The 121,896-nt window shown below is 37.5% G+C and overlaps 4 protein-coding genes across 6 annotated transcripts; all 4 read left to right on the forward strand.

The window, feature by feature from the left end:
• The first annotated feature begins 2,770 nt into the window (after positions 1-2,770).
• LOC127648412 (bromodomain-containing protein 4-like) lies at positions 2,771-75,997 on the forward strand. Of its 3 annotated transcripts, XM_052133081.1 has the most exons (21): positions 2,771-2,865; positions 21,345-21,489; positions 58,140-58,509; positions 59,198-59,335; positions 59,455-59,590; positions 60,012-60,358; positions 60,609-60,974; positions 61,066-61,194; positions 62,330-62,539; positions 63,455-63,672; positions 63,947-64,323; positions 64,461-64,571; positions 65,170-65,556; positions 67,904-68,331; positions 68,999-69,287; positions 69,706-69,800; positions 69,896-70,052; positions 70,142-70,278; positions 70,398-70,603; positions 70,888-71,155; positions 74,093-75,997. In XM_052133081.1, the coding sequence occupies exons 3-21, from the start codon at positions 58,270-58,272 to the stop codon at positions 74,159-74,161; spliced, it is 4,308 nt and encodes a 1,435-aa protein (XP_051989041.1). In that variant the 5' UTR covers positions 2,771-2,865; positions 21,345-21,489; positions 58,140-58,269; the 3' UTR covers positions 74,162-75,997. The 3 variants fall into 3 exon arrangements, with proteins under 3 accessions (XP_051989041.1, XP_051989039.1, XP_051989040.1); XM_052133079.1 differs by lacking the exons at positions 2,771-2,865; positions 21,345-21,489 and adding an exon at positions 33,478-34,091; XM_052133080.1 differs by lacking the exons at positions 2,771-2,865; positions 21,345-21,489 and adding an exon at positions 33,479-34,091 and having other exon boundaries at positions 70,142-70,272.
• A 2,739-nt stretch (positions 75,998-78,736) lies between these two features.
• LOC127648232 (protein PET100 homolog, mitochondrial-like) lies at positions 78,737-83,821 on the forward strand. Its single transcript, XM_052132814.1, has 4 exons — positions 78,737-78,795; positions 79,017-79,103; positions 80,591-80,623; positions 82,586-83,821. The coding sequence occupies exons 1-4, from the start codon at positions 78,769-78,771 to the stop codon at positions 82,673-82,675; spliced, it is 237 nt and encodes a 78-aa protein (XP_051988774.1). The 5' UTR covers positions 78,737-78,768; the 3' UTR covers positions 82,676-83,821.
• Positions 83,822-86,974: 3,153 nt separating this feature from the next.
• Positions 86,975-111,018, forward strand: LOC127648226 (syntaxin-binding protein 2-like). Its single transcript, XM_052132805.1, has 19 exons — positions 86,975-87,077; positions 92,415-92,464; positions 92,553-92,634; positions 92,933-93,009; positions 94,735-94,810; positions 95,207-95,310; positions 95,645-95,799; positions 95,962-96,046; positions 98,347-98,477; positions 98,856-98,963; positions 99,041-99,098; positions 101,613-101,678; positions 101,763-101,843; positions 103,833-103,974; positions 104,082-104,188; positions 106,142-106,240; positions 106,331-106,416; positions 109,730-109,890; positions 110,197-111,018. Exons 1-19 carry the CDS (start codon positions 87,041-87,043, stop codon positions 110,274-110,276), a joined length of 1,785 nt encoding a protein of 594 aa, XP_051988765.1. The 5' UTR covers positions 86,975-87,040; the 3' UTR covers positions 110,277-111,018.
• A 1,108-nt stretch (positions 111,019-112,126) lies between these two features.
• On the forward strand, positions 112,127-120,861 carry LOC127647526 (uncharacterized). The gene is made up of 9 exons (XM_052131802.1): positions 112,127-112,262; positions 112,625-112,745; positions 113,176-113,351; positions 113,462-113,644; positions 115,913-116,083; positions 117,670-117,757; positions 117,863-118,188; positions 118,283-118,321; positions 120,308-120,861. The coding sequence occupies exons 1-9, from the start codon at positions 112,212-112,214 to the stop codon at positions 120,704-120,706; spliced, it is 1,554 nt and encodes a 517-aa protein (XP_051987762.1). The 5' UTR covers positions 112,127-112,211; the 3' UTR covers positions 120,707-120,861.
• Positions 120,862-121,896: the final 1,035 nt, after the last annotated feature.

Below are 121,896 nucleotides of genomic sequence, written 5' to 3' on the forward strand. Positions count from 1 at the left end.
ACTTACTATCTCACTATCTCTTTCAGTCACTACTCGCTCGCTCACTCACTTACTATCTCACTATCTCTTTCACTCACTCATTCACTTACTATCTCTTTCAGTCACTCATCATTTATCTTTTTTATTTACTGTACAACTTCCTTTATACAGTTGAATGCAAAGTATTATGATGTATATGATCAAAGTCTAGAAAATATTCCTTCATTATTACAAGAAAATGTTCAAAAATTGTTTGTTAAGAATTTTATTGTAAAATGTTCAACATTTCATTGGTTCTAAAGTTTGCATCCCCATTTCTGAATGTAATAGCAATGTTCTCTAATAATATCTATGTATCTTTTTCCATTAAATGTTCATCCATCCTCTTTGGGTGTTCTTTGAGCAGCTTTTTTGGTAGTTTAGAGGGATGTGTGGATGCGACTCTCCCATTCACTGTTATGATGCTCTTTTCAGGTATTCAGAGCATGACCAAAGTTTTCCATTACATCTCCAATTTTAATGTTTCCCCTCCCCCAGTTTTATAAAGGTTAAAACCAGCAGATCATATAGAGAAACACTTTGTCCATACCACCCTGTCACAGTGAACCACCCCGCCACATCAGTTACCACCCCATCACAGGGTCATTTTATTAACATTTTATGGAAAGGAAATGAAATGTTACATAAATTAATGTTGAATGATGTTCTTGTTGTGTGGACTAATCAGATAAATTTAAATTGATTTGTATTTTTTAAGTGAATTTGTTTTTTCAGTACAAACAACAAGGCCATTGAAATGTCGAATTCATATTTCAAGATTAAAAATCTAAGAATATTTCTATTGATGGTTTCCAAAAAAGGGACATTTTACTATTAGGCAAATATTCGATTTTAAAAATCGATTTCTTGTTTTACTATTCTAATGGCATACATATTGTCCGTAACGGGGTGGTACAAGAAAGGCTCCCATGCCTGAATAAAAAGGATAATATTAATAAGAATTTTGTGCCTGAGGTGGGAAAATATGTTTTTTTGGAGGATTAACATATCTTTCAAGTTGTAAGTTTTTAATAAAAAAAGTTTGTTATTAATGAAATATTTTAAAATTGCAAAGTGAAAATGGCACCTTAAGAAAGATAGAATGACTCAATCAACAAAATCATACATGTATGCAACACAATATTCCATCTAACTCCATACTCTATTTTCCCAGACATATTAATATTAATATATTAATTATATTAGTAATAACATTTGTATATTATTATTATATATTAATAATGAATATCTTAATAATAAATATATTAATAATAATAATAATAATAATAATAATACAGATTTTATGAAAATAATAATTTGAATCAGTGTTCTCTGAGCTGTGCACAATCCCTCATACATGCACAAGCAGGTTTACATGAAATGTCAGCACAGTTACCCACCAGTAGCCTGATGTTCTAATGTTTTAGTAGAATAACTTTTAATGCAACTTTATGATTGTTCTAAATATTGTAACAAATTTCATATTCATATTTAAAGTTTTGTTCTAATGTTTATAAGAGAAAAACCTGTAACTTGTAATTTTGTGATGCTACACATTTGTTGCTACACAGTTTAAGGAACATGCAGACACGTTCATTGTCCTGCTATACTTTGTCATGTCATGTCTTTTTTTATTAAATGAATTGTTCATTGATTTAGTAGCAAGTTAAGTTTGAAATTTTCTGGCCCATTTAACCTGATAAAGCGTTAATAATTATAATGTTGTCTTTTTGGGTGACTTTGACAAATTGCTGTGGAACAAAAATATATATAATGTATAAAGTTGACCTGAAATAACAAAAAGAAACATGATTTGATTTTATACCATTTAATTTTATCGGTTTTGAGACGATTAACCAAAAAGTGGCCCATTTTAGCTGACTTCATAGTACACAGCATTATAGAAGCTTGAATGTCTCTTAAATCCTGCCACATGGTGTCGCAATGCGGACAAATTTGTAAAGAAGCCTATACCACTGTTACAATTTGCCTACATCTGCGTTTTGATTGTAGAACTGTTTAATATGATCCAACGATAAAAGTGAAAATACAGTAATTTACAGAAAATAGTTTCCTTTTCGTCAAAATATCACAGTTAGCCTATTGTTTCTATTGTAAATTCATAATCAATTAATAGGTATGGGACTCATTTAAACCGTGAAACAAAAATAATGACTGAAAAAAATGTTCTGTAATTGTGTTTCTTTTATTATTATTATTAGGCCTATTTATTTAGTTGTTTTTGTGATAACGGTGGCTAAAACCAAGTTACTGGCAGTATATCCTTTATCATTTTTATCAATTTCACAACACAATTCCATCAAATTCAATGGTGTAATCTTTATTAAAGTCTTAAATCTTAAAAATAGGCTCTCTCTCTCTCTCTCTCTCTCTCTCTCTCTCTCTCTATATATATATACTTTTTTCATGATAATTTTATTTTTTTGAATTCATATTTAATAATAAAAAATATTGTATTGATTGAATTTTGATAATCCAATTCAATCGTTTTTGTTATGCAATTTAAATGCGTGAATATTAAAAAATATATATATTTTTAGTGCAATGTTAAAAAGTTATTTTTTATGTTTTTTTTTCTTTCATTTCTGTTCTTCCACAGACCATCGTTGTAAACGACACTGATCAAACCATGATGTCTATGGCTCAAACAACTAACGGAAGATAGAGAGGCGGTTTTAAGCGATCTTTCGCACGTGTGACAGCAGCGTTCGCTGTCCTCACGTCCTGTGCGTCCTCCAAGCGCATGACGTCATCGACGTCTCGAGCTGTTTGTTCTGGATTGTGGGAGAGAAAGAGCCCGCGCGACCTCACAACAAAATAAAGAAGGTAAATAAACAAGCAGCCGTTACACCTCTGCACAGCGTTTATTTCACATTAACGGTCTCGGCACGCGCCGTGTCGTTTCGTGCAACGGTCAAGCGCGCTAATCAGCGCTGAAACGATTGTCTGGTGTGCGCGGTGAGAGCAGAGAGCGGCCTGTGTCGCCGAGTGCTAACGCTATCTGCCGAGAAAGACGTGATTACGGGTCAGTTTGACACCATTTTGCACTTGAGCTGCTTTTATTTGTGTTTTAGCGCTGAATTAATTCTTAGACATCGCGTGTGCGTCAAAGGAAGCAGGTAATGTTGGGCACTGCTGATTTGACGAGGTTGTTTATTAGCATTAGGCCGTTTGGTTGGTAATGCTAGCACAGCATCGCATCCCCAGCGCTGCGCAGCTTGACGGCCGCGCTGCGCGAAAACTCACATTTCCCTGTGCGGGAATGCTGACGGATTCGACGTAGAATCCTTTGAGAATATGCGAGCTCCTAAGCACGGTCAGATTAATGAAGTCGGATGCTTGTGGGATGATTTGCGCACGTATCAAGCATTTGACATTGACAGATGTGTATTAATTGCGGGCCGTGGTTGCTTTCACGCATTTGTGCGTGTGTGTTTGTGCGTGTGTGTGTTTGTGTGTGTGTGTGTGTGTGTGTGTGTGTGTGTGTGTGTGTGTGTTTGGTGATGAACACGAACACATACGCAAACATGCACGACGCCGGACGAGCCCTTGTCAGTGTGTTAGCATTGATAGCGGTTCGAAGGAAATGTGCACCACTATTTCCCGCTTTTTATGACAATTACAGATATTTAACCCTATTATATTCGCTTAGTAAATGTTGTAAACGTGTGTAAACGCATATAACGTGTAAGGACTCGTATGAGCTGCCTGTAGTCGCCATTTTGTGTTGCTCCCCTTAGAAACAGAGACGTTCCATTAAATGACGAAACATGGTGAGAGAGTCAATAGTGATAATTTAATTTGATCTCTCAGTTGTGAGTGGTTCCATTATAGTCATTAGCCTGAGTCTATTAAAGCGTGTTTTGTTGAGAAAGTGTTTAGTTTGTTTTAGCGCTTGTCGGTAGCGTTAGCCTCGCTGTACTTTCGGTTTACGCTCGGGTTACTGTCAGAGGAAATTCTCTGCTTTTTGTGACAGAAATATGACTTTTTTCGTATTAGACACCCATTGTCTTCTGGATTCTCATTTTGGCTCATTAACACAACCAGTAAGGCATTGAATACTTCACTATTCTGTCAAACGTATGAGGAGCAAATCTGCTGCGTGTTTGATTGACAGCTGTTGAATTTGCGTCTCAGAGAGGTTTCCCCGTTTTAACTGAATTGTGTTCATTTTCAGGACTTATTTTAACCTACCAGTTCAGCTCGAGTGCCAAAATAATCTCTTTCAGGTCGTTATGAAGAGTTATTTAGTCAGTTTAGTTGCTGTCAGGTAATATCAAAGAAGAGTATGGTGACGGCTTGATTTCTTTACAGAAATTTAGTTGAGGACGGTAATACTTTCATTTTTTATTTGTTTAAAGGGATGGTTCACCCAAAAATGAAAATTCTCTAAGTTACTCTCCCTCATGCCAACCCAGATGTGTATGACTTTCATCCTCCTGTTGAACACATTAAAGTTTTTAGAAGAATATTTCAGCTCTGTGGTCCATACAATGCACATGAATGGTGACCAAAACTTTGAAGCTCCAAAAATCACATAAAGGCAGCATAAAGGTACTCCATACAATTCCAGTGGTTAAATCATGTCTTCAGAAGCAAATTGATTGGTGCGGGTGAGAAACAGATCAATATTTAAGTAATTATTTACTATAAATCTCCACTTTCACTTCCACATTCATCCTTTGTTATTGTGATTAACATTCTTATGTGCCATATTGCCACCTACTGGTCATGGAGGAGCACTTATGAGAAGCATATAGCTTCAGGCATTGCTCCAAAAAGGGGTTGTTGCTCCAAAACTCCATTGATGATATAGGGAGCCCCTTGCCTAACCCTTTACCTAGCCTTAACCATGAGTGGATGTGATGCCTTCTTTGAAGTTGGCGCAACCCCGTATTGGTGTAACCACACCCTCCTTTCAAGTAACCCCCACCCTCTTTCAGAAATTCTGCCCCCATGTCTCCAGCCTGCAGCTATACCTACTTGGAATTTATAGTAAAAAAATGACTTGAATATTGTATATCTGTTTCATATCATATTGCTTCTAAGTAAGTGAAAAAATAAATGAAAATTCTTTTTAACTTTTTATTTATTTTTTCACTTAATTCAACTTTGTCCAGTAAGAGGACACTTAACTGCCACAAATGAACAGAATGAGTTCAGACTGACAAATATTAAGACCACAATTTTACTTCCTTCACTTCTGCTTGACAGCCCTTATGAATGAACCCTGTAGTCATCCCTTATAAAAGATAGAGAGTGTTTCATTCCTCAGGTGTTCAGTGGTGACGTAATGGGTTTAAACTACTAACACACAGGGACTGCCTGTGGTCAATGTGCAACCTCTGTACCTTTTACACTCTTGCTGCATGTGACTGTGTACATAGCCATAAGGCAACAAAAAGTACACAGAGATATAGCAGGGCAGAGTTTGAGAAGGGTGCTGGGATTGAGCTGTGAAAGAATATAAGTCATGATCAGCAGCATAAGTGTGTTTTTTTTTTTTTTTAATTTTTTTTTTTTTATATAGTGACTTAGAGTGTTTGCTAAAGATGAGTGTCTTTAATGAAAATAAGAAGTAGGAAATTAGATTATTGCTGCATGGACAACTTTATTGCTAATAATCTTACAGAGTCTTGTTGTGGTAGTGGTCTTTTCCCCCTCACAATTTTTGTGCAGTTGAGTTACCATGGCAACTCCCGTCATTGGCCTTGTTTTGGATGTGACGGGGGAGCACAGTTTTAGATAATGATTCATCCCTTGAACCTTGGCTTACCTTGTGAATGAACATTTTTATTTCTTAGGGTTGAGAACCAAGAATCTGTTCATATTCAGAACCAGTTCCATTTTTTAAAAAATTATCAGAACCAAAATATAATTTTCATGTCTTTCAATTATGCTGATGCATCTCAAATTACCATTCTTCAGCCCATTTGGACAGAACACCATCCTGAAATAGTGCAGCAAATTCCAGAAAAAATGGCTCTTATGTGCTGGTTCTTTTGGATCTTTAGCAGAAATCACAATGCTACCTCTCGAGCTAATTAATCTTATCAGTCAGTTCTTTTTGTGAGTCAAAAACTTACTGAACTGCAAGTCATTCTTTTTGCCATGTCCAACTTGTGAGATTTGCATCAGAGTAACAGAGCTGACTGGTTGTTTATATGACATTTACCCCATTTAAACCTAATATTATGATTTTTGGTTATCCAATCATGTGTTCAGCACTAAATATAGGTGGAAATAGGGTCCAAAATGTTTTGTGATTGGATGGATCACTGAAACCACATATGTAGGTAGTCAAAAATACTTGTGACCACATTAAATTTGAGGTGTTAATGCTAATCCATCCTGAATATGTCACAGACAGCAGTGAAGCGCCACCCCTCACTTGTCAATCAATCCCTGCCGCAAAAGCAAGAGTTTAAACTTTGCTGGTTACTTGCAGCTTTAAAAGGAAATAACTGCCAGATTTTATATATATATTAGGGCTGTCAATCGATTACAATTTGTAATCGAATGAATTACATGGTGTCCCGATTAATTAATCGCATATGCATATATTTGCTGAGAAAGCCCCTATATAACAATAATTCAATATAAAATGATGAAATAAATATACATAGTTATCTTTAATTAAATAAAAAAAATAAATATATGTAAAAATATTCAGATAATTAAAATGCATTACATTCTTGTGGCAGAAGTGTTCATCATTGATAAGACCATTCAAAAAGCGGCTTTAGAATACAATGTATTGTTTACAACCATATTATTGAACACAAGCCAATCATTGGCACACAGCAATCCAAGTGAATTTGTCAATCAGTTGGAGATTTATTATGAGGGCTTGTTTAAGGACCCTTCAATGTACACCTGCGTCAGACATTTATTTTTATTTTTTAGAAACAAGCCAGGGGTATACATAGTACACAATACTATAGATATATTTTACAATATGCCAAGACGTTATATTCATTACTAGGGTTGCAACGGTATGAGATTTTCACGGTTTGATAACAGTCTCAGAAAATATCACTGTTTCACGGTATACGGTATTGCACAATTACTATTATTAGTGAAAACAGAAGGGGTATTTTATTTATTTTTGAGCAAACACTTTATTTTAATTGAAACTTGAAACCATTTATTTTATTGAAGTATGTGTAAAAATCCCTTTTGAAAATAAATAAACAGAAAAAATAAGAAAGCTGTCGCGACCATTGGCGACTAGATGTGGGCGTGTCCAGCGACACGACAAAGTTGAGACAAGTTCAACTTTATTCAAATGAAGAGTGACTAACGGAAGCGACAGCCAATAGGAGAGAAGACGGGAGAGCTCACGTGATCCTTCTCTCAGCTCCTGCAGTAACGGAAAGATGGATGAAAGGCTAATTCTTGTTGTTAGAAATTTTCCAGTGCTCTATGATATGTCTCTTCCCACGTACAAGGACATTTTTAAGAAAAATACTGTGTGGAAAGTTGTATCTGAGATCGTGGGGATTTTGTGGACCCAGACAGACCGGCATTTGCATTTTCGCCGCAGATAAACAGCCGCTATGGCAAACAGCACGCCTTGTTTCTCATTCATCTTTGATATAAAGCATTTTATGTACTGATTCCATTTATATTTAGTCTTTTCTGTCCAAAATGTTTGTTTTTAGTGACAAGAAAAGAGATTCGCTGTCAACAGCAATGGAATGACATCCACGAATGTCATTTATAAACGTTACTAGGCAACCTGTAGTGGGAACGCCCACTAGCGACTTCACCGCCAGCCACTGGCGACCTGCAGCGACAAAGTCGCTGGCAGTGTGTACGCACCTTAACATATAGGTGCGAAGGGACTTCAACATTTTTAAATTGCACAAATAAAAAAATACATTTACATATTTGTCTCTGGCTTGCTTTTGCTTGCATGTCAATGATTACCCCTCCGTGTGTCAATGATGCCGAGATCTACTTTTATATTTAATTTAATCACTGAGAAGGTTTACCTGCAAAATTAGTAGCACCAAACGTCACAAGCAGCCTCAAGAATGGACACAGAGTAGCCGTATAACACTTTTCCTTGAGCAGAATACTGAACTACACATCGTTGTTTGTTTAAAGGAGAAAGCGACACGTGCATGGTTGCCAGACTGCACAAAATAAGTATAACATTAGGCAGAATAAGTATAAATCTAAAACTGGGGGTGTTTTGTCTCTTATCTGGCAACCCTGAGCATGTTAAACGCTTGTAGAGACGTGTTAGGTCCCAATACAAGTTAACTGAAATGTCCAATAAAAAATAAAAAGGCTTTTACGATAAATGAGCCGCGGGCCACATTAAACCATGTGGAGGGCCTGATCCAGCACGCGCGCGGTATGTAGCCCATGTCTGCTTTAGCTGTTTGCAACATTATCATTAAATTAGGGTGACCGTATTCTGGTTTTCCAAGGGGGGTTCAAAACAGTGTTACAATGAATGCAAACTTTAATACAGTGAACACTATTAGCATAACATGTATATAAATACACATTTCCAACATTCTTTTGAATGTCCATGTACTAAAATAAAATATTTTATGCCATGAGTGTACCTTCATTTACTATTAGCCTACTATTATTTTGAATGGCCATGGAAAATGAAGCAATGTGATTTTACCTGGTCAGAAAAAGTAGTCTGTTAATTTACCTGATGAACTTTCACCTTTTGCTGACCCTTTATGCTTCGCAGAGCTAATGTGTACTTCTAAATCACTTGCACCTTTATTAGCAATTGACACATAAGTGCCATCTTTACATGTCATACGTTCTGCTTTCTACGGATCTCGACCTGGACGAAAGCATGGGAATTTTTTGTGCAAATCTTCTGTAAATTTGCACTTTTGGGCATTGTTTCCACTCATCTGTCATTTGCTGCTACTGTCAAGCAACTGTTTAATGCCGAACACAACAGAGCTTCGTGTGTTCCCGGAGAGATTGACAGGCAGGAATTTAGCCAATAGTTGCTGCAAGCCTCTTATAATCGACCAATTGGTGTGCGAGAAGGCGGGACTTACAAAGAGGGGTTAAAGCAATGCAAACATGCGCACACTCACAATAAAGTATTAGACCAGATGCACATCATAATGCAACTACAGCCGAATAACGGACATTTTCGCAAATTTAGAAATCCTTGCCGGATGCACTTTTAAGGTCCGAAAAAGAGGACGTTTGGTCACCCTAATTAAATCTACGTCGGCAGTCCTAAATAGTCCATCTCTTGGGCGGCCGCCGAAATATCTTCAATGGGAGAGCCATGGCATTGCTCTTTCCCTGCTGTCCGCGACCCAGTCCGAATAGACCAGTTGAGAAACACTGCTTTAACTCACACACACACACTCATGTCAGACCCCCTCGCCTCGCATCTCTCAGACATTTTGTGTGTCGCAAGTTGACGAGTCTGACAGGCAGACAAGGAATAAAGGAGATGCGCACGCACATGAGATTCTCCGTCCGGTTGCATTTTTTTTCCTCAATGCCGTAGATAAGAAAATGTAAATGTTACATGGAGTGGTGGTGGCGTAGTGGGCTAAAGCACATAACTGTTAATCAGAAGGTTGTTGGTTCGATTCCCACAGCCACCACCATTGTGTCCTTGAGCAAGGCACTTAACTCCAGGTTGCTCCGGGGGGATTGTCCCTGTAATAAGTGCACTGTAAGTCGCTTTGGATAAAAGCGTCTGCCAAATGCATAAATGTAAATGTATGATAACTGTCAATTTTCAAACCGTGGTATACTGTGAAAATGGTATACCGCTGCAACCCTATTCATTACATAGTGCAATGGTTTTCAATGCTTTGGAGTTGTTGGAGGTACAAAGAGTATTTAAATAATATTTCAAGTCTTTACAAAAAAGTGTAAATAGGGGCTTTACAGACATAAATGTACACTTATGTCTAAAAAAGTTGGCAAGAAAAATAAACGGATTAATCAGAAAATATTAACTTAAGTTGTCAAAACTGTGAAAACCAAATAAAACGTCTTTTATAAAGCAAAGAAAAACTAGTTAAAATAGAGGTATGTGCAAAAAATTTTCTCAAATACTACAGCGTGGACACATTCCCAAAAAAGGTGAGGGGCAGATTCATCTACAGCATTACAGAAGGAGCAAAGTTGATCTATTTCAGGAAGCATGTTTCTTAAATAAAAATTGACTGGGTAAAAACGGTGTAACGGTTTAAAGGACACCTCCTTAACCTTGTTGGTAATTAAATATTTGTGAGGTAAAGACCATACGACCTGCGTCAGACATGCTTGTGTCGCGTCTCGGGTGTTGCGTCATAATTTTATGTTTAGGTCACTGTGTCAAGTTAAATATAGTTTAATACTCAATCTTTAAACACATCTTGAGATCCTTTAGTTCGCATTTACTGTCCTTTAAGGGTTTTGAAGGCAAGAACGTAACACACATTTGTGTTGTGTCCCCACTGAAGGGTTGTTAATGTTTTGTTCACTCTAATAAACTGTGCATTGCTCACACAGCTGAAATTTCACTTACTGCCCTCTGGAGTAAACCGGTGGTACTACAAGCTTGCATTGCTCAGGAATTTCTCAGGAAAGGATTGCGATTAATTGCGTTAATTTTTTTTTTACGCGTTATTTTTTGTTAAATGAAGCGCACGTTAACACGTTAAATCTACAGCCCTAAAATACAGGTGAAACTCGAAAAATTAGAATATCGTGCAAAAGTTCATTAATTTCAGTAATTCAACTTAAAAGGTGAAACTAATATATTATATAGACTCATTACAAGCAAAGTAAGATATTTCAAGCCTTTATTTGATATAATTTTGATGATTATGGCTTACAGCTTATGAAAACCCCAAATTCAGAATCTCAGAAAATTAGAATATTGTGAAAAGGTTCAGTATTGTAGGCTCAAAGTGTCACACTCTAATCAGCTAAACACCTGCAAAGGGTTCCTGAGCCTTTAAATGGTCTCTCAGTCTGGTTCAGTTGAATTCACAATCATGGGGAAGACTGCTGACCCTGACAGTTGTGCAGAAAACCATCATTGACACCCTCCACAAGGAGGGAAAGCCTCAAAAGGTAATTGCAAAAGAAGTTGGATGTTCTCAAAGTGCTGTATCAAAGCACATTAATAGAAAGTTAAGTGGAAGGGAAAAGTGTGGAAGAAAAAGGTGCACAAGCAGCAGGGATGACCGTAGCCTGGAGAGGATTGTCAGGAAAAGGCCATTCAAATGTGTGGGGAGCTTCACAAGGAGTGGACTGAGGCTGGAGTTACTGCATCAAGAGCCACCACACACAGACGGGTCCTGGACATGGGCTTCAAATGTCAAACGTCTTACCTGGGCTAAAGAAAAAAAGAACTGGTCTGTTGCTCAGTGGTCCAAAGTCCTCTTTTCTGATGAGAGCAAATTTTGCATCTCATTTGGAAACCAAGGTCCCAGAGTCTGGAGGAAGAATGGAGAGGCACACAATCCAAGATGCTTGAAGTCCAGTGTGAAGTTTCCACAGTCTGTGTTGGTTTGGGGAGCCATGTCATCAGCTGGTGTTGGTCCACTGTGCTTTATTAAGTCCAGAGTCAACGCAGCCGTCTACCGGGACATTTTAGAGCACTTCATGCTTCCTTCAGCAGACAAGCTTTATGGAGATGCTGACTTCATTTTCCAGCAGGACTTGGCACCTGCCCACACTGCCAAAAGTACCAAAACCTGGTTCAATGACCGTGGTATTATTGTGCTTGATTGGCCAGCAAACTCGCCTGACCTGAACCCCATAGAGAATCTATGGGGCATTGCCAAGAGAAAGATAAGAGACATGAGACCAAACAATGCAGAAGAGCTGAAGGCCGCTATTGAAGCATCTTGGTCTTCCATAACACCTCAGCAGTGCCACAGGCTGAAAGCATCCATGCCACGCCGCATTGAGGCAGTAATTAATGCAAAAGGGGCCCAAACCAAGTACTGAGTACATATGCATGATTATACTTTTCAGAGGGCCGACATTTCTGTATTTAAAATCCTTTTTTTTTTATTGATTTCATGTAATATTCTAATTTTCTGAGATTCTGAATTTGGGGTTTTCATAAGCTGTAAGCCATAATCATAAAAATTATATCAAATAAAGGCTGGAAATATCTTACTTTGCTTGTAATGAGTCTATATAATATATTAGTTTCACCTTTTAAGTTGAATTACTGAAATTAATGAACTTTTGCACGATATTCTAATTTTTCGAGTTTCACCTGTGTGTGTGTGTGTGTGTGTGTGTATATATATATATATATATATATATATATACACACACACACTCTCTGATCAACCACAGCTAGGGTTGAAAATCGGATGTTTTATCACGATACGATCTTATATCGATTCTCTCGGCCTGCTATCAGATATTTACAGATACTTCAAAGTCTGTCGCGATACGATTTCGATTTGATTAATTTCAGGGCCCTTTGATCCATATTTTGATATTATGTGCCTATTTTACACAATCAGTGCTAGAGCTGAGAAGGTGTTTTTTTCACTCATTAGTGCTGTTCAGAATGTCTGTGTTTTGTCAAGATGTTTCACATGGTTGAACTGCACCATGGTACTTTTAAATGGCAAATTCTCATGTAAAATTCAAATGGGTCGCATGTTCAGTGATATCGATGGAAGCCCAAATTAATCGTGCATGTGAGCCGCTCTGCATTTGTCACGAGAGCTTGCATTTTAAGGAGCGCCCGGTTGATGTGCTCTCTCTGATCCTGTCAATGGAGCTTGTGTTTCACAGGAAGCCTGGTTGACTCGTGCTTCGGAGGCTAGCCTGTCTGGCCCAATCCCGCAGAAGAGCTACAGTAGCACAAATTGCTGAAAACTTAATGGTGGCCATGATAGAAGGGTGTCAGGACACAGGCATTGCAGCTTTCTGTGTATCGGGCTGCGTAGCCACAGACCGGTCAGAGTGCCCATGCTGACCTGTCCACCACGAAGCGCCTACAATGGGCATGTGAGTGACAAAACAGGAACATGGAGTAAAGGAAGAAGGTGGCCTAGTCTGATAAATCATGTTTTCTTTTAGGTCATGTGTATGGCTGGGTGTGTGTACTACAGATACTTGTCTTCCTTTTTCCTCCAGCATCTTCACAAGGTCCTTTGCTGATGTTCTAGGATGGATTTGCACTTTCACACCAAACTTCATTCCTCTCTAGGAGACGAAATGCGTCTCCTTCCTGAGCAGTATGATGGCTGCGTGGTCCCATTTTTTTTTTTCACTTGATTTTACGTCTGCTAATGCAGTAAAGACAAAATATACTTATTTTCAAGATCAATTCTCTAAAAGTATAAATATCTTATATGCTGCTTCTCAGGTGAATGCATCTTTTTTTTTTTTTTAAGGATTTTTAGATATTTTAAATATTTGTATTTTTAATATTCAATTCAACGTTCTCAGATAACAATTTTTTCTTCTGCAATATAGATCCTAAAGTAAATGTACATTGTTTTAAATTCATTTTAGATAATTGTTATTGGAAAACAAGCCAAAACAAATAAACGTATTTTGTTGCAGTGTATAATGGGGCAAAGACTACCCTATGTCACCTTTCTGTTCACTTCAAACCATCTTTAACTCTCTCTCAAAAAAAAATACTCTTTTATTAATATATTGCTTATTACCAATTTTCTTCACAATAAGAAATGCACAGTGGCATACATTATGATTCAGTAAGTCATGAGCCATTGCGTTATAATCTAGCTGCAGCAAGCATCCCCACGACAGTGTGCATCTGTCAGGTGCAGTTTCAATCTCTCCCCCTTAGATTGGGACATTCATGCAACTCACAGAAGAGGCGCTGACCGAATAGAGAAATGCCAGTTTTAAAGTTTGTTGTTATTTACACTATCTGTTTCCGTATTATTTGAACTTTAATAAAGCTATAACGCATTAAATATAACTGCATTTAAGATGTAACGCTCGGGTGTTTCCTTTAAAGAGCTCCGGCTCCGCTTATTCCACAACGAGAGTGCTTCTGTGTTTTACTTATTTGGTATTTTTGTATAATTCCCTTGTACTTTGCAATCTACATCACCTCCTCCTCTCCTCAGTCAGATGCGAAGTGCAGTGTTGCTCACACATGTCTGAAGCCCCCTTTTAATAGTTACTCAGCTGAAATAAAAATTTTGCTCAATGTTGCATTTATGCTTTTATTAAATTTCAGCTGTTTCTGGGAGAATTTTAATTTATTAATTTTTGTGGTAATAAAGATTATATAAAATATCTGAAGGAAAATATGGTATGGATGGTTTGTTTCCTGATATCAAACATAATTCGAACAGAATTTTAGAAAGGGTTTTGATGTGTATTTTAAAAATCCACTTGACATCGAGAGAAACCAGAATGAGTAATTGGTGTGGTCTGCACCCTTTCTGTCATAGGAGCTCAAGTGCTCAAGTTTTCCTTCATAATCTCTTCTCATTTAAATGAATTTGAGGAACGAGCAGTCACTCCGCCTTTCTCCATTTATCCGACAGAGTGTGTAAAACATGTGTTATGTGCTGTATACATTACTCGTGTGGCAATTTTGCATTACCGCGACAGAGATGATAATCCAAAATCTATACAGGTTGGCAAATTTTTACCAGTATATCGCCCACCCCTAGACATGAAATTCGAAATCTGATCACAAGAGATGCATTTGAGATGCATGGTAATACCAGGTGAAAACAGCAATGCATCTCGGCTGGCCACCTTTTGAGCGGTTCACCAAAAACACATGAAATATAAAACATGACAAGAATTCACTGAATCAACGATCGCAAATATAGGCATATTCACCTAATATAGCAAACCTAATATATATAGCCTGTTCTAAATGGAATTTACATCGCAAAAGTTAAGCAACATATTATAACACCCTGTCTACAACAAACGCGTCTGTTGACGCAACGTGATGCAGCGGCTTGAGGCTGCAAGCCAACAGAAGCATTGAAGTGAACATTCTAAGTGACGCACTCTCAGCACAGACCAATTAGCAGTGAGCTTGAGTAGACCTTAGCCATTGTTAAATCGGTGAATATCCTGTATCATACTTTTATTATCAATTTAAACGACTTGTATAAACATTTACCATGTTAGTGAATTATTAATGTTGTTGTTGTTGCTAAAATTGTGTAGTTATACATCTGGTTAGAAACAAATAATTAAATTAGTAGACCAGAAACAACATGAGCTAGCTTTAATGCAACTGACAGAAGTTATTTAAATAGGTAACAAATAAAATTCATGGCAGAAAGATCCACATAAATTATATTTGGTAAGTAAAAGCACTATTTCAGAAGGATGGTATAATAAAGTGTTTGGAATAGGGAATAACTCTGCAACGCGTCAGCAATGGAACAGGGCAACTGTTTACTGTCGGCACTTTGCACCGCAACGGACACTTCAAGTGTAGACCGCGTCGATAACTATGTTTTCATCCAAGTTGTGGATTCAGTTTAATGCGAAAAATCAGGATATCGCAAAAACAATATGCGATTATATCCGCACTTGCATCTAGTGATGCACCGAAATAGTGTTGTCAAAATATTCAGTACTTCGGTACCAAGTCGGTACTAAAAAAAAACGTATCGGTACCAAGTACCAGTGGTACCGAGTAACCGGTCAAAGTTCGCGCATGCACGCACGAAGCGCGTGAAGTTGCGTCCTCCTCATGAAAGCGCTGAGACATGGCGACCGCCGGCGCTGCTGTGGTGACTGCTCTTGTTGATAAGAAAGGAGGAAAGAGCCATGTGTGGAAATATTTCGGATTTGCGGCTGATGACGAGGGGAACATCATAGATCATCAAAAACCAATTTGCAAACGATGTCATCGAAGTTTTCTCTCAAAAGCAGGCAACACATCAAACTTGATAAAACACCTTAAAGACCGACACCGGATCTAATGAAAGCATTCAAGCAGGTAAGTTTCAAATTAATTTCAAATTTACAGTTTCTGTTTTGAGTTATATACCATATTTTAATTTGAATGTCGGATTGAAATAAACACAATGTTAGCCGTGTAGTAAATCATTAGCATAACGTTACGTTATGTGTTTTTTAGGTGTGTAATTTATTTTCATTTATTAGTTGTGGAAAAACTTGAAACACAATTTTAAATAAGTATAAAGAATGGCATTGTTTACTTTATTAATAGAAGTAGTGTGGTGTTCAATTAGCATGTTTTTGTGTTTTGCTTTGGTACCGAGAACCATGGATTTTTTCTTGTAAATTTTGTCTAAATTAAACTTTGGTTTGGTACCGAAATTGGTACCGAGAACCGTGGATTTTCACTGGTATCGGTACCGAATACTGAAATTTTGGTACCGTGACAACACTACACCGAAATGAAAATTCTGGGCCGAAACTGAAAATTCAGGATGCACTTGGCCGAAAACCGAGAATGACTTTTTAATTTTTTTATACCCATTTAAAAAATATTTTTTATATATATATAATTGTATTAATATTATACTTTATTCAGTTCTTTAACATTCAAATTTAACAGATTTTTTTTTTTTTGCCAATTATCCAAATAATGTAATGTTCAAGAAAACTCTAATGATATGCAAAATATAGTTTGTCAGTGCATTCAGTAATGCAGCAGATTGTTTTGTTTTTTTGCATAATCAGATTAGAATATCTTTACTTTATTGTGTGGAACTAATTGGGTGTACTCTTTAATATGTAAAGAAACACAAATCTCTAACTACACATTATTTCAATATAAATGTATAGCTTATTAAGAAACACTTTATTATTAACTAGTATACTGGATAATGTAGCAGCAAAATTAACAGTAATTCCAGTATAAGTCATCAGTAGAAAAGAAGCCTTTTTTTTTTTTTAGTTGTAAGATATCAGCTCACTTTTCATTCACACAGTTATTTTTTGGTACCCATTCATAATTTGTAAACAAAGTATAATAATATATATTATAATAGTAATGTATATTAATATATCTCAATCGTGCACCTTTAACTTTTAAACCCTCATGCTTTTATTTTGACATCCTGAACTCTATTTTATGTATTTTCTCATTTCTAGAATTTGTTGGCGACGTATAATAATGTAAAATATTTGTTTAAGAAAGCAACCCTCTGAGTACCTTTGCATAGTCATATCGGTGCAAAATCAATGCACAGTCCGCATAGAAAAGGTCTGTTTTCATTCCAGCTCAGAAATTAACTATATCGGCCACCATATTGGTAATCAGGTAATTTTCCCCTCTAAAATCCCATATCGGTCGAGCTCTAGTGTCAATAAATCTGCTCTTCAGCATAGTTCAATTTGTAATAGACTTATTTGCTCTGAAAACACTACAGGTTTTAGATTTTCAGGACACTTATTTCAGGATGAACAGAAACTCTTGTTAGTAACACAGGAAAAACATTTAACACTAATAAGTCTCCCCTATTATATTCATCTTGCACAAAGACACTTTATATAACACTTAATTTCAACATTTACTCCATTTTGAGTGCAATGCAAATCCCCTAAATGGAATTGAAACTGTATCATGGCAGACTTTGAGGTATCTCCAAACATTGGATTGCTGGCTTAAAGAATCGATACAAGACCGCATCATGATGAAACTGGCGAAGTACACCCCTACTATTCACACAAGTCATCAAATCGTCCGCTGACAATCCTAAAGTTGTTTTTTACAGAGATCAATAATTTATTTTATTTTTTTTCGGACTGCGATGAAAACTGACTGACCAATGATATACAAGCGTTTTATCATTTTTCTCTGCAGCTACTCAGTCCAGCACGTTGGTGGCTCTAATCAACTGACAACCATCAGCATTGGACATGCAGCTGACAGACTCCTGAAAATTATATACTGTATTTTCAGTTTCTTTTTTTTTCATCATCTGAAAGGCCCTGTGACTTAAAGTCCGAAGCGACTTATATACATCATTTATCTGGGTTTTTCCGGGGTCAAAAATGGTCTTCGGTGGTGGCTGAAGTATCTTTCATCACAATGCGGTGGTTTTGTTGTTGTACATTATTCCAATAAATATTTGTTACTTTGTTGCATTTCATGTTTGTAATGAATATTATTTCTTTTTGATCATCTGAGTATCTAGAAACTTCTGAACTCAACACCGTTTTTTGTATTTCAAGGTGCAGTGGAAAATCAAACTAACTACACCTTATTTCTATTGGGCTAGTTATAATTTTCACGAGTAATCTGCTTTACTGATTGTTTGTTTCGTACTTCATAACAGATTTTTATTATAATTTAGGAATCCAAACCAGGACTTTTTTTTTTCTAATATCAGGACTTTTTTTTTTTCTAATATCACACGTCATCAGAACAGGAAATGTATTACAATATTACACATGGCTTTCTTCATAATTTGTATTCTACATTGTAGCCTACTTGCCCTTGTGTTTACCATAGTTAAGACCAAGGATTGCTCCTCAGTTGTTAGTTAGTCAGTCTTTCTTAAAAAACAAACTGATAGCCTAAACACGTGTATAAACTTAACATTAATACATCTGCCACAGTTGTAATGTAAATGTCTATTAAAGTTTACTGAGATAAATGTTGGGTGTGGTGTAGTTGTGAAAAGTCTTATTAATTGATACTGGTGCAGGTGTTTTCTCTTTCCCTCATCAATGCTGTTCAGAATATCAGTGCTGTAGTTGTTTCAAATGGTTGAATTGCTCCATAGCGCTTTAAAATAGTCAATTCTCATATAGAATTCAAATGAGTCACATGAGGTTTGTTATGCGCCATGATTTCGAGAGAAGCCCAGTTTAATTGCATAAGTGATCTGCTCTGCACTATTCTGTTACCAGAGGTCACATATTGAGGAACGCCCGGTTGACGCGCGCACACATGCTCCATTATACAGTAGTAGAGAAGATCGCATCACTTGTGCGAGAGACTCTTGGTGGATCGTGCGACATGCAAGTAATACCACCCCACGCATGCCCACGTACCACATGCGAAGCATACTGATTTAGCACTTATTCATCTTGCTTTAGGCGCTTCATCTCATACAATTTGCAAATTTCAATTCAGGAAAACCAGTTCATACATATCTGATACCAGCTGGTCAAACACACAAGCACAAAAACATCAGTCATAGAGATGGTATAAGCATTTTAAAATTGCCAGTTCAAAATATTTTACTCTTACAAACCAGATTGCAACAATTAAAAATATTTTGTCCATCATAGCATTATTGTTCTAACAAACTCTAGACCTCTGTCAAATGCAAATTACAGAACCTCACTGCTATATTTTAACAAAGTACTCCAGTAATGGTGCTCTTTTCTAACCATGCACATGAAACCCTCATTCATTTAAATAAAGACATTTTTCCACAAATTTTTTTTAAATATTATTTTTAATGTTCTGCATTATATTTCACACTATACCTGTTATTCTTAACGTGTATTTATAGCACTGTACCTTGTGTTATATTATCCAGGTTTTAATTCAGACATTATACAAAGTTGGGTTCGGGAGTCCGTTTGGCTTATTCTTGTAGCAAAATACATGTGCAAATATAAAGACACAGAATGCATATTTATGCAACAGTGCTCTTTACTCATCTCACTCGCATAAAAAACACAAATTATTCAGTTGAAGTTAGAAGTTTACATCCACTTATGTTGAAGTCATTAAAGAAAAGAAAAAATTAACCACTCCACAGGTTTCATATTAGCAAACTATAGTTTTGGCTAGTCGTTTAGGACATCTACTTTGTTCATCTGTACAAACAATAGTACGCAAGTATAAACACCATGGGACCATGCAGCCATCATACCACTCCGGAAGTAGACGCTTTCTATCTCCTAGGGATGAACATAGTTTGGTGCGAAAAGTGCAAATCAATCCCAGATCAGCAGGACCTTGTGAAGGTGCTGGAGGAAACAGGAAGACAAGTATCTATATCCACAGTAAAACAAGTCCTATATTGACATAATCTGAAAGGCTGCTCAGCAAGGAAAAAGCCACTGCTCCAAAATCACCATAACTACTCGAACTGTTTGGTCATAATGACCATCATTTGGTTTGGAGGAAAAAGGGTGAGGCTTGCCATCCAAAGAACACCATCCCAACTGTGAAGCATGGGTGTGGCAGCATCATGTTGTGGGGGTGCTTTGCACTTCACAAAATAGATAGCATCATGTGAAAGGAAAATTATGTGTATATATTGAAGCAACATTTCAAGACATCAGCCAGGAAGTTAAAGCTCGGTTGCAAATGGGTCTTCCAAATGGACAATGACCCCAAGCATACCTCATAAGTTGTGTCATAATGGCTTGAGGACAACAAAGTCAAGGTATTGGAGTGGCCATCACAAACCCCTGACCTCAATCCAAATGAAAAAAAGCTTATGCAAGCAAGGAGGCCTAGAAACCTGACTCTGTTACACCAGTTCTGTCTGGAGGAATGGATCAAAATTCCAGCAGCTTGTGGAAGGCTACCAAAAAAGTTTGACCCAAATCAAACAATTTAAAGGCAATGCTACTAAATACTACCAAAGTGAATGTAAACCTCTGACCCACTGGGAATGTGATGAAAGAAATAAAAGCTGAAATAAATAATTCTCTCTACTATTATTCTGATATAATTATTATTTTTTTTAAATGTAGTGATTCTGACTGACCTACTATTAAATGTCAGGAATTGTGAGTATAAATGTATTTGGCTAAGGTGTATGTAAACTTCTGACTTCAACTGTATATTCCTCAAAATGCATCAAAAACATGGAAAGAACATAATGAAACTATTATGCCAAATCAGGTAAATAATTGTTTTAATAGCTTACTATATATATATATATATATATATATATATATATATATATATATATTATTCTGTAGCATTGACAGCTGAAGGGTCCTGGCAGTAAACTGAAAAAATATGTTTGTAGCACATCAACAGTGCGGCCTACTGTTCAGGGGTGAAATAGTTTTTGGTCTCTGTGTGAGTAGACCTTTCATCTGAAGTTAGTCACTGAACTGATAGTCACTGATTTGGTCTGTGTAATTTACAGCCCCTTGTGATGTTCAAGACAAATCTTTGAATGGTTGAAATCTTCCAGTCAATTTTTAAAGTCTGGCAGAATCCAGCACATGCTTGTTGTGGCTGATGAGTGAATTGTGTTGACTGTATATTTAAACCGCATCAGCAAAGCTCACCAACCAGTTTGTTTGTCAATATCAGTGACTGAGTTTGAGGGTAAGTGTGCATACTCTGTGACTATGCTGTTGGAATGAGTGCAGACTTCAAATAAGTCATTATCGTTCTCTCTCTTTGTCTGCAGTAGTGGCCCTCTTACTGTGTGATCAGCGTAACCTGCATCTGAACTGGTGACTTTTCTCTGGACCGTGTGAAAGCAGCTCTTCTGCCGAGTTCTACTGAAGATGTGTGCGCTCAGATAAGAGACTCTTCACACAAGAGACAAAAATGTGAGTCAATACTCTGAGCGACTTCAGTTAAATCTGATTCAATAATGCAGTGTAACTAATAAAAGCATAATGCTTAATGCCTGCCAAATAGACTAACATCACGTCTTATGAAAAGAGGCTGAGAGGTTAATTTCTGTCTAATTTCTGCTAATAGTCTTTGTAGACTAAATGCATTCAGTATTTCACAGCAACAAAATATTTAATTTGTGAGGCTGATATTCAAAATATGTTGATTTTTGCTTCCAGTAAAATGTCTACATCTGTTGTATGATATTATGATGCCAAAATATCAGTAGTCAAAACCAATACCAGGGAAATTTCACAATTCTCAGTGTAAGTTTATGCACCACATCAAAACCGAAAATGCTAAGGAACACAGTTTGCACATTTCAGGTTCAGAAAATAAGGATGTTTTAGTTCAATTAAAAAAACATACACAACACTAAACTTATCGTTGGTTACTTTTAAACACTTTGTTTTTACTATGTTTCCTACAGACATTTTGCTTCCACTTTACTGAATTCAACGTTGCTACTATTACACTAAACCTTTTTTTAAATCCTTTGATCCCTCAACTCTCATTTTGGAGACTTCAGCCTCTTTTGTTTACATATATTCCTAGTTAACTAAAGATTGTCTCTAACTATAGTAGCAATTTAAGACATGTAAATATTAGTACAGCAAATAAGAACAGTCATTACTAGTGCAAAACAGTAATCACATGTCTTAGGGGAACAGGTTCTGTTACTACATTAGGCTTTTGATCTCTGTGTTAATGTCCAGAGAAACCACACTGAAAAGCAGTCTGAACACAGATGCCTGTGTACTTTATCAGTGTCCTTTAGACTAGAGGATATGTGTGCTGCTAAGCTTGTGTGAGTTTAAGACTTGTTGTGACGGGTGTGTTCAGCGCAGTGGCCATATGACAGGAGGCAGAGAGAGGTCAAGGTGTCTGTTGGCGCTCTTGTGTGCCAGCGTATGGCTAATATGTCATCACAGGGCACATATACGCAAACGACAGATGGGAGGGGTTCTGTCCTGTATGCCACAGAAGGCTTATGTTAGGAGCAGATGGGGAGAGAGGAAAGCTCTTTTTTTTTGTGTGTGTGTGTGTATCTCCTCTTCATTTCACTCAATGGGGCACATGAAAGTGTTTTTGTTGTCTCTTTGTCTCTCCTGTACTTGTCTTTTCTTCATGAGCTCAGTCTCACCTGCTCTACCCTTTATACCCCTCCCTTATGCAGGCAAACACACACACACAGCCGATTACTCGCCTCTTCTCTCCAGCCAGGTCCCTGTTGGCTCAGGCTTCTCAAACGTTTAGATGATTAATGGGCTCAGAAGTCTGAAGGCGCTCGCTGCCGCCGCCTCCATTCCTTCTTCCCATCCCCCCTATGTCTTCCATCACCCCCTCTCCCCAAATCCATCTATGATTGAATGCAGGAGAGCACACACACTGAACTGGGCACCAAATGCTGGCGAGTGTTGTCCCGGCCTCTTGGAGTTGTGCTTTGTCACTCGGGCAGCTGCTGTATTGTCTCAGACGGTGCTGTGGAAGGCACGTGCTCCCTGGGTGGAGGGATTGCCGCTGTTTGGACAGGCTCTGGGACTCTGCTGCAGAGGGCTTCCTGACAGAATGTGAAATTAGAGGATGCCTCATCCTCCCCCAGCAATATACACTGCCTGAAGACGCATACTGACTCAAGGATCTCTCACACGTATACACCCACCCACAAGATTTGTGGTGTACTACGGTAGGGTAGTAAAAGTGAGTGCAGATGGTCAGGGCTCGGATAGAGGATTACCTGGAATGTGAGGGTTTGAGTTCAAAGGTTAGGGTTCCTGTCCCCTCAGGTTCTCAGGAAGCACTGTGTGTTCATGTCTGCGAGTGTATTCAATTTCACATAGAGAGTTCTTAATAGGGACTATTAACTCTTTCCCCGCCAAACACGGAATTTTCCATGTTTTATGAAAAAACGCTTCCCCGCCAAACACGGAATTTTCCGTGTTTCCGTGTTTTAGGTGTTATACGGTAAGGAAGACCCCTCTGCATGTTTTGAGAGTACGCAACTCTTTGATCAAAGAAACAGACTGCGATCGTCTCAAACATGAAGAAGTGGAGTATTGAGAAGCTCAAAATATCGGACATAAACATGCCTTTTTATCAGCTTTTTGTCTGAAATGTTGTTTTTTGACAAAACCGACCTCTGTTCAAGTCGCAATAAAAAAAGAACAAATGAAGATAAAATAAAATCGTTTTTTTGCCTAAAAGCAGAGGCTCAGATCTTTATTTTGATATATAGCATCTTCATATATTCATGGAAGAAAATATTCTGCGGGCCATTAAAATTTAGCGAAAATCGTCAAAAACCCTGGCGGTGGCTGGCAACTTTTTTTTAAAAACGCTGGCGGGGAAAGAGTTAAGTAATCGAACATATCAGAGGAGTAAGAATATAAACTTGTGTGTAGTTCTTACCTGTGCAAACCTCAATTATATACCATATCAATTACATAGCCACAATGCTATGTTGTTGTGGGTGGTTACCAGGGCATTGCTGTGCTGTTGCTAAGGTGTTCTGGTTTGTCATTATTGCATTATGTGGTTGCTCTTTAGGCAAATTCTTAAGAGCCCATCCTCATCTCTAGGTTAGTCTGGACGTACACAGTGACAGAAAGATGGCTGCGAAGAGTATGTATGCTGTGGTTTTAAAGTTTTTTTTATTTTTTATTATAGTTTTTTTAGCACTTTTGCTTTTTGTGTCCAATTTAGTAAGTCGTATACACAATACTGTATTACCGTTACCTATAGATAGGCATGTTGCTACGATCCTATTATGCGTGAATTGCAGCATAATGGGTTTATAAACTGGAACAGCTAAAATTGGCTAGGTCACTGCTGCTAACAACTAGGGCTGAGCGATAAACGATATCAATATTTATCGCGATAAAAAAACTCCATGATATCGATGATAAGGTTTTGAGTCTTCGATATTTAGCCTGTGTTCTACATCTAGACATGCATGTTGCTAAAAACGCTAGCAGTTTGGCTTTCTTATCGTATGTTTCCACTGGCGCGTAGTGAGCAAATTTGAGCGAGCACTTTCAATGTCTTCCTATTGAAGCTGAGCGTCAAGCTCGCGAGGTGGATTGTAAAATTGACAGCAGTGCGGAGCAGGCGGTTCCCTAGCGTCGGGAGTGGCTTTGTGCGGATTTCTTCCACGTCAGTGGAAACGCAGCCTCAGACTGTATGAAGTTGCTATTTCCCCTCTACACGTCACTGCGTTCTGGATCCGGACCCCAGATTGATTCCATGTTGACTGCAAGACATCATGAAGACGTTACGCCCTCTCATCGTCTCTAGTGAGCAGCGTGACAAAACAACAGTGCCAGTTACATCATATCTGATTTTTCTGCGCTGTATTCTTGAATATTTATATATATATATATATATATATATATATATATATATATATATATATATAATACCTTCATTATGATTCAAAATTAACAGATCATCTTATAACATTCATATCCAACTGCACTCAATTGATAAACTCTATAAAATATTGTAATATTTTCATAGAAGATCCCTCAGACACCACTGCATTGGTTGTGTCTGGGCCCCCAACGCAGACTTTTTAGACTGTTGGTTGATTTTTGGTCATTCAAAAAAATTTGCAATGTGCAAATTTGATTTGAATATCGAATGATATGAAAAAGAATATCGTGACAACATTTTTTGCCACAACAATGGTCACTGCTGCTGCTACAACAACACTGCCTAACGTTACAAACCATGCAGAAATGTGAGCAGGAAATTGTAACGGAAAACACATTAAAGATTTTAAAAGGTTTAGAACAGCTGTTAGGACCTGCTAGTGTGGTTGCATTCGGTGAGGGAACTGACACAGTTAGGTTAGTACTCTTTATGTATTCAGGTGTGGAAAATGTTTTTAGGTTGTGTACAATTTATCTGTGTTTGCTTTTTAAACATACACGACATACTGTAAATAACTGTGTGAGATCTCAGAGCTACAGTAGGTCATGGCTATAATGTAAACAATGTGTGTGTGTTTCAGTGTATTTGGACATCAACATGGATATGTTCAAGGATCCACAGAGGACCCTTCGACACCCTGGTCCTTTGTTCCATAGTGCTATTACACACCCCATTAGGCAAATTTATATTGCAAATATTTGTTTGTACTTCCATAGGGCATTTCCCTTTGTTTACACCGCTGGTTTGATTAAAACGTGGTTAACATGTTTTGATACAATCAAATACGTGTAAACATTAACATAACTTCTCCACTTTGTCATATTCCTCGCGGTCTCTTAGGTGAAAGGCATACTTATTTTGTAGCTATCTGTTCTCCGAAAGAGCTAGTGCAACAATTACTTTCCTGGAGGCGTCCATCTTTTTTCCGACTTGTCGTGTTGTGTGTAAATGGAACGCATCCAACTCATATTTCTTTTTTTCTTTACGGATATGACGTTGATCCGAGACTAATGGAATACAGTATATGTGTAATATACATAAACATATATACATGCATGCATATACACAGTGCACCCTGAAAGTATTCACAGCGCTTCACTTTTTCCACATTTTGTTGTTACAGCCTTATTCCAAAATTGATTAAATTAATTTTTTCCTCAATTCTACAAACAATACCCCATAATGTCAATGTGAAAGAAGTTTGTTTGAAATCTTTGAAATGTATTCAATATAAAAATCACATGCACATAAGAATTCACAGCCTTTGCCATAACACTCAAAATTGAGCTCAGGTGCATCCAGTTTCCACATGATCATACTTGAGATGTTTCTACAACTTGATTGGAGTCCACCTGTAGTAAATTCAGTTGATTGGACATGATTTGGAAAGGCACACACCTGTCTATGTAAGGTCCCACTGTTAACAGTGCATGTCAGAGCACAAACCAAGCCTAGTCCAAGGAATTGTCTGTAGACCTCCGAGACCGGATTGTATCGACGTGCTGAATTTCTGCAGCATTTAAGGTCCCAGTGAGCACAGTGGCCTCCATCATCCGCAAATGGAAGAAGTTTGGAACCACCAGGACTCTTCCTAGAGTTGACTGCCTGGGAGAAGGGCCTTAGTCAGGGAGTTGACCAAGAACCTGATGGTCACTCTAACAGAGCTCCAGCGTTTCTCTGTGGAGAGAGGAGAACCATCCAGAAGAACAACCATCTCTGCAGAACTACACCAATCAGGCCTGTATGGTTGTGTGGGCTGACGGAAGCCACTCTTCAGTAAAAGGCACATGACAGCCCACCTGGAGTTTGCCAAAAGGCACCTGAAGGACTCTCAGACAATGAGAAACAAAATTCTCTGGTCTGATGAAACAAAGATTGAACTCTTTGGCCTGAATGGCAAGCGTCATGTCTGGAGGAAACCAGGAACCGCTCATCACCTGGCCAATACCATCCCTACAGTGAAGTATGGTGGTGACAGCATCGTGCTGTGGGGATGTTTTTCAGCGGCAGGAACTGGAAGACTTCTCGGGATCGAGGGAAAGATGAATGTGGCAATATACAGAGACATCCTAGATGAAAACCTGCTCCAGAGCACTCTGGACCTCAATGGATCTTGAATTTAATCTTTGCGCCAACATGACGTTTAGTGCAGAATTATTAGTTATTTTAGTGGAGTATTCAGTGTTCTGTAATGATATAAGGGCACGTAAAGTAGATAATTTAACATTTTGGGTGAACTATCCCTTGAAGTACTGCAAATGATGTAATCAAATTAAAAATGATGGGAGAATATAAAACGATTGAATTAATGTTTGTGATTAAAAGTACTGAAACAGTATATTTTAAAGGGATAGTTCACCCAAAAATGACATTTCTGTCATTTACTCATCCTCATGCCATCCCAGGTGTGTATGACTTTATTTCTTATGCAGAACACAAACAAAGATTTTTAAAAGAATATTTCAGCTCTGTAGGTCCAAACAATGGAAGTGAATGGTGACCAGAACTGTGAAGGTCCAAAAATCACAAAGGCACCATAAAGGTAATCCATACATATCCAGTGGTTTAATCCATGCCTTCTGAAATGATCCAGTTGTTTTTTTTTGTGCAGAACATACCAAAATTAAACTCCCTTTTTCACTGTATGTCTTGACAGCAGTCTCCTTGGTGATCTCGATTTCAAGCTCAATTACACCCTGTAACACCATCTAGCACTCTGCACATGCATCAGGCACTAGGAAGTTGAATCGAGCTTAAAAGCAGGATCGTGAGGACTGAGATTGCAATAGTAAGAAATACAGTAAAAAGTTACATTTTGAGCATTACATTTTGGTCTGTTATCACCCAAAGATTATTGGATCGCTTCAGAATGCATTCATTTAAACACTGAAGTCATATATTTTGAATTGAATTGCTCTGGTGGTTGGACAACCCTTTTACAGATCAGGGGCATGATTGTGTAAAAAATGTAAACACAATTTTTTATATAATTACGCATAGTTGAAGCGTTAAATTGAGAGCCCTAAATTATGTTTATCCCAAATATTCAGATTTATGCAAGTATAAACTAATTGGTTTGAGAGTGTAGGGTAGATCTACTCTTGATTGGGTCATTTGTAATGTGTCTTGCAAGTGGGCAGTTTGATTGCCATGATTCTCTCATTGGTGGAATTTTTCTTCAGGATCACAGGTATTGTAGTTCTTCACAAGAAATTTGTTATAAAATATGACATTTTTAAACCCTTTTCTCCCCAATTTGGAATGCCCAATTCCCAATGCTCTAAGTCCTCAATGCTATAAGTGTTGGCGTAGTGACTCGCCTCAATCCGGGTGGCGGAGGATGAATCTCATTTGCCTCTGCGTCTGAGACAGTCATTCCACTCATCTTATCACGTGGCTTGCTGAGCACGTTAACACGGAGACATAGGGTTTGTGGAGGCTTCACGCTATTTTCCGCGGCATCCACACACAACCCACCACACCGAGAGCAAGACCCACTTTATAACGACCACAAGGAGGTTACACCATGTGACTCTACCCTCCCTAACAACCGGGCCAATTTGTTTGCTTAGGAGAACTCACTTGGAGTCACTCAGCATGCCATGGATTCAAACTCGTGACTCCCAGGTGTGGTAGTCAGCGTCTTTAAGCTACCCAGGCCCCCAAACATGATTTTTAAATAAGAAGATGAAACTGTGTGGATTGGCTTCAACAGTAGCATATGCAATTGATTACTGTAGTATTGCAATCAAAATTATTCAATCCCTCTGACCAGCAATGCGTTCTGGTGATGTGAATTAAAACACATCAGCTAAAACCTCAGTAAACAGCCAAAGTACATTTTTATACACATTTGAGAGATTTTGAGAACAAAGAGTTCAGTTTACCCACATTTTTAAATGATTAATTCTCTCCACTAAATGTTATGTAAAAAATATTCAACTCCCACAGTCAATCATTTGTGGAGTATCCTTTACCCATAATAACATAAAATGTTTCAGGTAAGTGTTCTCAGGCTTCGGACACTTCTCTATTGGAATTTGTACACATTTCTCATGAGCAAAAGCTTCCAGCTGCCACTTCCTTGAAATCCCAATAAAGATTTTCAATGGGATTTTAATAATGGACTGAAAAGGCCATTCAAGGACATTCCACAACCCATCCCTGAACTGGACTTTGGACAACTTGGATGTATCCTTGGTGTTATTGTCTTGCTGGAAAGTCCAGTGATCACAGAGCTTCAATTTACATACTGAAGTCATCATATTTTTTGCCAAAATGGCCTGATACCTTAAAGAATCCATGGTGCCAATCACATAGTTAGGCTAGCCATTACTTGCAGCCGCAAAACACCCCGTAACAGGACTGACCCACTTCCATGCTTGACTGTGGGGGTGGTGTGAATTTGTCATCACCTTGCCTTCCTTAACCAGATTTACTGCTGAACCATGGGTCTAAAACTATTTTTCAGTTTAGTGTCATACATCCATAAAACCTTCTTCCAGGACTCCACGGGTCTTTCCAAATTCCTTTTTGTTTTTTTCTCACCCCTTTGCTCCACAATATGGAATGCCCAATTCCCACTACATAGTAGGTCCTCTTGGTGCCGCGGTTACTCCCATTATTCCAGGTGGCGAACGACAAGTCTCAGTTGCCTCCGCTACTGAGACAGTAAATCCGCACATCTTAACATGTGGCTCACTGTGCATGACACAACAGAGACTCCCAGCATGCGGAGACTCATGCTACTCTCCGCGATCCACACACAACTTACTACGTGCCCCATTGAGGGCAAGAGCCACTTATCGTGACCATGAGGAGGTTACCCCATGTGACTACCGTCCCTAGCAACCGGGCCAATTTGGATTTTCAAATTCAATTAAAATTAAGCGGTCACAAAATCTAAGAGATTATTTCGTAACACAAGAAAATACCAGATAAGGAGTAGAAATGGAAGTAAAAAGAAAAACACAATTTGCAATACAATAAAATACATACTAAAATAGGATAAAGAAGAAATTTCAAAGGCACTTCAATTTCCAATAGACAAAGTTGGTTGCACCATTCATACCATTCATTCTTGGGTGTGTAAGAAAGTAAAAATTCACCAAGGGAAATGTTGACTTGAATATTCAAGAAGGAATTTGGAGGGGCTTGGGTGGCTCTTAGCGAATAGTGACGCTGACTACCACCCCTGGAGACGCAAGTTCGAATCCAGGGTGTGCTGAGTGGATTCATTGGAATTTTTTTACTCATACCAGACTGTTGCTCTCTTTAGTACTAGTAATGCTTGTCTTGCTGAATACCTCTAATAACTAGAATGTATAAGAGATAGATGGTCAAAGCTGTGGTGTAGTTCAATGTGCATGCTCTCATATTGATCCGTGACGCTCACGCGGGTGACATAAGTTAAATCCGACTTGTGTCATTTCTCAGTCCCTTCTACTCTACAAATGAATAGAATTGGCAAAAGACCAAATAATAAAGATGGAGGTAAGTAAATGTGATTGTGTGTCAGCAGAAGGTCAGTGAGGGTTCAGTTTTATGGAGAGGGAGATGAGTTTACAAGAGTCCCACTCACATCTGTTCATCTACATTGTATCTGCTGCTGTGAGCACCTCCTTAGAAATCCGTCACACTCACATTGCTCAGCACAACACCCCTCTTTTGTTTTTACACTTAATGTGTGATAATTGTTTGTTATTTTCTAATGTAATCCTTCTCCCTTTTGGGTTGAAATTATAATTTACAAGTATCCTTTAATGAAGCAGAATCAAATCTACAAGTCCATCGTAGATGCCATAATTAATGTAATGCCAACTAAAATAAATACAGTAATATTGAGATGTAAAATATATTCAAAAGGCTTAAAAATATAGAAAGAATTATAGCTATAGCGCTCAGCCCTAACTGTACATGATTGAAACTGTTAAAGAGTATTTATGATTTGTTAGTCTCCAGGGTGCCTCATCATTATGGCATCAGTTTTTTTAACTGCATGCCCCTCTGCCAGTTACAGCAGCCCAGTCACTTGGCTCTCAAAGTGCAGTTTGTTGGCCACTGTTACTATTTCACTTTCCCTTTCTTCCACCCGAATCCAACATTTTCCTCTCCACCCTGTGTTGACCGTCAGCATTTGAGACCACTGTGTAACTGGGTGGTCCTGACCTGTAAATGAGCGAGAGAGTGAAGTAGTGGCAGGGAGAGAGGGAGGGAGATAAATTAGCCTGAGTCATGATGATGAGGTATGTGGACAGATGGTGGGTTGATTTCTTATGGAGTTAGTCTATCTAAACAGCGGGTCTTGAGAGAGAATGAGAGGTTGTCATGCTAACATCAGTGTGTAGTTATGTGGTTAAAGAATAAAGTACCCAAAAGTGAGAATTGTGTGATCATTTGAAAAACAAATTGGGTGAGTGTTAAATGCTGTTGATTCTTAACTTGTATCGAATCCAAAACATTCCTTATGTCGTTATTCAGTAAACTTCTTCCCCCTCCTCCATATCTTATTTTATTCATGGTTCTGCATGTTCAAACTTGACATCAATGACACCAAACCTCATTGATTATCTTGAGTCATGTCTCATGAGTGCGACGTACGAAGTTTGAATATGTGAAGTGCAAAGTAAATTTAAGAACTTCGGTGGAGGGGAAGGTTTTAAGCAACTTGAATTCAATCTATACCTCACAGAGGTATATAGGGAAGGTGCTGCTAAAATAGAGCATTTCTTATTTTTTTTTTTTTTTGAGAACTATTTAAATTATGCTTTCAAGTGTGAAGTAGGAGCATTATAAACATTCTTCAAAAATTATCCTCATACAGGTTTGGAACCGAGTGAGACAGGAGGGTGAATAAATGACAGATAGGGATGTGCAAGATTAGTCAAACTAAACCGTTCTGATGCTGCTAGTCGACACTTGAAATACAAGTCGGTTAATATTTTCAATAGTTATTTTCCCGTTAAGTTTTTTTATATATATATATATATATATATATATATAAATCTGCTGAATAAGAGGGCTATTTTCAACGAGGTGCTGACTATCTTATTTTGTGTGCAAATAATGTTTAGAATACATACGTTTTATTGTAGGCTACATTACAGGGCTATTTTTCTATCCTTTACCTTTTTTTTTACATCGTAGCTGTTATTTGTAAATGTTCTTTATAGAAATGCTGTCATATTATATCAATGGCCAATGTACGACTGGACGTCATGAAATATGCACAACTTTTCAGCACATTTTTTCTCTCGTAGATTTGGCTTAGCCTACCAGTTAATTGTTTTTAACAATGTTCTAACTGTTTTAATGTTAAGTAACGTTGAATTCCGTTTAGAACAGGCTATTTATGTTCAGGATGTGCTATTAGTTCTGCACTATTCATTCAATTGTTTTCAATAAATAAACCAGTGTTTGCTAACGGTGAATGCGTATCATGTTTTCACTTTTAGCTGAACTATTTTTTTAATAAGCAGTTATGACGCAGCCAAAACCACTATACACTCATACTCAACCTTGCAAGACCTGAATAAAAATGTTTCATTACTGCACCAATACAGAGGCTGTTGGTATCGTAGTTTGTGACTTGTATGCCGGAACAGGGAAACAGCGTTGTAAACCTGGAGAATATATAAAAAATCTGCCATTGCAGGACATGCTGGCGAAAACTACATCTTGTCAAACCAAGCAAGTAGAGTATTTTATGGAGTTGGAATCCCTGTTCTGTCCTCTAATTCACCCTCCCCTGACTCCACTCACTCACTTTTGCCTTATACTCTTTTATTCCTTTGTAACCCACAATCAGCCATCAAGTTTAGATTACAGCAAGCTTTTGCACAGTCAAGGTACACTTTTTCATCTGTATATCTAAGTATACATGACAATGTGTAATTGAATATTTGAAGGACGTCAGTGGAGGAAGTTAAATACACATGCTGTATGAAGAAGCCAAGCTACAATTGCATTATCTAGGTTTGTTAGATTGGGGAAAAATCTGACCAACATTGTAGAAAGATCTAACTTTTAAAGTGCATGTAAATGCACTTTGTTTAGTTAGGCACTGATTTCAGTTCCTGCTCGCTGTCTGCTGGCCGAGCAGTCCCAGTGGCTAGTTTTGTTGTGTTGATGAAGTCTAGACATGTGTGAATGTGTAGGCCTGTATGGAGAGGCAGCAGATAAGGCGGCAATTGGTGAAGTGGGGGGGTAGCATGCAAGAGATCAGTCTGAAAAGGGTTTGTGGGGGAGGGCGAAATGGCGGGAGGAAGGGGGTGGGGAGCTAAGGTGTGTGTGTGTGTGTGTGTGTGTGTGTGTGTGTGTGTGTGTGTGTGTGTGCTGTATGAGAGAGAGAGAGAGAGAGAGAGGGAGGCAGGCAGGCAGAAAGAAAGGGAGGGCCCAAGCTATTGATGGGAAGAGAGAAGGGAGGGGTTAGAGACTGAGTAAGCACCAGAGTGCGGAGGGAGGGATGTGTGGGTAGAGCTTGTTCTCAATGAGGAAGCGTCAGAGCCATTTTCACTGAGTAAGAGCACGCTGCTCTCAGCCAAGGAAAGAGAAAGAAAGTGCACATTTTGGATTCTACCAAGCCGTTTTCACTCTTCCTCTCTCCAATTTCTGTTGCCCCACTGGAGCGAAGCCTCGGTTGGACACGCAATGGGGCATAGTGCCTGTGGCAACTGGGCCGTTGTGCTGCCGAGGGGGGGAGGGGGTAGAGAACCGACCGGCGCACAGAGCTAACAGATTCAGCTGGCCTCAGGCCTCAGCGCCTCACTCTCATGCTCGAGTCTCCGGCTAGAGGCTTCTCAGGAAATCAACCTCTTTCTCTTAGGACTATGGTGGACTAACTATGGATTAACATGTATTTGGCTCAGTGGATTTTGGGACATATACAAAAGATCTGGCGATTTCAGAGCGAGAAATCGCTGTGTTTTGGGATTGAGTGACGAACTTTTCTTGCCTTTTTAGTTCCCTTTCTATTTTGCTTTTGTGGAGAGAGGAACTCCTCAATGGATTACAAAATGCTTTCGAAGTCCAATGATTTGTTGGATTTTCAGACATTGGATGCCCTTTTGGAAAAAATTGCACATTGCTCCGTCCCTCTTAAAAGGTAACACTCTGAACATTACACAACCAATCACTAATGTTGTTTGTCAGTATGGTGTCTGTCTTTGTTAGGTTTTAGCTATTAGGTTTCTCCTGGTAAAGTTAGTATTCATACATGAGGAAATTTTTTTGTAATCTTTTGGTTTGATGTACTGAATTCTTATATTGTCACTTACTTGGGTCAGTAATATTTTTTCGTTACTAGAAGTTTTCCACAGAATGGCAACAAAATAGAATTTTAAAGGGCATTGTTTTTGAGCTAAATTCCCCAAATAGGCAGCCTCCTGGTGGGAGAGGGGGGTGTGTAACTGGGGGAGGGGTGGGATTTTTTCAGAGGAAGAAGGGGGTAGTGTATTTGTTGTGGCAGAAGGAGAGGGTTCAACTATCTCTGATTTGGAATCTTTAGTAAATTAAAACCACCATATTTTCTTTTATCTACGTAAAGGTTATGACTTAATTTGGCTCTTTTTTTTTTTTTTTTTTTTTTACATTTACATTTCTCCCAATTTGTAATGCCCAATTCCCACTACTTAGTAGGTCCTCATGGTGGCACAGTTCTCACTTCAGTCTGGGTGACGGAGGACTGTCTGAGACCGTGAGTCCGCGCATCTTATCACGTGGCTCGTTGTGCATGACAACGCGTAGATTCACAGCATGTGGAGATTCATGCTACTCTGTGATCCAAGCACAAGTTACCATGCGCCCCATTGAGAGTGAGAACCACTAATCGCGACTACAAGGAGGTTACCCCATGTTACTCTACCCTACCTAGCTAAGGTCACTAAGCACACCCTGGATTCGAACTTGCGACTCCAGTGGTGATAGTTAGCGTCAATACTCGCTGAGCTACCCAGGCCCCATTTGGCTCCTTTTGATTTACCACAGAAATTTCATAACCATTACCCTAAACTGAAAATATCAGTTTTTAGTGTTCAACATAAAAGGGAACCATGTTCCACAAAGTCTGCATTTACAATAGCACCAAGGACCCATTTTCTCTTTTTTACGAAGTTTTTCCTTGTTTTATTTTAATATTTTTCTGTGCAGAATTTGGACTGTTATGTTTAAGTTTCTACCATCCTTCACTTTTTTAACCAGATCTGATGTGCACCCTAACTACCTAGGAGATGCAAATAAACTCAACAATCCTGCCATGGGATTGCTGTGCCAATGTTGTTTCTTAGTGAACAAAAGAAACAAAGCACCCCCAGTCCCCATGAAACTGTGTGCCTACTGCATATTCTGTCATTATCATAACTGCTGTCTCACAACCTATTCCAGCTCTGAAGGCAAACACTCATTGTAAATCAAATAAAAGCTGGACATTCCCATCTCAGAGAAGGCTAATGTATCGGACACTGCCTAGTCTGATGTGTGACGCAGAATGTTTACATGCACAGATATAATGAAGCTACTATATTAAGTTGTCTGTCCAAGTTTACGTGAGAGTGTGTGTAATTGAACGTTTGTAGGAAACAAATCAGCCGAGGATGTTTTGTTAATACAAATCAACTCAATGGGCCAACTCTGTCTATTGGAGCGCAAGTTCAGTTCCAATGCTAGTTGTGTTCTGATTAATGAGTATATATGTTGTACAAGGCCGAGTTACAATTGCATTATGTAGATCTGTTAGTCTGACATCGTAAAAATTAGACTGGTACAATAATTGGACTGAAATCGAAGTTTTAAAGTGCATGTAAACATACTGACACAGAAGGCAGATGAGGCCACTGTTATGCACGTGGAACAGTTGTCATCAAAGAACTGCTGCTGTGAAACACTTACTTTGCAAACATGCCTATCGTATGCCGTGCTGCCAGTGTTCTTATGGCTCTGTTCTGTAATAGACATTTGTTGGTCCCAATTTCGAGTTGTTTTAGGTCACTGATCAACACTCTAGGACAAATCCAACATGGCCCAGCAAATGTTCAAGCAAGGAAAAAAAAAAAACCTGTGTTGTTTGATGGAGGTACCCGTGTAGTGCTTATGTTTGTACAGATTGTACTTCCCACCATGTTGGGAGCAGTTTGTAACAGGCAAATGCAACTGTAAACTAAGAAGGTTTCACTCTTTCCTGCTGGCAGCTCAAGCAGCTGAGATGTAGGAAAGAATAGCTCCCAGGAGGAGTTCCGGCGAGACAGGAGTGTGAAAGTGGAGAGGGGTGATAGATGAGGGAGGTGGGACTGTGGTCAAAGCAACTGACTCTGTACAGTGTAATTTATTATTTATACAAATGCTTTCAAGCAAATAACCTGCTGGCCCAGTTCATGCGCCTAGACCACCAGTGGGAGCCTGGAGCTTTCTGTCCTGTGTAACTCTCATTAAACAATGATTAATTGTTTACTTTCATCAGTGATGCGGCCATTTTGTTCGCCGTCAGTTTTTACACCCTCTCTTTCATGTCATGTTTGGGCTTGGCTTGCCTGTTGAACCAGATTTCCTGGTATGTACTCAGGTAACCAGAGCTGCTACTTCCTCACAGACATTCCATAGCGGTACTTAATGATCGGTGTCCAGTTCAGAGGAAAATTTTTATTCCAGAAAGTGTTTTGTGTAAGAAAATGTGGGGGGGCAGGAAGTTTAAAGCATTAGGTCAAACTCCTAAGCAGTTATGGTCATCTTTTTGAATATGCGGGAGCTTGATAGTCAAAGTTCACTTAGTTTGTAAAACAACCAAACTGTTTTCTTGGGTGTCTCTTAGTGGCCGACTGATATATCTATTGGCTGGTATTAGCCTTTCACTAATATATCGGTATCGCTGTATATTTTTACCGATATACGCAGATATGACCCTTTTTTTCAGAACATATAATGCAGAAAACAATGCTTTAGAATTGGTGTCATAATGTAGTTTGTCCAGCAGAGTGCGCTCTCATAAGTTGCTAATTAGTTTGTGAAATATATACTAGAAAGTTAATAAACAATGACCCCAACATTTTCCGTTTTCAATATAACTAATAAAACGTTAACCCTGTCCCTGACAATCATGTCACTCATGTTTATTACAACAGTCTGTTATGTTTGCCAGCAATAGTGTGTCAGTGCAGTCAGTAACGCAGCAGATTGAAAGGTAAACATCAGAGCATCTTTTTGCAGCTCAGCAGACAACGGTGCCGTGATGGATTGTGTCTGTTGAGTGTTGATTTTACACTGTGTTGTTACCTAGTTGGTGAGACTCAGTGCTGTAAAGTAAAAGTCCATCTTTTACTCTCCATGACAACGAGCTTATAGCTAACTAGCTAACCACGTAGTTACTTTCATTGCTTGTCAGCGGAGTGAAGCTAATGTATAAACATGTATTCACCAAACTGATTTGTTCAGTATTCACAGTTTGGTACCCCCTTCAACCGAACAATTCCAGTTGTTGCATTTATAAAATGTAATATTTAAAAGTCTGGTTTTCCACCATTGAAAGTTTCCCCATAACTTGTATTGCAGAATACGGTGTAACGTCGCTGTTTATCTCTTGGCTCGTCAGGTGTAAATCCTTCTTGTTTTACAAACTGCCTCCTAATTGACTGGCAGTATTAAAATAGTCAACATTTGATTAATACTAAACAGTACTGATGTTTATTTAGCCATTTATTTTATTTGAATTTATTCTTTATTTAAATGGTCAGCAGCTGACTGACACAACATACAGTACCATGTTTTTAAGCTATTTATTGTATTTATTTTCTCAGTGTTCATTTCTAGAATTTGTTGACAATTTATAATAATAATGTCAGATATTCTTTGATAAAAATATTTAAGAAAGCAGCATGAGTACCTTTGCATAGTCATATCGGTGCAAAATCAATGCACAATCCACATAGAAAAGGTCTGTTTTCATTCCAGCTCAAAAACTTACTATATTGGCCACCATATTGGTAATCAGTGAATTTTCCCCCTCTAAAATCGGTTTCGTCTCAGCTCCCATATCGGTCGGGCTCTAGTATCTCTAGAACCATACAGGATCTGTGAACACATAACTCAATGGAAAATTCTATGTTCCCTGGCTTTTTTAAAGATGTATAAAGTGTCTGGTAATGCATTGCGCTTGCACACTGGGTGTAGGATGCACATTCTGATAGGTAGGACAGATTTTCAGGACACCGGATAACAAATGTCATAGGATTGAGCCCAACAACATGTCAACACTGCAGAAAGAATTCAACACTTCTGGGAGTACAGTAGGACAAATCACATGCACTATAAACTATACCAATTTATACACACACCAATGTAAAATATCGACTGTCCTGCATGTTCGCGTGTGCGCTTGTACATTGGGGAAATCCCAGAGTTTTACTCTGAGTAAGAGGTAAACCATATTACTGCATTGTAATTCAGCTGCAATTTGCAATTGAAAGTTAAGGAAACAAACATGGCAACAACTATGGAATATCTGGAAATAAAAGCTGAGAAATCTGCTTACTAACCAAGCCGCATGTGTAAAAGAGTACGCCTCTTATATAGTGCATGTAAACCGGAATGCTGTTTTCTTGCAATAAACCACTTTCTGGTGTCCATGTAAACATAGTCAGTTTTTCAGGGTAATCATCCTTCAAATGCACATTAAGCTGGGACACAAAATATTCTAACTTTTAACTAAATCAGCTTTAACAAATGTAAATGTATAATGGCATGTAAGCCGATACTTGTATGTAGCTCTGGATGCTATTATTTTCACTAGCCTTTGCATTTTATTAATCACACAAATCTTTATCATGATTTGATTTAGCTTAAGTGGCATAGAAGGCTTTCAAGAGACCCGCATTTCACTTTGTTTTCAGACATGTTTAATCTCAGTGCCGTTATAATACAACTTTTTATTGTTACTCTTCTCATGAGGACTTTGCAGCATTTGACAGCTGTACTCGTATACTTTCAGATATTTGATTTTAATTGTGCAAGCTAATAGTTCACTCACATTTAGACACGTAACTCCTCATGAGTCCACTTAAGTGGTCAGAATAGTTTGACTACACATACTATTTATCAGAATCTGCCCAACACTTTCCCAGATATTGCAGGATGATGTGCCCGATTGTATTTTTTAGAATCTGGCTCTGTCACTGTGAGGATGTGTAACAGCTTTTATTGCCTTCTGTAGTTTAGAAATGTGCTTCACCAGGATTGTCAGCTGAATGGCGTCACACAGCAGACATTAAAACCTGTCAGTGTGATTGTTTAATGTGTTTTGCCATTGGCTGACCTCATCTTCAACTTTGCTTGGCTGCAGTGAAACAAGGAAGCCTCTCATCATTGTGCAGTATGGTTTCTTATCATCATTTCTTGTTGTCTGTCAAACAGTGCAAATTAACTTTGTTTCTTAACTCACAAGAGTGGGTGCTGCTCAAGCTTGCCTGCCCAAAAAAAAATCTGTCTCTGGAAAAAGATGTAGTACAATGATTTTTTTAAAAATGTTTTTTATTTTGTTAGAATACATGGTGGTTTTTAAATGGCCGTCAATAGTGAAGCATGCTCTTTAAGTACTGGAGGGTTTTGTGCCTGTATCTACCAGCAGGGTCTAACAGTGACCTGCTAACCAGCTAATTCCTGCCCCCATGGGGATTTCGATGTTCTGCTCCCATGACGTCACCATAGGATTACGTATCGCATTTTACAACAACTTAACGCATCACATTTTTCCACCATATTGTGCAGCCCTACCCTTCTCTATATGTCTAATGTCTTTAAAAATGTTTGCTGATCTTGTCGCAGTCCGTTATGGCATTGCAGTAGCTATGAAATATACCAGAGATGTTTCCTTAAATTTAAGTCAAAATGAGGTATATTTAAAAGGTAGCATAATTTTGCAACATTCACATTGAGATGTCCTTTAGCATCTGAAACAACCCTAAAAATGCTTTCTTGGTAGGCAGATTTGAAGGGTCTCAAGGAAATAACTTCAGTGTCACCTGAGAACTAGAGGAAAAAAGTAACTGCGTGAACACGGGGTGCCGTTATGGAAGGTTATACTGTTATTAGTGGTATTGTGACAAACATATATCTATAATTTAAATAGTTGTTTTGTTTTTTTAAATAGCGTTAGGATGAGTGATTTCGAAATTGAGAGCACCTGGAGTGGAGGACGCATGTTGGAATGCTCAAACTGTCTCTCGCTCCACATACCGTCTGACTGTTGTGACTCATGCAACATCCCATATACTCAGATTTGTTTTCCCATCTTTATTTGTTGTTTAATTAGTTTTTACATCTGTATGCATCATATTTCTCCTTTCCATGTCCAACTGTACAGTGAGTCTGAATTACTACTTTAAAACTTCTCTATGGAAGAGTTTTTTGTAAAAAATTAACAATGCCGTTATTGATTTAATTAAATCAGTATATAAAACAAAGTCCTTACCTCGATTCACTACGGTAAGCCAAAATTATTAGTATTTTGAGCTGTCTGGTAGGATTTTGCGTGAAATCACTGGCTCATGTCTAGTGGTCGACCGATAAATCTGCCGATATTCTGACTTTAATTATTGACATCAGCCGATAAATTTGATCTTTTGGCCGATCTGTTTCTTAAGGGCGCCGAGAATCACCTGCTTGCATGTGAAGTGACTGAGACATGTAAACGACCAGTCAGGGTTTGTTTTGTTGTTATGTGCCATCGTGTTACTACAATAATAGATGGCCGTGCAACAGTCTCATTTAAACGGTCCGCTAATCAGAGCCGTGACAGACACGTCTGAGCTCTTAATGTTAAAGTGCTCATCTGTTTCATTCTCCTCTCTTCTGATAAGAATACTAAGAAACTGTCTTGTCTAATGATAAAAAGGCAAATATCAATAAAACAAAAATCTAATTCTGTCTGCAGATATCTTATTTAATCCAATGTAATAAACCAACCTCACAACTTGAGCAGATCCCTTGTCCTTTGGAGCAATTTTTTATTTTTTATTTTTTATTTTTTTTTACCTCTAAAGCATGTGTTTTAACAGTCACTCCTCAACAGATCCCTGTCACCTTTAACTTTTCTAATGATAAATATAAACAAAACTTGTATTATATACCACTTGCAAATATGCAGATATCTCCTTTAAACAGATGTAATTCACAATTTTTTGAATTTTTAGCAATTTTATATTTGTTATTTACTATATTAAATTGTGTATTATGTCAGCATTGTATCGGCCACCCTGCTCTCTGGATATTGGCATCGGCCATTAAAAAAAAACCATATCGGTAAACCATTACTTAGGTCTTTCATCCTTACATATTTATGTCATGTTCGTAAACACAGAAGTACTGGCTACTAGGGCTGTCAAATAGAAATTCTATATATAATTTAGTTTCACTGCCCTACTAGCTATCGCGTGTTCTGGCTGGGGAACCACGCTTTTAAGATCAGTTCAGTAACGCGCACAGTTCAGGACAGCATCGGTGCAGTCTGGAGGGATGTTTATCTGGTAATTGTTTGGCAAATTTTTTTACCTGCTATAATGCTTGGATATGTTTTCTGGTAGGGTTGTTGAAGCTTATATTGCTTGTCATGCTCGTATGAATCCAACAGTACACCTATGTTAACTTATTGCGATGTATCTTTAAGCTAACAATAGGCCTAAAGTACTGTTTAGCATGGTAAACAAACTAGTGCAAGCACCCAGCCACAGTATTTGCCAATCTGTTAACATTTGCTGTTCCTTTTTGCACCAATTTCAGGGAAAGCTGGATGCTTTTTGTGAGACATGTGGTGATGACCTGACCATTTCTACTTGTGAGCTTGATCAGTCTATCAACCCTTGACTAACTTTACAGCAGACGAACCCCTCCCTCATTAGTGACATAATATGGAAATCCAATTCCTCTTTGTGCCGGCTAGATCCTGCACGTTTCTTCTAAAACTCTGTAACTCTGTTCTTTTTGCTCCTAGTTCACACCTTGTGAACATCTCTTTTCTCTGCCACTGTCTCAATATCACTCAAGACTGCTGCTGTTACTCTTATTCTTAAAAAAAACGAATCTGGATCCAGCGGACTTTTCAAATTATCGCCCTATTTCTAATTTACCGTTTGTCTCTAAAATCATGGAAAAGGTTCTCGCCTTTTCAGCTGCAATCATTTCCAGCTCACAATAATCTGTTTGAAATATTTCAATCTAGTTTCTGCTTGCATCACAGCACTGAAACTGCTCTATTAAAGCTTGTCAATAACCTTTTACTCTGGTGACTCAGGCAATCTCTCCATTTTGTTTTTACTTGACTTCAGCTCACCTTTTGACACTGTCTGCCACAAAGTACTACTTTCTCGCCTTTCAGAGATATGCCTCTTGGCCTCTTCGCCATCATGGTTTTAACTATCACTGCGATGCCGATGATAGATAAATATATACAGCTTGCCAGCCAGATTCTATTCACCAGACTGCTTCGTTATCCTCATGTGTCAATAAATATGGCTGGTTTAACTCCAATTTTCTCAGATTAAACCTGAGCAAACCTGAGAATCCATCAATTCTAAAATCTAACTAATGTCTGTGACCATGATTCTTCTCTAATCTTTCCATCTGCTACTGTCATATACTTGGGTATCATTCCTGTCCCTTCATTGATCCTAGATGCCTATATTAACAAACTCTCTAAAGCAGAATTTTTCCAGTGTTCTTGTATCGCCTCATTTCTAGATTACCGGCACACTCCATCTCCTGCTTGCAATATATAAAAATTCTGCTGCAAGAGTACTAACTTGCACTAAATGATTTGCACACATTACTCCCATCCTATTTAACCTTCACTGGCAACCTGTCACTCCGATCCTCTGGGTGTAAACTTGTTCCTAGATTCCGCCTTCAATGGGCCACAGGTCTTTTTCTGTTGTGGCACCTCAATACCTCTGGCTCTCCGAACTACTACCTCTATCTCTGAATACAAATCTCAGTTCAAAATTGATTTGTTCTCCCAATATATGAAGCCAGCCGCTCATATGCATGTGCATCGTGTGTGATCTGGGTGTGTGTATGTTTGTAGTAGATCACATTGAGCAAAGAAATTTGAAGTGTGCAGCACATATAGATTATATATTTATTTTAATGATATTATCGTTTTTTGGTGTTTAATTATCACACTGGGACATGTAGCAAACTGTGTATTCAGAGGTGAGATACTACCAAAAATGCACAGAAATGCCAAAATAAAAGCTAGATATAAATGGAATTTATATCTATGAATATAATGCAATTAAATAATAATTATAATAATAATAATAAAGCAATATCTCACATCTTGGACAAAAATATGTCCGGTGTTGCAGGGCTCCAGACTGCGACCAAAAATTATTTGTTGCGACTATAATTTAAAATCTAGTCGCCATTGGCGACTGTCGGGATGTGTGCGTTCAGATGCGGTTTCATCAAATATCATCTTGAGTTATTGAATACATCTATAGAGCGCAAGCCACTAGTGCATCTCGTGCCACTTTTCACCCAGTCTGTTGTGGTGACGACGACAACTACAAACCCCTTGCGAGAAAGCCGTGAACAAATTATTCTTTTGAACCAGATCTTTTTCACAAATCACCCAAAAAGAACTGAGGGTTTGAACTCAGGTTAGCAGTTTGAATTAGATTAATTTTCTCAGCTGTCACTGAGCTCACAACTGGGAGTGCTGGCATTTCAAAATAAGAGTCTTGTGTGTATTTCGGGCTTCTCTACGATTAAAAGTCCCGTATTGTGTACCACTATTTATTCTCCTGTTAATGATTGATTGAGGTTGGCGTAGCACAATAATCTGCATCTGGGATTTCATTCAATTTGCACTCTTGTAGTCGTGTGTGTGTGTGTGTGTGTGTGTAGATACACACACAGATCAAGCTTTTGACACTTTGAACAATTGAGCTATTAAACATGGTGCGATTATTCATTGATGCTCAAGAAGACAACACTACCATATGCATAATATACTTAATGTAATGATCTGTAATGTAGATTCTGAAGAGCAGTACTAAATAAAAAAATCTTATCTCTTATATTTTTTATAAATTATGCAAGAGGTGTTAACATTTGAGACAAAAGTAAATGCAAACCTCACAAACCTCCTTCTGCTTTCTATCTTGTTTCTAAACCGCATTCTTAATCAAGCAATTCTGTGATTTGGCTACTAAAAACAGCCATATGGCTCCTTAATGTTTCAGTTTAGGAGCCAGTGGCTCCTTATGGCACTTTTCCACTCCCATTACAGTACGACTCAACTCTACTCACTTTACTTTTATGATCTTGCTTATCCACTGCAGTTTAGTGCCGCCTCAACGTGGGTGGGATTATAGGCTGATCGTCATAGTTGTGCCACCTCTACTGCCGTGACATCATCTTAAAAGTGACACAAATGCACAAAAAAAGAGCAATGAATGAATGGTGATCTTGATTCTCAGCATGTGGCTGTTTTTCACAGCAATATGACAAACCTTGTTTCAAAAGAGGCTGACGGCAGCAAGACAAAATACAGCAAAAAAAAAAAAAACAGGAGAGTTTGGGAAATCATACACCAAAGCGTAGACGAGGACATCACTGTGTTAGCTCAAAGATGACGCATGAGGGTAAGCTAACCTGTCATCTAGCTTATAGCAATGACGCTGATAGTGCCCAATCAGTGATCTGCAGAGTTTTGATGTCACATTTAGTAATTTGCTAAACCTCAACCGATGTGGTACTAAAAAATGTGGGCCTATCACTGAGGAATGTGACAGAAAGAGAATGAATGTGAGGAGACTTAATGATCAAAATCAAGTTTTAAGTTAAAACGTAATCTGACTATACATTTTCTTTACATAAAGACTTTACTTAATTTTAGACCTACACTACCATTTAAAAGAAGTCTCTTCTGCACACCAAGGCTGCATTTATTTGATCCAAAAAACTTTTTACAATTTAAAAGAACAGTTTTCTATTTGAATATATTGTAAAATGCAATTTGTGATCAAATCTGAATTTTCAGCATCATTACTGCAGTCTTCAGTGTCACATGATCCTTCAAAAATCCTTATAAGATGGTCATTTTTTTTAAATATTTAATTTATTTAATATAAGTGCTTGCAAATATCTGTTCAAGTGTAAATGAGTAAAATGCACAAGCTTTGTTGATGATAATGAGGCAACATAAACACTAGATAAAATATAATCTAAACATTCATATTATTTTTATACCATATTACATATCATGTTTATATCATACAGCATACAATTTAAATTCCTGCTTTAGCCGAAACAGCATTTAAATGTAACTAAAACTTGCTTATTAGGACATATTTCAAATGTCAATACTCTGAATCCTGGCTGGCAAGTCTGGAAACAGTCCCACTAGTAAAATATGTACATGTTTATATAAAATAGCATGTCAGCTAATGAAAACTAAATGACTTCCTCGGCTGGATCAAGTCTCTATTCCCGCTCTTCTTCTGAGGAAAATTTTAACTCATCACTATCCAGGAGTTTTCTCACTTGTGTATCGTACTGTCTTTCAAACGTGCAGAAAAATGAACGAACTTGTTGTTTTAAGACAAAGTTGGGGCCGTGACCGCTTGATCGCTTCAGCACATTAGCGTATGAATAGCGCACTCTGCCCGTGGGTGTGATCACATTAGAGATAAATTAGCTGAGCCAGGAGAAACTGTACATCACTTTGTTTCATACAGATTACATTGCAGGAGAATATTTGTTTTAAATTTGAATTGTTTTATTTAAAAATAGACATTTTAAGCTTTCTTTAAACATATGTTTTATGTTTGTGTGATAAGTATTTGTGGAGTTTGTTCATTTTTGTGACGTGTTTCAGATATATGCTCACGAACACAGACTGCTGACAGCTCGCCCTTTTTATTTTCTTTATTTTACAAAAGCACAAGGTTTTGTTGTTATTTTGAGTGTACACAAATAAAAGTAGACCCTTTATAGTCTGTAATGATGTCTTACACTTATCTCTATGCCCCAAAATGACAGAGAATTTTATGTTGTTTCTGCTGTAATGACGGAAAAATCCAGCAGGACGCACTGGCGCGTCCGTTGACCCCAGAGGGTTAAATCGAATTAAACTTTCAAATACGGAAAAAAAAACCTCCTATAACCTCATTTTAATGACCCCTCATGTGCGTTTGCCTGGAAAATTGTGTCTTGATGAGCGTGGGAACCCTGAATACAGCCATGCACATAGGCGCAGCACAACAGGCAGCGCATTGAGATTATATTTATTTATTTAATTCAATTGTAGCCCTAGCGGTTTGAAAATTGCACTGGGTTGTATTGTGATTTTCTGTTTTATTTTTTAATTTTTTAATTTTGATTAATCATTCAGCCCTAGCCTCTGTGAAAACCCCCCAACATTAAATGCTGAAATAACTTTAGGAAGAAATCCTGAACCAGCAGTGAGGATGCATATTTGATGTACATATGAGGAAAAATTTCATTTTTTTTGCCATGTGAATGATAATGCTGCATCACTGCCTTTATCACTTTTTTAATAAACAACTTCAGTAGGGACTCATCTAAATTTTGGCCGCTGAAAATGTATGGAAGAAAATTACATGTCTTCAGCCAAAAGAGAAGAAAAAAGTCTGAAAATGTTAACCGAAACCACTACTTTAAAATCTGGTAACATAAACACTCACATAATAGAGGAAAAAGCAATTATTTGTTTCACATTCAAATATACATACTCAAAAGTGAAGTGATCGCTCTCTTGGTCTTTAGCGCATTTAATAAAGAGCGTTTATCCATGCTCTGATATTGTGTGTCATGATTGTTTCTGTCAAGCTCCAATATGACTTTAATGAACCATAAAAGCACCATTAAAGTAGTCCATGTGACTTTTTTGCATTGTATTAAAAATCTCAACTATAAGCCAAACATTTTTATTGTAAATCGCAAAAGGATGTTTAGTAAGTAAAGAGGTACTCTGCATGCTCAGCACACTTCAGTGAATGTGACTGTCATGTTGTTAACACAGACACACATCAGGCGCAGCTCGTGATGTTCTTAATCTATACATTTTATGTAATTCTCTGTCTATTTTATAATGAAATGTGTAGTTATGTAATGTTTCAATACATTACTAATAATAACATTTAGAATTTGGTAAAGTATTCCAAACAAAGTCTCATTTAAAATAATAATTTTGGGGTTTTGGTTTTTGGACCAGTTTCCAGAATTTTTGTTTTTGGCCAAGAATATTCATTCCAGTACTTTATGGATTTTAAGTGATTTTCTTTGCCAAAGAGTACACTATTGCTGTGACTTACAGTGTACTCTGTATATGTCTATCAAATGCCTTTGTATACCAGAAACGTAGTGGATTCTCAACACAATTATGTAATTGTGTGATTGCTGTATTATCATTTACAGTCATTAACAGCTGTGCTGTCATTAAGTTTTAAAGTATCTAATAATGGGTCAGACTGAAGATGGGTTTTGTTGGTTTATAAAGAAATCAGTTTTCTTTTTTCAAATTAGAAACCAGAGAACTTATTTGTTTATCTTGGTTGTTTTTCAAATTGTCAAGTAGTTGAGCCGATGAGCTGATATCGAGTAGCCCCATTTATAACTGAAAGAAAAGTAGATATTGACCACTAATCATCAGGGACATTTTCTGATAATCGATGCATGAAATAGCATCGATCAAAAGCCTAAGGTTTAAACCCAGTAAATTTCATATGATGTGTGGATACCAGAAAAGAACATGAAGGAACAACTCACAAATTAGCCTACTGTTCACATGGAGCCAACTAGTAGAAGAAATAATAAGCGCTTTAACAAAGAATGAGCTTTTCTTTTCTACTTTTTATCCTTCCGGAATGCCTTGCCTTTAAAGATTTGCCCTTAATGCATTATTGTGTACACAATCTCTGTTTTTGCATACCGAGTGACGAGTCTGTGGCAATGTTTTAAGAGCTCAAGTTGTAGCAAAATCTGATCCACTCATAAAGGGATAATAAGGTCAACTTTTTTGTGTCCTGCATTCATCCAAGTGGAGTTTTTGGTAAGTCCTTATGAGTGAGCATTTACTGGTAACAGACAGTTTGGCATTCTTTCCCTAGTAGTCATGCCAGCAGATTGTCTGTTCCGTCTCTCCATGCTGAGTCTGAGCTCTTGGGTGGAGAGGTAGTGGTCATGTGATCTACCCACTGCTTGTCATTCTATGAGTCATCAAGAATGTGGTTTAGTCAGAGACAAACAAATGTTCTGTGTGTATGTAGCCACTTTTAGACATGGAAAAGTAGTGAAATGTATCTCAGTTAGAACGTGTAGCGTTAGAGAAATAGTTTTTTGCTCTTTGCTTTTGCATATGCGCTTGTGACCTTGCACTAAAGATTATTCTGGTGCTCTCTGTGTAGCAACTTGGGCAAGGTGTCCCACACGATGAGCCCAAACCAAATAGGTAAAGGGATAGTCCACCCATTTACTTTGTCATTTACCCACCGTCTTGTTGTCCTAAACCCGGATGACTGACTTTTCTCATGTGGAATACAATCCGAATTGTTTGGCAGAATATTAGTCTATTAGAATATTAGTCACATCCATTCCATCTTTTCATACAATAAAGATTATTTAAGCTCCCTCCAGGCACATCTCCCACATCCCTAGCTCTACAGAGATCCACAACATGATGCTGACCCACAGATCCTCAGCGCATGAGCTGCAGGCTTAAAGATTGAGCCGGAAGCTAAAGAAATATTTGCCAAAGTTACAAAGAGAGATCCAGAGAGCACAAATCAGTGCAGAAGTGGATTGCTTCAGAATGCCAAGTGACATTTACTGAGCTTTGGCAGGTCTATATTAGAGAATAGAAAACCCTCAGTTTACCAAGAATAGAAAACCTTTAGGTGTTTTTAGTAAAAGTGAATATTTGAAATGAAAGCATTTGCCAAATCACATGCAACTGTGGCTTTGCTCACTGCATGTTTTGCACATTTTCCTTCTGCATAACCATGTTGCTAAATATGTATTTTTGTGTAGTTGACATAATATGAGTAAACTTTTTAAAACTCAAGATTTTAGGATAACATTTGTGCCTTGGTACATTAAATACTTTTGAGAAAATTGACAAATCCTACAATGTTATACTACACCAAAATGGTTTTAAACAGCATATTGCTAATTCTTTTATTATTATACATGGACCATTTTTTATATTAAGATATTCTACATGGAGTATTTGGACCTGGGACTAGTCATAGCACCAAAAATATACACTTTTCATTTACACATTCATAAACTTTCTTTTAATCAAAATTCTTTGTTGATTAAAGCCTATAGATTTTATGTCAACTTCTCCAGTTTACATAAATAGTCCTGTGGTATGATGGGAATTTTTGGGCACAATTTTTTAGTAGTTTCTCAATATGTATGAAACTGCATGTATGATAATGAATTGTACAAGAATAAAAATATGTTTAAAAATAAATGGATGATATCATGTCATATCACATGAAACTGCTGTCACCGCTTGAAATGACAACCACACAAGTATGTGCACAAAATAATTAATGTATGACCATTTAAAGTTCTACATCGTGTTAGAGACTTATTGTCCTGTCTTCAAGGATAATTCATAAGCATATACTTTAATGTGGACTGGTTCCCACATCAGGTGTTTTGACTGAGTGTTTTGCTGTTAAATGCGTTTGAGAGTTGTTTCTCTACAGTGCATAACAGACATTTTACTGTTTTCTATATTTTATAATGGATACATTTTATTAAATAAAAAATCAGGTGCATATTTTTATTTAGCAAAATGGATTGTTTTTAACACAAGCAAGTCTCCGTTAATCTTCACTGAGCAAGTGAGTGCACATCAGCATCTGCGTTAGGGCTGTCAAATTTGAATTTGAATATTGGTTGATTTTAAGATAATAATAATTCACATTCAAATGCTAACACTGTCTCAAGATGATTTGTAAAGTAATTTTTAATCAGACACTACATCTAAAAAACAGCGCTCCTGCACAAGATGCTGAATTAACAAAAATAAAGCAAAACAAAGATGTTCGTCTAGCACACGTTTACATAGAAATGCAAATGGATGGTTGCAAAAGCGTTCGGTGTGAACAGCCCCTTACAGTTGGCAGAAGTACTTGGCCATTGCGTCTTGCTCTCGTTTTTTAAATGCTTTGTCAAGAGTGATGTTCAAATTGGAAATGTGTGTCACGAGATCCTCGCGTTCAGTTCCATTCTGTTGTGTTCCGTCTGTTTGAACAGCCCCTGTCCTGTGCTTATAGTCTGAGTTCAGCTGAAAACCACTGCTATCGGTGAATATTGCTACTCTATATACAAATGTTCTGAATAAAAATACAATGTGGTATTTCACTGTTATTATGAAGCTTGAGTTTGTGGCATCAGTTCAATGCGATGTGCTTGAAGTTTTCCAAAGACCACCTTGACACTCCACAATGCTACTGGGAAAAATTATTTGTGGACTGATGAAGCTAAGTTTGAATTGTTGGGGAAGAACACACGGGCACTACTTATGGCGTAAAAAGGACACCGCATGTCAACATGAAAACATCATCCCAGTGGTGAAGTACGGTGGAGGGCGCATCATGATTTTAGGTTGCTTTGCTGCTTCGGGAAATTCCTAAGTTGAACAAGATATCCCACAGCAGTGTTTCTCAGCCAGGGGACTGGGACCCCCTAGGGCAGTGGATCCCAACCTGGAGTTTGTGACCCCCCACTAAGGCCGGAGCTTCATGAGGGGTCGCCAAGCTCTCTCCGTTTTGAGTGTTACAAGAAGACAAAAATAGGTGTGAAAAAGTACATTATTTTTGTAATATTGGAAAAGCTCAATCAAACAGAACCATTTTTGAGTATTTGAATAATATTTCATTGTTTATAATGAAAAGACATACTGTGTCTAACATCTTGTGAGAGTATGTAAAAGGACACTGCGAAATTGCTTATTCTATGTACAGTATTGAGCAACGATAAGAACAACTGGCTAGCTAGCCAAACTAAAGCAACAATGATGGCAAAGTGTCAGGGAGTGGTAAAATACATAAACATGTATGTATTTATTTGTGTTGAATTGGGTATCGAAGCAATGGACAAAATGTGAATTGAGTGTGGTTTGTGGTGAAAGACTAGCAAATGAATAATGAATGAATAGTTTGGGTGTGCAATTGAGTGCTCCAGGGCTTGAGCGCAAACCGAAAATCACAAGATATTCTCCATGTCTTTTCCACATTTAAGAGATTGGCCAATTTCAAGAGATATGAAACATTACATTTTTAGTTGAACAATTCTCTTTCAATATAACCTCTATTAATTCATGTTTATTTTTTCAAGCTACGTTGGAGAGAGAGTGTTGTGCCACTACTTTTGAATGTGCAGCTGCCGTGATCTGTCACACAAAGCATTAAAGAGCATCAAAACATTAAGTCTCATTAGAATTGTTTTTATTAGAAGTTGGGTGATGCAGCAGAACAATGACCCTAAACATCAAAGTAAATCCACTACAGTATGGCTTTAAAAATAATCCATATTTTGGAGTGGCCCAGTCAGAGCCCAAACCTCAATCCAATAGTGATGCTGTGCAAAGACTTAGAGAGCCGTTCACACCAGACATCCTTCAAGAACATTTTCAAATTCCTTCTGAATGTTGTGTAGGTCTAATCCGCATATTCCAGAAAAACTTGGTTGAGGTTGTTGCTACCTATCAACCAGTTATTAAATCCAAGGTTTCACTTTTTCAGTGCTGTCACTTTGAATGTTTAATGGGATGTGTTCTATAAAGACATGAAAGATTATCAGTGTTTGTGGTGTTAGCTTAAGTACAATGTGTTTGTCTACACTCACCTAAAGATTATTATGAACACATACTAATACTGTGTTTGACCCCCTTTCGCCTTCAGAACTGCCTTAATTATACGTGGCATTGATTCAACAAGGTGCTGAAAGCATTCTTTAGAAATGTTGGCCCATATTGATAGGATATCATCTTGCAGTTGATGGAGATTTGTGGGATGCACATCCAGGGCACGAAGCTCCCGTTCCACCACATCCCAAAGATGCTCTATGGGGTTGAGATCTGGTGACTGTGGGGGCCATTTTAGTACAGTGAACTCATTGTCATGTTCAAGAAACCAATTTGAAATGATTCAAGCTTTGTGACATGGTGCATTATCCTGCTGGAAGTAGCCATCAGAGGATGGGTACATGGTGGCCATAAAGGGATGGACATGGTCAGAAACAATGCTCAGGTAGGCCGTGGCATTTAAACGATGCCCAACTGGCACTAAGGGGCCTAAAGTGTGCCAAGAAAACATCCCCCACACATTACACCACCACCACCAGCCTGCACAGTGGTAACAAGGCATGATGGATCCATGTTCTCATTCTGTTTACGCCAAATTCTGACTCTTCCATCTGAATGTCTCAACAGAAATCGAGACTCATCAGACCAGGCAACATTTTTCCAGTCTTCAACTGTCCAATTTTGGTGAGCTCTTGCAAATTGTAGCCTCTTTTTCCTATTTGTAGTGGAGATGAGTGGTACCCGGTGGGGTCTTCTGCTGTTGTAGCCCATCCGCCTCAAAGTTGTTCCTGTTGTGGCTTCACAAATGCTTTGCTGCATACCTCGGTTGTAACGAGTGGTTATTTCAGGCAAAGTTTCTCTTCTATCAGCTTGAATCCCATGATGTCAAGCAAAGAGGCACTGAGTTTGAAGGTAGGCCTTAAAATTCATCCACAGGTGCACCTCCAATTAAGTATTCCTCCTATCAGAAGCTAATTGTCTAAAGGCTTGACACCATTTTCTGGAATTGTCCAAGCTGCTTAATGGCACAGTTAACTTATGTAAACTTCTGACCCCCTGCAATTGTGGTATTGTCAATTAAAAGTGAAACAATCTGTCTGTAAACAATTGTTGGAGTAATTACTCGTGTCATGCACATAGATGTCCTAAACGACTTGCCAAAACAATAGTTTGCTAATATGACATCTGTGGAGTGGTAAAAACAATTGTTTTAATGACTTCAACCTGTGTATGTAAACTTCTGACTTCAACTTTGCTTTATTTTCATTTGTAATTGAGTAGTTTAAATTGTCCTGCTGCTTCAAAACTGAGAACAACGTTTTTTTATTTAAACTACCTGTAATTTACATTGTAACTTTTATATTTTAAATATTTTTTTGTACACAATGTATAGCAGATAATACTTTGTTTTTAAAATATCTCTTTTTTTATAAAATATAGGAAATAAAGTTTGCCTTTTATCTGAATAATTAATAAAAAAATATATATTTTTTTCGTTGTAGTTCTAATTAACTAAAAGATAAGTGAATTTAAGTTCTCAATTTAAGATGTCTTAAGTCTGGCTATTATGTGGGCCTGGTGTGGAAAGCTTGGCAGTAGCTGCTGCACCGTGAAGTCATTATATCACGATTGTTTTGGTTACTGCTAAAGTATGTTTATATTTAATAACAGAACATGAGTTCACTTCCTTTTTATTATGGGCCTTACAGCAGTTAATATACTTTATTTGGCTGCAGAAAAGAACCGGAGGGTAGTTTCAGAAGTTCAGCTGCGCTGAGTAGGACAGTGGTTTGTTGTGCTTTATCCTACTTCAAATTGTAGCTGTTTAATCTACAATTCTATTTTATGTTAGCTATTCCTGTTTGTTTGTTTGTTTTTCATATAGTATTTAAATTTTTTTTACAACAGAAGCCTCTAGAGTCTGTTATTTTGGATTCATCCCTACTGAACACATTTTGTCACGTGATGTATTATGAAGACTTGACGGGAGATAGAAAGATTGTGCCAGTGAGTCACTGCAACACTTGTGTGATTGATATACGTGCTGTATGGGAATATCAGTCTCAACACATCATCAGATGTCTTAACACTATAATCTGATTCTGAATTATTTTATTTTTTCAATAGATGAGACATTTAGTTTGTTAAGAATGTTCCAAATCGCATTGTTCACTACTGTCCTAAACTTTAGTCTTTTTACTACAAATTGGAGGTTGACATGTCCTTTGGCATTACATCATAAACTCCCATCTAAAATTATTTTAAACAGCATTTTGCTATTTCATCTTCAGTTATGACCTCATTGAGCAACTACATTACATATTTCTACTTATAGAATCATTTTAAATGAACTGGTGAAATAAAAAATGCTATTCAAAATGGTGAAAAACTTAAATACTGCTCACAGTACCTAAAGTGTATACTTTCATTTATAAATCTATATAGATTTGAACCTAAAATTATTTTAAAGGCATGCCAACTATCCAAAAGCATATGTCTCATCCTAGTAATATTGCTAGAAGTAGTGTTGCATTACTGATGTGTTGTAGGTTTCTCTTGAAACCAGTTTGGTTGGAGAGAGATTAATACAGGGCGCTAGATAGCAGTATCACGTGACATGAGATTTCATTAGCAGGAAGTGTGGGTGTGGAGATTGGCAGATTTCTGAGGCAGTGGTAGTAGTGGGAGTGCGATTAACAGAGGGGAAGACATTTTGGCTCCTTTTTGTATCAGTTACCAGGCTGACCATGTAGGCTGACCTTTAACGTGCTTCAATCAAAAAACAAACAACTGGCTGAGGAACAAGAATTGATTATGAAGGTGCAGGATGGTCTCCATTAGTAAATATGTTTTGTCTGCGGAGTTCTGCAGCAGTTTTACGCTCTTATTACTCCATGATGGGACATCATTTGGTCGTGAGGTCACCTGGACACTGTTGATAAGCTGACTCTTGGCTGTGCTCTCTCTCTTGCCCCCACTCAGCATGCTTAATTATCCAGTGTTGTATAAAGGATCCAGTTGTCATACCTTATAGAAAATGTACTCAAGTAAAAGTTAAAGTAGCTTGTGATAACAAATTGTTAAGTAAAAGTATTAAAGTAACTGATATTAAATTTACTTAAGTATTAAAATACTAGTAAATTGTATAAATTACGGAAGAGCTAATTAATCCTTTGACAATATTTTTATTGGTGGTGCCATACTGGAGTTTATATTAGGAGTTAAGAACTGCTGTGACCAGTCAGTCAGCAAGTAAAATGCACTCATATGGTGCAAAATAACAAAGTAAACATTATGAACAACATAATAACAAAAAATCAAGCAAATTGGTGACTGTACAGTTTAGATTTAATGTATTTCATGCCATTTAATGAAGAATAAATCTTGCCAGATAATAAAACACATTTAGCTTGTTTATATGAGCTGACAGGCCTGTGCAACAAAATAAAATGGCATACAGTTGAAGTCAGATGTTTAAATACTCTAAGGTTCTAGTTATTTAAAACAAAAAATTTTAACCACTCCACAAATTTTAGCAAACTAGTTTTGGCAAGTTGTTTAGGACACCTACTTTGTGCATGACAGGAGTCATTTTTCCAACAATTGTTTACCTACAGATCATTTCACTTTTAATTGACAATACCACAATTGCAGGGGGTCAGAAATGTACATACACTAAGTTAACTGTGCCTTAAAGCAGCTTGGAAAATTCCTAAAAATGGTGTCAAGACTTTTAGATAATTAGCTTCTGATAGAACGTGTACCTGTGGATGTATTCTAAGGCTTACCTTCAAACTTAGTGCCTCTTTGCTTGACATCATGAGAAAATCAAAAGAAATCAGCCAAGACCCCAGAAAAAATGTGTGGACCTCCACAAGTCTGGTTCATCCTTGGGAGCAAATTACAAATGCCTGAAGGTACCACATTCATCTCTACAAACAATAGTATGAAATTATAAACATCATGGGACCACACAGCCAGCATACCGCTCAGGAATTCACTTAGAGATTAACGTAGTTTGGTGTGAAAATTTCAAATCAATCCCAAAACAACAACAAAGGACCATGTGAAGATGCTGGATGAAACGGGTGGACAAGTATCTATATCCACAGTAAAACAAGTCCTATATTGACATAACCTGAAGGGCTGCTCAGCAAGGAAGAAGCCAATGCTCCAGAATTGCCATAAAATGCCAGACTACAGTTTGTAAGTGCGCATGGTGACACAGATCTTACTTTTTGGAGAAATGTCCTCTGGTCTGATGAAGCAAAAATGTAACTTTTTGGCCATAATGGCCATTATGTTTGGAGGAAAAAGGGTGAGGCTTGCAAGCCGAAGAACACCATCCCAACCTTGAAGCATGGGGTTGGAAATGTTTGTGATTTTTTTTTTTTTTTTTAATTATGTTTTTTATTCAGATTCATGATTCATGATACAAATCATTCAGACCACATTTTGATTGGTTCAATTGAATCAAATTTAAAAGATTAGACTCAAATTATTTCACGAATTGGACATCACTAAAGTTGTCTGCATGCAGTTCATACATGTATTCTATTTTTTGCGGTGTTCAGTCGCAGAAGTAACTAAAGAGTCTGGAGAAATTTGTTGGAGTAATGGTATACATTTTTCTCTTCAGATTGTAGTGAAGTTAAAGTCTAAAGAGCTATTATACCCATATATTATATCTAGTATACTCAAGTATAAGTATTTGTACTTCATTACTCTACACCTCTGCAATTATCTGATCTCAAACTACCAGTCATAACTCGGCCCATAATCAGCCGTGGGTCAACAACACTTTTTAATTTCGGCACATATTTTTTAATTAAGGGGAATTATCTGTCGTCTGTTGCCTATATTTTTTTAAGTTAGTCAATTTTGTTTGTTTCCTCTAGGGTTTGTCATGATACCAAAATTTCAGTAGTAGTGGATACCAAAACCTGTGTCGTTTCATAATTTTTGAAAAACAGCAAAAACTGACACACTTGAACAAGCTTCAAAATTAACAATTAATATAAATGTAAATACATTTAATTGAAATATAGCATGTAGCTTTGTTATTTCTTAGTTGGTCAATATTGCTTTAAATATTAAAATAAATGGTAAAACCATACAGTGGGGATTTGTTAACGTTATTACATTTATTAATTATGATAAGCTGTTTATTTAAAGCATTTATACATTTTTGGTTAATGTTAATTTATTAAAATACAATGTTCATTGTTCATAATTTCAGTCATTCAAAACCACTAACAGTTAACAAATTAATATAATGTTAACAGCTTTTAAAAATGTTCAAGTATGTTGCAATGAAGCTCAACCAAGATTAATATATGCTGTAAAAGTATTGTTCATTGTTTGTTCATGTTAACAAATGTAGTTGACTAATGTAAATGAAAACAACCTTATTTTGAAGTGTTACCATATTAATGATAACAGATTGCATTAAAACAAGAAATTGCTCAAGTAAACTTGCTGTAATAAAGAGCAGAGAAATAAATTTAAGAGCAATAAAACAAAGATGCTAATTAAGTAAAATGTACATGAAGATTTTTAGAAATCTGACAGTAGAATCAAGTAGGCCATTCAAGTGAACATTCAGATATTGAAATTGTGAAATTAAATATTGGAAAGGCAAAAAAAAAAAAAAAAAAAAGACAAACTCAAGGAAGCACAAGACATTCACACATGCATTTATTTGTTTATCTTCACCTTTAGCAGTCTACTGTTATTGTCTTAAAACATGATAAAAATGTCAACTTGTGTTTACAGCTTATAAACTTGCCTTTACGGCTCAATGGACAACTTGCTAAAAAAGCATTCCGAAAGCACCATCTGTCTGGCCTTGCTGAATATTACTGTAATTTTTGTATTAGACACACCAATATTTCCATTGTGGCTTGCTTGACCATGCATATTGAAATACACGGCTTACTTGAGCATGGTGGTACTTATACTGTAGCAAGACTTATCATAACTTTTTATGTTTAGCCTATAAATATGTGTCAGCTAGTACCAGTACTTTTACATCCCTATTTGCCCCTCTGCAAGCACTGCTGTGAAATCAAGAATAGCCAGAAGAGAAGGCAGGGCTACAAAAGATGTCCATAATTAGAAGCATTGAGAGCTAATTAGCAGAATCCATGGCCAGTTACTTGAGTAAATGTGTATTATTTGAAGAGTATTTTTTTAGGAGGGCTGAGAGGATATGTGGTGGTAGTTAAGTATAAATGAGATGATAGTGATGATTACAGTAATGGATCAGATGCAGATGGCATGGATGTAAATTAAAGCACTAATCACTGTGATTCATTTCCTTCACAGAGAGCCCAGCGAGGAGTGCAATGGAATTAGCGGTGCTCTCTCTACGGAGCCCGCGCCCGGCTCGAGACTGAGCGAGTGGTGTCCTGCCGCACCCCCTCCCGTCCCTCTGCCCGCGCTCCACCCTGCAAGTATGGGGGACGGCCTGGACGCAGTGCAGATGTCGGGGAGCAGCAGCAGTCAGGGACAGCCCTCGTCCCAGGCCTCTTCCCTTTTAAATCCTCCTCCCCCAGAAACTTCCGACCCTTCCCGCCCCAAGCGCCAGACCAACCAGCTGCAGTTCCTGCTAAAGTTTGTGATAAAGACCCTTTTGAAGCATCAGTTCGCCTGGCCTTTCCATTCTCCTGTTGATGCCGTTAAGCTCAATCTGCCTGTGAGTGATCTAACCATCCATTTACAGACCTGTCATGACTGCGCTAAGCTGTTCCTATGAGACAGCGTAGCTGCAGTGATGTTTTCTGCAAATCTTGTACCTCTCTTCGACTGCAGTGGTGCTGGTTTTTGTGCAGAACCGGTGTTTGGAGAGTCTTATGGGTTTCGAGAACATATTTTGACATTCAAAGTAATTTGATTCAGCATGTGCAGTCACAAGCTTCTTTTGATGTGACAGCCCAAAGGTATAATGATTACAATTAATATCAATCAACTCACAAATGATCGTCATTTTATTTTAGAGAAAAAATTGGTTGTTTCCAATGTATATGGCATCAGTCTTGCTAGAATGATTTGTTGTTTTAAAACCTGCCCCCTGGCCTCGGATGTCTGCGCTTTTAGAGGCTGGCGTGGAGCCCATTTTCTCGGCCCAGAATCACCCTTTCTGTGGTGGAAATGTTTGAAATGGTTCCATATCATTCACTGGCACCCTATTGGTAGAAAAGGGGCTTTTTCGTACTCTCTCATGTCATAGTTGGTTGAATGTGTGGTTACATAATGATCAATTATTTTCTCTATGGAAATCACCTCCATTGTGTTATGTTTCATAAGAGGTTAATAAGGTTATTTTGGATTAAGATGACAAAGGTGATGTGTCATGCTGACTCTTCCTGACCTCCTTCCTCTAGGACTATTATAAGATAATCAAAAATCCTATGGACATGGGAACAATCAAGAAACGCTTAGAGAACGGTTACTACTCAAATGCCCAAGAATGTATTCAAGATTTCAACACCATGTTTACCAACTGCTACATCTATAATAAGGTATGGGTTTGCTTTTCCTTTGGCACGATGACAACATTTTAATCTTATTATGGTCTTTCACATTAGATTGAATTTGTATAATTGGGCTTTTAGTTAATGGTATTTGTCGCCCCCTGCAGCCTGGGGATGACATAGTATTAATGGCAGAAGCACTGGAGAAGGCGTTCCTCACCAAGATTTCTGAAATGCCTCAGCAGGAGGTTGAGATCACGACCACAAGCGGCAAGGGTCGTGGTCGGGGCAGGAGGGATCCAGGTATAAATCTCGTACTGTCTTCTACTCATGGGGCATTCACACTGACAGTGATTAAGTTATTGAAAGTCAACAAGTTACTGTACTGTTGGTTGCTTGTAGACGTTCTTAGTCAGCTGCAGCATCTAACGGTTTTAGGCAACAAATCATGTGAGCTTAACTGTCTGCAATTCCCATTGGTAGTCACTGTGCCAATTTTTTTGCATCACCAGCAGTGTCTTTCGCTCATGTAGCCTCATTTCCCAGCTCTTAGTGAAAATGAATGATCCCATCACTTTGTTGCTGTAAATTGCTGTCAGTGTGAACTCTCCATCTTGAATGGTTTAAAATTTGTATTGCCTTGAAAAAATCACAACAGAAATTATACTGTTTCTCACATATATTTCAATTTCTATCATTTCTTTCTGTCTCTTGGAATGACTAGACCTGAACCTGAAGATAGGACCTGGCCTGGATTCTTCACCATCGAACCCTCAAACACGTGGCCTTTCTAATCTTGCCCCTGGGCCACAGACTAGAGGACCCACACAGGGTCCACCCACTTTACCTCCCCAACCTGCCATGCAAGTCTTGCCCCCTCGAGTGCCCCCTTCGCTCCCTCCCCATGCACCGCAATTAGGGACACCTTTTTCTCTGGGCCCCACTGACTGCACCCCACAGATTCCCATCATGACTGCTGTGCCTCCCCCTGCTCAGACCGCACTGCCGCCCATTCACATGCAGCAGAGCACTGCCCCCATTCTACAAAACCCCATCTCGAATGTTCCCAAAGTAAGTCAACACATAACATTCAAGAACAAGTGAATTCTTAAGGGCATTTTACACAGTATGTGGTGAGTGACAAGCTTTGTTTGCAGGCATAAACATTGCCGCTTTCAATGCACCTCCTTTCTGCCTCCTCTCTCCACCATTGAAAATGAATTGGAAATTTGCTGTACCGTGTAAAACAGCATTTATTTTTGGAATGTCTAGAAGGTCTTTCTATCCTCCATTCTCACTCTTTTACACTCTTCATCTGCAGCAGAGAAAGAGCCAGAAAAGGAAAGCAGACACCACAACACCTACCGCAAATGACCAGCTGAGCGAGTCCTCACCTGCTGAGTCCAAGTCCGGAAAGACTCTGCCACGCCGGGATAGTACACGACCAAACAAAGTACCCAAAAAGGAGACACCAGACTCCCAACACCATTGGACGGCCCCCACTGGGACTCCTAGCCCCAAGCAACAAGAGCAATTACGCTATTGCTCAGGCATGGTTAAGGACATGTTTGCTAAGAAGCATGCAGCATATGCCTGGCCCTTCTACAAACCAGTTGATGTGGACACTCTAGGACTGCACGATTACCATGATATCATCAAACATCCCATGGATCTCAGCACCATTAAGGTGAAAATACAGCTGTAAATCAAAGTATGTTATACCGGAACTCTTTCTACTTCCCATGCTTATTCTTTGTTTTATTTGTTCTTTGTTACAGGACAAGTTGGAAAACAGACAGTACAGAGATGCTCAGGAGTTTGCTGCAGATGTACGGTTAATGTTCTCCAACTGCTACAAGTACAACCCTCCAGATCATGAAGTGGTGGCTATGGCTCGCAAACTGCAGGTACGTGGCAACCAGTGTCAGAAATTAATTTAAATATTGGGGGCAATGTTTGCCTGTAATGCAATTTAATTTTAGGGACATTTTTGAGTTTCTACCATATTTTATAACCATATATAAAACACATTCCAGCATCAAATACGAAAGTGTCTGCATTTGAATAACGACTCTATAACATAATTATTGCCCTGTTAAAAAAAATGTTTTTTATATAATTGGTTGGACAAATTTTATAGCTCTATACGATCTACAAAGCAGTTTATTTTAATGTAATAACTGTTACAAGTTTAGTGTTTTTCATATGATCACCTCATATAAATGACATATCCAACAATACTCTCCTGACACCTCTGATCGAGTACAAACATCAGACAGCTGTGGGTCATTATGGTGTTGTAAAAGAAGTGCTAAAATAATTTGCATAGAATTGAATATTATGAAATAAGTCAAATGTTAGATAATATTAAAAAAAAAATTTTGTAAAAAATATTGTGTGTGTGTGTGAGTGAGTGTATCAGCCACAACATTAAAACCACCTGCCTAACCACATGTCCCCTTGTGCTGCCAAAACAGTGCCTTCCCGCATCTCAGAAAAGCATTCAGAGATGATATTCTTCTCACCACAATTGTACAGAGCGGTTAGCTGAGTTACTGTAAACTTTGTCAGTTCAAACCAGCTGACCATTCACTGTTGGCCTCTCTCATCAACGAGGCATTTCCATTCACAGAAATGCTGCTCACTGGATGTTTTTTGTTTTTGGCACCATTCAGAGTAAACTCTAGAGACTGTTGTGTGTGAAAATCCCAGTAGATCAGCAGTTACAGAAATACTCAAACCAGCCCATCTGGCACCAAGTTAAACAATTTAAAGGCAGTGCTACCAAACACTAACAAAGTGTGTGTAAACTTCTGATCATTGTGGGAATGTGATGAAAGAAATAAAAGCTGAAATAAATAATTCTCTCTACTATTATTCTGACATTTCACATTCTTAAAATGGTGATCTAACTGACAAAAGACAGGGAATGTTTTCTATAATTACATTTCAGAAATTGTGAAAAAATATTTTAAATGTGTTTGGCTAAGGTGTATGTAAACTTCTGACTTCAACTGTATGTGTATATTTTTTGTTTTGTAGGATGTGTTTGAGATGCGTTTTGCTAAAATGCCTGATGAGTCAGAGGAAATGCTAACACCTGCTCCTGCACCAGCGCTCCACCCGGCTCCTGTAAAGACACAGCCACCATCATCCTCTGAAAGCTCCAGCGAATCCTCATCTGAATCTGACTCCTCCACAGATGGCTCTGAAGAGGAGAGAGCCCAGAGGCTAGCAGAGCTCCAGGAGCAGGTGAACTAGTAGAACAATTTTTTAGACAGTCACTACCTGAAGGCAGAGATTTTCAAACTGGGTTTGTGAACCCTAAGGCCCAAATGTACACTTCGGTTAGATGCTAGGCATCTGTGTACAGGATATGTGATGCAGATTTTATAATCAGCAGATAGTTCAAGTGTGAGGAGGTCAGGAGATACCTGCATTTGTCTAACTCGAGTCTGATGGAATGTAAATACACCTTTATTGGTCTAAACTCCTGAATCAATTCAAAATCAGTCTTTGACTGTACGCATACACTTAACATTTGCATCCAAACCAAAGTATAATATGGGCTTAAGCGGCTGCAACGAGCCACTAGCGGGTCTGCAGTAAATTATGAGAGAGTGAGTGGTTTTTACAAAAATGTATTTACCGCTGTCAACGTTATCATGTACACTCCGTAATGTTTCCTCAAATTTGATATTTTGAAACATGACCATTCACATGAGATGAAGACTCATATTAGTAACCTTATAAAAAAAAGTTTTATTCTACATGGAGAGGGTCCTTTCATGTTAGGATCACATTACTAGCTGAATACTACTCGCTTAATTTCAGTAACCACTCTGTAATTGGACACTTTGATTAATTGATTAAATTAATCATAGTTGACTGTGAATATTGAATTTCTACATTGGCATCTGAAACTGAAAACTATCGTGTTTGGTGCTGCATCCAGGCTGCTAGGTGGCAATGTAAGTCCAAGACGACAAACTAAAAATTACCTTTCATGGGAGTTTACATTTATTTTAAGGGAGAACTGGCCAAACGATCTATCACTGTTAATACAGTAAGTTACAAAAAATTACATAAATCCACCCATGACATCACACTGTCTTCTGAAAGGTTGGATTTTAATCTCTATTTTGTTTGTGCTCCTTTGTTGTTCAGCTGAAAGCGGTGCATGAGCAGTTGGCTGCCTTGTCCCAGCCTCAGGCCAGCAAACCAAAGAAGGAAAAGAAAGAAAAGGAGAAAAAGAAAGACAAGCACAAAAAGAAAGCAGGAGTTATGCCTGCACTGGAGGAGATCTTGGAGCCGCCTCCTGTTCTTAAGGCTCAGGGAAAGCCCAAGAACAAGGATCCTATGCCTAAGAAGCCCAAAAAACCCAGGTAGGCAAAGAATGTTTATCATACATATCCCTTTTAGGCAAAAAGTCAAGTACCTAGTGGTTAAGTCACAGTTCATAAAAAAAAAAGATTAATTACTTACCCTAATGTTGTTTCAAACTTGAATGTGTTTGACCACTTCCATCAATGAAAGATTCAATTTGGAGTGTTGCATAAATTTGATGTGTTGCATAAATTTGATGTGTATACTTGGAATTCTCTTTAACCATTAAGTTTCATTGCAAATGTGAAGGTCTCCTGTTTTTTTGTTCTGTAGTAAGAAGGAGGGAGGTAAGGGCAACCGCTCCGTGGCTCCCCCAGGCAATGCCCCACCCACCCTGCAGCCTATAGTAGGCCTGGTTACTGTGGAGGATCTTGGTCTACCCGGAGGGCCTGCAATGGCAGGTATGGCAGCTGGGGAGAAGTGTAAGCCCATGTCCTATGAAGAGAAGAGACAGCTGAGTCTGGACATTAACAAACTGCCTGGTGACAAGCTGGGTCGTGTGGTCCACATCATCCAGTCCCGCGAGCCCTCGCTTAAGAACTCTAACCCGGATGAGATTGAGATCGATTTCGAAACGTTGAAGCCCTCCACGCTGCGGGAGCTGGAGAGATACGTGTCGTCCTGTCTCCGCAAAAAGAAAAAGCCTGCAGGTGAGTGGTCAAGTATGCCAATTAACAAATGTAATTGAGATTTAGATGTAATTTGAAATTTTAGTGCCGGCTTTGTGTTAATGAGATCTGTTTTGTGTCTTATTGATTTATTTGTTTTCTTTACCTCTGCCATTCAGTTCCAGAGAAGTCCATGGAGGCAATGAATGCTGCAAAGACAAAAGGCTCATCATCAGAATCGGGCAGCAGCAGTGAGTCCAGCTCTTCAGAAAGTGAAGAATCTGAAACAGGTGAGCTGGTTGCAGCAGTTGGCATGGATTCATTTCAATAACATTTTAAACATATTATACTCTTTAATGGTGACAAGTTTTGGCATTTAAAATGTATTTCTCTTCTGTGAAAACGGATCCAAAAGCACAGAGTTTTATCCAATCAAATGCTCTGTAGAATGAGAATGGCCCTGCCAAAACTGACTAGCAAGTTGCAAATCATGGTTCATGGCTATGACGTTACTTTGTAAATTGGGTAATGAAATTGTTAAAAGTTCCATTTTTAGTTGTACATATTTTCTTAACTCTAGCCCCAAACCCCTTATCCTAAAATCAACCGTCAGTGGAGAACAAAAGTTATTATTGTGAAAATGCAACTTCAGAATCACGCTCACCATTGTTTATGTGAAAACGATTACTTCATTGTTTCGATAGGACCAGAACTCCCATCTTGGCAATTGGCTATTTAAAAAAAGAAATTCAAGTCCTTTCATGTGTGAAATTGGGAATATAGGAAATGGGTAATGTATCAGGAAAAATGCACTCATGTAATTTCATGAGATTTTAATCTACTCAGAGAAACTGGAATGCATAAACAATCCTCTCTTCATCAACTCAGCAATGGCTTCCAAGCCGAAGAAAAAGGGTAGAGGTGAAGGGAAGAAGGCTCATCACCAGGCGATGGCTCCAGGCATGCCTCAGCCGCAGGTTCCCCATCAGCCCCAGACTGTGTCACTGCAGCCCACCATTCAGTTGAAACAGCAGCAGCATCCCTCTCCTGCCACTTACATGGCTCCCCCTGTCACAGCGCTGGAGCCCTCACAGCTGCTGGAGAACCCCTTTGACCCTCTGTCCCACTTCGCCCAGCCCCTCATGCACCTTTCTCACCACGCCAATGACTCGTCCTCTCCTGCACCGCCTCACCTCAACGCTCACCCTCCAGGAGGCACCGTGTCGCCTGACACGCACCCATTCCTGAACCAACACCACATTCACCCATCCCCAGGTACGTGGAATCTTCCAGTGTCTTGTGTCAAGAAGTGCCTTAGCACCATGTACTAACCAGCCTCAATACAATTAAATGGATTGTTCACCCAAAAATGAAAATTCTCTCATCATTTACTCCGTTATGCCATCCCAGATGTGTATGACTTTCTTTCATCTGCTGAACTCAAATTATGATTTTTAAAAGAATCTCTCAGCTCTGTGGGTCCATACAATGCAGTTGAATGGGTGCCAAAATTTCTCTGAATCTACAAATATCAAATAAGTCAGCATAAAATTATTCTCAGAGGTTACATCAGTGTCTTCTGAAGTGATATGATCTGTGTGGGTGAGAAACAAATCAATATTTAAGTCCTTTTTACTATAAATTCTCCTGGCTACTCAGTCAATCTCCACTTTAACTTTCACTTTAACATTCTTGTGTTTTTGGTGATTCACATTCTTCATGCATATCGTGCCCTACTGGGCAGGAAGAAGAATTTCTAGCATAAAAGTACTTAAAAGATTGATCTGTTTTTCACCACACCAATCATATCAGTTCTGAAGATATGGATTATAACACTGGAGTCATATTGATTACTTTTAAGATGCCTTTATGTGCTTTTGGAATGTCACATTTTTGGCACCCATTCATTTCCTTACAGACCTGAAATATTCTTCTGAAAATCATAATTTGTGTTTAGCAGAAGAAAGAAAGTCATACACATCTGGGATGGCATGACGGTGAGTAAAAAATTAGAGAATTTTCATTTTTGGGTGAACGCGTATCATCATCAAATGTCAAAAAAAGTCAGGTTAATTGTGGGATTCTTACAAATCTGTAAAGAAAATGTCCTGGTCCTCCTTTTACTCAAATAAAAAGCTAATACAAAAATGTTTTGCGTATAAAAAATAAAGCATATTTTAGGGGCAGTAAGATTTTTACATTGTGACATTATTTTTATGAAAGTTAGCACATTTTACCCCCTAATTCTCATAACTACAAGGATTTGTTTTTCTTTTTCTGCACAATTTGGAATGCCGAATTCCCAATGCACTCTTAAGTCGAATCTCAGTTGCCTCCACATCTGAGACCATCAATCCACACATCTTAACCCATGGCTTGTTGAGCACGTTTCCACGGAGACATAGCACGTGTGGCGGCTTCATGCTATTCTCCGTGGCATCCACGCACAAAACAACGCACGCCCCACCGGTAGAAAGAACCACATTATGGCGACCACGAGGAGTTTACCCCATGTGACTCTACCCTCCCTATCAACCGGGCCAATTTGGTTGCTTAGGAGACATGACTGGAGTAACTCAGCTCACCCTGGATTCGAACTTGCGACTCCAGGGGTGGTAGTTAGTGCCAATACTTGCTGAGCTACCCAGGCCCAAACACATTACTGTAATGTAAAAAAAAAAAGTAGCATTCTCTTAGTACCTCTTTTCATATTTACTATGTTTCAGTAATGAGAATTGTAATTGAAAACAATAGGATCAGTGAAGGTTAATGTCAATTTTCGGTCATGAAAATTGGGTAGTAAAATTATTAGCTAAATTACTAACAAAATTATTAGCTTAAGTGTCCTCAAATTTATATCACAATGCAAAAAAAATCTTAGTGGTTCTAATTGTAGGCTTCATTTTCTTTGTGCAAAATATAGTTTCATATATTTATTTGTTTTGTATTCATTTGGGTTTAAATATGACCATGACATTTCTCGACAGGTTTCATGACAATCAGAGTTTTTGTCATAACTGGGAATAGAAATAGACCAATATATCAGCTGATATTTGGCCATTTTGAGTTTATTGGTATTGGCAAATAATCTTACCCATCAACACAATATACAGAAGTAGGCCTACAAGTTTCCACTTGTGTTGGTTTCAAAATGTAATATCAGCCTTGTCAATGAATAATGCAATTTTCTTTAACATGTTTTTGTAAATTAAGTGCGCCTTATATTCCAACAATGGAACAATTTGTGTATGTCTCATTTGCTATCATGAAATTGTAGTTTATATATCTGGAGAATATCAACGCTTAAGCCATTTTTAAATCCAGACCAATACATTTTGTCAGTCACTCTTGTTTCTATTTTGGTCGTGTTTCACCATCCACATCTTGTTGTTCCAAAATGCCACTCGAACTACCTCTGTTTAACAATCAAATATGTTTTGATTGGCTGTGATTGTCACTTTATGCAGCATTTTTTCTTTCAATTAGTACAGAAAAAGCTCTTTTTTTAAACTGAAATCTTGTCATGGCCCATATAGAACACTATGTAAGAATTCCAGTTCATCTGTATCGACCCATTTCTTATTCATGTGTTTTCCTCTCACCTCATGTCATTGGTCTACAGCCCTGCACAACGCAATGCCCCAGCAACCTTCAAGGCCCAGTAACAGGGCAGCCCCACTACCTCCTAAACCTCTGCAACAGAGCACGCCCCAGCAGCAGCCCCAGCAGACCCTGCCGCAGCAGCTCCAACCCCAGCAACCCCTGCCGCCCCAGCACCACCTCCCTCCACACCTCCCGCAGCCTCCTCCACCGCCAATACGCCATCGGTCCCTCTCTCCCCCCACACTCACTCCCCAGGGCCTGCTCTCCTCCCAGCCCCCACAGATGCTGCTGGAGGATGACGAGGAGCCCGTTCCCTCTATGAACCTGCCCATGTACCTGCAGCACCTGCAGCCAAACCGCCTGCAGCAACAAACCCAGCAGACGACTTCATTAATTCAGTCTCTACAGAGCAGGCAGCAGCAGCCATCTCTGCTTCAGACAGTGCAGGTGTGTAGTTCAAAAGAAATAGATTTGGGGAAGTTGACATGTCCTGCGGGGACATATATCGTCTTGAACTATTTGAAACCACATTTTGCTAATAATATAATTAATAATAATAATAATTAATTATTCTTTTCTAATTATGAATGTAGTTCTGTGACCTAATACTTGCAATTGGGTAACAAGATAAAAATGCCTTGTTTTCTGCAGTACCTGTTGTACCAACTTAATTCAATACCCGCATGCTTGATTGACATGTAATTAAAATGTGCTTTGAATAGCGCATGCAATTTTATACGTTTTAATCAAATAATATACAGCAAAGTATACTTCTGCTCCAATTCCGATCTCCGATTCCGATCAAGTAAAAAAATTACACCAAATAGAAAAACATTTTGATGTCAAATTGAATATATGCATTACTACAGTGTTAAACGTATTTAATGAATAGTATTATTTTAAACTAGAAACCCTCACCTTCCACCCTCCCAAGAATGCACAAATTAGTTTTCCAGGGGGTCGGACCCCCTAGACCCCCCATAATTCTCATCAGGTACTGAAATGTTGGTATTGTGAAATGGATTATTCTTCATACATTCATGTACAGTTTAAACTAAAATATTGATGTTGATTTAAAAAAAGCTCATAGAAAATTTGTGCATCAACTCCCCAGGTTCAGTCTCATCTGGGCCCGCAGAGCTCCCTGCCCACTGCACAGCTCCCCATTCAGATGCAGTCTCAGCCGTCAGCATCACACCAGCCCTCCCCGCAGCTCTCGCAGCATCAGACTAGACACATGCAGCACTCACAGCAGCAAATTAACTTCTCACAAGGTCCAGTGCAGACAACACAAACGCAGCCCAGCCAACACAAAATGCCCTCCACTAAAGCACAGCAGATCATGCAGCCGCCGCAGCAGCACCATTCTCCACGTCAACACAAGTCTGACTCTTATAACACAGGTAACACTAGCAAAATAACACGGCTGCTAATTTTCACTAATATTTATTTTGCAATTGTTTATCACCATATTTTGTATTAATTTATATATATTAGGTTCTGTTTAGTATAAATGTGTGTTCAAGTTTGGGGATGATAGCCTAACTGTTCATAGTTTCTGTGCCATATGATTTCTACTGATTTAAAAAATTCTACCCACTTATGTAGCTTCAGTGTGGTAGTTACTTTTTGATAGAAATTTGTTGAACTGAAACGGTTTCAACTACTTTTTCAAAGGAGTAGCTAGACTGTAGTGTAACTTAAAATTATACATTTGTAGTTTGACAATTTTAATGTAGCTTTCTCAACACTTCAGCACACACATCAAAAGGCTGTTTTACCTGTGCTTGATTTTAATTGGGCCTTTCTCTTTTTCGACAGCACACTTGCGAGATAACCCCTCCCCGCTTATGATCCATTCCCCTCAAATTGCTCAGTATGGTTTAGTACACCAGTCCCCTCCTCAGGTCAAAAAGGTAAGTGCCATGTTTAGTTTCTGGCTAGTGGCATGGATTAATTTGTGCTATGTCCACTTGGATTGATCTAATGTGATTACATTTTTTTTCGAAAGGAACCACAGCGAGGTCCTTTAGCTCTGGGTGGCATTAAAGAAGAGAAGCTGCCACCATCACCTGTGATGCGTGGTGAGCCCTTCAGTCCAGCCATGAGACAAGAGCCTCATAAACACCCTGACAGCAAACCCACAATGCAAGGCCATAGCCAACAGAGTGAGTGACGTTATTGATTTTGTATCATGCAACTATGTGTAAGTGTGTGTGCATGTTGTTAATTGTGTAATATCGTCAACCCTGTTTAGGAGCAGATATGAAACCAGTTGAAAGTTCCCGTCCTGTCATCCGCTCCTCTGAGCAGAGCGGTCCACCTCCTTCCATGCAGGACAAAGACAAATTCAAACAGGAGCCCAAAACACCGGTGGCTCCTAAAAAGGTACAGGTGGGTGGAAGGGACAATTTCATTAGTTTTCAAACTAGTTTGCCTTTGTAGAACGGTAAGTCACCCTATATCTCTGGAACATATGCCTAACACATTACACGGCCTAATTTATCTCTCAGGACGTGAAACTAAAGAACATGGGTTCCTGGGCAAGCCTGGCACAGAAATCCACCTCCACTCCCTCGTCTGCTCTGAAGTCATCCAGTGACAGCTTTGAGCAGTTCCGACGTGTGGCCCGGGAGAAGGAAGAGCGAGAGAAGGCCTTGAAGGCTCAGGCTGAACAAGCTGAAAAAGATCGTCTGCGAAGAGAACAAGAGAAACTTCGGTAAGAGAGCCACTCAGAAGAGAATGAGGACAAATCAATGACCTTGCTGCATATGGCCTACAAAGGAATCAGCTATCTAAGGTTGCAGCATAAATGAAATAAAATTTCATAAGTGACTGATTTGGAAATGTGCTACATAGGCAGCAACTCCATGTATCATAGAAAAAGAGCATGGGAGACTAGGAAGATCACTAAGTTTTGGAAAGGAGCCAATATAACCATGATTTATTTTAAACAAATAGGAGGAGAGTAGTTTCAAAATGGCTTTTTGTTTCTCTCTAAAGGGGACGAGATGAAGAGGACTCCATGGAGACTACGAGAAGGCCTCAGGAGCAGCCACGCAGGCGGCAGGAGCCACAGCAGGTCCAGGCCCCTCAGCAGCAGCAGCAGCAGCATCCAGCTCAGTCCCAAGCCCAGAACCCGGCCCAACCGCCCTCTGCACCACAGCCTTCCCAAGCCCCACCCCAGTCCCCCGCCTCATCCCAGAGTGCACTTGACCAACAGAGGGAGCTTGCACGTCGCCGGGAGCAGGAGAGGAGGAGGAGAGAGGCGGTGAGTTACAGCTGCACTTGTAGCATATGTTACTCAACATTGACAACAGGGCTGGGCAATATTGTTTCTATCATGGTAGGGAATTGGCTCATTCAGTAAGAAAAATGTCGATAAGCTAGCAGCTAAAAGTCCTGCCCCACCTTTGTTGCTGTTGATGGCACTGTTAGCTTTCCTTTTTGCCCTTGTTCTGCCTGACAAAAATGGAGATAGCAATTGTAAATTACCTCAGGAATTATTAAATAATATCTGCATTAGCAATGCATTTAAATCTAGTAATTACCAAACGTCAAAAAGGTCTCCATTTTGCTAGGGATGTTAATTATAACCCTTGATTTTATAATTGCAATTAATTTCTATTTAATTTACGTTGAAGTCAGAAGTTTAACGTATTGTGAAACTTGTGGAAGACTACCCAAAACACTTGACCAAAGTTAAACAGTTAAGGCAATGCTACCAAATACTAATTAAGTGTTTGTAAATTTCTGACCCACTGGGAATGTGATGAAAGAAAGAAAAGCTGAAATAAATAATTCTCTACTATTATTCTAACATGATGGTCGTCTTGGAGTTGTGTTTGGGGTAGTTATCATGCTGGAATACTGCCCTGCGGCCCAGTCTCCGAAGGGAGGATCATGCTTTGCTTCAGTATGTCACAGTACATGTTGGCTTTCATGGTTCCCTCAATGAACTGTAGCTCCCCAGTGCTGGCAGCACTCATGCAGCCCCAGACCATGACACTCCCACCAACATGCTTGACTGTTGGCAAGACACACTTGTCTTTGTACTCCTCACCTGGTTTCCGCCACACACGCTTGACACCATCTGAACCAAATAAGTTTATCTTGGTCTCATCGGACCAAAGGACATGGTTCCAGTAATCCATGTTCTTAGTCTGCTTGTCTTCAGCAAACTGTTTGCGGGCTTTCTTGTGCATCTTTAAAAGAGGCTTCCTTCTGGAATGTCAGCCATGCAGACCAATTTGATGCAGTGTGCGGCGTTCTTTGCCATGAGGTGCCATGTTGAACTTCCAGTGACCAGTATGAGGGAGTGTGAGAGCGATGACACCAAATTTAACACACCTGCTCCCCATTCACACCTGAGACCTTATAACACTAACGAGTCACATGACACTGGGGAGGGAAAATGGCTAATTGGGCCCAATTTGGAAATTTTCACTTAGGGGTGTACTCACTTTTGTTGCCAGCGGTTTAGACATTAATGGCTGTGTGTTGAGTTATTTTGAGGGGACATCAAATTTACACTGTTATACAAGCTGTACACTCACTACTTTACATTGTAGCAAAGTGTGATTTCTTCAGTGTTGTCACATGAAAAGATATAATCAAATATTTACAAAAATGTGAGGGGTGTACTCACTTTTGTGAGATACTGTGTATGTGTGTGTGTATATGTGTGTATATGTGTATGTGTGTGTGTGTGTGTGTATATATATATATATTAGGGCTGTCAATCGATTCATTTTTAATCGAATTAATTACATGGTGTCCCGATTAATTAATCGCATATACAAATATTTGCTGAGAAAGCCCCTATATAACAATAATTCAATATATAATGATTATACATATCTACATCAATATATAATAATAATACATAGTTATCTTTAAATATAAAAAAAATGATATATATATATATGAAAATAAAACTATATTCAGATAATTAAAATGCATTACATTCTTGTGGCAGAAGTGTTCATCATTGATAAGACAATACAAAAAGCGGCTTTAGAATACAATGTATTGTTTACAACCATATTATTAATCATAAGTCAACCATTGGCACACAGTTCACAGCAATCCATTTCACAAGTGAATTTGTCAATCAGTTGGAGATTTATTATGAGGGCTTGCGTCAGATATTTTTTATTTTTATTTTATTAATGCTTACAAAACTTTTAGATCTAGAGCCAAGAGGTATATTAAAACAAACAACAAAAAGGAAAATAAATAAATAAACAGTTTAATAAAAATATCAAATTGTTTACGTATTTCAATACACTTTACAGCTTTCTTGTTACTCAAATTGGAAATTGTTCTTTGGTATTGCTGACCAAAGTCAGACATGCTTGTGTAGCGTCTCGGGTGTGTTGCATCATAAACATAAAATGTTTATGTCAATGTTTTAAGTTAAATATAGTTTAATACTCAATCTTTAAACACATCTTGAGATCCCTTACTTCGCATTTGCTCTCCTTCAAGTTTTTGGAACGTAAGAACTTAACACATGTTTGCGTTGTTCTGCCTACTGAAGTATTTTCTTCACTGTATAAATTTTGCATTGCTCATACAGCTGAAATTTCACTAACTGCTCTCTGGAGTAAACAGGTGGTATTACAAGCTTGCATTTCTCAGGAATCTTCCTTATTATTGTCCGGGGGAAGTGCGATTAATTGCGTTATTTTTTGTAAAATGAATCACACTGAATTAACGCTTTAAATTGACAGCCCTAATATATATATATATATATATATATATATATAAACCTGAATTTAATCCAACAAAAAGCCATGGAAGCTGTCATAGTGTTAAACAATAACAAACAATTAATATTATATATATATATATATATATATTTTAATTTTTTCTTTTTTTTACATACACATAAAAAATACATTTCTTTTTTTTTATTACATTTCGTTTCATTGCAATATATGTTTGCAAAAATCTTCAAGCGATGGGCCTACCTTTACATGTTTTGTCAAAAGGACATTTCATTATATTTTTTGTATAGTTTTTAATTGATTTTTTTAATAAACATTTTTATTGTGATTTATATATCATTAAGAAGCAAACATTTAGAGACTGTTGTGAATGTCAATAGAGACCGCACCCCTCATCCGTTAATTTAACAATCATCTAAGCATCACTTGCATCAATCTTCAGTGTTTCCCAATCTGACTGTTGTTTTCTCCCACAGATGGCAGCTACTATTGACATGAATTTCCAAAGTGATTTGATGGCTATTTTTGAGGAGAACTTGTTCTGAAGTGCAAGAGGGAGCGATAAACTGCAAAACAGATCATGGATTCCTCTACATGGACAGAATGAACTCGTACAGCAGGAAGGGAAAAAGACCTCAACTGACCACAAGAAACACTGAAGAGGCTGAACTAGCGATGTAGAAGCTGAGGCCCTGAGAGAGGGAGCTGTAGCTCTTCTTTTGCCTTAGCAGAAAGAGGGACGCCATCGCCTCTCCGGCTTTCCTCCTGGATTTGGCATTGTGACCATGCCGGGAATGAGAGGACTTGTGTGACTTAATTCAGCGTATGGGAGCAATGGACAATGTGATCAAGGAGGAATATATGACTATTAAGTGTACTGATTATCTGTAGTACGGCATCCATCGACTGCCAGATGTCTGTGGGGATTAGACGATGTCTTTGTTTTCTTGTTTGATTTCGTTTCCCTCCCATCGTTTTGTTTTTGCCATCTCCTTTCCTCCTTTTTTGTAAAAACACGTAGGCAAATGGCAGGATGGGATTCGGGGGCACTTAAAGATCTTCCTCAGGAGAGGAAGTACAGCTCGCCTTACACCTCTGACTTGTAAAGACGACGACAACAAACAATATTCACCAGGGGCTGTGACTAAACATGGTGTGTTTCACACTGTTATCATGTGCAGATTTTTCATTATGTAGGATCTACTGTAAAAAGGTATTTTCTTAATTACTGTTTTGGTTGATCGGTTGGTTGTATTTCTTGTTTTGTTTTTCTTTTTTTTAAATATTTTTAACTCTCTTACCAACATCTTACCCCCTCTGATGTCTATGCCAAACACCTGTATCATTTTATGCTGATAGCCGAGACCCGAAACGCTTCACTTAACATGTCTTTCTTAATATATAAATATATTTTCTTGTTCTCCCCACTCGTCATTGAAAATTTAGGTAGCCTTGTAGAAAATAAACCCTAATATATGCATTATTCTGACAAGTGTTAGCTGAGGACAGAAACCATTGAGAGAGATACTTTCATTATTCATCATTTTCACGTCAACCTGGTGAAGAATTGACCTATAAGAGGCGGTTTCTGAGTGTCGTTTAGTTGAAATATAATTTAAAGAATACAGTAACTATTTTAAGTGTATTATACATATAGAAGGAAAACTTGCAACAACTGGTACATGTTCACGCTGTCGCATTCTAGAATACGCCATGTAAATGCCAGGCAAATTTGGCTCTTCGCAGCACTGCAGAGAAGAGTCAGAACGGAGCTCTCATCTGGCCACTGCATGACTCCTCTTTTCTTTTCACAAATAATTTTATTACAACTGCACAGAGAGAACTCTGTATGCTGTATTAGATATAATTACAAAAATTCTGAAACAGAAAAAATAACAAAAAAAAATCAAACAGTTCTGATTTATCATTGTTCTTGTTCAATTCTAGTGGATGTGTTCTAATTCTGTTGTTTGACTCGGCAAGGGGGGCGGGGGGCACAATTTGAGACCTTGGCAGGTCCTCTGAGTTTTCTCTTATAGTGTTTTCTCCAGTGCCTGTATTGTATTGCAATTCTAGTTGGCATATATTACGTTCTGGGAGGGCGAGGGTGGGTGTGCGATTTGCCGAAAGATCCGGGAGGGAAAATTGGGAATTTAGGGGAGAGCTTGTGTTTAAATGATAAAAAAGGAAAGTAAACATTTATATATTTGTCCCATTTACGATATTCTGGTTTCAATCTAGTTTTAGCAGGACTTCTTAATTATACGCCGAACAACTATGTTTTTCAATTTCTAAAAACTGCTTAAGAGGACACATCCGAGCAGCCACATCAACATCATTGACTTGCTAGTCTGGACATTTGGATGTGTGCATCATGTCAGTATGGGGGGGTGGGAGGGTTGCTCTTACCTGGAGGGTTCAATCACAACAACACTTCATTTAAACAATATGCTTTGCAAACTTTTCATTTCATGAAGTCCACCTATATAAATATCTTTTTTTTTTTGTTTGTTTGGTTAATTTGGTCTGTAAAAGTTTAAAGAAGAAAAATACTTCATTACTTCGAGCCTTTAAATGCATTTTCTTTTCCATGGTAAACAGTTGGACATTATGTGCCATAGATTCGGATTCTCCGGAGAATGTGCTGACCTGCTGCTCAGCAGAGAGTTTGCTTTATTCAGGTATTTTTGTTATTTTCTTTTTCTTTTTTTTTTTTTGTGGGGTGGGGTGGGGGGCATTTTCCTCGATTTCTGTTTGGTATGTGCGTGGGCTATCGAGGTCAATGCTTCAATCTGTTTTGATCATGAAATAAACTCATCTCTTTTATAGAAAATTAAAAGGAAACAAAAAATGACCCCGTCTCTTTTATAATTCATCAGTTCAGAAAATTGTTACTTTAAACACCTTAAGAGAGCTCATAGCAAAAGGGTGAAACATAAAAAGAAATGTCCAGGTCATATTTCACCCAAAAATTAAAGATGAAAATTCTAAAAGAAATATTGTTTTGGATATAGAGGATTTTTGTACTTGGGTATACTGAAATATACCAAATACAGTTGAAGTCTACATGAAGTTTACATACACAGGTTAAAGTCATTAAAAAAAAAAAAATTTAACCACTCCACAGATTTCATATTAGCAAACTATAGTTTTGGCAAGTCGTTTAGGACATCTGCTTCATGCATGACGAATAATTTTTCCAACAATTGTTTACAGACAGATAGTTTCACTTTTAATTGACTATATCACTATTCCAGCAGGTCAGAAGTTAACTGTGACTTTAAGCATCTTGGAAAATTACGAAAATGAATTCAAGCCTTTAGAAAATTAGCCAATTAGATTCTGATAGGAGGTGTACTGAATTAGAGGTGTATCTGTGGATGTATTTTAAGGCCTGTCTTCAAACTCAGTGCCTCTTTGCTTGACATCATGGGAAAATCAAAAGAAATCAGCCAAGATCCCAGAAACAAATTGCGGATCTCCACAAGTCTGATTCATCCTTTGGAGCAATTTCCAAACACCTGAAGGTGCCACATTCATCTGTACAAACAATAGTACGGAAATGTAAACACTATGGGACCATTCAGCCATTATACAACTCAGAAAGGAGACAAATTCTGTCTCCTAGAGATGAACGTAGTTTGGTGCAAAAAGTGCAAATGGACAATGACCTCAAGCACACCTCCAAAGTTGTGGCAAAATAGCTTAAGGACAACAAAGTCAAGGTACTGAAGTGGACATCACAAAGCCCTGACCTCAATCTGAACTGAAAAAGCATGAGCGAGCAAGGAGGCCTACAAACCTGACTCCGTTACACCAGTTCTGTCTGGAGGAATGGGACAAAATTCCACCTTCTTATTGCGAGAAGCTTGTGGAAGGCTTCCCAAAACATTTCACCCAATGCTACAAAATACTACCAAAGTGAATGTAAACCTCTGACCCACTGGGAATGTGATGAAAGAAATAAATGCTAAAAATAAATAATTCTCTCTACTATTATTCTTATATTTCACATTCTTAAAATCAAGTATTGATCCTAACTGAAAGACAGGGAATGTTTTCTACGACTAAATGTCAGGAATTGTGGAAAAATTTAGTTTAAATGTATTTGGCTAATGTGTATGAAAACTTCTGACTTCAACTGTGTATACATTACAATTTAAATAAAAATTGTAGGTATGCCATCCGAGATGTGTATGACTTCTGAAAAACACAAATGAAGATTTTTTATTAGAATATCTCATCACTGTAGGTCAAGTGAATGGTGGCCAGAACTTTGAAGCTCTAAAAATCACATAAAGGCTCCATAAGACTAGTGGTTAAATCCATGTCTTCAGAAGAGAGATAAATGTGGGTTAGAAACAGATTAATATTTCAGGACGCTTTTACAATAAATCTACACTTGAACATAATTTTCTGGTTTTTGCCGATTCACGTTCATATCACCCCCTACTGGGCAGGGAGGAGAATTTATAGTAAAAAAAGGACTTGAATATTGATGAGTTTCTCACCCACACCTATCATATTGCTTCTGAAGATATGGATTTAACCACTGGAGTCTTATGGATTATGTTTATGTGCTTTTTGGAGCTTAAAATGTATCATTTACTTGCACTGTATGGACCAACAGAGATATCTACAGATTATTTTTTTTTATTTTGTTTTTGGTAAATTATCGTTCTCAGCAGAATAAAGAAAGTCATACACATCTGGGATGGCATGAGGATGAGTAAATGATGAGAGTATTTTCATTTTTGTATGAACTATCCATTTAAGTATTTAAAGTTTGTCATGGTTGAGCCAAGAATTTCCTGAAACTGTCGTGGTTTTACAATTTGTTTTGATGGAGCAAAAAAGAATAATGCTGAATCTTGTCAGACTAGTATGTGATGTAATAATACTGCATAAATTACGTCATACTGAGGTACATGCATCCGGTCACCGATTTCATATTCATTAGCCTGCGGCTGGAAATTCATAACAGAAATAAATACATCAGTAATGGTAATAATAGGTACGTATATAATAAGTATCCAACATTTTTATCTAAACGTATCCGCGCGTGTTTAGCGCGTCTTTGGCAATTGCGGACTTTTATTTTGACAGCTTTTAAAGCAGGAAGTGCCTGAAAGTGTGCGATTTGCCGGAGGACATGGGGGTTAAAATAGAGGTTTTTAGGGTGAGTGTGGTGTTAATTACAATCTTTAGCACGCCGATCTGGCTAAATAAACTATATATAATTATACTAACCAGCATTTGTGTCAATATAAGACTTACAAAAGCTGTTCCGTTTACGTATTTAGAAATATTTTTACCTTGCTGAACAATCAGCCAATGCATTGCACAGAACTGCCTGTCTCTGTCTCAATAACAGATTTACAAAGTATATCTTTTACGTAGATGATGGTCTACCTGTCGTTTCCAGTGGCCATGTTTTGGATATCGAACCAAGCAGAATATTTTGAAGAATATATCGTGAAGAGAAAGGTTTGACACTTTAATATTGCCTCAATGGAATATCAAATGAAAACAACATTTGATATTCAAATGGACCACGGTTGCATGTTGAACAGCGTTTTGCATTAATATGGGATTTCACTTATGTAAATGTACTTGTTGATAGTGCTATCCACCTTTTTCCTGAACGCGGAAGTGTTCCACGATTAGACTGTTTTCCATTTCCGGTCTCCAATGTTTTCACTCGCATATGCCTATATTCTTAGCGGGTAATGTTTATCGTATTACATTTGTAAAAATTGTCAAAACATCCCGATACTTCTCAGTCGAGATGACAGTTTTTTTTTATAGACTTTTTTTAAGTGTTTGTGACGTGCTGGTGTTTATTAATATGTTTGATTTAGCCTATGTGAACGGTGACTGGTTTAGAAGACTCTTGGATAGGGCAGGAAAATAATTTATAACCAAAGTTTACTGAACTAACATTACATTTACATATTACATATAATAAATGTTACTTTTCTGCCAAGGATCTTTAATTGTCATTCATATGTACCTTTGAATAAACGTTGAATTGTAAATCCTGTAGGTCACAAATGCACAGTTTTTGAGAAAATGAAAGGCAAATTCATCCCAAAATTCAAAGTGCATCCTAGCACTTAAATCATGTCCCATATTCAAACACTCATAAAAAGAGAAAAAAAGATAATTTCCTCATATATAAGTATTATGTTTCCTCTGTTGACATGTCACAGTTGATACAAATGCAAATATGTAATTTTTAAATAATAAGATTAAAACCGAATAAACAAAATTAGACACTTTTGTGCATTCTGATGGATCGTGCAGGAGTAAGATGCACATAGCTGTTTTAAAACAAGGTCATGACACTTAACCAGTTTAAGTTAATCTCAGTACCATATAAAATGTAAGAAGACATTATGTGTATGATGTCAGAAGAGTATTTCCCTGTAATTTTGTCCAATACTACATTTAAATGAGATTAAATTTCATATGTTAATAAGCATGGTGTGTTTTAACAAGAAACCCTTCAAAAATGAAAACTTTGAGTGTTTGGATATGGGACATATTTTGGGGTGATTTTGCCTTTAATTTTCAATTGTGCCATTTTAATTGACCTACAGGATTTACAATTCAAAGTTTGAATTGATTACTGCAATATGCGTGCACTCTGATTTAAACCGCGGCTGGCTTGACCGCAGTTCAGGTGATTGTGTAGAGGACATGAAGCGATGGTCAGGGGTGAGTTGAGTTGATATCAATAATTATTCTGAGTTGTTATGACAGCCAACAACTGCACAAGTTGAGCCTGAAATACATTTTTACTTCAAGAAACACTTAAATGTTTGTTGTTCTCCTGTGGATCACTCGTTTTGACTTGTCGTCTCGAGAACAGAAACCGAAAACAGGAACATCACCCAGTGGTTGCTCAGGAAAACTGTGGATTATTGTTTTTTTAGGATGATTACTGAACATTACATTTTGATATTTTCCAGAGGGAGATCTTCCCCCCTGATGAGAAAATGCATGTAAGTGCAAGTATTCCCACTTTGACTTGTTACACACACACAGATCACATTTAAATGCTTTTTCTTTGGTGGTTTCGTTGGATGTTAAACAGGCTAAAAGAAGTTAGTTATGTAGGAAGATAGATACTTTATCGTTGATAAGACTATACATCAATATATCCAAATATGTTCAACTATTATGGTGTTGTTTTTTTTCTATTTTTGGCATATAATTCCTGTGAATCATCATAACATTAGTTACCACAATGTGCAGATTCTCAAGGATGATGCACGCTGAACATATGATTATAATCAGCTCCTGTCATAAATAGTAACTTTAGGTATATATATATATATATATCTATCTAAGATATACTTTGTAAAGTGAGAAGAATATAGCCAATAGTCTCTATATGGTTTTGTGGACATTCTTCCGAATTTCTCCTTTTGTGAGGAAATAACAAATCATACAGGTTTAATATGATTTATCATTTTAGGGCGACCAATTCTTTATTACAACGGCGCTAAAGTCCTCCTGGGGTAAAAGGCACTTTTGATTTTATTTTCTACCCCCTAAAAATAAAAACCAGTTCTGATTCATGAGATCATTGCATGTAATGTATAAATGTTTGGTTTTGAGGTCATTTGATCTTATGTATATTGCAAACGAGAATCCCTGAAATTATCACATTTATTTTGAGACAAAATACTTATTTGTCATTTTCAGTTTTGTTAAATGTGATTTAAAGATTTTTAACAACTGTCCAATAAGTGAAAGGACAGTATTCAGGGTAAAAAGGCCCCTATTAAACACATTGGTTTTCTTAAGTGAGAGAATAGATTTGATTTGAAAAATGTTCAAAGTGGGTATACATTGACTCATCCAATCATAATAGAGATTAGTTTGTTTATAGAATACATGAGATGTAAAAAAAAAATGTCAAATGTGTTTGAATTACATTTTCATTTGTTACTCAAAAAACCATCTTGCTGTCTAAAATGTATTTGCATAAGGTCCCTCAGCCTCTACGTCACCTTAAAAATAAATTTTATATATATATATATATATATATATATATATATATATATATATATATATATATATATATATATATATATATATTTTTTTTTTTATCTGTTACTATTTATTTTCACAATATTATGTTGCTCCATGATCAAAAAGCACAACATAAAATAATCTATATTATTAATATTTTTAATCCATGTCTTCAGAAGTGATATGATAGGTTTAGGTGAGAAACGGATCAATATTTTCCGTTCGTTTTTACAATAAATTCTCCTCCCTGCCCAGGTGACGATATGCACAAAGAATGTGGATCGCCAAAAACAAAAGAAGAATGTGAAAGTGAAAGAGGAGATTTTAATCTTTGTTTGTATTCTGTTGAAAAAATAAAGTCTTGCACAAATAGGATGGCATGAGAGTGAGTAAATGATGAGAGAATATTCATATTTTGGTGAACTATCCCTTTGAATATAAACAAGCCCATAATACAACCAGACTCTTATTTTGACATTTCTGTGCTCCCAGCTTCTTTTTATCTGTGCACACAGATAAACTCTTACAACCATCTACAATGTAACAATATAAGCACTATAAAGTAAACATGGTCATATTGGCTAATAAATGTACAGTAATTCATCAACGATCTGGTAATAAAAACTCTTTTTCCATTTCTCTAGAGACACCATGAGTAAAAATCAACATGAACTCATGATTAACATCTCTACTTAACATCAAAACCTCTTCAATGTGCTCATTTTTATAACCGTATAAAAAAGGATTAATAATAATAAAAAAAACCCTCTGTAACTGTCGGCTTTGATTTTTAATATAACGGGCGTCCTCTACTTGATTGATCAGCAGATATAGGCTACTTAAACCTATGAGTCTTATTTAACAGTAGAGATGCAATGACATGTTCTGTACATTCATATGTTGTGTGATCTCTCTTCTTGAAACAGAGGCAAGAGCTGGAGGATTTCAAGGTACGAATGAGAAACAGAAGAGAGCAGAAGATGCAGAAACAGATGGGCATGGAGTCTGAGGATTGACTATAAAATGTCATTTTGTCATAATGCTAACTTGGGATCAAGCCTTAAAATAAAACACTTTTCCCAGAGCTCTAATCCATATATTTATAACTATATGTATATATATAATTATTTTTTTTTTTTTTTTTTTTTTTTACTTTTTGTTGTTGCATAATTTAATTTAAGGAACAGGTGGGGAATGCATGTTTTTGTAAATTTACTGTGTATGTCTTTAAACAGTCTCACAGTGTAAATGACTATATATTAACACTGCTTTGATGTTGAATTGTGTTTTTTTTTTTTTCATATTCATAAAGAATTAAAGTAAATTTCTTTTTTTAATAATTTACAATGCTTTAAAACTTTTAGTGACTCATAACTGCAAATGATCTGCTCATCTGCCCATTAGAATAAGTGCTTCTGATGTCATTGAGTCTATATTCTAAAAATAACTATTAACTCTTAAAAAAACAATAACATTCTATTTGCCTTTTTTAATATTCTATATAATAATAATAAAAAAATCTAAGTTTCTTCCTGATGCAACACATTTACAAGAATCAAGCAGCATGATATGCTGTGAAATGACCATTTTTGTATGGCCATGGCACTGACTGCTGGCAAGCGCTAATGGAGGCTGGAAGGGATTTTGCTGCTCTCCTGCGAGCTCGTTCCACTTTGAGGAGACTCTGGTAGACACACAGCTACATGGGCTAGCTAATGTCCCCCCTGTCAAGATGGATCTTTTGAGAGGTTGAGAACTCCTTGAAGGCAGCTTTATCCAAGACTCGTAGAGGTGATAGATTAGGCAGTTTCTGGTTACACTGTACAACACTGCCTTCTGGAGGACTACTCGTGATCTCATATCAAATTCAATACTCACTTCTCAAGGTTTATTCCTGTTCATTCAATCAAGACAAGACTACTGAATATATTCATGTTCATTAACATTTAACGGATTAGCATTCAGATGAAACGGCTTTAAAGGAATATTCACAAGTTAACTCGATCGACAGCGTGTGGCATCGTGTTGATTATACCACAAAAATGAACTTCGACCTCCTTTTCTTTACAAAAATCGAGATTACAGAGAGGCACTTGCAATTTGTATTTAACAACTGAAAATGGCATAACATTAACTTTCACATTCACGTTCTTAGGTAAATAAAAAAATTGAGTGTACATTTTAGGAACTTCTTGTCTCCATTTTTAACCATCCTTTTGTCTTCGGCTATTTTTGGCTGGAATCACTTTTGCTGTTTTAATAAAAATGGTTTCCTTTTCGGTACAATACTTGGTGAGTTTTCCTCCACTTGCCATCTGAACATATAAAAAATAAATTGTGCATGATTCAATAAGTCCATAAGAAAAGAAAAAAAGCAACACCTTTTATCTTTGCGGTCAAAATTGACCGACAATTGAAAATGAATGGAAAAAACCAGACCAATTTTTTATTTTATCTGTCATATACAATCAATAATTAATCGACAATGCAGAAAACACAGATAAATTAAAGGGTGAGACTATGAAACATCCAGAGGGCAAAGCACACACAACCACACACTTACACATGCAGAAACATGAACTAGAGAGACAGCATTTTTTAAAATGTGTTTCTGTTAACTGCAAAACCGCAAAGAAAAAGCCACTTTTGAAACAGAAAAACAAAAAGAAAAGGTTAGAGTGGGTAAAGAAACACAAACATTGTACAACAGATAATTGGAAAAGAGTGTTATGGATCTGAACCCCATTGAGCTTTTGTGGGATCAGCCGGACTGTAAGGTGTGTGTGAAGTGCCAGACAAGACAGTCACATCTATGGCAAGGGCTACAGGAAGTGTGGGGTGAAATGTCACCTGAGTATCTGGACAAACTGACAGCTAGAATAACAAGAACTGCAAAGATGTCATTGATGCACGTGGAGGATTTTTTGATGAGAACTCTTTGAAGTAGTTTAAGAAGTTCTGAATAGTTGTGTATTTGCACTAATATTAATATATTAGCAAATGTATGAATGTGAAAAACTATGGTTAAAAGTATATATTTCTTTTTGAAATTTATTATTTCATGTCTTTCAGACCTTCAGTGTCTCCAATCCACTTTTCAGCTCAAAATAATGGCTCTGTCATGGAAAGCACATCAACCACATTGTGTAATTGTGTTTTGACCAGAGTATATACTTCTGAAATAATGGGTTTTACTCTTTTGTTGCCATCAATATGATCTTGGAATCCGGCTTGGTTGGAATCTTGAAGCTGAGGTGGTCACATAAGAGTGGATGCTAGAGTCATTGTGGAGAATCTGTGTTTAGAGAATTCTGTGTCTGACCATCTGACCTGCCCATATCAAAGAAAATCAAAGTTCATATAAGGCCTGTATTTTGTACCTTTTTCCATATAATTTTATTAAAAAAAAAAAACAAAAGAAACGGTGTGGCCACCAGGTGCATTAAGTACTGCAGTACATCTCCTCCTCATGGACCGCACCAGATTTGCCAGTTCTTGCTGTGAGATGTTACCCCATTCTTCCAACAAGACACTTGCAAGTTCCCGAACATTTCTGGGGGAATGACCTCATCCCTCACTCTCTGATCCTACAGGTCCCAGACGTGCTCAATGGGATTGAGATCCGGGCTCTTCACTGGCCATGGCAGAACACTGACTTCCTGTCTATCAGGAAATCACGCACCGAACGAGCAGTATGGCTGCTGCGATTGTCATGCTGGAGGATCATGTCAGGATGAGCCTGCAGGAAGGGTATCACATGAGGGAGGAGGATGTCTCCCCTGTAACGCACAGCATTGAGATTGCCTGCAATGGCAACAAGCTCAGTCCGTTGATGCGGTGACACACCACCCCAGATGGACCCTCCACCTCCAAATTGCTCGGAGTACAGGCCTTGGTGTAACGCTCATTCCTTCAATGATATACGGGAGTCCGACCATCACCCCTGGTGAGACAAAACCACGACTCGTCAGTGAAGTGTATTTTTTGCCAGTCACGTCTGGTCCAGCGAAGGTGGGTTCGTGCCCATATTGCTGCCAGTGATGTCTGGTGAGGACCTGCCTTACAACAGGCCTACAAGTCCTCAGTCCAGCCTCTCTCAGCCTATTGCGGACAGTCTGAGCACTGATGGAAGGATTGTGCGTTCCTGGTGTAACTCAGACAGTTGTTGTTGCCAACCTGTACCTGTCCCGCAGGTGTGATATTCAGATGTACCGGTGTCTTAGGCGTCTCACAGGATGGACATTGCAATTTATTGCCCTGGCTACATCTGCAGTTCTCATGCCTCCCTGCAGCATGCTTAAGGCACTTTCACACAGATGATCAGGGACCCTGGTCATCTTTCTTTTGGTGTTTTTCAGAGTCAGTAGAAAGGTCTCTTTAGTGTCCTAAGTTTTTCTAACTGTGTCTGTAAGCTGTTAGTGTCTTAACCGCCGTTCCACAGGTGCATGTTCATTAATTGTTTATGGTTCATTGATCAAGCATGGAAAACATTGTTTAAACCCTTTAAAATAAAGATCTGTAAGGTTATTTGGATTTTAACAAAATTATATTTAAAATACAGTGTCCTGAAAAATGGACGTTTCTTTTATTGATGAGTTTATTTATGTATATAATTTATCTGCATTTATCTTAATCTAAAACATACTGTTTGTGCCATCTTAGTTGATTAGATAATTGTAAGGAATTGAAAATATCTAGCATATGAAGTGGGGCCAATAAAATTATTGTTTAAGTTAATGAAATGAAGATAATAACACAGGCCCTATGCCGAATCAATTCTGTTCTTAAAATGCATGCTTGGTACTAACAGAGGAAATGTAGTGATTTTCTTTGACATACTCAATATTCGTAAACCTAATAACTTTGTAAAGAGAATTTGCCTCTCACGTTGTGTTGTAAAGCCAACACCTGCAATCAGTAATTTCACCCATCTGCATTACACTAACTACACATATTAAGGTATTTCTGTGGAAATGTTGTGGATCTAATTTGGGGAGCAAGGACAAATATTTTTTAACTATGGCAGTTGTAGTGATAGTTTTTCATAACAAATACAATGTAAAAAAGGTATTTTAAATATATATTTATATATATACACATCAAATATTTTTTAAAGAAAACATAGTTTTGGACCATGCATGATTTTATCTGTGGCTTCTGTGGTCTTAGTTGCTAAGTACCAGCATTAATCTGTAGTTAATATGCAAGAAGAATGCCTAAATTGTTATTTAACTTGAGGCACAATTGAGACTTTTATTTTATATATGGAACTTTTATTTTGTTTTTTTTTCTTTTCCGGGCTGTTTTTCCGTCAGGGTGTGGATGCATTATTTCTGCCTTCACTGCCCTGGTGGATATCTGTCAAAAAGGAAGTGTCAAATATGGCCCCGAGTGGACTAAAAGCGATCGTTAACGACAGTAAGTAATCTCCAAATACGATTTTTTAATTTTCATCCACATATGAAATGGGTCAGAGCTTATATGTTGATATATTGGCCTGTTCTGATGGATAGAAGTGCATATATAAGTATTGCAACAGGTGTACATAGAGTCAGTGCTCGATACGTCATACTGGAAACTTCCGTATGAAACTCTTTTACACTGAAACTTTAACTCTCGTTCACTGAAACCTAAACAGAGTTTATGAGCTTTACCCAACACTTTTACTCCTCCGAAGTGTCATCCATTGAAATGGAGAGGATTCTCTTATATTTAGAGTGCACGAATGAAAACAGTTCGTGTCAGCTGTGGTCTTGTGATCGACCTCACGCTGGACATAAATACTTATTGAAAATCTCCTCATTACACTATGGACTCACACCATAGCACCACAACACACATAGTTATAATATGGGTTTATTTTTTTTATGTCATGCTTGGCTTCTTTTCCAAGGTGTTGCTCTTTTTTTTTATTTTAAATTCTGTCCAAATATATAAAGCAAATAAACAGTTTTTTCATTTTGATTAGAAATAAGTCTGCACTGTTTACAGGCTATAAAATAAATCACTTATTTATTAATTTATTTAATTTCACAAAGGTAATCTTTATTAATTAGGCTAGTCATTAAATAACAATACAGTTGTTTCTCATTTCTGGTAGCCCTCAAATCGATGTTTCTGAAGGAAATAAACCAGAAACAGATATTTAAATACTCTAAAACTGATATATATATATATATATATATACACACACACACACACACACACACACACACACACGTACACACATACACACGCACACTGGTGGCCAAAAGTTTGGAATAATGTACATATTTTGCTCATATGGAAAGATATTGGTACTTTTATTCACTTATTCACTTTCTGTAGCACTTGCCATAGATGTGTCTGTCTTGTCGGGCACTTCTCACACACCTTACAGTCCGGCTGATCCTTGAAAACTCAATGGGGTTAAGATCCATAACTCTCTTTTCCAATTATCTGTTGTCCAATATCTGTGTTTCTTTGCCCACACTCACCTTTTCTTTTTGTTTTTCTGTTTCAAAAGATGATTTTTCTTTGCGATTCTTCCCATAAGGCCTGAACTCCTGAGTCTTCTCTTTACTGTTGTATGGGTAGAATTCAATGAAGCTGTCGGCTGTATAGCCTTAATGCAGAGAAAGCTGTTTTTTTTTTTTTTTTGTACTAATATTGACCTTAAGACATGCCAGTCTATTGCATAATGCAGAAACTCAAAAACAAACACAAAGACAATGTTAAGCTTCATTTAATGAACCAAATAGCTTTCAAATGTGTTTGATATAATAGCAAGTGATTTTCTAGTACCAGATTAGCTATTAATCATGATTACTCAAGGATAAGGTGTTGGAGTGATGGCTGCTGGAAATGGGGTCTGTCTAGATTTGACCAAAAATGACTTTTTTCAAATAGTGATGGTGCTGATTTTACATCAGTAATGTCCTGACTATACTTTGTGATCAGGTGAATGCTACTTTGGTGAATTAAAGTACCAAATTATATATAAGATATAAAAAAATATAAAAGCTTGTGGATAAATCTGCATGTTTTTGGTGCTTATGCCTCCTGTGGCATGGAGTTTTTTTTGTGGAACATCTCTTGCAGGACATTGGAGTGATTGGGTCTTTTGTTGCACTCATTTATCAGCCGAATGGGCCAGCTTATTGAACATTCGTTTGACTGCCCAAATTGTATTGTATTTTTTTTTGTGCTGGTACCGCTAGCGGCTGGAGCTTGTTCTGTGGAGGACCTCACCTTCTGGACAGTTATGTGGAGGAATCTACAAGTTTTTTTGTTTATTCTTCTTATTGGCTAGAGTTTGTTTTATAGACTATTTTTTGCTGTTTTACAAAATCTGTATTAAAAAAAAGTTGAGCAATCCGACAGCAAAGTTGTCACGGGGACCCTCGTAGGTGTAGCCTACATGGACTGTTTAAGTTTAGTGGGATGGATGCGTGCGTGGGGTTAATGCGCACGTTTGTCATTTTTCTGTTTATTTGGTTCAGGGGATGTTCGGGTTTGATTGTAACACTAATGTTGGAATGTGGTCTTTATATTTTTTTGATACACAATCTATTTTTTCTAATATGTCAAAATGTCAAATGTTAATATGATTGGATTGTCTCTCTCCACGTGGAATGTGAATGGTTGGGGCACCCCATAAAAAGAAGGAAGGCTATTTCTTTTCTTAAAAGTAATTAATATGATATAGTGTTTCTTCAAGAAATGCATCTTTCCCCACAGGAAGCTGGACAATTTGGGAAGATATGGTGTGGACATGTTTTCTTTAGTGCTGGCTCAAGTAAGAGCAGGGGAGTCATTACATTGATAAGTAAACATCTACAATTCAAATGTCTCAAACATAGTAAAGATAAATTAGAGTCATTATTGTTTCAGTAGAAATTCAGGGACAAAGGTTGATTTTGACTAATATCTACACACCTAACGCTGATGACCGGGGCTTTTTTATAGATCTTAAAGCGAAGTTGCAAGCCACTGGCACCCCAGATGATTTAAGATTGTGAGGAGACTTTAATCTGTTGATGGACTCAGTCCTTGATCATTGTGAAGCAAAAGTGTGTAAGCCCCCTAGAGCAACATTGATGCTTCACAGGATGTGTAAAAAATCTTGGTCTTACAGATATTTGGAGACTTTTGAACCCTTCTGGTAGAGACTATACATTTTTTTCATCAGTCCATAAGATTTCTTCTAGAATAGATTTTTTTAAGTCCCCCATTTCATCTTTTGTTGATTGCTCGATTGGACACATCTTAGTCTCAGATCACGCCCTGGTGAGTTTAGAGGTGTTGCCAAATACAGAGAAAATGAAATCATATAGCGCTTTAATGTATACCTTTTGCAAACTCTTGAATTTCAACAAATGTTAAAGGCTGAAATTAATGTTTATATGGAGACCAACTGGTATTAAGAAGCACTTTAGGTGGTTCCTAGGGGTGTCGATCATACAGTATGCCTCATTCATCAAGAAATCCAAAGCACAAGAACTCGTGGAGTTGGAAGGAAATATTAAATGTGCCTAGGCAGAGCTAAAGCGCCGAATGTCTATTTTGTCACGGAAGGTGGAGTTTTTGCTATTCAGGCAAGACAGTCATACTTTTGGCTACACTTTTGTTAGAAGTTTATACAGAATTATTAAAGAATTGAAAGCTTCCACCAACCATGACAAAAGTCCAGATCAGACTGATCCTTAAAAAGGACAAATATCCAAGCAAGTCTAAGAGTTACCGTCCAATTTCCCTGAACCAGCTAGACCTAAACATATTGTCAAAAATTCTGGCAAACCGACTGATTAAAGTTATGACATCCCTTCTACATATAAATCAGGTGGGTTTTAGTCAGGGCCACAGCTCCTCTGATAACATTAGGCGTTTCATCAATATTATGTGGTCAGTGGCGAATTATCAAACTCTGGTCACTGCCATCTCACTAGATGCCGAAGAGGCTTTTGATATGGTTGAATGGAAATATCTTTTTATATATACGGGTAAGTTACTTTATAGACACCCAGTAGTGGCAGTACAAACAAATGGATTAATTTCAGATTATTTTGCCCTGGATAGGGGCACCTGGCAGGGTTGCCCTCTTTCCCCATTTTTGTTCTGTCTTTCCCTGGAACCATTAGTAGCCACGATAAGAAGGGAAGATGATTTTCCTGGGGTGGTGGCGGGAGGTGTGATGCATAAGCTTTTGCTTTACGCAGATGATATTTTATTATTTGTCTCTGACCCAATTAGATTTATGCCTTGCCTCCACAGAATTATTAATTCCTTTTCTAAGTTCTCAGGATACAGGGTTAATTGGTCTAAATCTGAAGCTTTGTCTCTGACAGCGTACTGCCCAGTAACAGCTTTCCAGCTGGTCGCCATCCAGTGGCTTAAACGGGGCATTAAGTATTTGGGCATTTTATTCCCAGCAAATTGGTCTGATGTAGTTAGTTCATTTTGATCCCTTAATAAAAAGGTTTTCGAGAGATGTGGGCTTCATTACATTTATCTATGACTGGGATGGTTAATGCTATTAAAATGAAATGTATTCCAAAATTCAACTACCTGCTACAATCTCTCCCTATAGATGTCCCCCTCTCTTATTTCATAATTTGATATTATGATTATGTTTGATAGCATAGGGAAGTCCTTCATTTTCCCAGATTACATTTCAATAAGTTACATTGGCCGATTGACCAAGGTGGGCTAGGCCTACCCAAGATTTTGTTTTATTATTATGCATTCGGTCTCAGACATTTGACCCATTGGTTGCTTCCACCTGAAGGAACCCCTCCCTGGTTTATATTGAACAGGACGTTTTTGCCCCTATTTTGCCATTTCTAAGCCTTTCTATCAAACTAATCGGAGAAGTTAAGTCATACCCTGTTACCTTGTATTTGTGCTTGTATGGACAAAAGTGTCCAGAGTATTTAATTCGGACATATATTTAAATGTTGCCTCAAGCATATGGCGGAACACTAAATTATCTATTGATAAGTCCCCTTTCTGCTGGTCAGAGTGGATTGTCAAGGGTTACTACGCTCGGTTACCTGTATGAGAGTGGAGTGTTGAGATCTTTTGAGAATTTGTTTCAACATTTTGGGATTGTAGCATACACACTCCTTAAGCAGCAGATGCTTTGGGAGAGGTGATTACTGCTTTTGGAAAAGGTCAAGGGGCATCAGTGTATTACTCCCTGCTAATTCAGAGTCTGGGGGACGGAGCTTCAACTTCTCTCAAGAGATTATGGGAGAAAGATTTAAATTTGGTATTGGAGGAAGAAGTGTGAGCTAGCATTCTAAAAAATATGAAGTCTGCATCTAGAGATGTGAGGGTGCGCCTTATGTAATTTAAGATTCTACATCAGTTTTATTGGACCCCCTCTAGATTATATAGGCTTAGTCTTAAAGACACACTCATCTGCTGGTGATGCCAATCATAAGTTGGAGACACAACCCATGTCTTTTGGTGGTGTGTTAAGATCCAAGATTTTGGATCACCCAAAATTTGGGGTGATTTTTGTTTGTGTGACGTTTTGGGCACTCAAATTTTACTTTTCCCCAGACTTTGTATTTTTTGTAAATTTCATAATTGGTTTGAGACACTGTGGCTTGAAGGCCTCTCCAGGTCTCAGTCTAACCATTAGATGACCAGGTGGAGGATCGGTCATGATGAATATATTACTCTTTCGTGTTTTTTAAGTAGTAAACACTACAGCTGATGCTGATGTTCTCTAACCAAACTGAATTCTTGTTCCCATTTTTGTGTCTGTAGAAATTCTCAATGGTGTCATCAAGAGTTTGAAGAAAGATGGAGAATGGAAGGTAATTTTAGTATGGTTTATTGAAGTCTTGCAGTATTTTGTGTATATTTTAATCTGTTGCACAAATGACTCTGTACATCTTTGTTTAGGTGCTCATTGTTGATCACTTCAGTATGCGGATTTTGTCTTCATGCTGTAAAATGTCCGACGTCATGGCGGAGGGTGTTACAAGTAAGTTTATTCTTTCTCATTGACCATTCAGTGAGTCTTGCTATGATGTGGTGTAACCGATTATTTCGTTCTCAGCAGCTTTTGGCCATTACAACAAGGCCAGTGTTGACAACTGTAGTGGGAGATGTGTTTTTTTTTATTAGGCTGATAAGTGCTGCAAGTTTGCCACAGAGCTGAAGCGTTCTTTTACTTTGAGATGTGTATGTTCGTCTAGGTTTAATGTTTTTAACCCACATACCACTATGACATTTTTACATGAATTACAAAAACAAGTGAGCTGTACTGTATTTCTTCACAGTTGTGGAGGACATTAACAAGCGGAGGGAGCCGATTCCTAGTCTGGAGGCCATTTACCTGATCTCCCCAGTGCCAGAGGTGAAAGCTCTTTAATCGAGACTCAAGTTATGTCACATTATGAAGCTTTAACAAGATAGTGAATGTTATCATAAATTTCTCCCTTGAAACTCCCTCGTTAGTGGTTCATCTTTCAGTGTTAAAGGAATATTCATAAGCTAGCATCTGTGGCTTAATGTCGACTACCACAAAAATCAGACATGTTCACACGTCCCTGAGGTCCAAGTCAAGTCTCAAGTCTTTCAAGGCCAAGTCTAAGTCAAGTCAATTTCTGCAATAGTTCTTTATCTGCAGCTGGTTAGTTTCAGAACCCCTGAATTCTTCAATTTTAAAATATTAAAACTGATTACTTTAAGGGATTGCCTTATTTATTTACTTAAACTTGTCTAATTGTAGTGTAGAGGCAGAGGCGTTTGGATCCATTTGCAGTAGTTTATTCACACATGCAATCAAACAGAGAGAAGCAGACATAAACAGAAACAGGCTCTGATAAACGGACAATCCAGTACTCGTAATCAGACACAGGCAAGGGTCAGGGCAGGCAGCAAAGGTTCACAGAGTCTAGAGTCCAGGCAGAGATCTAAGGTCCAGATAATAACGGGAATCAGGGAATAACGCTTGGTAATGTCTGCAGAGCAAAACAACACTTCGCAAAGTAACAATGAAAGGGGCAGTACAGATATAGGGGAGATAATGATGAACAGGTGACGGTGATGAGGATAATCAGATAAACCAGGCAGGGATGGAGATAGATAATGACCAGAGGGAAAGATGGGAAGTGCAGTTCTAAAACTCCGGAGAGAGGGAGCGGATGAAACCAGAGGGAGGCGTAGCTGAGCTCTCCGTGACACTAATAAAGTACATAAGGCTTTACTTTAATCATGGACTTTATTTTTTTTTCCAGAAAACAATCAATAAACATTTCTTTCTTTTCTTTTCTTTTTTTTTTTTGCATTAAAAGAGAACAGATTTTACACAGAAGCAAAACTTTAGGGGTTTAAATCCCTTTATTCTATTTTGCATTTGCCCTTATGAAAATGTGACATAGTTTTTATAGTTTAACAGTGGTATTTATTTGTGATAAGATCATGGTAACCTCAGGTAAAATCAAGCATGGATATTCACTACCATGGTCAAATTTAATATGATTTCTATAAAACAAACTTTGGCATTTTTTGTAAAGAAAATTTTTATCCTAGATGCATTTAAAACTATAAATACAAAATTTAAATAACAAAAAACGAAATATATATGAACTGCTGTAGTTGTAACAAACTAATGATATTCTCAAGTCAATTGTTTACGAGTCTGAGTCGAGTCGCAAGTCATTTTTTTGCGACTTAAGTATTACTCGAGTCTGAGTCGCAGACTCGAGTTTCCATCTCTGACATTAATTTAGACTCGTCTCAACTTTTGTTAAAAAAAAAACTAATCTGGGTTACAGTGAGGCACTTGCAATGGAAGTGAATGGGGCAATTTTTGGAGGGCTTAAAGACAAATCTGAAGCTTATAATTTTATAAAAACACTTGCATTAATTTTTACGTTAAACTCATGTATTATTTGAAATGTAAGTTGTTTAAATTGTAATTTTTACAGTTGCTTTAGGAGTTTAGGGTTTTTTTCTGTTTGAAAACAATAATTTCTTTTGCAATTCCATTTGGTCATGTTTGCGGTGCAGAAATGACTCACTCCAGCTAGAAATGTTTAATTTACCTGACTGACTTTTTTTTATTTTTTTTTAACAGTCAATTCAGTCCTTAATTGGTGATTTCAAAGAGACAGCATTTACATATAAAGCAGCACACATCTTCTTCACTGACAGTAAGACTATTCATTTTACTATTCACTTTTGATGGCTTGTTTTTTTGCATCTTGGAATTCACTAAAATGAATTGCAGTAGCATAATATCAAGTGAAAGCATCTGTGCTGATTACTAAATTAGTTATGTAAATCAGATAATGGCACAAACAAATTCCATGCAAATCTGTAGCATTCTATAATAAGGTTCTGGCTTCTGGTAAAGTTGGATTGCAGGTGTTATGATAGTAAAAAAAGGGTTTTACACAAATAATACAGCATACGACAGTGGTGCAAAGTTACAGCATGTTGAGAGTAAAAGTAGTGAATTAGCCCTTCAGTTTATCATGGTTTCATGCTGTACGTGTTCTAGATTCATGTACTTGATAAACTACACATCTGCATTCACTCTGTTTCAGCTTGTCCTGATGGGCTTTTTGCCAATCTCGGGAGGTCGAGGGTTGCCAAGGTCATCAAAACTCTGAAAGAAATTAATGTTGCTTTTATTCCATACGAGTCTCAGGTGTGTGGCCTCTAATGGCTCTTCTCAGTAAACTTGTACTGCACTGTACACTGGCATTAACAGTGCTGTAAAAAAGTACTTTCACAGGAATCAAAATGGTGGGAAACCATTATTATATGTTATTTAATGGTCCATTTCTCTCCAATCTAACCTTTTATTTTTAACATTGATAATTGAATGTAATGCACCACAACTCTAGTCTCCATTCACTTTCATTAAATGGTAAAGACTAGATTTGTGTTTTACAAAAGATGTGAGGATGATATCCTTTTCATTATTGGCTGAACTTTCCCTTTAATGATCCCTCTGTTTTGATGTTTTTACTTAAACGCAGGTGTTTTCTTTGGACAACCACAACTCCTTTCACACTTTCTACAGCCCAACTCAGACATCTCTAGATGACAGGACCGGGATGATGGAGGCCATAGCTGAGCAAATCGCCACACTCTGTGACACACTGAAGGAGTATCCAGCCATCCGTTACCGCCAGTACTGAACACACCTTCATTCACTGTTCACAAATCTGTGTGCCATTATTTCCATTTAGTCTGCAGTTAAAACTGGTGTTTAACTAGAAAAATGTCCTGGTGTAAATTGATTAGCTTGAAGTGTATAGTAAGTGTAAGATTTAACCAAATGTGTTTCTCTAAGGGGCCCAAAAGAGAATTTCAACCTGGCAGAGATGGTGTTGGACCGTCTGAATGCACACAAGGCAGACAATCCCAGTATGGGAGAGGTGAGATGTTGGGATATTTACTGTATTTATGGATGTGTTTCTATGTCTCTAAAAGCAAGCACACACTAGAAGACTGAAGCTCGATCCCCTTTGATGTTTTAAAGTAATAGTTCGCCCAAAAACGAAAATTCTCTCATCATTTACTCACCCTCATGTCATATCCCACGTGTATGACTTTCTTTCTTCAGCAGAACACAAACAAAGATTTGTAAAAGTATATTTCAGCTCTATAGGTCCTCACAATGCAAAATAATGGTGACCAGAACTTTGAAGCTCCATAAATCACATTAAGTCAGCATAAAAGTAATCCTGAAGACTCCAGTGGTTAAATCCATGTCTTCTGAAGGGATTTGATAAGTGTGGGTGAGAAACAGATCAATATTTAAGTCCTTTTTTACTATAAATCTCCACCTTTGACCAGCCTGACCAGTTGGTGGCGATATGCACGAAGAATGCGAATCGCCATAAACAAAAGAAGAATTTGAAAGTAAAAGTTGATATTTAAAGGAATTAAATATTGATCTGTTTGTCATGCATACCTACCACATTGCTTCAGAAGACATTGATTTAACCACTGGAGTCATATGTATTACTTTTATTACTTTTATGATTTATGTCCTTTTTGGAGCTTCAAAGTTCTGGTCACCATTCACTTGCATTGTGAGGACCAACAGAGCTGAAATACTCTTCTAAAAATCTTCATTTGTGTTCAGCAGAAGAAAGAAAGTCATACACATCTGGGATGAATGAGGATGAGTAAAGATTAGAGAAGTTTCATTTTTGGGTGAACTATCCCTTTGAGTCTGCGAATAGTCTGCAAACAAAACGCCCACGATAGTAACTTGCAGCGCCTGTCCATCTCTGCTCTCCTAGTGTGCACACTTTTGCAACATGCTGTTGCTACTCACAGATGCAATGGCACTGACAAGTTCAAATTTTGCCACTGGGTTTCAATCTGAAGATTGGAGTCAGATTAGATTATTTCTTCACTTGATTTCATTACTTGCTAAATGAAAGTCAGTCTAAAGATCTGAAATTGGGTGCAGAGTGAGCAAAGCCTAAAAAAACATCACCAAACTGAACATCTGACACCAGATGCAGCTTTTCACCAAAGGCCTTCACACCTTTAATTTCATCTATATAAAATGACACTTCTTTAATGCTGTACAATTTCTTATGCTGTCTTCTGGACTCTTTCTCTCTCTGTTTTCTCTGTGCTCATCTCTCAGCTGATGTTTCCCTGAGCTTCAGGTGGGTGTTGAATGTAAATCTTGTGTTTCTTTCTGTGTGCTTCGCTGCTTTTGTTCTCCTTGTTCTAACGTCACATGTGTTTTCTTTTTTATCCTACTTCCACTTCTTGAAATTTCAGGATGCTATGCAGTAAAAAACAGCCCATCTTTTCAGTCTAGATTTCCAAACATATTTGGCATTTCAGCATCAAAAATTAAAGGGATAGTTCACCTAAATATATTTTCACTTTCGGATGTAAATGTGAAAGTGGAGATTTAGAGTAAAAAAGATTTTAAATTTATTCTGTTTAATCTGTTTCTCATCCACACCTATTATATCAGTTCTAGTCACCATTCACTTTGAGGACCTAAAAAGCTGAGATATTCTTCTAAAAATCTTTGTTTGTGTTCTGATGAAGAAAGTAAGTCTGGGATGGCATGAGAGTGAGTAAATGATGAGAGAATTTTCATTTTTGGGTGAACTATCTGTTTAACAAATGTGAGTAAAACAAATGTTTGGTCATAAAAGGGGAAAAACCTCCAAGTTGCAACATTTTCCTGGTATTAAACCATCAAAATAAACATTTGAGGAACAAAATCACAATAGGTTTCAATGTTTTTTTGTAAATGTGGCATTTCACTGAGAGACTGGCTAATGAATATATGCAAATGAGTAACCTACTGACCTTTGCTGCTTGAAAGAATAACCAGGATAAAATGGCTAAATAAACCCTTTGTCATTGAAATAACAAGATAATGTGTTTGGGCTTATAATTCAAATAAACAATGCAAAATACATTTGTTTTGTTTTTTTAACCATAAAGAAATATTTTTGACAGGTGTGTTAATTTTGGACCCTGAAGAAAATTCTGAAAGAGCATAGTAATTTAGATTTGTAAAATATATTGGCTATAAAAATGACAGGTATAGGATCGACAAAAATATTATCAGCCAGTGGTCTGGCATGTACAGTAAGACATTTAAAATTCGCTAACACACTAATACATTCCCCTGGTTTGCTTGATTTTTATATAAAGTAACATTTCTTAGCTTTTGTGTTTTGACTGACAGGGCTCGGACAAAGCTTGCTCTCAACTGCTGATTGTGGACCGTGGATGTGACCCCATCTCCCCTCTCCTGCATGAGCTGACCTTTCAGGCTATGGTCTATGATCTACTGGATGTACAACAAGACATTTACAGGTGCATGATTGCTTGTTCAATAGTTACCATGTTAATACCATATCCATGCTACTTATGACCACAGTACAGACCCGAAATGAATTTGTACATTTAAGCCACAGTTTAAAATGTATGAGTGCATTATAAAAAAATATCAAGCCAACTATAAGAAATATAGCACTAAAGCACTAAGCAAAAACATTTTACAATAGTTTGTTGATGATTTAAAAAATGCATATATTGTTCAAAATGAACACATGTACATGACTAGGACATGTATCTAGGATGTATCATGTATCTAAATCAGTAAAATTCATAATTTTGAGTGGCTTAAACTTTTTGGGACCGCTGTATATTATTGTTGCCGTTACTCTTTGAATCATTTGATTTTGTTGACAGGTACCAGACGGCAGGGATTGGGGAGCCTAGAGAGAAGGAAGTGTTGCTGGATGAGGATGATGAGCTGTGGGTGCAGCTGCGGCACATGCACATCGCCGATGTTACCAAGTAAGAGCAGCTCAACTGCTTTATTTCTTTTACCTGGCTGCTGAGCTTTTGTGCTGATAGTTTCTGTTGTGTTTCAGGAAGGTGACGGAGCTCCTGCGCACCTTCTGTGACAGTAAGAGGATGAACACAGACAAGGTACACACACACACACATTCATTGGGCACTTTCCATGAATTGGGCACAAATTCAGAGAGAACTTTTAGATATGTTAGATTAAATTGTAATTGAACATAAAACTGTAAATTGTCCTTTATTTTACACAACTTCTTACCAAATTAATAAATAAATGGAAATGTAATAATTTATGTGAGAAAAAAGAGACAGCAGAGTGCTGCCCTTCTGGCCCGGTTTTTCCCCTTCTCTCTAGGGTTGGGGAGGGGTACGAGGGGAGGGAAAACAAACAAAAAAAAGGGCAAGGTGAAGGGACAGTGAGAGAGAGGAGAGAGAGAAAAAAAAAACGTTCCTCCATGTCCAGGCGGTCGGAAGCAACTCCTCCGTCCCACGGCAGATGGCGGCTCAACCACTCCAGGTGGCTGACATCAAGTCCGTTCTCCCCCTCGCGGACGGCGGCCGTTCCTCCGTCCCCCAGCAGATGGCCGTGTCTGGTCTTTTGGGTGGATGTCAGTGGCGAGAACTCCACAACAGCGCATCCGTCCTTTTTCCCGAGCTTCGGCACCAATGTGACATGTTTAAGGTTGAGAGGAGGCAGGAACTGGCTGAACCATCGAAATAATATTTAATTTAAACAAAAAGACACACAACACAAACACACAAATTGCAACTGAGTGTGGGTCTCTCTCTCCCGAACTGCAGCATTCCGCTGCATTTATCCCTCTCCTCAGCTGATTAGCCCGATTGGGGGCTGGGCTTGCGTAGTCATGTTAAGACTTTTGTTAGCTGTAGCTAAGTTGCAAATCATAAAAATATATTGAAAAATAAAAACTGCTCATAAAATATGTAGTTTGGCATCCTTAGGTGGATGAAAAACATTTCCCCCTGTAACTGACAAAATTCTATGAATAACTGTCTTCTTTCTTCCTCTTAAAGTAAATCCTGTCTGTCACCTTCCTCTCCGCTTGTGCTTCTCTGAGCAATTTGCAACTTTGTATTGCAGCACTTCTATTATTTCTGCCTCCTACAACACTTCTGTTGTATTCCTCATTTGTACGTCGCCTTGGATAAAAGCATCTGCTAAATTAAAAAATGTAAATGTAAAAATTTTATGGTAACACTACAATAACATTTAATTTGTGAACATTATTTAACTACATTAGTTAATGAACTATCGATTGCCAATACTTTTTTCTGCACTAATTTATCTTAGCTAGTGTTAATTTTAACATATTCAAAACCTTTCTGAAATTAAAAAATGTTATACACTGGTGGCCAAAAGTTTGGAATAATATACAGATTTTGCTCATATGGGAAGGAAATTGGTACTTTAATTCACCAAAGTGGCATTCAACTGATCACAAAGTATAGTCAGGACATTACTTATGTAAAATCAGCACCATCACTATTTGAAAAAAGTGTTCAGAACAGTATGCAATAGACTGGCATGTCTAGGTCAATATTAGGTAAATAATTGCAAAAAAGAAACTGCTTTCTCTAGAAACTCATCAGTCAATCATTGTACAATGCTTGAAATTGGCAAAAAAAAAAAAAAAACTGAAGATTTCATACAAAGGTGTACACTACAGTCTTCAAAGACAAAGGACAACTGGCTCTAACAAGGACAGGAAGAGATGTGGAAGACCAGATGTGCAACTAAACAAGAGGATAATTACATCAGAGTCTCAAGTTTGAGAAATAGAAGCCTCACATGTCCTCAGCTGACAGCTTCATTGAATTCTACCCGCTCAACACCAGTTTCATGTACAACAGTAAAGAGAAGACTCAGGGGTGCAGGCCTTATGGGAAGAATCGCAAAGAAAAATCATCTTTTGAAACAGAAAAACAAAAAGAAAAGGTGAGAGTGGGCTAAGAAACACAGATATTGGACAACAGATAATTGGAAAAGAGTGTTATGGATCTGAACCCCATTGAGCTTTTGTGGGATCAGCCGGACTGTAAGCTGTGTGAGAAGTACCCGACAAGACAGCCACATCTATGGCAAGTGCTTCAAGAAGTGTGGGGTCAAATGTCTCCTGAGTATCTGGACAAACTGACAGCTAGAATAACAAGGATCTGCAAAACAGTCATTGATGCACATGGAGGATTTTTTTGTTGAGAACTCTTTGAAGTAGTTTATAATAATAATAGTAATTACTGTAATAGTAATTTTTCACATTATTAATGTCCTGAATATACATTGTTGAATGCCACTTTGGTGAATAAAAGTATCAATTTCTTTCCATAAGGGCAAAATCTGTACATTTATTATGTTAAAATGAGTTAATGCACAATAAACTAACATGAACATTTGGTTTTATAAATTAACATTAACATTAATAAATGCTGTTAAAATCTATTATTCATTGTTAGTACATGAAACCTAATGCATTTAATAATGTTAACTAATACAACCTTATTGTAAAGTGTTACCAGTTTGACTTAAATTTGACAAATTTGACATTTGATTTGATTTGATTTAAAGACCTATTTTGTACCCCATTCACACTAAAGTGCCATTAATATTACATCCCTCAGGCCAACATCAAAGATCTTTCACAAATGCTGAAGAAGATGCCACAATACCAGAAAGAACTGAGCTTGGTATGTCTTCCAATCAAACACCCTTTTTCATGTTCATTTCATTTCATTTTGAATCCTGATAACAGATGTTTGTGCTCTTGACAGTACTCCACTCATCTGAACCTGGCAGACGCTTGCATGAAGAAGTTTAAGAACACATTAGACAAGCTCTGTGAGGTGGAGCAGGTCAGTGCTTTGACACTTCTTCATTTTAAAGCACATTAGAAAACTTCAGGAGCACTTTAACAACTTCCTGCCTTGTCAGTAGTATTTGAAAAGCAGCATTACATTATGTTATGAACTTAAAGTGTAGAGTTACACATGTGTAGAGTGCTACATGCTTATATATATTGTGAGGTGATATTAAACCATCAAACATATGTTCTTATGATAAACATCTTAAAAAGACATTGATACTCTCATAATGGATCCATTTCAGAGGGTCCTTTACTTATCTTCTTATTGAAAGTTTATGCAACAGCGAGTGGGTTGGCCTTTTAGCTGTTGCAGTAAAATAATGTACAGGAAGTCATTGCGTAAGCTTTGAAAGTACCAACTACATTGCTGGAAATTGTGCATTACGTGCCAGCAAACCTGCTGTTTTATGTATAGCAGATGGATGGTTTTAACTGTCCACTCAGATGTCCACTTAGTCCATCACTCTGTGTTTGAGATATTATGAGCAGCTGCCTAATGACTGAACTTGAGTGCAGCTGATGCCGTTCTTTACACTTGGCGCTCTGCTAATGTATAACTCGCTCTTATTTTGATGGATCCACATTTCTGTGTCTGGCAACTTTAGTTATTATTTTATGTAATTGTTGTGGAAATATCTACCTCGACGTGTGTCTCCGTCGGATGACTGTGAAGTTCTGGATGTATTATCCACACTTTGTCATTTTTACATCTGATTAATACTGTCGATATTTAAAAAAATGCAGTTTCACGTCATTATAAATGTACTTATAGTATAAATGAAAGGTCCCACTTGGAAAATGTGAGGAATTTGATGTGACATTTTAAGCAGGCAGATAAAATTTATATCATCTGATCTCTTGTTACTTCCATTTGAGTGATTTCTTTTTTTTTTTTCACATATTTTTTGGCCAAATCTTTACTAAACATTTAAAAATATTTTGTTTATAACTTCCACAAGATGAAATGCTAAAAAGTGCCACACACTGCATCATTTTATTAGCCATGTCAATCAATTAAATCTTTTAATCAAATTAATTACAGGACATGCTGATTAATTGCATACATCATTATTTGCTGAGAAAGATTATTTATATAAAAATGTATAATAATTAAAATATAAAAAAATGTAATAATATGTAGGCCTATTATAATATTGAATACAGACTGAAATTAATTTAGAAATAAATTGCATTATTGTGGCAGATGAATAAAGCATTGATTATTAGACAATACAAAAAGTGGCTCATTATATTGTTGGTTTTATTCTCATATCAGTGAACAAGCTCGTCAATCTGTTTTCACAGTATGCATTCTTGCGTTCTCTCTATGTACTGTACATGTGCGTGCCTCAGACAGATGTGTTTGGAGCATCTCACTGGTATTCAGCATCATAAATGCCATATTTTTAGGACGCTGTGTCAAGTTAAAAGTTGTGGAAACTTTGAAAACTTAAGGCCATAATTATACTTCAGTTGTCCACGTTGGTGATCGCTCTGTGCAAAGTATGCACTGTATGGACTGTCATCGATCGGCCTTTAATGCGGCCCAGACTTTCTCGACACGTGAACAGTCCTCATCTGTGCACATAATTGGCGCATGTGCCTGCTGTTGACTGTACTAAAGAGTATTGAAAAGCAGTCGTAGTGTGCATGCATCGAACATGTTCGTACTTTGAAAGGTAACGTGGTCGACTGGGCGCAATCTGATCCTGAATGCATAAAACACCCTTTAGATGTTTGTGTTATTATGATTGGGTCTGCCCAGTGTTATATAGAGCTGCTATAGATATAATGCAAAGGAATGGAAGAAGGATGGATGTGTTCAGAATGGCACACTGCCCATACTACTACTCCTGCCTTTGCCATTTCTGTCTATGGCAGAAATTGTTAGAGTAGTATGGTAGTATTACATTCCGAACTCAGCCATGCTATCACTATTCAAATATAATTTGAACTGACTCTAACATTCTCCCTGAAGGACTTGGCCATGGGGGCCAATTCGGAGGGGGAGCCACTCAAAGATGCCATGAAAAATATTGTCCCTGTGCTTCTCAACACTGAGATTCAACCCTATGACAAAATCCGCATCATACTGCTCTACATTTTCCATAAGAAAAAGGGTAAAATCTCGCTGTTCGATTATGACTTCATCTTAGACTGATATCTTGAACTCATATTCCCATAAACAGATGTGAAGTCTCAATCATGATTTCTGCCATACATGCAGGCATTGGTGAAGAGAATCTCACGAAACTCATCCAGCATGCCAACGTGCAGCAGGACAGAAACATCATCACCAACCTGCAGCACCTGGGCTGCCCCATCATTACTGGGGTAAGAGGACAGTCTCTGATTTTAGTGTAAGCGTCAGAGTTTTTACAGTGCTGATTTTAGGGGAAACCTGCCAAACAGATTTACTGTAAACACAGTACAGTATAATGGAGCTGGGAGTATACAATTAGTTGAATCAGTGCTTTAAATAACATCACTGAAATGGACTGTTTATCATCAGATATATATATATATATATATATATATATATATATACAATGCCTTGTAAAAGTATTCAGACCCCTTGCCGATTCTCTCATATTACCGAATTACAAATGGTACTCTGAAATTTCATTCTGATTAATATTTTATTTGAAATCACTGAAACTCAAAATCAGTTTTTGTTAGATGACATAGATTTTTATGTTGGGAAATGTTTTTATGAAAAATAAAAAGTATCTTGCTTGCATAAGTATTCAACCCCCACAAATGAATATTTGTTCGAGCCACCTTTTGTTGCAATAACTGCTTTAAGTCTTTTGGGGTACATATGTACCAGCTTTGCACACAGTGACGAAGTGATTTTGGCCCATTCTTCTCAGCAGATTTGCTCCAGGTTTTTCAGGTGGGTTGGGTGGTGCTTGTGGACTGCAATTTTCAAATGGTGCCACAGATTCCAAATAGGATTGAGATCAGGACTTTGACTGGGCCACTATAGGACATTTATCTTTTTGTTCTTGAGCTACTCCAATGTTGCTTTGGCCTCATTCTTGGGATCATTGTAATGCTGAAAGGTGAATTTCCTCCCAAGCTTCAGTTTTTTAGCAGACTAAAGCAGGTTCTCTTGCAGTATTTCCCTATATTTTGCTTCATCCATTCTTCCTTCAATTCTAACAAGATGCCCAGTCCCTGCTGATGAGAAGCATCCCCACAGCATGATGCTGCAACCTCCATACTTCACTGTAGGGATGGTGTGTCTTGAGGCATAGGAACTGTTAGGTTTGCGCCACACATAGCACGTTGTGCTTTAGCTCTATCTTGGTCTCATCTGACCACAAAACTTTCTCCCACATCGCAGCTGGGTCACTCACATGCTTTCTGGCAAACTCCAGACGTGCTTTCAGATGGTACTTTTTGAGTAACGGCTTCTTTCTTGCCACCCTCCCATACAGGCCAGCGTTATACAGTGCTCTTGATATGGTTGACTGGTGCACCATTACTCCACTCCCTGCCACTGAACTCTTTAGCTCCTTCAAAGTCATTTTTGGCCACCTGTGTCTTCTCTCACTAGTCTCCTTTTTGTTAGAGTGCTGAGATTTGAGGGATGGATTTTCTTGTCAGTGTCTGGGTGATGTGGTTCAGCTTCCACTTCCTGATTATTGATCCAACTGTGCTCACTGGGATAGCCAAACATTTGGATATTATTTTGTACCCTTTCCCTAATCTATGCATTTTTATTACTTTATCTCTAACTTCTGTGGAATGCTCTTTGGTCTTTTTTTTTTAATCCAGAAAATGTGATTGCAACTTTAATGATTCACAGGTGGATGCCAATGGTAAAGTAATTGTGTCCTCTTTAGGGCAATTTCTTTCATTGGTGTAACCTGGCAGCTTCCATAGCACAGGGGTTGAATACTTATGCAAGGAAGATATTTTTTTTTATTTTTTTTTTTTATTACCCAACATATAACCATTTGTAATTCAGTAATATGAGATAATTGGTCTGGGGTCTGAATATTTTTGCAAGGTACTGTGTGTGTATATATATATATATATATATGTGTACAATAGTCATGATGCTTTATGACCTGATCATTTATCATTCGAAGTGAAAAGAAAATGTTTAAAACTAATTCTTCCGTGTTCATTTATTAAAAACCTTGATGGTTTTAACTAGATTTGTATTATGTGTCAGTTCTTCGATTTAAACATTTATAATCTAATTGGCTACAATCGCTGTTTGATTCACTGTGGGCCTGTGTTTGACTAATGACCTATTCTCTGTCTCGTTTGTAGGGCGCTAATGCTGGTAAGACACTGCCTGATAGGAAAGAGCGTACAGAACCCACATATCAGCTCTCCAGATGGACGCCCTTCCTCAGAGATGTGATGGAGGTCAGGAAACACTGCTCTTTAGGTTTATATTCATGCATGAATAATGTCTATACTAATTGCATTCTCATATAAATTCCCTCTGCTGTGCAGAATATCATTGAAGACAAGTGTGACAGAAAGCAGTGGCCCTTCCTGTCTGACCCCGCCCCCATCACTACAACACAGCCTGCAGTCAGGTATCTGCACTTAAAGCGAAACATATTATGTTTAAAAAGAGATTAGCTAGCCAGTGATTGAATAGATTAATTATACACAATAATGCAACTTTTGAATCTTAGTAACAAAAGACTTTTAGGTCTGGATAGTGATCTGAAATGGCTTTCAATATTGACATTTGTGACATTGGGGATGAATGTAGGGGATGACATTCAGTTGTCTTTGAATGTTGTACTAAAATAGGCTTAGATTGCTTGCATGTTTTACAAGTGCACTTTCTGAGAAATTCTTAGTCAATCTTAGGAAATGGTGCCATTATCATTTTATTAATTTGAGAATGTTATAATGAACATTCAAGAAATCGTGTTTCCCACCTCTGGCCCAAAGTATCAAAGTATTTTGGCTGTTATTGCCATAGACATCGGGGTAACACTAATAGCCAAGTTCATATTCCAAAGCCATATTCAGATTAACAAAGATTTTTCAGTGGCTAATTCTTAGACTATACATTTTTTTCTATTGATTTCATATATAAAAAAAATAAAAGCAAGAACATTTGCAAACAGAATTAATACTTAACCCCCTCTATTACTACCCCACCCACAAGAACACCCCAGTGGTCCCACATGATTATAGACACACAAAAATAAATATAAAAAAATAAAATAAAATCATTAAATAAATAAAATATAATAATCACACACATTACATCTACACATCTCTCTGCACTGTCCCTCCCCGAGAGCCCTCCAAAAATGCCAGATATTTGCCCCACTTTCCCACAAACAAGTCCAAATTACCCAATCCTCTAAATACTCTATGTCTATGCCTATTTCATTTGTTGAAATGTAGTCTGGGATGTTTACCATTCCAAATGAAGGACTTCCCTATGCTATCAAATTGTTTGAAATAAGAGAGTGTGACATCTATATTGAGTGAGTGTAGCAGGTAGTTTAATTTTGGAATACAGTTCATTTTAATAACATTATTCTTCACAATCATCGATAAATGTAATGAAGGCCACCTGTCCACATCACTCCAAAACCTTTTAATTAAAGGGTCAAAATGACCTCTAACTAAATCAGACAAATTTGCTGGGAATAAAATACCCAAATACTTAATGCCTTGTTTGGACCACTTGAAGGCGCACGGCTGAAAAGCCGTTACTGGGTGGTATGCTGCTGAAGCCCTAAGCTTCGGGTTTAGACCAATTGACTTTGTATCCTGAGAACTTGGAAAAGGAATTAATAATTCTGTGGAGGCAAGGCATAAATCTAATTGGGTCAGAGACAAATAATAAAATATCATCTGTGTAAAACAGAAGCTTATGCGCCACAACTCCCACATCACCCCTGGAAAATCATCCTCCTTACTTATCATGGCTGCTAATGGTCCCAGGGCAAGACAGAAAAATAATGGGGAAAGATCCTATCCAGAGTAAAATAATCTGTTGTTTGTACTGCTGCGTATTTCCGGAAAAGTATTCCCGAACCTATATATTTCCAAAATCTTAAAAAGATAATACCATTCTACCATATCAAGTGCCTTTTCGGCACCAAGTTTACTAACATTTTTGACAATATTTTAACATCTAGCTGGATCAGGGAAATTGGACGGTAACTGTTACATTCACTTGGATCTTTGTCCTTTTTAAGGATCAGACTGATCCGGGCTTGTGTCATGGTTGGCAGAAGCTTTCCATTCTTGAATTATTCCATATAAACTTCTTGCAAAAGTGGAGTCAGTTCTGTAGCATAAAATCTAAAAAATTCAGCGGCAAAACCGTCTGGCCCCGGAGCCTTGCCTGTAGTCAAGGCCTTAATTACCTCGTCCATAACCTCCAAGGTTATCACAGAAACCAGATTATTTTATTGCTCAGCCGACTGTTTAGGACATTCCAATGGTTCCACAAAGTTTTGAATATCCTCTTCCTTAGACGAAGATGTGAAATTATAAAGATCAAGATAGAATTCTTTAAAAGCATTATTGATATCAGTGGCCGAGGTAAATATTGCACCAACCTCAGATGGAAGAAAAAGACGCTCTCTGTTTTATATATCTAGCTAGAAGCTTCCCTGCCTTATCCCCTTACTCAAAGTATGACTTGTCTTGCCCTGAATAGCCAAAACTCCACCTTCCGTGACAAGAGTATTATATCTGTATTTCAATCGAGTAAATTCTCTGAGGCCATTAGACGACATTCGGTGCTTCAGCTCTGCCTCTGCACATTTAATATTCCCTTCCAACTCCACGAGTTCTCGTGCTTTGGATTTTTTGATGAATGAGGCGTACAGTATGATCCGGCCCCTAAGAACTGCCTTAAGTGCCTCCCAAGCCATGCCCACAGAAGATACTGAAGACCAGTTGGTCTCCATATAAACATTGATTGATTAAAGCACCAACTATATGATTTATTTTTCTCCGTATGTGGCAACACCTCTAAACACACCAGGACATGATCTGAGACTAAGATGTTTCCAATTGAGCAATCAACAACAGATGAAATGAGGGAATTTGTTATATTAAAAATAAATCTATTCTAGAATAAATCATATGGACCGATGAAAAGAATGTATAGTACCTACCAGATGGGTTCAAAAGTCTCCAAATATCTGTAAGACCAAGATTTTTACACATCCTTTGAAGCGTCAATGTTGCTGTAGGGGGATTACACACTTTTGCTTCACTATAAACACACCCGGTCCCTTATCAGGCTAATTAAGCCTCCGAGAGGGATAAAGGCCGATTGCGGGCGGTGGTGCGGGAGAGAGAGATCGTTTACGGACATGTTTGTCAATTGTGTGTGTTTGTGTCTTTTATTTAAGTTGATCATTAAAATATTATTTATATTGTCAAGCCAGTTCTCGCCGCCTCCTTTCCATTGAACTACGTTACAGTGTTAAAACAAGCAAAGTGCGCTGAGCTCGCCGTTCACACGTGCAATACATGCATGGTGTCACGTAATTTTTGGTACTTCTTAAATTAAAAACAAACATTAAAAGTATATTCGATATTTATTGTAACATTAATTTTCCATCACATACTACATGGGGTCAAATCCATCAAATGATTTGACTAATCCTGTTAATCCCGCTGAGCAGTTGTAAGTCATGAGGACACTATTGGCATGGCTTTCTGAGAATGTCCCCTTTACACAATGTTTCTGTGTCAAGACATGGTTTGCACACAGCTTTTCAGGTGCAAAACTAAAAATGAAACTGGCCGCTTTGCATCTGGTCTAATATGTAAACTACATGCCTATAGCCTGTAGCTCATAATTAATAATTTTGTTATGACAATGTGGTCTGACATTCCTCTTGTATCCTACTACAGCAGTGCACGGTTTGGAAACTGGCACAAGAACAAGTCTGCCACAGAGTACCGCAGCGGTCCTCGCCTCATCATCTTTGTCATTGGCGGCGTGACTCATTCTGAAATGCGCTGTGCTTATGAAGTGACCCGCGCCACCGAGGGCAAATGGGAGGTTCTGATTGGTGAGACTTCCACTCTTATTAATGTATATTAAAGGGGATGCACAATATATTGTTACCATACTGGTTATCGACCGATAGCAATTTTTTATTTTTATCTAATGACTGTTAAATAAAAAAAATCTGATTCAAAAAGTATCATTCTTAAAATAGAACTAAAATATCAGCCATTTATTGTTTATCGGCGACTGAAAATATTTTTTGGCTTATTTGTTCAGCAATTTTTATATTGTGCAGCCCAAATATGTTATATATTTGAATACCCCTGCAAACCTTTAGTTACAATATCAAATATCGTTTTTTTTGCAGGGTCATCTCACATTCTAACTCCTACCGACTTCCTGAATGACCTGAAGAAGTTGGACCAGCCGGCGTCCACTGAGCAGTGAATCACCCAAAAGATTCATTCTAATGAGCTCATGTGAAACCTGATACTCTGAAGTTCTGATTCATTTAAATTACCAGTGAAAAGACACATTTTAGATCGAATTATGAAGAAATAGCTTAATGATTGTTTGCTGTTTTTAGAGTAGTTATTTTAATTACCTTAATTACCTAAGTTAAACTGATGGCATATGTAAATATATATATTCATGCTGTTGTTGACTGATATTTAATTTAAATGAATAAAGAAAATCCTTATGAGAATGCTGTAATTTGAAAACATGTTCCCAGTGCCTGAAATGTGTGCAAATATGTGGATAATATCATGCATTACCCTGTATAAATGTCAGTACTTGTAAGTTCTGATAGTCATGTGAAGACATCCATAGACGTGTGCAGTGTAACAACTGATCGCACTGGAGTCTCGCTGTTTCGACTGCCTTTGTTTATGGAGGTTTTATCTTGCTATTACTTCAGCTGGAAAGCGTCAGCAGACTTGTAACTTATAACCAAAAAGCATTTGCGACACAGATTTACATTAGCCATTTCCAACCAAGTTTTGTTAAATCTAGTTTTCAGAACCTTTTGCTAAAGGCATGAAATAGTTAATCTCATTATTGCTGTCTTTTTGTTTTCCTGCTCTAAACTTGTGGAGTTTAACATTTTACAGATTAGGTGTTTTTGTTTTTCCACTGGGTCTTTTTGGTTGTTGTCTATTTGTTAACCATTCTAAATAAACTTTGCATATACTACATCTATTTCATTTATTCTGCAGTCAACGTTATATCCAATGTTCACAAAGAAAACAAGGAAGATTACAGTGAAACAAAATATATGTTTATGTGTATAATATTTACATCTTGTGGCTATACTTTTGAAACGGTTAGTATTAATGTTTGCAGATTGGCCCCCATTCACTTCCATTGTAAGTGCCTTATTGTAAGTCCTTTTTGTTTTTCTAGGTAAACACAATAGTTTTTTTTATGATAATCAACATTATGCCGCAATGGCTGTTGGTTAAGCTTAACTTTGAACATTCCTTGATGTGTGACTAAAAGGTGCAATCAGTAAAAGAATTGATTTGCAATTTTGCAACATATTTATAAAGTCATGAGCACTCATGTGATGAGGACGCTAGTTATATCAGTAACCTTATAAAAGCTGTATTATTCTTCATGGGACAGGGGAGCCCTCATGGGGGCTGCCATTTTTAATCACATGACCAGCTGAATACTACTAGCTTAATCTCAGTTACTGTCCTGTAATTCGACACTCACTCTTGGATTAAATGAATCATGGCTGACTGAATATTGAACTTCTACAATGGCATCTGAAACTGAATTTTTTTTATTTTAAATTATGCTGAACTGTTGCACTGTGGGGGGTCACTGTTGCTACTCTTCTGTCCCCTTTGACCTTTTAGACTCTTAGATAGACTATACATTATCCCTCTCTAATGTAATTATCCTTTGAGACTTTAGGCTAGGTTTATGCTTTCGACCCTACAGATAATTTACCCATATTGAGGGCTTTGCATAAGTCGACTGTCTGCTGATTTTCAGAAATACATTAATCGGTTCCATAGAGTTATCAACCTAAACACGGAAGCTGATGTCACAGAGTAAATGCTCAAATGATTGTAGTCTTCCATGATAAAAGATCATCGCTCCACGAAATAGAGGATTAACTGTTTTTATCTGGGATTATAGAAGTGGCCCCTACTCGATTTCCTAATGGGTGCAGGTTTTTAATTTGAAGCTTAAGACCTTCTAAAAGCACTCTATTCATCCTCAGAGAGCTTAATTTCAGTGTGGGGAAAAGCTGGATAGCAAGTTTGCACACATTGGTGTTTTAATGAGAGATAGACCACAGTATGAATCTACTATTTGTTTAGAAGGCGCATGGGCTGATGTTTGGATTTTAATTTTAGAAGTATCCAAATGAAGATTGTAGAAGTGGAGATAACAACAGGGGTAAACAACATGGACAAGGTATTTCACACTTCTTTACACTTTTCTAATTGTTTATTGTCAGTTTAGTGGTTTAATACAAATCATTATTGACAATGTACAGAATTTTAAAGGGATAGTTCACCCCTTTTTTATTCTTTCATTCTTTCTACACTGAAGGAGATGTTAAGCAGATTGTTCACCCCAGTCACTATTCACTTTCATTGCATCTTTTTTATTTTTTTATTTTATTTTTATTTTTCATAAAATGAAAATAAATGGTCATATGGGTTTGGAACATCATGAGGGTGATTTTCATTTTTGGGTGAACTTTCCCTTTAATGCATCTACTGTGTGTTAATTCATGTTCAAATAATTTGAATGCAATGTGTTTGTCCTTAAAGGAAGTTTCAGTGGAACAGGAGCATTTGCTGTCCATTGTTAGTAATGCTCAGAGAGGAAGAATGGATGAACAGCGCTGCTCCTTTGGTCCGAGAACATCACAAGTTCATGTCTACAGCCAAGGTCAGAAATCTGTCCATTACATGATACTACGTCTTCCTTAGTTAATTACAGTGCATTGCTTTTTGGCAGTAATTAATGCATAATTTCTGCATATACTAATACATATTTAACATTACAAATTGTTCAGTATTATGTTAACATTAGTTAATGCATTATGAACTAACATGTATTAACAACAAACAATAGTATATTTATAAATTAATATTAATGGAATGTTCCGGGTTCAATACAAGATAAGCGCAATGGACAGCATTTGTGGCGTAATACTGATTACCACAAAAATTTATTTTGACTCGTTTCTCCTCGTCTTTGTATTAATCCAGCAATATATCTTTGACCAATGTTAGCATGTAGAACCTTATTGTAAAGTGTTGCCAATTGTGCTTTAGTATTAAGCCATTTGCATTTCCATCTCTTTTTACTAACTCAGATCCTGATGAGTTATTCCAGCTCCTGGTCAATAGTAAGAGTCGACGATTAGATGACCAACGAGTGACTCTAACTTCATTACCAGGGATGGAGGCATTCACCATCAAAGATCAAAAAGAGGGAAATACATTGAAGGCAAACTTTGATCAGATTTGTAACATGGTCAGCAGAGCTCACGTAAGTCTTCAATTGAACTGTCTAGAACATATACAGTAAATAGAATACATTACATGATATTGTGGGGAAGGTTTGAAAATATGTTGCAGTCCTCTTTCTCTGTCTTCTAGAGTTTCAGAAGAGGCACCCCTCCAAAAAGCACCCTGTCCCCTGGGTCACTGGGCTCTACCAGAAGGGCAAGTTTCAATTCGGCGAGTACCACCGATTCGGATGCATTTAACACGCTCCCACCTAGATCAGCGTCTTTCAACCCAATCTCAGACAAGGACAAAATGCAGTATGAAGTTTCACAAGTAAGCATTAATGTCATACAGTGGCCCCCCAAAAAGTATTTGGACACTAAAGAAATCTTTGGAGTTCTTTAAAATAGATATCAAAAAGTGCCATCAGCAAACAAATGACGCTAGACCTTTTTTCAGAACTAACTTTACTTTATTAGCCATTTTTACAAATACTTCTGGTGTCAAGATGATTATAAGTGGATGTATGAAGTCATTCACACAAGTGTATCAGCAGAGGAACCACAGGTGTAATTCATCACATCAATGTCCAATAATATGGACAACCAGAAAGTGTCTAAATACTTTCATGCCTGTTATTCTTGTTCTTAATCCATAAGGTCGAGCAGGACCAGCTTTTGAATTTAGTTAGTCAAGTTCAGCGTGGACGTATGGACGAACAACGCTGCTCGATTAACCCCTTATCACCTTCTCCCAGACATATGGATAATAACCAATCAGGTTAGTCTTAACACATTCTATAATTCATCATACATTTAAAAGGTAAACCCTCAATTCAGTTTCATTTACTAGTACATGTTTCTACACACCTTCCAAATAGATCAAGATGCTGAGCAGTTTTTTAAACTTATTACGAACACCCAAAATCGACGGTTAGATGACCAGCGAGCGACAATTAACTTGTCAGGGACACAAAGATCTTCTCATGTTTCTGTTCAGGACCAGGATCAACTCTTCAATATGGTCTCCAGATTGCAGGTGTGTATTGCGATGATGTGTGGCCTTTATCATTTAAAGGTGTTATATCGTGCATATTTCCTTTTTTATTAAATTTTTTTAAGTGCACTTAATGTTAGTCAAGGTTTTTGTTTGTATGTCAATTTTCCACCCTCTCTCTGAACCCATCTTTGCTGCGTTGTATCTTTGAAACTTAATGAAATGCACTTTTTGCTTGTGAAATGAGCTTACATACAGGCTGCAGGTTTGCTGTCGGGTCCAATATAGTTTGCGCAGTCCCATCATTCAATAACATCCTCTTTCATTGGAACAGATTCACAAAACAAGCCACTTTGAAATGTGCCGCTACACTGTAAGTACAAACTGATCAGGGACCTTCTAAAGCCTCATGTTTCTAACATTGGGATTCAGAAGGGTATGCAGAGCGGCAGGTGCTACACAAAGCTGCAGTTTTTGCTAGTATTGTTAGTTCTTTTGGTGTTTAGAAATAAAAGTATCTATACTAATTCTTCCTTATTTTTTCACCATGTTTGGATGGGTCTTTTTTTGGTTTTTGGATGAAGTTTTGAATTCTGGAAGAGTACTCTTTACATTGAACACTATTATTTGTTTTCTCTAACAGTCTCATTAGAATTCGTAAGAATAGTACAAGATGGCGAATTCCTAAGAAATCACTTAATTACTTATTTGTGAACTCATACACCAACCAATTACATACGCTTCTCTCTTCTCCTTCAAATCCCCTATTTTTCTCTTTCTTCCATCATACACAAGACATATCTATCAAATACAATCATGCTCACAGGTTCACATTTATGCTGTCAAGTTTAGGTATAGAGTAACCCTAACCCTTGTCTAACCCAAACCCTAACTAACCCTAACCCTAACAAATCCTATGACTAAGTTGTGAACTCATTCACCAACCAATTACATACGCTTCCTTTCAAAAACCCATTTTTTCTCTTTCTTCCATCGTACACAAGACTTATCTATCAATTACAATCATGATCACAGGTTAACATTTATGGTGTCAAGTTTAGGTATGGAGTTTGGGTTAGGGGTTAAAATTACAAAATAATTCATGAATGCACATTCTGAACCCGAAAGGGTTTAGGGTTGGGTAAGTTCTTACACTTCATTGTCAAGCTTACCTTTGCCTCAATACAAATTTAGATTAACAAGGAACAAACAAAACATCGGGATCTTAAGAGACATCTGGAAAGCGTATATGATTGGTTGATGTATAAGATGTAATTTTTTTAACAAACAAAGTCGTACAATTTCTTCCGGATTCGCCATCTCATAATATTCGTATATTCTCACGAGATTGGGTTTGATTTCTCCTTATATTACTACTTTTGAGAGACTTTTGTCAGACTATTGATGCACAGCTCTATCATGGGCAAGGATCCAAATATAGGTCAACAAAAAAAGGGTTTATTTTAAGGTCCTAATCAACATTTACTCATGCTCTCCTGTTTTCATAATTTATAATACCCAGAAATAGAAACCTAGACTCAGTATAATTAATTTAAAAGCACTCTGTGATCACGATGCACTCTTGTATTACTTTCTCTTTGGCAGGGCTCTCGGATTGATGATCAGCGCTGCTCTGCTCCCCATATCCAGCTGGGGTCTCCTGCCCCCCCGAGGAGGTCTCATTCTCGACCTGCATCCCTGAATAACCCTCCATCTGAATCATGGTCACCCAGTAAATCGGAGAGGATATCAGACACCTTCACTGCTGACTCACAGGTGGGGCATCAACTACACAAATACATCCTGACAAAGCGTCTAATGGAATGCATCTACTGTAACCTGGAAAATAATCACTAAATTATCACCAGTTTTTTATGATGATTTTAAACTTGAATACATACTACTTTCCATTCATGTCAGGGGCGGAATAGGGGCTTGAGGTACATACTAATTTGACAGTGAAATCGGAAACTGTAGGTTGACTTTTCTTTAGCTGAAATTGGTCTGTATTTACTGAAATGCAAAAACTGCCCCCAGTGTCCAAAGCGGTAAGTGTTGTTGGGCGTATGAGCATGTGTGAGCCCCATTTTCCAGGAGTAATGTCCACAGAGGGGCGCCAAAAGCGAGTTGTGATGCTAGTTGTTATCAGCTGTAGAGGAATGCATGTTTTATAAACTCTACCCCCAACCCAACCTAAACCTAACCATCACTGTAATAAAAGTGTAATGTTCCAGAGAAAAATGCAACCTCTCAAATCGCACTCATCATTGATTATGCGAACACGATTACATCCTTGTTTCGATGTGGGATCCCAAAATGGGTCTCCCATGCTGCTGATACAATGCGCTTCTGGTCGTGCCACAGGGGAAGATAAACATGCTGGAGCCAATGCAAAAATGTCTGATAGGTGGCTTATCAGTGAGTCGGCATAATGTGTCCAATCCAAGAGAACTGATCTCTCGGAAACAACATGCTGACTTCCCATGTGATTATTATTTTTTTATTTGTAACATTTGATATTTTGTTATATTTTGTTTTAGACCTATTTAGTTATCTAAAAGTGTTGGGCAGATTACTTCCAAATGGTAATCTGGTACTGAAAACAAATTACATGTCTAAAATTGTAATCAGTAACTTAATCTTTTAGATGACACATTTTAGGAAATCAAATCTGACTGCTTTTGGATTGCTTTTGGATTACTTATTGCATGTTTTGAGAAATCTAATCATACATTTTAAATTAATGCAGCACCAATAAACACTCCTTTCATTGGACATTCATAAACTAAATCAAACAGCATCTCACAATTTAAGTCAAGCAGTAAAACAAATGGACTTAAAGGGTCATTAAAAAATGTATACTGTGTTACCCAAAATGGAAAACAATGATGACACACATGTATTTTTTAAATATTTTTTTTTTTCTCTCAAAATATATGGCTTTGAAATCAATAATAACAGCATAAAAAATGTGAAGCCTGTATTATTATATGAATTGCTTATATTGATTATTAAGTGATCTGATTATAAGTTGATATGCAAAGTTCTATTCGTTACTTTTTTAAGGATATAGTCTGTAATCATCATGTAGCGTTCTTTTAAGATATGGTTGACAGCATAATTGTTCAGTTTGAAAATAGATATCAATTGATACGTTTTTGACCTAAATGGATGACATGCTGCATGGTTTTCTATGGTTAGCAAAAAACATGCTGTTATAAAGGTTAAAAAAAAAACAGCCCTTGAAATCAATTCCACGGGTCAATATTTACCCTTAATAAAAAATTACATATTCTCCCCCAATTCAGGCACAGAACAGTTCTGATCAGGATCAGTTATTTTCTCTTGTACATCATGTACAGCGAGGACGAATGGATGACCAGTGTTGTTCATTTGAACCCAGCAAAAAGACTTCCTCCACTCCAAACTTTGCAAACAATAAACCCACAGGTAAATGAGGTTTGATTACATGAGATTATTGATTGCATACATATCATCAAATACTGTATGACTGTAATCCAAATCTTTCACACTTTATTAACTTGTTGCATGCAGTTGACGACCCAGACACGTTTTTCAAGCTAGTGGCCGACTCTCAAAGCCGACGACTTGATGACCAGTGTGTGACACTCAGCTCTCTGCCAGGTTTCCAGTATCCCAGCATTGGGACTCAGGGGAAGAAAAATAAAACATCAGCCCCGCAAATTGTCCTGACCCCCGCATCCCCTGCAGTGCCCAAAAAAGCTTGTTCCATACCGGCTTCTCCCACCCTGACACTCTGTGACTCAGAACCACCTGTCAGGCCTCCCCCCAGATCAGCCTCATTCAGCCCAGTGTCGGATAAGGAGAGATTACTGTACGATGATGACATGCCCATGCAGGTGAGGGATTGGGAACTCATGTTCACCGTGCATCTATTTCTGCTTTTAGATGGACAGAGTTGATGTTAATCTGAAGTACATTCTTGTTTCACAGATAACATTTCAAATTTCCATGTCCTTTCCCCAACAGCAGGTAGGTGAATTGAAGCTTACTCTGCAAATATACTCTTAACACAACACTAAATGCAACTTAAGCTCTGTTGACTACGAAAATAATTTTGATCCGCCCCTCAATTTGTAAAAATAAAGAAAAAAACTCTTGAACAGTAATGCACTTAAAATTACATTTTATGGGACCAATGTATAAACATTTAAAATAGGAAACTTTCAAACTTGTCAGAAAGTATTATCAACATCACGCAGTGCTGGGTAGATTACATCTGAATTGTAAATCATACTGATTACAAATTACACGATTTAAATGGTAACAGTTACATAATTTTTTATACTATATAATCTGATTACTTTTGAATTACTTTTGCCATTGCTTTGTAGTTTACTTGTGAATTGGAATCAGGTACTGATTACAAATTACATGACATGAAATGCAATCAGTAATGTAATCTCATGGAATAGATTTTTATGGTAATCTAATCTGATTACTTTTGGATTAATTTGGGATTACTTTCAACCTTATTTTATTTTATGTCATGCATTTGAGTAGGATAATCATTTAACATAAAAGTACAAAGAGGAAGAAGTATTCCATTCTTTATTACTCACAAAATGTGCATTAAACATTACATGAATGAAATAAACATTCAATCTAATAACAATGACAGTGCATGGCCAAAGTTTATAATTCAAAACACTGAGACGTAGTTCATTTTTAGTGCATAAAACACTAGCAACATTACAAACGATAATGAGCATAAATCAACATAAATAATCATAAAATGAACAAAAAAAAGAGAATGATTAGGATGATCAAAAAATTATTAACAATTTACTGCCGCTGCATTGTTAATATGTAATCATGTAATCTATAAAAAGTAACTGTAGTATGTGTATTTTAAAATGTAATGTATTCCAATTACAAGTACTCGATTTTTGTCATCTGATTATGTAATCTAGATTACATGTTATCTGTTACTACCCAGCACTGTTCATTGCATATTTCAATGAAAATTACCTTTTAATGTGAAATGTACAGTATAAAGTACCAATTTGGACTCCTTAAATTAAACGTTAGTAAAACATATATACATTTATAAGCATATAAAAAACATCCAAGTGCTTTTTAAGATTACACCTCCTATGAGGTTTTCCTTTGTTTAGATGGTGACTGTTTCAATGAACACATAGCAATGTTGTAGCTACTCATAATGTAATTAACTGCACATTATTTAATAACTGCACATGATCATTATGTAATGAATTTCTCAAAACATAATAATTACATTATGTGAGATTGTATAATGTAATAAAGATTTTTTGCTAAATGTAATAGGTTATTACAAAATGAGAAATGTCTTACATTATGAACTCACCAAAAACATGTACATTACAAAATGTATACTTTTGTCATATTGTAATCATTTTCAAAACAAAACAATAGTGTCCTTTTAAGGCAAACAATTAAAATAAGAACATTGATATTCCTTTACAGTAGTACTTTTTGTTTTATTATTAGAAAACTAATAGACTTTTTAATTCAGTACATAAAGCCCAAAATGTGTTTCTTGGTCAAAGTGACTCAAAATGATGGAGCAGATCACAATCACAAAATTATTATATTTTTATGAAAATATTTGAAAAAATAAAACATATTAAGTTTTGTGCTCATAATGTTATGTTGAGTGAAAATTATTATTTTATAAACATTATGTTTCACTTAAACATTGTGTGCTGTTATTACATTATGTTATTACAATATGTACTGTTATTACATTATGTTATTACATTATGAGTTGCTACAGTAAGTTTATAATGCAATTCATTTCCCATGAAATAACCTATTATATTATGCATAAAGTGTTATTACATTATGAACATGTATTATATTTAACTTATTATGTTTTGTGCAGTTGTTACATTATGAGTTGCTACAAATGTCTTATGCTTTATTTAAAAATTTAAATAAACTGTTAAGGTGAAATTATTTTCATGTCCCTTTCAGAGACTTGGAACAGATAATCAGCCTTGTCAGTTCCCTGAAGTCTTCCTCACAATCGAACAAGCAGGAAAGGCTATTGCACTTCCTCTCTGCCTCAAACCTGGCAGACTGGCCTCTCTCAATGTGAACCCACCCAGAAAGCATCGCTCTAGATCTGCATCCCCTCACAGGTCTCCTGCCAGACAGGGACGCTCAAGACCCTCCTGTCCCAACTCAGGAGACACGACAAGTCAAATCAGCCCATATGAGGACTACTTCTCACTGATCCAGAAAGTCCACACCACTCAGCTGCAACAGAGCAATGGACGAGACAGAGGAGAGACAAGCAAGGAGGCTAGGAAGGGAAAAGGAAAGAGTGGGGGGAGGAAAGAGAAGAAAGACAGAGAAAAAAGAAAGAAATAGAAAAAAAAGAGACATGGTCAATTCATATGTCCATTCACACTGGTTACAGACCAGGTATGGATGAACATTAGTGTTAAAAGTCAAGCTAAACATTTCAGTTTAGAAATCTCAAATATCCCTGAAGTGAATTTCCAAAAATGGTTTCAAATGAGCAATTCAACACAAGCAATGTTTACATTGGAAAATAAGCACTTGGAAAACATATTCTCATGTTACTCGCTTTTTGTTCACAGCTCAGGGTTTGTGTAAAATGAATGACAAGAATGTATATTGTGTGTCAATGTATTATGCAAAGATAAAAAGGAAATATAGGATGAGCAAGTAGGCCTGTGCTGTCTTTGTTGTGTTTTGACAATCTTCTGTGAATTATAAATAAATAAAATAAGAATAAATAAATAAGAAAATGTAGGATGCTTTATGCCTGTTTAGAGCCCGAAGCCATTTGTTTTGAGAATAATGGCTGGCTGATGAAGTTATTGGCTGGCTAGCCGGCTCAGCCAAAACCTAAATGGCTGCTGCAGCCGCCAAACTTTTCATAGCTGCAAATGGCTGAAGCTGCCACTTCATGTCTACAGATGTCTATGTTAAGTGGTGGACAGTAACGAAGTAAATGTAATTCGTTACTGTACTTAAGTAGCTTTTTTGTGTATCTGTACTTTACTGAAGTATTTAAATTTGGGGAGACTTTTACTTTAACTCCACTACATTTCAAAGTCAAATATCTTTTTACTCTACTACATTTTCAAAATCAGTCGTTCCTTTTTATTTATGAGTGGATAAAAATGTAACTGGTCAAACGAGCCACCAATCACAGTACAGCGCGCGCGCGCTTTGTTTTGAACTTGCCTTGGCGGCATCTGCTAAGCGCGAACCAGGGTGCGTTTCCCAAAAGCATCGTTAGCCAACTATGGTAGCAAGTTCCGTCGTTATCATCATAGTTCAACGAGTCGGTGTTTCCGAAACCATCGTTCCAACGAACATTCGCAAACAGCATCGCAGAGTTGTGTGGTTGGAGCGACAGCTCTCGACCTGAGGTTAGAAGCAGAGTTTCTTGTTATTATAACATGTGGGCTTAATAAATTATTATCTTGAGCCAAATAAGCAAGATGACATTCAGTACAATCAGTATCATTTATTTAGAAGACATACAAATGTCCTTTATGTCTTTTAGTTTGTCAATAGATTTAAAG

The sequence above is a fragment of the Xyrauchen texanus genome, chromosome 8, assembly GCF_025860055.1.
Source record: "Xyrauchen texanus isolate HMW12.3.18 chromosome 8, RBS_HiC_50CHRs, whole genome shotgun sequence".
NCBI classification, from domain to species: Eukaryota; Metazoa; Chordata; class Actinopteri; order Cypriniformes; family Catostomidae; genus Xyrauchen; species Xyrauchen texanus.

What these genes read in the sequence shown, in the direction of transcription:
- LOC127647526 (XM_052131802.1), top strand. Translation starts at nt 112,212, where the DNA reads ATGAAGATTGTAGAAGTGGAGATAACAACAGGGGTAAACAACATGGAC. An exon ending in ACATGGTCAGCAGAGCTCAC is followed by an intron (nt 113,352 to 113,461) that starts GTAAGTCTTCAA and finishes TCTGTCTTCTAG; the next exon opens with AGTTTCAGAAGAGGCACCCC. An exon ending in TGTCCTTTCCCCAACAGCAG is followed by an intron (nt 118,322 to 120,307) that starts GTAGGTGAATTG and finishes TGTCCCTTTCAG; the next exon opens with AGACTTGGAACAGATAATCA.
- LOC127648412 (XM_052133079.1), top strand. Translation starts at nt 33,991, where the DNA reads ATGGATTACAAAATGCTTTCGAAGTCCAATGATTTGTTGGATTTTCAG. An exon ending in CCACATTCACCCATCCCCAG is followed by an intron (nt 65,557 to 67,903) that starts GTACGTGGAATC and finishes ATTGGTCTACAG; the next exon opens with CCCTGCACAACGCAATGCCC. An exon ending in TGGCTCCTAAAAAGGTACAG is followed by an intron (nt 70,279 to 70,397) that starts GTGGGTGGAAGG and finishes TTTATCTCTCAG; the next exon opens with GACGTGAAACTAAAGAACAT.
- LOC127648226 (XM_052132805.1), top strand. Translation starts at nt 87,041, where the DNA reads ATGGCCCCGAGTGGACTAAAAGCGATCGTTAACGACA. An exon ending in CACATCGCCGATGTTACCAA is followed by an intron (nt 98,964 to 99,040) that starts GTAAGAGCAGCT and finishes GTTGTGTTTCAG; the next exon opens with GAAGGTGACGGAGCTCCTGC. An exon ending in GCTGCCCCATCATTACTGGG is followed by an intron (nt 104,189 to 106,141) that starts GTAAGAGGACAG and finishes TCTCGTTTGTAG; the next exon opens with GGCGCTAATGCTGGTAAGAC.
- LOC127648232 (XM_052132814.1), top strand. Translation starts at nt 78,769, where the DNA reads ATGGGGGTTAAAATAGAGGTTTTTAGG. An exon ending in TTAAAATAGAGGTTTTTAGG is followed by an intron (nt 78,796 to 79,016) that starts GTGAGTGTGGTG and finishes TCTTTTACGTAG; the next exon opens with ATGATGGTCTACCTGTCGTT. An exon ending in CCCCTGATGAGAAAATGCAT is followed by an intron (nt 80,624 to 82,585) that starts GTAAGTGCAAGT and finishes TTCTTGAAACAG; the next exon opens with AGGCAAGAGCTGGAGGATTT.